This window comes from Passer domesticus, chromosome 1 (genome assembly GCF_036417665.1).
Source record: "Passer domesticus isolate bPasDom1 chromosome 1, bPasDom1.hap1, whole genome shotgun sequence".
NCBI lineage: Eukaryota > Metazoa > Chordata > Aves > Passeriformes > Passeridae > Passer > Passer domesticus.
This window is the reverse complement of record NC_087474.1, coordinates 41,858,013-42,001,330: the sequence shown is the minus strand read 5'-3', so window position 1 is coordinate 42,001,330 and position 143,318 is coordinate 41,858,013. Positions and strand designations below refer to the sequence as shown.

General features: G+C 43.0%; 4 protein-coding genes and 1 long non-coding RNA gene across 14 annotated transcripts in view; 2 read left to right on the top strand and 3 right to left on the bottom strand.

The window, feature by feature from the left end:
• SH3BP5 (SH3 domain binding protein 5) overlaps positions 1-47,872 on the bottom strand; it is a 50,026-nt gene extending 2,154 nt beyond the window's left edge. The window contains exons 1-8 of the mRNA XM_064415881.1: positions 47,713-47,872; positions 45,480-45,542; positions 35,326-35,454; positions 16,455-16,619; positions 8,387-8,517; positions 5,232-5,274; positions 3,454-3,673; positions 1-249 (exon numbers count right to left, since the gene is read on the bottom strand). The exon at positions 1-249 is cut by the window's left edge and continues 12 nt beyond it. Coding sequence (XP_064271951.1) covers positions 1-249; positions 3,454-3,673; positions 5,232-5,274; positions 8,387-8,517; positions 16,455-16,619; positions 35,326-35,454; positions 45,480-45,542; positions 47,713-47,793 — 1,081 coding nt within the window. The 5' untranslated portion in view covers positions 47,794-47,872. The remainder of the gene's footprint in view (positions 250-3,453; positions 3,674-5,231; positions 5,275-8,386; positions 8,518-16,454; positions 16,620-35,325; positions 35,455-45,479; positions 45,543-47,712) is intronic.
• Positions 47,873-61,868: 13,996 nt separating this feature from the next.
• LOC135298232 (uncharacterized) lies at positions 61,869-67,271 on the bottom strand. 2 transcript variants are annotated; one of them, XR_010360251.1, is made up of 3 exons: positions 66,960-67,271; positions 66,726-66,792; positions 61,869-66,534 (listed from the first exon to the last, which is right to left on the bottom strand). It is a non-coding gene; the product is annotated as an uncharacterized LOC135298232 (long non-coding RNA). The 2 variants fall into 2 exon arrangements; XR_010360257.1 differs by having other exon boundaries at positions 66,726-66,773.
• A 5,880-nt stretch (positions 67,272-73,151) lies between these two features.
• On the bottom strand, positions 73,152-87,306 carry METTL6 (methyltransferase 6, tRNA N3-cytidine). 7 transcript variants are annotated; one of them, XR_010360169.1, is made up of 7 exons: positions 87,165-87,305; positions 85,167-85,550; positions 84,309-84,443; positions 82,942-83,112; positions 81,452-81,593; positions 78,438-78,833; positions 73,152-78,309 (listed from the first exon to the last, which is right to left on the bottom strand). XR_010360169.1 is itself a non-coding variant. In XM_064415859.1 (6 exons), exons 2-6 carry the CDS (start codon positions 85,446-85,448, stop codon positions 78,685-78,687), a joined length of 879 nt encoding a protein of 292 aa, XP_064271929.1. In that variant the 5' UTR covers positions 85,449-85,550; positions 87,165-87,305; the 3' UTR covers positions 78,372-78,684. The 7 variants fall into 7 exon arrangements, 5 of the variants coding, with proteins under 5 accessions (XP_064271929.1, XP_064271931.1, XP_064271930.1 ...); XR_010360173.1 differs by having other exon boundaries at positions 73,152-77,830; XM_064415859.1 differs by lacking the exon at positions 73,152-78,309 and having other exon boundaries at positions 78,372-78,833.
• Positions 87,206-106,703, top strand: EAF1 (ELL associated factor 1). Its single transcript, XM_064415864.1, has 6 exons — positions 87,206-87,382; positions 90,265-90,359; positions 93,696-93,832; positions 96,317-96,483; positions 102,963-103,193; positions 105,064-106,703. The coding sequence occupies exons 1-6, from the start codon at positions 87,280-87,282 to the stop codon at positions 105,108-105,110; spliced, it is 780 nt and encodes a 259-aa protein (XP_064271934.1). The 5' UTR covers positions 87,206-87,279; the 3' UTR covers positions 105,111-106,703.
• A 12,121-nt stretch (positions 106,704-118,824) lies between these two features.
• Positions 118,825-138,771, top strand: MTURN (maturin, neural progenitor differentiation regulator homolog). 3 transcript variants are annotated; one of them, XM_064415852.1, is made up of 4 exons: positions 118,832-119,050; positions 124,810-124,932; positions 131,069-131,223; positions 135,365-138,771. In XM_064415852.1, the coding sequence occupies exons 1-3, from the start codon at positions 118,889-118,891 to the stop codon at positions 131,177-131,179; spliced, it is 396 nt and encodes a 131-aa protein (XP_064271922.1). In that variant the 5' UTR covers positions 118,832-118,888; the 3' UTR covers positions 131,180-131,223; positions 135,365-138,771. The 3 variants fall into 3 exon arrangements, with proteins under 3 accessions (XP_064271924.1, XP_064271922.1, XP_064271921.1); XM_064415854.1 differs by lacking the exon at positions 135,365-138,771 and having other exon boundaries at positions 118,825-119,050; positions 131,050-134,349; XM_064415851.1 differs by lacking the exon at positions 135,365-138,771 and having other exon boundaries at positions 131,069-134,349.
• Positions 138,772-143,318: the final 4,547 nt, after the last annotated feature.

Below are 143,318 nucleotides of genomic sequence, written 5' to 3'. Positions count from 1 at the left end.
CACACTCGGGGGAGGAGGCCCCACTGCACTCGCTCCGGGGGCCCAGGACAGGGAAGATCATCCCAAACTCAGAGAGGGAGACAGGGCTGGGCAGATCCAGGCTTCCAGGTCGTGTCACAGGAGGAAACTGAGTGGGCACCTCACAGGGACTCGTGGGACCAGAGCTGAAGCTGGACACCGACTGAGTTTCTGAATCTTCTTCAGACACAAAGCTGCTGCCGTTGTCATCCTCAAACACTTCTGAAGCCACTGCAATGTTCAAAGAATATTCCAGTTAGTAACTCAGCCTCCCCTCCTGCACCTTCCCAGGCAAAGGCAGTTTTTCAGGTTCGCATCTTCCACACACAGACACACTTCTAACCCATGGGCTGCCCTCTCTGGTTTTGTGTCCCCTGTGCAAAGCCTTGGCCTGGTTCTGCCCCGGGCAGCAGCACACCTGCCAGCCAGGCCATGCAAGGCCAGCTCTGCAGTACCTACTGCTCCTCATGCCAAGAAGCTCTTGGATTTTTACTGGTCCTGCTGGCCTTGTTCACTCGTGGTCTTCAGCGCACAACTTAGGTTAGAGCCTAATTCCCTGTGTCTGCCTCTCCCAGCACTGTCTTGATCCCTCTGCAGCCTCCTGGTTATTTCAGGTGCTAATTAGAAAGACACAGGTCCCAAGATTTCTTTTTGAATGACGATCACCAAACAACATCAAAATAAAAAAAATAAAATTAAAAAAATCCACAACAACCAAAAAAACCCCATATATTCTGTTCCCTGCTTGTGTTTGCTCAGATCTGAATTCTACTTAAAGCAAACCCGCTCCAAACAGTCTGTCTGGATTAAGCTGCAGGATCTTATGAATAACCAGAGGAGAAACCCCTTAAAGAAGGCACAATTTTGTGCAACACAACGGTGTAGATTTTGCTGAAATTCAACACACTTCAGAGGCTCATTGCAGGTTGAGGACCAAAGACTTCTGCACACAAGCAGTCCCACTGGGATCAGAAGGTTCTCTACACACATCAGCCTCTACACCACACAGGTGTGTGCTGTAATCACACTGGCCTGCAGAAGTCCCAGACAAAGCAAGACATCCACAGTGACCTGAGGTTATCTTCAATTCCTCCTCCTGGCAATTCCTGCCATTGTTAGCGAGGCTCACAATCGCCTTGGAAGAGCAGCAGGGGCAAAGCAGCAGTGTTAACAAAAGGGCTCAAAGAGAAGCTTCAAAGAAGTTCTCCTGTCACCTTGGCAGCCTGGGGCTTGCAGGCACCCCTCGGACACAAAGGTGCCAACAGAGGCTGCTAGTGCCTCCTTCTATGGCAAAGATGCTCAGCCTCTTCCTGCTGGACTTGCAGATTGAAGAACTGCACTTACACCTTGCAACATTGACCCAAAAGGCTTCAAGCATAAAATGGATAACAACATTATTCACCTTCCTGGGTCCTCTCCAGGGCACTTCATACTCAGGGACAGCTTTTCTTGTGGTTTGGGTTTTGTTGTTTGATTTTTATTGAAGTCAAATCTAAGAGTGCAGAGGGGCCTTCCTTCTCACTAGCTGTGTTTCATCAATATATGGCGAACAGTACAGATTACTTTGTGGGGGCGAAAGCAGTAAAAGGTTTGGCAAAAAAGATGTTTCCAATTAGAGTCCTCTGCTTGGCAAGAAGCACTGATATCAGGCAGTCTACACATGGCACAGCTTGAACTGTAGCTTCCTTTTCACTGTCTAAATTCACTGTAATGCAGAGGAGCATCTGCAAGGGCCAAGAAACTCCTGCTGATGATGAGATGTTTTATCTGACGCTGGCAGACAGAAATCAAAATACAAAAGGACCTTGGTGGAAAGCTCCCCCCACATTACAATGAGAACTTAATCCAGGCTATTTTATTATTTAATCCAGGCTGCTTGTCCTGCCCTGTCATAACCCAGTTCTGTGCTGGCACCGGACACAAACTGATGTCCTTCCAGTCATGCCAGACTGTGCAATTCAAAGAGTGGGATGAGCCCACACTGCTGGTCCCTGCCTGCAGCCTCAGCAGCAGCCAGGGGAGCCAGCAACTAATATTAACCAACATTAACTTTCCTGGCTCTTTCTGCCCATATATCCCAGGTCCCTGAACTCCTTCAGCACAAAACACCCTAAAATTCAGTTATACCTAAGGCATTCAGGAGGCCTTCTGCATGGGGGCGGGGGGACTTGCAGGTATCTAAAAGAGGCAATTCCTGCCTAGGTTGGACAGGATCCACCTCAGGAATTAAGAGTGGCAGAAGATAAGCAGCCATACCAAAACCTGGCTGCATCAGCTGTCCAGACACAGCATTCCCTTGCTGCTGCAACTCAGGTCCCAGCTGCACGGTACTGAGCGAGAGCTCCAACACATCATGCAGAAACTCCTGCCATTGCAGAGGGTGAAGGCCAGCCCAGGCCTGCTTCCCAGCTCCCACAAGGCTGTACCATGGACCTACAAAGCCTCCTGCACACACTGTACAAGTGCCAGGACACACTGGTGCCTATGGGGAAATTGCATCTTCTGCCTTTGGGCACCAGGGTTGTGCAATCATGAACCCCTGCAATCCTGACCTAGACTTTGCCCTGCAGAAACGAAGCTGAAATACAAATTAAACTGGAATTTGTGGGACTGAGCAGCAAGAAAAATACTTTCTGCAGCAGGAAGGGGGAAAAGTGTCCAGGAAGGAGGCAAAAGTGGGCCACATGTAATGTCCATCTATCCACTTTGACCCAGAGCCAGGACAATCACAAACTCACCATACAACAGACTTTGCAACACAAGGTCCCCATGTGCCACCAGAGGTTGTCTGGAGCTTCCATGGAGGTTGTTGCTGTCACACACTTCTCCTACAGAGCCCCTCAGCACACTACAGAAGCATATTGCTGCTTCTTCACTTCCTTTGCTCACAGCACACATGCTCTGCTGAAATCACACCTTGGCAAAGACTCTGCAGCACAAAGGAGCTTATCCTTACATGCTTCCCTGCAAGCATCACACCTTTCTCTACCACTGCAGCCACAAGTTTAGCTCCCTGTGCCACAGGCCCAGCACTGGAAGACAAGCCCTTGATCCAGAAGTTCTGTTCCCAGACTGGCTGAATGCTCTGCCACAGCCTGCAGCCTCCCCAGGCGAGTCACTGCCAGCAGCACCACTGGTGTAAAATTAGACACAAGCTTTGGAGTGTGTTAATTTTGCTCCTTTCATACAGCACTGTGCAACTACAGGGGTGTTAAGAGAATGGCTGGTGCACTTTAACTCATTACCCTTTCCCTTGAAAATTGGCTATTAAAAATGTAATCAACTCCTGCAATAACAACAAGCATCACAACTTAGCCACAGTCCCACAGCAGCCAGCAAATTTCAAAACTGCAGAATACACAGAGCAGCCCTAACGTCAGCATTTCTTACAGTGCCCCTGGGATGTTCCCAAGCACGAGAGTGCTCTGTACTCACTGGAGACGGCGTCTGGCTCCGGTTTACTCGCTGACAGGTCTTCCACAGAGGTGCTGCTCCCCTCGGCACCCACGCCACAGCCTCGGGGCCCCATGGCAGTGGACCTCCTCCTCTCATGAATCTCATCTGAGATCATCTCCAGATTTTTCAAGGCAGTCTTATACTCTCCTTTTGCCAGGGCCAGTTTGGCCTGCAGGTCATCCACTGTTTTCTTCAGTTGCTAACAAGGGAGACAGGTATTAGATGGACCTTCACTACAAACAAGGCACAGCACACAGTCCCCTGTTACATATCTCACTCTCTGCTGAGCACCAAACCTATCACTTCTGCTCACTAAACCTGCAGAGCAGAAAGCAGCAAACCTCAAACCCTGACAGCTGTAATACAGCAGTTCCTGTGTCCCCAGGCACAAACACCACCCTAGAGCAAGGGCAGAAGTGTTGTGCATCCTATTCCCCAAAGGGGGAACACTGCTTGTGTATCTGTAGTTCTCTCAATGCTTGCTTTTAATGCACAAAAAACCATTTGTGCTTTTTTCATACGGTTCACACAATCACCTTGCTTCAGGAAGGCACTGAGCAGCTGCCATGGAGAAGCAACAGGCCCACAAACAGTGTGTCTTTGCCCACGGAAAAAGGGGAATTTCTCAAAAGATGCTTCTAGGCAGCAGGGATTATTGGCCTGGCAGCCAGCCCAGGGCAGGCAAGGGCTCAGCTTGAGGCAGCAGCAGCTGCAGGCAGGCAAGGCACAGGAGGAGAGCACACCCGAGCCTGGAACCTGGCAAGGAAAAAGGTGAACACCAGAGTCTCTGAGGCTTACAAAAGGCTGATGAATCTCAGGCAAGAAAGGGCTCACAAAACCTTTGTGGGATATGCCTTGCACCCCAGACAAGGAATGGGAATTCTTTTCTAGCTAGGGTCTTACTGACCCAGCACCCCACTGGAGCCTTCCTGCACCCGTGGCCAGCAGTCCAAGGCAATGTGCTCCACTTAAACCCTGTGCCCATCCCACACAAAAACAGCACCAGCCACTACCCTGCAACTGAGGAGCCAGGCTCCCCAATTTAGGGGCCACATGCAGCAGAAGTCACTCAAGTAGAAAGAGAGTGATTCTTGCCCTTGAATTTGTAGGGCTGCTCTGCCCTCCCATCCCTAGCAGCTCCAAGACTGGCTGTCACAGCAGGGATCACCATCCCACACAGAACTGCCAAGCCTGGTCCTGGGCCACTGTGTCCCTGCAGGGCATGTGCTGTGCCCAAGCACTGGCACCACACAGAATGCAGTGCAGAGACGCCAAAAAGCCCTGGAAGCCTAGCCAGCCAAATCCCAAATCCCTCTTTTGCCAAACCCCAAATCAGAAATTCACATCTGCATGATATTTGAGCACTGCAAGCAGGTTGCTTATTCTGTTAATTGATCCAGCCAGTGAATGTAAAAGAGCACCTCAAGTACAGTTAAACAGTCTGAAGCATAAAATGGGTGGGGGGAAATGAAACCTACAACAAACAAATAAATCCCAGACACATTAAACTACAAGAAGCAAAGATAGTTAAACTGTACTCTTTTGGTTCTGACAGAGTTCAAACACTCTTATTTCACACAAGGAAACAAAGACTCTCTTAGTCTTTTATCTTTAAAATTTGCTTAGCAAATTGCTCAAGAGGTTTTGAATTGGTTTTGTATAGAAACACAACATAGTTGTCAGAGCACTTTAGATGTAATTTCAGTATTTACTGTAAGCAGTAAAGAGTTTCAGATGGATCTGAATTACATACGTACCTCTAGCTGGACATAGTACTTCGCCTTGAGTTCAAAATAAGGTCTGTGGAAAAACAAAGAACAGTTGTTTACAATCACTGGGACTGAATGCCATGTACTGGCGTGGGAGTTGCTCTCTTTGTAGCATTAACACAGCTATTTTGTGTATCACTGCAATCCCAGGAGACCACTATCCAGCTGATGGAACACCTACACATGCTCTCAGTGTCTCTCTCTTACTCCCTAATGCATCTATTTCTCATGGGTCCTTTGACCTAAATACAAATTGCAAAATTCCAGTTTTTTGGAGTTGACAGCATAATTCCTCCAGGCCTAGATTCTGCAAAATATTTAAATGTAACATCCAGCTTCAGGCATAGGCATCCTCTCTCTACCCAGCCACTTTCTGAGCCCACGGCACACGTAAGTTCCTACAGAAGGTGAACCTTCTCTGTATTCAGGTGTGGGGGGTGGAGGGGCAGTTCTTGGGTTTTTCAGTGAAGGAAGGAGTGTGAAGACAGGTCAGAGCACCACACACAAGGGCACAGCACCTCCCAACAGTGGCCCACCAGGCACTTCCCTAAACCTGCTTATAAGCTTGCAAGAGGACAGGGGTACAAGAGGTGCAGCACAAAGCCTAGAAACCACTTTCCACCCTCAAAGTTTTGAAGTCCACAAGCCAATATCGTCTGATACAACTCTGAGCAGGAAAAAAAAAAACCAACAGCCCCATTATCTGTTATTTAGCAGGGCTCATTACCCTCTTCCCCTCTCAGAAGCTCTCCTGGAAAGTAATGGAGAGAGATAAACAATCAGATATGCCTGTACATGAAATAGAACGGGAACTACTCCTGCTGTGTTTCTCCTGACAGCAAGGCTCTTCTGAGCTCTAGGCCCTACTGCAGCTGCATTTTGGAGCAGGGCACTGGCAGGGGAGGCACTCCCACGTCCCAGGGTCCCTTCATTCCCTGACATCCATGGCCCTGTAACCATTGGGGGCTGGTCTGTAACTCAGCAGGGCGGGAGAGCTACTCACTGGTGTCCTACAGCTGAGCCCAGGGCACTGCACAGACAAAGTGCTTTTCAAGTCAGTGACAGGATGAGTGAAAGGCACTTTGCCCAAGTCACCAGAGCAGAAAGTGACTTCCAAAAACCAGCTAACACAGGCGAGTTCATTATCCTACAGCTCAGAGGCACTGAGCCAGAAGATCTGGTAACTGTTAAGAACATGTAGCCGTGTGCACATTCATAGATCACAAGCAAGTAAGCACCCAAAAAATAAATTAAAAGCAAAACCAAAACAAAACTATGCAGTAATCCTTTGCTCATCAACTTTACTCAGCAAATAATCTAAATGACTTTCCTCCAGGATGCCTCAGTCTTGCTTTCAAAACAGTAATGCTTTAAGCATCTTAATCCCAAGTGAAGCAAGGAGCAAATGCAAATAATTTTCTGCTCAATAGAGAGCAACTCATTCAGTGTGTCTATCCACAAGTTTAAAGAGAAGGTGAACAAAAGGCCAGAAACACCTAAGTGTTACAGCCAGTGCTGCCACACCACCGAGGGAGGAGGTCAGAGCAGGATGCTGGTGTTAAATCCTTCCTCAAGAGCAGCTAGAGGCCAGCTACACCCTACAATACAAACAGCTGCAAATTCAGCAGCCTCATTTCCCAGTTTCTGTAGCCACTTGACACCACTGATGTTTTCAGTCCAGTTGCAATTTTCCTTTACGTGAAAATTGCAATGCTGGGAGACAACTGACCATTCCAACATCCCTGTGTAGCATAACTTCAAAGACATCCACAACTATTTGTGCCACCAGGCATCTTCCACATTAGTACTAGGTTAGAAGTGGCATTTCTGTACACCCTTTATTAAAGGACCTCCAAAACACCCTACCTAGATGGTTTATACTGCAATCAGCCCTGCTGTGAGACAAAAGAAGACACTGGGATCCTTCCAAGAAGTGGAAACCAGCTTGGCCTGACACAAAACACCCCTCTGAGGGTAGCTCCAGCAAAGAAATGAAAACTCAGAGGCACGTCACACAAGAGGCAGCTGGGAAACCAGCTCCACACCATCATAAAAAGCTATGTAGGACCCCACTGACAACTTAATCATGGTCTTTATTTTAAATCTTATTGCAAGGAAGGAACTCCCGGCAGCCAAAACTGTTCTCAGCTATTGCCCTTATCCAGAGGGATCTGTCATTTAGGGATCTGATGATGGTTTTCACAGCCCTTGTGCAGTGCTAGACAAACAGCATGCAGCTCATTCTAGGAAGTCACACCACTACACTGTTTCAGCAAACATGCTTGAATCTTGCTTGAGAAGTGCTAATCCTTTCTTGAATTGAGCAAACACCAATCAAAATAGATTTTTAGTTGACCAATTTCACCAAAAAGTCATTTTTAGATGGAGGGGATTAAAAGCTAAATACAGCAAGCAGATTGTTTAGACAAGCCACAGTCTGGAAATACTAAAAAAAAAAAAAGACTGTGAAATATAAAGAGGATTAAGAACTGGTTGTAAACAGGGCCAAAATTTTAAACAGGTTCTGAGCAAAAAGCTGTTTCACTTCTCTGCAACAGAGCCAAACTGCACAGTAAATGCAGACACAATTATTAATGACACGAGCTGCTTAGCTATGCCTTCTGAAGGGTGTTTCCTTCCCCAAGAACAGCTCTCACAGCTTTGCCATGGCAGCAGGAGGAAGTAAACAAGCCTCGCGTACAGCACCTTACACCCGTGCTGTCTCGCACCTTTCAGCTTTCTGTCACTTGCTTTGTTGCTCTCCTAACTAAAAATAAGAACTGTGAACAATCCTAGGCTGTGAAACATCCACACAGAGCTCTGCAGACAGCACTTGTGTGGATCCCAAGTGCCTTTCCTCAAATCACACACCACCAAGGAGTTCAGTGCACTGGAACAAGACCAAGATGCTGCTCAGAAAAGGTTTCTTATCCCAGTTCACCAGTCCACTGAGTCAGGTATTTCAAAAGACACTTAAGAAGGATAACAAGGACAAATATCAGTACCAGTTCTGCTGTGAGGCTGCTACACACAGAGAGCAACCCAAAGAGCAAGACACTTCCACAAGCCCAAAACCCCCATCAAATAGGTACTTCCCCCAAAGAGTTTTCACCACTAAACTCCTCTCCAAACATACAACATACTTTGATTTATTGATGGCTCTTTTCAGCTTCTTCTCCAGTTGTTTCATCCTCCCCATGGCAGCATTGTATTTGGCTGCAGTCTCCTTGTGAACCAACTCGCTTCTCGTTTTGGTCTGTTCCGCCTCCATGACCTTCAAGAGAGGGGGAAAAAACAGGTTGAGCAGCAAGACACAGTGATCCACTTCTTATCATTTCAATTAACAGCAACTTCATCATCTCATGTCAGGAAAGTGAGGGTATAGAAAAAATTACTTCCAGTGAACCTATTTAAACCTGAAAAGAGCAGCAACTCTTGAAACACTGTGTAAATTATTACAAAGGTGTTACAGCTTTTCACAGGATCTCTCTTACAGGAAGTTTAGAAGACCTTAATCTTTTGGGAACATCCATTTTTTAACCCAGTTAGATATTCACAAGTGGAGGAAGACTAGCAGAAGTCACCCAGTTACATTCAACAGCAATGTTTCTGTTTCCTCCTGCATCTCTCCCAGGAACCTGACTTTCCCAGCAGAGAGCTTGCTGGTTGCTCAGCTCCCAGCTGCAGCCCCATCACTCTGGAAAGGGCTGGACACCAACCACAGCAGAGGGAGGATTCAAACACAGTTTGGCCTGAATAACCAACCACTAGAACACTGTGTCCAAGATGGCTCGTCTCTCAAAACCAGCTGATATGCCTGAAATCAGTTTCAACACTGAATATGCAAAGTTCAAGCCCTGAGCTGACACTCCCACTATGCAGAGAAGGAAAGTTATGCTGATGACCAGCCCCCTATCCCCATGTATGAAGATATCTAGAACACAAGTCTGATAAGGAGCAGCTGAGGGTGTTCAGCCTGGAGAAAAGGAGGCTCAGGGAGACCTCACTTTTCCCTAAAACCTCCAGAAAGGAGGGTGTAGCCAGGTGGGAATCAGCCTCTTCCCCCCAGTAACAAGCTACAGGGAAGAGGAAGGGGCTTCAAGTAGCTCCAGAGGAGGTTTAGATAGAATATTAGGAATTTTTTTTTCACTCAAAGGGTTGTCACAAGCATTGGGAGAGGGAAATAGGTGTCTCTCCATTAGCTGCACTGTTGGTATCCCACAGCCATGCTTTGCCAGTAATTTTATCCAGGGTACTTTTATTATCCAAATTTGAGATGTCAGAGGTGTAAGTCAGAAAATGTGTTTTATGTGGTGCACTAGCTATCAAGATCCAGACAGGGAGGTGACTGATTTTTTTAAAGTCAGAAAAGTGGTGACACCTCTTTGTTGGTCTTGCAATGAGGGGAAAGCAGGTGGGTTTTTTTTAAGCTTCCTGTTTTGCAGCTATGAAGGTACTCACACAAAAAATGGCAGGACTTGATTCTCTCCAGTAGTGCATTTTGAGACGCCTCAGCTGCAACACCAACTACTCCACAACTTGACATAAATTTGCTCCACATGGCTCCCACCACCAGACTGCATCTGAGCTCACATATGCAGAGACAATATTCAAAACATCTTGATTTTAAATAACCCCACAAAGCTTCAAATTTTTTTGAAAAGGTGTGCTAGTCCTCCCAGCACTCAGGCTGAACTGTACAAGGGAAAGACATGGTCAGCTCTGACTCACTCAAATCACTGTTCCTCTCAGGAAAACTGTCATCTTGTCCCTTCTGATGCCTAAATGAAAGAGTGAAACTGCCAAAGCCATCAGCATCAACTTGGAGCTCCTGTTGCCACAACTGGAGGCCACTTTTTGCTACTCTGCACACACCACCCATTATTAAAGAAAGGAATTGCTAGAGAACTTTAAACTATGAGAAATAAAGATTTTCAAAGGATCGTCTGATCAGATATAAAAAAATATACTCAACCCCAACATCCTTCAACTTTCTCATACATATAAGGCATCCATTTTCAAAGAAAGGAGAAAAAAAAAATCTATCAGGCTCATAACATATTCTCTCCTGCATCCTGAAAAATAAACTGGAGCCTCTTATCTCAACTGCTTTAAAGTCAGTTGGTGAAACATGTCAGACAAGGCTGGTTTTAACATGGAAGTCTCTTAAATCATACTGCAGTCTCCAAAGACTGCACAGAAGGTGGCTCATCTTTTTTTCTAGTGTGGCAAGGAAACCGCAATTTAAAAACGCCGTAAGCTACAAAATAATGGAGCAACTGGAATCTGCCAACGTTCAGTTATATGTCAGTCCCTCACATCCATTCTTCAGGCAAAATTAGCACAAACTTTGATATCTGGGATAAATCACATGATAAGTATGACCAACATCAGGGTCATAAAGCAGGTTAGGTGTCCAATATTATGCTGATTTTTTCAAATGTCTCATATTAAACATCACAGAAATGCAGAACTGGCATTTCAGGATGACACATTGCAAACACCTCAAAATATCTGACAAAATGTGGAATTTGCTACTAGCCATATATACCCACGCTCATTACCTTGTCCAGAAAGAAAGCGGGAAAAAAGGCTACATACTTCATCCTTTTGAGGAATCAGTGATGTAAGAAAATCTCTCTCCCCCACCTCCCCCTCCCTTGTTTTCCTGTGGGAATTCTGTCCTCATGCTCACATTACCCACACAAGTCTGCAGAGACAGCATGTCCTCTTTTCCTAGGGCAGCAGCTCAAGGTGCATGCCCAAGGCTGAGGATATTACCTGGGGGATTGTAAGGTAGCTCTGCAGAGATCCATCACCTGCCAAAATGCATTTAAGCACTTCATTCAAACAAGAAGAAACAAGAGATCATCCACTCCTCCACAAAAGTCAAACAGCCTTTAAATGGGGAAGCTGTCCATCAGGGCTGGCAGACAGAAACAAACTGCAAATGATGCTGCCACCTCTGCAGCTGGGAAGTTCAATGTAAGACCAGCCAGCCAAACTCCTCAGCTCCTTAAGAAGGCTTAGAAAAACACAGGCTTATATAGGAAGTACTTTTTATTAGCGCTAATAATGCATTTGGTAAAAAACTGCAGCATTATATGGACTTGTAAACAAGCTCTTGGTCACAGTTCCCAAATAAGCTGGTTTGTCTAACCCAAGTGCTTCTACCACCCACCTTGCCTTGCAGATGCTCCTAAGTTATCACAGATGCAGCAGCATCACTTAGAAAAAGGCAGAAAAAGAAGTGAGGAAGACATCTCTTCAAACAAAGGCTGCTCAAGACATCTCACCTCCTGACACTGCACCTGCCTTTCAGCTCACCCTTGGGGTGAGCAGGGGACATTGTCTTGGACAAAAACACCAGGATGGATGAACTTCCAGGACATCCACACAACCACGAGACATTCCTGTAGCCCTTGCCTGTTCCTAACTACTGGATCACCTACCCCAGGCAGAAATCACTCTCCCAGGTAGCACAGGCTGCAAGATGCAAGTAATGGGAAATAAAGCAGGCAAAAATCCCCAACAGAGGGATTGATCAATTCCTCTTCCTTCCTCCCTTACCCTCTATTTCCTACTCACTTGTGTGGAAAAGGAAGGTCAGTGTAGAGTATATATTTACCATCAACAAGTCTGTACCAGTAGCTTTGTTCCACCCAAAATGTTTCCATAATCAGAAGTAAAAATGGATTCCAGGGAAAATTTCAGTAATAATAATAGATGCAAAACAACAATTTTATCAGTGGAGCTGAGCAAAGCTGACCATCTAAGCCAGAGAATTACTCTGAATGACTGTTTCTTTCACAAAACATTAAATTGTTTGTTCTTCTAGGGGAAGAATAAAAATAAGACAGGAAAGAGACAATGCAGTATCAGTAAACCAGGAGGAGAGAATCAACAATGCAAGGGATCACAAAAAATCACTGCATTTCCAGGATAAAGTGACAAAAGGATCAGGACAAGGCAAGATGTGGTTTGTTGCTTCTTTCACAAAATTTTCTTCTCCGCATTTTTCCTCTAAGGTTTTGTAGCTGCAGGAAGTACCTCTCCTCTCTAGATCACGAAAGCACCCACACATTTTACATTGACAGATGGTACTTCACTGTGTAATATCAAAGGGAGCTTCACAAGCCAAATTAATCCAAGAGGGAGCATGCCTCCTCCCTCTTTCCTCTCCCCTCATCCTCTCCTTTTTAAAATGTCTCATGATCAAGAGCCAAAACATTTCTTCTCCCTGCCAGAATTTATGAACTCAACATATCTCAGGAAAGACTGTAAAAGCAGAACCTTTTTAAGACTGCAGATTGCATCAGCAATTAGAAATTAGCAATTTCTCTTGAAATTCATGAAGCATCTTCCTTTCTGCTCCAACTTGTGTCAAACTAGATGTAACACATCTGTCAATACTTTCCTTTTATACATCTTTATGAATAATTTTCAATAGGAGCATAAATGTGAAGATCTTTTTCCTCCATCCCTCCAAAATTCAATATCCTTTGGTCCTTTCACAGCCCTGCTCTCTGCACCCCAAACTGCAGCATTACAATTCAAGGTACGAACAAGCTGGTACCCAGTAGCAAAAACATCATCTCCAAATTTTAAAGAGACAGTTACCAAAATCCTGGTAAGCCAATGGCTGAGACTGAACAGTACTCTTCCTCCCCAGGCAGCTTAAGAGCTCATCAAGCCTGTCTACATTTCCATTATAATCAACAGAGAATTTATCGTACAATGAACTTGCCCCTCTGGCCACATGAATTGCTCTCCAGACACCTCTTACTGATCAGATCGCCTTTCATCATAATGGAACTTGTGGCAAGTAATGGTGATACGCAGTCAGGTTCTAGACACGACACCATGAGCTAAATTCCAATCTAAGTGTCATTACACTTCTCAGATCTGTGGAAAATTGGACATTTAGGAAAAAAACCACAGGACTTTACCCCAAAACACGCATCAAGTTAAGAGTAGAAGTGGGCAAAGCAGCTGCCTGACTTGCAGGACTGCACCACAGTCCAGTGTTTTGCTGTTGTGAACACTTAGCTCAAGCACAGACATTTGCAGGGATTAGTTGCATCTTCACAGGCAGGTAGGCATGAATCCAGCTCCTATTTATGCTCCCAGCCTCCTTTGGAATCACAGCTCAAACTGCGAGGTGCAAAGAAATTTCTGAGTGATAGCCTATACTCCATGTACATGTTCATGCTGGTTCTGTCTGTTCCATGAATAGAAAGATTTTCCACACATTATGCTCCCAGCTCACCCAGGAAAAACAAAATTACAATAACTGCCCCATTTTGCATCAGTTGAATTGTATGATTTTCTAGATCAGTGGCTACAAAAGTCTTGTTTGCAGAAGCCCAATAGCTCGTCACATTAAAAATAGTGTTAATACCTTTTCAGACTACCAAGACATCAAAAAGCAATTACAACATACAACCCTTATCTCTATTTCCTCCCAGTGAGGGTCTGAAAACTGCTTTCCTGTTTGGTACCGGGGAACCCAGTCCTTGTCTATATCCATCAGGTCAAGTGCAAAAGTAACCTGGCAGCATTTCCACACATAGCTGCATGAAACATCAGTTTCTAGCTTGTTCTTTCACCTACACTTTTTCTTTATGCTTTCTTTTTCCAGTTCACAGTGTTTGTCAGCTACCAAGCTACAGGAATCAAGTTTGGTTCCAAGTTTCAGATTCATTCAGTAAAGCCTGCTCCCTCTGCCTAAGAACAGCAAATAAAAACACTTGACTCTGACCTGACATTTCTATCAGAAGAGAAACAAATGAATCAGTAGCCCAATTCTAACATTTAGCTCAGAGGTGCTTTTCTGCACTTAAGTCCTTGCTGTAAAAGGCCTGGTGCAAGATTATTCTCTGCCCACTGCAACTGTCTATAAATGCATGCAAAAAAAAGCTATAAAATCCAAATAACCAGAGTGCAAAAGCTTTCTCCAAGAGCAATTTTGTATGTGCCAGTAGAAGATGTCCATTTCTTAACCTTCAGCCTTCACCCACAGAAACAGTTTTTTTTCCATCAGTGATTTCTAATGTAATTCATAGTTAATGATCTGAGTTGTCAGCAACACTGTGGCAGTGAAGGAGAACTTTTGTTCTAAAAGATCCCATCCCCTAACCCCTTTTCCTCCATAGCTTGGTAGGCAATGCCAATGTTTCCTCCTCCCTGAGATCCCAATCATTCTCTTTGCCTCACTGAACACTGAGCACTTCATTAACTGCATGCACTGCAGCCAAGTGAAGCTTTCACCCCACTCTTAGAAAAGACACAAAACTCAGTCGAGCACTCCAAACAAAGTAATGCTGGGTGTGTTCAGTCAGGACTTCCAACAGCATTTTCATCCTTCTTGGCTCTGGCCTTAGCCTTAAGACCTCCAATGAAAATCACAAGACAAACTTCCATGGAACTCTCCCAAAACCTGCTGCACCATGGAAAGGTGCAGATGGGCTTTCTAGGAACCGAGTTCACCCAAACTATTTTAAGCTCTGGGAATTGTTGGACAACAAGTTTTCCATTCATGGAGCCCTTAGCTGCTCTATACAGTCCAGTCAGTGCCTAGGAGATTTTATAGCTGCAGTGGGTCCACGTAAGCAACCTCATTTACTGTTCAGCTGTAACAAATCAGAGACATTAGGGCTTGAACCAGCCCCCCAACAAGCAGCTGTCCTGCAATCACTGACAGCATCTATCGACTCCACCAAACACTGCCAGCAGCCAGCTGCTGCTCTGAGTCACTGGGTTTGCTCATCTCAAGTTTGCACACCTCTCACAGACTGTCAGGGAACAATCAAGAGTTGTAGAAGGACACAAGGATGCCTCTGAAACAGCCAAGGAAAAGAAGAATTCATTTGTACTCTCAAGTTGCCATTGTTTCTTTCGTCACCCAGCCCAACACAAGTTTTTGTTCTTCCAGCTGGAGAGAGGTAGGTGACAGATGTGATTGCTGTCACTGTCCACCAAAACTCAGCAGTTTAGCAGTCAGGAGCTCTAAGCAACTCCTTAGACACTTCTGGCTTTCTCATCTATCAATTCTGAGAATCCAAAATTATCTATTTCTGGAGTTCATTCATATTGAGCAGGGATTACATCTAGTAACAATGACAGCTGGCACACACACAGAGCAAAGGTGGGGCTCCCCTCGTAAACACAGAGGTCACCACACCTGCAAATACCAAATTATAACAGGGACAATAACAAAAACAGTACCCTGGAGTTCATTTTCTCATTAATATATACCAGGTTTTCTATCTGTCCCCTACACACAGCAAACATCCTTTCTGTTCCCTGTTTCTTCATCAGGCAGCTGGATTTTAAAATTCACTCTGCAATAGAGGCTTTCTTATAACTGAGAAGCTTCTGCAACAGAACAGAGCAACTGTTGCACTGAGGACTGCAAGACAATACCAGCATTGTATGGCACGATAGCATGTTTGGAATAGCAAGTTCAGCTTCACTGGCATGTTAAGGATAAGACAGAACAAAGGTTTTTAACTTGGATTTTTGGTTCTTTTATGTTAAAAAAAGGCAGAAAGGTTTATTTTAAGAGAGAAGACAAATGACAGGAAAATTCTTCCTGACATCTGCTAGAAAGAATACTGTCTTTCTTTGTTAGTGCATCTGTAGGTTTAAAAAGACATTACAAAGGAGGTAGGACCTTGTCTAAATTCCAAAGTTAATTCAGGATAAAGCAGCATGCAAGCTTAAAATGCAACACACGATTTTGAGTAATTCCACATTCAAACACACATTTCTGAAGCAAACTGACTTGTTCAATTTAGTCCATACTAAGGACAAGTTATACTAAAACTGGAACATGTCCCTGTTTTGCCAGGGTAAACACACCCATAACACACACATTCAGGAATAGGCATCCCCACGCAATTATTCTGGCACAATTCCAAATGCAGACATGCCTTAAGACATTGCTTATCCCTGTAAAAGAAATGGTAATAACTTTTTTTTTTTTCCTGTAGAGAGCTACTGCACTACTGTAGCACCACTAGAGTTGTCCCAGAAGCAGCCAAGGCCCAGACTACTCAACCTTAGGCTTCACCATTTCCACAGCTTCATTTCCTACATGTCACGTATCAGGACCAAAAGGAAAATCTGGTCTTTCAGAAACCGGGCCTCATACACCACAGGGGAACACAAAGTATGGAAAAGGCAGATGGTGGGGCAGGTTTGTATTACCCTCTGAGTAGCGTGGTTGAGCATCTCCTGCCAGGCAGAGTCAAACTGGCGCTTGTCATCTTCCAGCAGCCTCTGCTCAGCAAGAGAAATGGTCTCCTTTGCAGCACGCAGCACTTCCGTGGCCCTCTGGAAGTCCTGAGTCGCCCTCTGAGCCTCCAGCTGTGCCTAAAGGGGGAAAAAAAAGGCTGGGATTAGAGACAAAGGAACCCTCACAGTCACATTTAGAAGATCTATGACATTAATCCCAAGACTTTTACAAAGAGCCACACTGGCATCACTGTGTCCCAAACTTTTACTTGAAACTACATTTTTCACTGCAGTAAGTCCTGCCAAAGCAGCAGTTCCCACTCAAAGAGGTCATTTGCCAAGAAGTTTAATTTGTAGCTGATGGCCTACAAATAAGCACCTGGCTGAGAGATAATACCAAATGATGCAGGTTTAATCACTGATGAAGAAACCAGAAGAAAGTGAAATAGCAAACTAGTGGCACATCAAGAATACACTGAGAATGGCACTCCCTGAGTTTACTCAGGGTGGATTTTTATCTGATACACCATTAATCACACTGAGGAAATATTTTGGAATTATTACCTTGCTATAAAGAATAAACAAGTTCTCTGAGATGGTGACCTCTTAATTCTTTGAGAGTTTTTTTACTTTGCTATCGCTGGTACACAACTGGTACAGTAAGTCCCCAGCACGGAGACACAAGAATAACCAAGGGAATTTGAAAAAAAAATCTTCACCAGAATTTTTCTACATTATATATTTCACAGATTTTTATTTAAAGGAGTATTTTTGAGCTGTTTTGCTCAGAAATACAACCCTTCCAATGTAAGCCTCACCTTCAACTAATTGAACACCCAACACCATGAAGAGAGATTTCATTTACACTTCAATGGTTTTTCAAAAATAAGCTGGAATTACCTAGTCTATACCTATGAAAAATGTCTTTGACCAGATATGACTGACAGAACAAAATAATGAGTAAAACTTTATGTATCATGATATACACAGAAGGACTCTGAGAATCAAACATGAGAAAGGACTCTGAATACATAATACTACATTGAAGAAGATAAAGTCTTATGAATAAAGGAAGAGGTTGTAGCGTGAAGAAATGGTGGTCATTTGGGAAGTGGCTAAAAATTCCTGATATAAAAGTGGAACAACAGTGCATTCTTCAGCAAACAGCTGGCTACCCCCCTCAACACCAGCTGCAAATACCTCCACACTTGAGACACCACAATTACTTGTAAAGGTAATGGAAAAAACCCTCCCTCCCTGCCCCATAGCAGGGGAGATGGACTCGTAATTTAAACACAAGTCTCAAACGGAAACAAAATGCACTAAGTTTCCCTCTCCATGTCCTGAAATAGCAGCAAGCTCTTCTTACTTCCTTTCCTCTCTCACATGGAGGTACTTCACCCCAAGGTAACCATGCAAAAATAGGAATTATGTGTCAGAGGTCCTTCATTTACTAGCTAAAGAGGGAAATCAAAGTCATCACAATCAGAGCAGTAATTTCCTTCCAACCAAGGTCCCTGATGCATTTCCTTCTGAAGCGGCTGGCCACGTTTTCCACAGAGAAGTTCACCTAACCATGCCCTTTGTTGTTTTCAGGCAGTTCACACCATATCACCCTGCCTACAGCCTTTGTGAAGAGCCAGGGCACTCGAGTGTTAATTTCCATGCAGAACTGCACATTCCAAGGCAGCACAGATCCTTTGGGCCAAGGTTAGTGGATGCACAGCATCCTGGTACAAGTTCAACACCAACATGATCTCTTCTCCTCTCTGAAAAATACCCCCACATATATTTTATAAATTCAGAATAAGCCTGGCGATGGAATGTTTTTATTTAGCCACTAACTAACCTAAACCATGATACCCAGAAAACACAAAAATTCACCAATACAAAAAAGCCGTCTGAGGATCTTTAAAGAAGGCTCAATCTGGGCTTCCAACAAAGAATACATCAAAAAGCCTGAATACAGCAAAAAGCCTCAATCTAGTCCCTATATATCTACTAAATTTTCTAAAAACTCACAACTTTTTTTTGTTTTTTATGTCCAGAAAGTTTGACCTATGCTAGTAAAGGAATCAAGCAGAAATTAAGGCCAAAAGTTCCCATAAAAGTAGTTTGAGATGGGATTTTAAGATGGCATGCAAATAAAATGCAAGACTCCAGTAAGAGCCTGCACCAAGTACTGCAGAACAATGCTGAGGATACCTGGAGGAAGAGCAAGACCAATTTTCATGGAAGACTCTACGAGAGGGAACCAGGTCCAGCAATAAGGTTGTGAAGGCAGCTTCAGCTCCTTGGCTGCCCTGCTGCATGAGCAGGCCTGCCCAAGTGAGAAATGAGTTACAAACACACAAAACCAGACTGCAGACCCATTCCTAGCACGGCCAGAACCTCCTCAGCAAGCAACTGCTTTCCAAATTCAGTACAACCAGATCCCAGGGGCAATGCAAGCACAGAAATACAGTTTTCTCACCATAACGCAGCAGCACTTGGAAGTTTCTGTTGGCACACACACATACCTGGGTCAGGGATCAGGACATCTAAGTCAGCAAAAAGCCTGCAGAGCACTAGGAGCTGAGATACTTAATCCCCATGGAAAACAACACTTAGTGGTAGCTTGCAGTACTAGTAGCCCTTCTGATGAAGGCCTTAATGGCCAATTGGCTCTAAACAAGGAGAATTGTCTTTATGATAAAAAAAACAGAAGCCAAATTTACAATTCAGTTAGATTTCTGCTTGCACCTGGACCTGCAGGACAGTGACAGCTGGAGCTGTTAACAGGCAGGCCCACAAGTCTAGGCCCATAATCCATTCAGATTCATGCCCTCTAACTGTGTGGGTAAATGGAAAACTGAAACAAAACCATACCTAAACACTCCCTCCCAGCTGCATTTGTTGAATACTGTTCTACAGTGACAATTTGGAAACACTTTGTTTCTGAGCAACATAGTTAGTCCAAATAGCAATTTAGCTCCAACGGTTATCTGAAATCAGTCTACAGTTTGTACTTTAAGCATCTTACTGAAAAGTCCGAGAAAGAAAAAAACAAATGCTAGGGTAAAGACTGATACATTTGTCATTAGGAAAGCATCAACAGGTTTGTGGCTTTGCCAATGTGAAGAAGAATACTCAAACACTTTCTTTTGTGTTCTAGTACAGTTACCCAATAATTAGCCTTCATTTAAAACTCCCTGCAGCATGTACAAGTTGTTCTGCACCATCACCAACAGGCTGCTCTCAGTCCTAAGCCCGCAGGTCACTCCATTTGATGGAAAACAGAGTAGCCATGTTCTTCATGTGCTTTTAAAAGCACAGAGAAACCAGCAGGAGCTCATCTCTCCATCTAGCCTCCTTATATTGCACATAAACTTTACCACTTTAGACAATGGCTGTTTCTCTCAAGACACAAATCCAAAATTCAAATGAATGGCTGAAAACTAGGCTGTCTTTCATCACAAACTCATGTTTGAGTTGAGAGGGTTTTAGCTTTGGAGTAGAATGAGAGAAAATGTATTAGGGATGAGGACAAAAATTGCTGAGGGCGGTTGGAGGCAAGTAGGATGTCCACTTTCTGCCTGTCATCCATACCGCTGGTGCTTGATGGAGTGAGTTTACCCAACACAAGTGAGGATCTCTTTCATTATAGTCACAAGAGCCAGCCAGTGAAACCTCTTTTTGAAAATGAGCAACTCCTGGCACCTTGGGAACTGGGGGACCTGTGCTCCAGCTCCCACTACCAGGGTGACAATGCTCATTGTGGTTCGTGATCAGTACTTTGTGCCAGGAAACTCAACTGAGTGTCTTCCACTGCAGACCCTTCCTACATCAGTGTAAAATATAAAATGGGAGTCCTAAAGAAACCCAATTAGGCAGCCACAGAGAATGAAGCTGAGGGAGAATCCCACTGTCACAGCACATCTGTCACACGCTGTCCACACAGAGCATCAACTCTTCCAGCCATTCTGTTTGTCCCTCCTCTGAAACTCAGTCTCCTACAAGCAACCAGCTACAAACACATCTCCCATAAGAGTAAGTCCCTTCCCTACAACCAGCAGCACATCCAGCAGTCCTGCTCTGCCCACTCAGCCCCCTCCTCATGGCCAAGAGCTCTCTTTACATCGCTCTCCACCCTGTGCTGTTCTGCACGTGTGACCTCCTCTCACCAGCTCATCCACCTCCCTGATCTCCCTGGCCCTGACAGGTACAGCCCTGAACTTCCCAGGCAGCTCCCACAGACTCAGAAGTGACATGCAGTAGCAGCACTCACAGAAGCAAATCATGCACTGTGGTATCAAAAGTGTCAGCTTAGAAAATAAATTCTGTAAAATTAAAGGGGTACTGGCAGGATTCATAACTGCAAGCTATTAATACATTGCTGAAAGATGCTCAGTCCTGACAAATCCTTTTTGGGGGATAAAAGCTGCACTGCCACGGGCAGTCCTCTGCTTAGCCTACACAGGGCCTTGCACAGAAGGGAACCAAGCACAACAGACAGATTATGCTGTCAGCTAGAAACTAAAAAAGCACCAGGCCATGGCAAGCTAACAGAAAACAAAACCAGGCACTTTTTAAATGTAGTCCTCCCGGAACTGGCAGCACCATACAGACATCTGCTTGTCCACTTTCAGAGCAGAAAACTGCACACTCTTCAATTATGAAATACAATTTTTTGATTAGTCCACATTAGATTCTATTGACCCAAACCCTCTTTGTAGCCAAGCTCTTGCCCAGCTGCTAATAGAGGATTTTCCCCCACCTTCCTATATATATCTTGAACCTATGACATATCTCATCTCGTATTTCATCTCATCTCTGATTTTTGTTTTTGTTTCTGCACAGTATCACTGACACTGAAACGTGGTACAACACAGCTATAGCATTCCTGTGAGGTTAGCCAACATCTAATGTACCCTAGTAGGCACTGCTCACCCTCTGACAAATGAACACACCTGCACACAGCTCACAGACCAGCCAGGCTTCCCCAAATTGATGCAGAGGGCTCATTTTGTGGAGACAAGCCTAGGCAGAATTTCTCGCCTTGGCCACCCTCACCAGAGAACCAGACCCCAAGTATTGATATTTACTGAAAAGGACATCACAACACAACTAGAAATTTTCCCATTAGAAACATCAGTCAACAAAGATCAGATATTTTCAAAACTGGCTTCTCATTTATCCAAGTGAATCTATCCCGCGCTGCACTGCCAAGGCCTTGACATCCACTTTATTTCAGAATCTCTGAGTTATTGCCAATGAAAGACATGAACAATTTCTGTTTATGAAATCACCGTAAGCTGGAACGTGAAGAGAACACACAGCTGCTAGTCAGAATAAGGCACGAGCACACCACGTGCTGGCCCAAGGCTTTTGCTCTAGAAAGCACTTGTTTGTTACTGTGAAACCACTGTTTCTCTCACCCATTAATCTTTAAAACAATAGTTTAATTGCCACCAGCAAACATATACTTGCTTACTAGCAAATAGATAATGATTAACTGTGTTCCAGTCCCACTCTTCAGAAGGAATCAAGTTTCAGATGTTTTCATTCTGCCCCCCTTTCCTTCTTGTATCAACATCCCACATTAATTTGCTGTGCAAAGTACAACAGGGAACATGTTTTGCAACAGGAACTTTACTCCATCAATCGCCCACCAGAGCTGCTGCAGCCCTGCCTGTCTCCAGGGACCCCTCTGATTGCAGGGACTGAGCCAGGGCACTCTGCACAAGCTTCTGGCAGGAATGGGGACAGCAGGATCACCACTCATTGACCACAGCATCCCCACCTCACCCTGTTGCCCTGCAGCAGATTCAGTGATTCAGAAGCCCCCAGGGTGAAGGAGGTTGAGTGCTCCTTGCACTGCTCACAGCAACCAGCCACTGAGTGCTGCTATTTCAGTTTTCCTCAAGCTGTTTTAATTCAGCTGGCAGACAGGAACAAGAGCAGCAGCCCAGAGGTCATCACAAGGGCTCATCACGCTCAACATCCAAATAACAACAACTTTGGCACTAGTGCACCTCCATCCACGGCAAATCTGCAAATGACACTACGTCACAGGAGGTGGTTGAAAAGGCAGAACTTCAGCCTAGATGGAGCTTGGGAAACCTGATTGGGCCAAGAGACACTTTACAAGGAGACCTGTGCAGTCCTGCACTTGGAGTGGAACAATCCCACGGTCAGCCCTGTCAAAAAGGACCTGCACATCACAACAGGTGTCAGGCTGAGAAAGCTGAGAAGGTGCAGTCTCACTGGGAGTAATGCAAACCATGTCCTAGGCTAAACTAAGAGAGCCATGGCTGGCCAATCCTGCAGACAGGTTACACAGAGAGGTTTCAAATCCCCATCTCTGGCAGTCTTCAAGACTTGGCAAAACCATGGCTGATGCAATCCAGCAATGTGACAGTTCTGCTTTGAGCAGAAAGTTGGGATCTGATGACCTCCAAAGGTCCCCCTGAAAAACCAGTATTTCTATCAAATACCATAATATTTTTCCTAGTTTCTCAAAATCTGAAGAACATTTCTGCAAAATCTTTGCAGTGATGCTGTATATTCTCTTAGATATTCAGATGTATTTATTTTCCTGGGGGAGGGGGGGTGTAAGGGTTCTGTTTGCTTTTTTTAAGGACCATGACCTTTTCTTTCCTCTCTCCCAACAGCCTAAAAACTCTGATCTAAACCAGAACTGTAAAATAGTAAAAACACTCCAGAAACCCCTTCTAGCTATATTTTTCTAAACAACTTCCAAAATCCAAGGCCTTGTGAGTGACCTCATTTTGACACATCTACGTAGCCTGAGCTATATAATCCATGATGACTGTTTGCATCAAAAAACACAGTCTCTCAAGAGTCTGAAATACTCTGTAGTTCTTTACGCAGTTTATTATAAAGCTATATAATTGAGCATGGGCTAGAATTTGTTTTTCAAAAGCAGATTGAAAGATTTTTAACTGGATGGAGAAGGCAGAGGGCAGGAAAAGGTGAAAACAAGCTTTGCTAGAGTTTTGTGAAACACAAACCATTTCCTCCCTGCTGCATAACTAGTGAAATGCCTGTGGAACACTAAAACCATGTGTCCCTTAGTCTCTGCTTTTGATTAGGTATCTTATTCTTGTTCTGGGCTTTTGGTGCCCTAAGTGCATCTACCCCTTCTCTTCTAACAGCCAAATTGTTGCAGAACTGACCTGACTCCTGGTTGTGTGTTACATTCCTATGTAGTCTATAAAAAGGCTCAGGAAATAAGAGCAGACCTACAAAGCATGCTTCAAGAGACATCCAGCTCTGTGCTAAAGTTAGGTGGTATGTGTAACTCCTTTAAGACAGGATCACGAGTGTGTTCGAAGACCCCAAATGTTCAGGGCACAACCAAGAGCTCATTCATTAGCTGCTTCTTTTCCAGCATGCAGACAGCTGGACTCCTCAAAGGCAGAATCCCACCTCCCTTCTTTGGAAGCTGTGGAAGGAAATGAGAAAGAAAACACCTGAACACACAGTTCCCTCAAACACTGTTAAGACCAGTCCTGAACTGGACTGAACAATCAGCTGCCAGCCCTTCCCTGTTCTCTAGCAGCTCCCATCTAGGCTGTAACCAGGATCTTGTGAAACAGGGCAAGGATATCCCCTCTGAGCTGATCACTGCCATGTGCAGTCATCTGAAACCTGCTGGTCTCCTCGCTGGTTTTAATCAATGTAACTCCTTGCCTTACAGGAACAGGGAGGTGATGCTCACTTGGGTGCAGAGATTGCATGGGAGACACTACCCCAAGCCTTTTGCCCCTCCTTTGTTTTTCATGTGGTTGTTGAGAGATGCTGGTGTGCCTTGGAGTTACTCACACTAATTAACAAGTCTGTGGCACCAGAGCATGACAAATGGTTCTGTCTAATACCATTCAGGCACAGCCTTCTTGGGCATTCACTGCCATCTGCTTGTTAGTTGTGCAATTGTTTGTGCCCAAAATTATTAAGCTGTTACTTTCTGCAAGAGGGGATGATAGAATATGTCCAGGTTTTGATCTCAAAGGTAAAAGATCTTATTAAGAGACAAAAACACCAAGATAATCCTCCCTGCTCTATGCACCTGCATTCTGAGAGCTTAGGCAGTGAGTCAGCGAGTCTAGGGCTTACAGCTGGTTTCCAGGTTTACAGAGGCTCTACATGCTCATCTGCACCTGGCAGCAGCCTGCTTTGCTGGAATTAAATATAGAAGCAAGGAACAACTCCCATGAATACACCCTGGCAGAGGTACACCGCCTGCGTCAGTGGCTTTTTTTAATCATCCAAGATAATCAACATTCAGCACATGCAGATGCAACAGGTATGTTCAGGAGAAACACTGGATCCTTGTCTCATGTAATCACCACCAAAGCAGCAAATGTTTCTTAAATAGAAGTTTCCAGAGTGCTGGTAAGGTATTGGCACCCTGGTTCTGAAAGCACATCTTGTGCATTCATACTGGCATAAGCAAAGACAAGGCATGTGGGTAGGAGTTTCACCTGGCTGATGGGCTGTTCTGGACATGTTCTCCCAGTTCCCAGAAAGCCCCACACCCACCAGCCTGTCCTCAATACCAGGAATACGCTCTGGAAGAAAGTTCTATGCTGACCTTGTCCACCTTTGCATGCTCACAGATACTTTTTAGACAGCCATCCTCCTAAGGGACATGTTGAAGATAACTATTGACCCTCCAACATTTTTTTCTAGGCAAATTACACAACTCCATAGCACAGGTGAATAACAGGCTTGCTTCACTTAACCAAAGAAGATGCAGGCGGTGTCCTGGACTAACAAAGGGCTAAGTCCATTCCTCGAAGGAAATCGTCTAGGTAGCAGCAGGAATAGGGAATGTGTCAGTCCCACTTCACAGCAATAAAATCCTCCTTTGAGAACAAGCCATTAGCACACTTCACCAAATTAAAAGAATCTACCAAGACAAACCAAACAACAACAAAACAAAAACCAAACAACCACCAGAAGCAGACACAGCTAAATGAGGCGAACATTTCTCCCACATCCTGGCAGCAAAGTTTCTTGTTGAACAGTACAACTTTTTGTTTGCTGCAATTGAGATTTATTTCCTACAGAAGCTAAGTCAATGCAGAGCCATTCCCACATGCTAATTACCTAATACAGAAATTAGAGTCTTCAAATAACCTTTTCCAGCAAGGACAAAAGCTCCAAAATTCGTACTATTTTACTAGAAGTCATAACGAAGCACATCCAGTAACCAACATCCATATCACATCTGTTTTGGCAGCAGACCTCAGCATGAGCATATATTACTCCAAAATAAACTCCCACCTATTTAGAGCACTGTACACAATAAATACTTGGCTGGCTGAAAAAATTCCCCCAAGTTGCAAGACTTGTGCTGCCTTCAGCAGTCATCCCTGAGCAATTATCACACAAAACAGGTAGACAGGATATCACCCTGACCTCAAGCCACCCAGGCTCAAATGCCAACTACTATTTTTAACAGATTATCCTGTCTGTGGTTTACAGTTTCTTGAAATAGACTTTACTAGAAGCCAGACAAAAAAAAATCAGGGGAGAAAATGGTGACAGACAACAAAGCAAAGCAAACCTTTCCTTTAAATTGTTTTGGGTTTTTTTCCTGTAGATCAGTGTTCTGGCAATAGCTGTGGAAGTGTTACAGTCACGCAAAGGAATGCACAACCTAATCAGACTTTTCCAAATTGAAGAGGATGCAAAATGATGTCACTCAAATCTTCATGCAACAGCAGAGGAAAAAAGGGATTCTGTTCTATTTGCACATTCCAGCACCCTTTGAGAGCTGCTCGTACCTTTCTGCCAGTTCCAGCATCTGTTATTGTATCTGTGACTAAACGTAATAGCCAGACCACCTATATAAACTTCTTTCTGCCTAAATCTGCTGACATCTATCAAAAAAAACCCAATTTTTTCTGTACCAGCCCTCTCCTTGTTACTCCAAAGAACTGAGGGTATTTCCACACCAGCTTAACCCAGTATTCCATTACTTCAGATCTACTTGCACAATACTTTAAGTATTTCACAACAGAAAAAAAAAAAACCAAAAACATTCTTGAAGGTAGAAAAAACAATTAGGTCATTTGATTCCCAACAATTAATGGAGAGGAGGAGAGGAGGTTGAATATCTGGCTTTGAGCTACTGCCATCCACTATGGCTGAGAAGTGATGGAGGCTTTGAGAGAGGGTTGGAGAAAGTGGATGAAAGACACCAAAAGAGAGTAATTTTTTTCATCTCTCCTAGATAAATTCTTCAAAACAGATTAGACTGTATTTTCTTCTACTTCTGCAAAGAAAAGCAGAAGAGGGAAGAACGTCTAATTCACAGAGCACAGTCAACAAATTTACATGATGGAGCCCTCCAAGGCACATCAGCAAACAACCCTAAGAAAACATTTTTGTATCAATAGCTGATACAACCATCCTTCAGCAGGATAGTGCTCACACAAACCAGAAATGCAGGGTGTATGAATACCAACCCAGAACAACTAGACCCATTCACTGAGGCACAGAGGCCCAGAGATACAGGTGATCTAACTTTTAGAGAGGGACATGCACACACACAGAACTTACTGACACAGCTATTTCAACAAGCAAGTGGTTAAAATTAGTTCCCACTACCCAAAGGTGCCAGGAACATTGTACATGCAGACAATATTGTTATAGATGCCACCTCTTCTGCAGGAAATAAAAGCAACAAAGCCCTACGTTTGAATTAGGCAAGGATTTTTTTCTGTTCCTCTGAGAAGCAGCAGTTGTCAGTGCTCCCAAACATGGGACAGATGAAGAGGGTAAAAACCTGCCAGCCACACTGACCTACTGTCCTATTAGTAAGGTTGATGGGAAGATAAACACATTAAGAAGCTTTCCTTCAGATCTTTGGCATAACTTTCCCAAGCCAACCAGCCAACATCTGTCATCTTTTCGACAGTTTAAGGACACCTAGTTTGACACAGTCCAATATCACACTGTTCAACCAGGTGACAGCCAGAACACAAAAGCCACATTAAGTCAGGCTTTAAGTAAATAATGTTAATAAATCAGCCAGGCAAAACCTAGCTTGTTGACCCAGGTAAGTGACCCAGAGTTCCCTGCTTCCTAGTCTTTGTTGCTACTTTGGCCTGAAGGAAAATGCAACAGAACCATGATTCAAGACTTAAAATACAGTTTTCAAGTTCTAAGGACAGGAGACAACTCCACCTAACTTTGGATTCAGTCAAGCAAATGTTTTGCCATGCTCAAAGTACATCCTGCTTTAGAAAGAGCTTACAAAATTCAGTGGATTCCCTGGTGAAAGTCCAGGAAGTGACTCCTCACCCTCAATAATAAAGCTACAGATTCCCCTGCTTGGCTTATGCCCTCTTCAGCCATGCCTTGTGTGGGAAGGGAGATTACTGTAGTGAGAATGCCCTTTGGGATCACAGCAGTGGGAACTCCACATTTCACCACAGGACTGACGTCACATCGACACGGTTTCCCCAAGATTTAATGATGTGTTTTGTAATAAAAAAACCAAAAACATTGGTGGGAAGAAGGGGTTCAGACCTAGAGCAGGCCCATAGGGAGCAAAAAGGTAAAAAGGACACACAAAACTTCACAGGCAAACAGGTACAACACACAGCCTCAACGCTTCATACTTTCAGGCACTTCTTGCACAGCTCACTTACCTTTCCTTCCCTTACCATTTCCTCACAGCACTGAGCTTCCTGACTGCTCACCCAGCAAGTTCCATGTCTCTTTTCCCTTCAGAGCACACCAGTCATCTGTTCCCAGGCAAGGCTGGTGCTGCCTGCCTCCCTCCCTCCCAGCCTGGCCTGTGCAGTGCCAGCATCATGGCATCAGCCTCCATCCCACACACAGGGTCCTCAACCACAAAGTCCCAGGTCAGGAAGGGAGCTGCTCCCCTGCCTCTCCACCAAGTAATCTAAAAATCACAGCCATTTCCACATGGTTGATTTATAGACCCAGGAAGTGAATATCTTCAACCCACCTTCCCAATCCAGGCATCATCCCCTCCCATCTCCCACTGCCAAGAGGCTCCCCAAGACCCACCAGGGCAGCTGCAATACAGCATCATCACCTAAAAGGACAAACAGCACAGGCAGGGCACAAACAACACAACCTACACTGCCAGCCTAGACTGGTTGTTGCAAAAGGCCAGAGCAGCAACATCCATCCAAAATACAAATAATAAAGCATACCAAAACATGTCCTAGTGATCAGACAAGGGAAGCAGTTTTAAACCAAAAGGTGAGAGATTTAGATTACATGTTAGGAAGAAATTATTTACTCAGAGAACACCGAGGCACTGTAACAGGTTGCCCAGAGCAGCTGTGGATGCCCCATCCCTGGAAGCATCCAAGAACAGGATGGTTTGGGCATTGAGCAACCTGGTCTAGTGGGTGGCACCTATGCCCACAGCAGGTGGGCTGGAACTTGTTGGTATTTAAGGTCCCTTCTAACCCAAACCATTTCATGACTGTACGATTATTTAACAGCAATAACAGCCCTGAACTATAGTCACAGAAAGCAATCACGTACTCTTGGCATTTGTTTTTTTCCTGAAACAGTTGGGAGAATTTGCAGAAGGTTTACTAAAGTTTATTTTCAAGTTTCTGTATTCTTTCCTTTCAAAATGTGAATCCACACAATAGTTACTTGGTTTATGAACAGTTAACCAGAAACACTCCTTCAGCCAGGAAAGGTCAGCTGGTTGTTCCACTGTAACTGTGCCAATAATTTTGCTTTTTACTAGCTCCATGGCAAGTCTCCAAACAGGAATGCAAGTCTGTCACAGTTCTGCTGACATTTAATTTTTGCTTCTCAAGTTCCTTCTCCCTCCACCTTTTTTTTTTTTTTTTTTTGCCAAGATAAGCTTACCAGATTAGACAAATCAGTCTTAACTCCTTGTTGTCCTAAACATGAGCATCAGGACTTCAGCTCCTAAAAATAGGACGGAGAAGGAGATTCCTTATGACATGGGAAGTCAGTATACTGATGGATAACACATTTAGTGTCTAGGAACCAGAGGGAAAGACCTAGATATCTACCACTGTTGGAACTGGACCCAGGAGCTGTCATCCACACTCAATGCTGCCCTCCTTCTCCCAGCAGAGCCAGCTGGTGCTGTGATCCCATTAGCTCTCACTCACTGAGTGAATTTGGATACAAAACTCGGGTGCTGCGGGAATTGACACTGGCAAGACCACAGTTTGCAGTTCCTAATTACTCTTAAGGATGTTTGGCAGTTTTGAACCTTCAAGTTACAAGAATTTAAAAAGCTTTTGTTTCCTGAGCTAAGGAAGTTACCATCTGCAACTTTCCCCACTTGCCACACTACTTTCAGACATCTCAAGCTGTACACTTAGAAGCTGAGATGCAATGGCCACTTCAGAAAGTTTTGTTCATTTACTGGCTTGATCTCTACAAAGAAGGGTATCAGTCTCACCTGCTGAGGAAGACTCTGCCAGCTAGGTAGGTGTGCTCATATCTGCTTACAGCCCTCCCACCTTCACCACAAAGTGGCTCAGTTCCTCCTCCATTCCTGTTCTGCAAGATTACAGCAGCTAATTCTCATCCTGATTCACTTTGAATAAAAAATTCATTGAATCATATCAAAGCTCACATTTGAGAGAGGAAATAATTTCCCAGTGGTAACTGGGCTCCCCTAAGTTTTGTGAAGACAAGCATAATGGAGGTGCAGGATCTGAATATCTGAAAGCTCACCTCAAATAATTCTTTATTCTCTCAGCTGATTTCTTCACACAGATGTGGCAATCCAGTCATAAAAGATTATTAGTGAGGTGAGAGAAAGGAGCTCTACAACATAAAAAGTTGCAGGGAACAGGATGGGACAGCTGTCCCTACTTGCCTATCAACTGCACTTCCTCTCGGGTATGCCTGGACATCAGTGGAGAAGAACCACTATAAATATTCATTCCAGCAGCTTTTTCCAAGCCTTTTCAGATAAAAGAGTTCTGCTTAATTATGTCAACAACATGAAAAAGAGAAATAGTTGTAAAACCTAGGAAAACTGACCCAAGAGGAAGCAGAACATGCATATCCTCCAACATACTGCTGTATGAACACGTGGTACAAGTGGGTCCTTCACTGAGATGTACAGACAGGTATGACCTAGCATAGATCTTTCACCTATTTTTGCCTGAAGCAAGTTTTCTGACACTTTTTTGTAAAAGCTAAATGAGACAGGAGGGCAGAGGGGTGAAGGGAATATCAAACAGCAAAACTGTATCTCTCCCAAATAGGCTCAGCACTAAAGTACAGCAAAGCATCCTCACTCCCAATCTGAGCCAATAAAATGTAACCCCTCACCCGGCCACAAAACCAAACCCAACCAGCCCACCACCAAACAAAACCAACCAACCAACAAAAAAGAACCAAAACCAAACCAAAACAATGCTGAAACTTAATTAAAATCAATACTCCCAGGGCTTTTAGTTAGGTTAGGGTCACTAAAAATACATGGATTGCTGTATTTGTGGTGGTGGGAATACACTTTTATCAGATTCTTTTTCCAGCAGAAGCAAAGCAGAAAGGCACATCTCCTGTTCAATTTGTCTATGGGTTCACAAGTGATGATGTATGGACAGCAGTGTTTTAAAGGCACCTCTCACCCTGTGACCCCAAAGTGCTTTTACTTCCCTTAATGAACTCAGCTCCACAGCAGCTTGACAGCTTCATTTTACATAGGAACTGAGAGAGAGATGAAGTCATTCATCTGTGCCATGCAGCAGCACAAAATCAGCTCCTGCCAGCCCAGTGATTTATGCATTAGACCACACTTGCTTTTGCACAGCATCCTGTCACCAGGGAGGTAACACACTTCCCAGCCCTGTCACTTGCTCAGGCACTACTGTGAGCACCATTGCATAGGCACTTTCCAGCCCCAGCCCTGCAAAATGTTAAGTCAACAGCAGCTTAAGACACTCCTTACCTCAGAGGCTCAGGACTTCTGTTTACATTATTAATGTTTCCTGGCAACTTCACCCTTCTTCCCCATTAACTTTGGGCAAGAAAAGTCTCATTCTTTGACTAGACAGCTAGGGAGGCAGCTACTAGTGAAAAAAAAAGAATAAACCACCAGCCAAACCAAACAAACATGGGAAATTTGATTTTCTGAACATTTAGAACCTGGGCCACCTTTGGATTACAGGAATTTCATATTGCTGCAATGTGGGCATGGCTTGTGCACATGCACAATCCTCTACGTGCCAAGGTTCTTCCACTGAACATTGGCACTACTGCAGGAGTAAAAGAACAACGTGAAAAGACAATGTACCAAACAAAAAATTGTTCTTATGGCATAATTACTTCAGAATTTGATTAAACAACAAATTGGAATCAAAATGCTGCAAAACAATAAGGTGCTGTCTGCAATCAACACAAAAGGCCCACTGCTGTACCAAATGAGGAATCACAACAGTTCTGTCTTGGCAGAAGTTACACTAAATCTCCTTGAACAAGAATATTAGCTAGAACTCACCTGAGTGTCAGCAAAAGCCAAATCTTACTGCTTTGGTACCAACAGACAGCATCCTGACTCCCTGTGCCACCATTTCAGAAGGCAGAGTACTCAGATCCTCACACTAAGGGACCAGTGTTCTGGTGAAGCAAAGTTTCACCCTGAAATAGGCCAAGCCATGGCTCTCTTGGCAAACATTCCACAAACAAGATCCTACAGGACCTTTGCATAGGAGAGCTAATTTGCTTTGAATTCCCTATCTTCTGCCAACACAGGATTGCACAAGATGGGGATAAGGGTGAGTAGACAAAAGGGCTCAAGATCCTAAAGCTTCTCCAGGGTTATACTTCAGCTGGTGACCTGGTTTTTGGTGACCCCCATATCACTGCCCTCATACCTTTTTGCTGGGTTTTATTTTAATAGATGAAACATGTAATTCCAAAAGACACTCATGCTGGTGCCGAGTGAAAGCAAACTCCTCAGTGTGACTTACTACAGCTTGCATTAGGTAACTTACCCTGCAGCTGACATCTTAAACCCAAGTAACTCTGGACAACTCCTGCATTTCTGCCAAACGAAGAGTCATTAATTATGCAATTCTGTATTTCCAAAAGGCTTAAAATTTACAAGGTCATAGTTTTACTTCCCTTTAGTGAGAACAAACAGGAATTTACACTTCCCTTTCTCTTACCAGTAGAGTCACTCATTTTTCCCTTATTGTTTAATTAAAGCTGTTTCAGCCCTCAAGAACCTTGTTCCTGTATTTTTAGAGACAGCCTAATGGCTCTAAAGTAAGTGTAAAGAAAGGAGGAGGAAGACAATTCTTCATAGGCTAGATGTTATTCATTTAAATTTTTTAAAAATAATAATAACAAGTTCTTCCCATGATTTCGCTACAGTTTTGCAAATCAAAGTAAAAAGAGAAATGCAAACTGGCACCTAACCATGTTAATACTCCGGTACACTCCTCCAGTTTCTTATTTCCCTACCTACTCACCCCTCCTCCATGGTTTATCATAGTGGATTTGCTCCCAGTTAAGTGGAACTATTTTGATTAAATTAAAACTAGAAAAAAAACTTTAGGCAGATGCTTAACTGATGATTGGCACCAATCTTTCCAATCTCCCACCTTCCAGATAGATTCACCAGTGTTCAAAGCTTGCATTCCTCTTGGCCGTCAGATTTTCCATTTTAAGATGTTATTAGACAAAGAGCAAAAGGGAAACCAGAAACCATCTTCTATGTCTGTCTGCTGAGCAGATACAAAGTGGAACTCTGTTTCATGACCAGATTCATTAAACAAAACAAAAAAAGTGAAATGAGTGGTTAGAAGGGCAACCCCTGCTTTAAAATAAAATGCTGTCAAGGAATTAAAACACAAATGAATGTGAAGCAAATAAACGGATCTGGGATAAATAGCATTTAAATCTAGCTAGTGACAGAATGGATTGGGGAAAAAAAATACTGCTCCCTCTAACAAGCCTACTGCTGGAGCAGTGATTCTGCTTTATCTTTTTAATTTAAATCCTGAAGGTCCAATTTAAGGATCTTCAGCAGCTTGGGTTTCTTAGTGGTCTTCCAAAGTACCTTTGAACCAGAATGACTGAATGGATTTCAGGGGAAGCAGAGATGTAACAATACAAAATTCCATTTCCAGAACATAAACCGCTGCCAGCTTCAGGACAGAGGGCAAAGTTCGCTGCTGTGAGTTTGTGATGTTACAAACCTCAAAGTCAATTGATCTTCTGATGGGTTTGTTGTTTTTTTTTACTGCAAAGTGTGTGCTTCCACCACTAACTCTTCGAAGTGTAACTCTTGAAGCCCTATGCACGCTGTGCCTTACCCAGATATTTATAGCAACAGAAGTATAAGATCATGCTCAAGGCAGCATCGCAGGGATTGTTTTTCCAAGGTGCACATACTAGTTTGCACAATTACTAACTTCTGTAACTCACCACTGGTTTATCTCTAGCACACGCCATAGTCCTCAAGAGCAGGGTTCCAGAGCACTTACGGATCAGAGGCAGATACTTCAAAGCACAGCAAGCAGGGCAGAGTTTACCTGTTTGCCACACTGCTCCTAGTCTGCAGGATTAAGCCTAATAGTCCCTACACCTCATCACCTGAGACAATGCCTCCAAAACAATGCTATGCAATTTAAAGCATCAGCATAGTCACATGTTATGTTCTATGCCACATCCCATCAACCCAGCTCCTGCTTCACCAGTTTTCAAGTGAATGAAGCTTGTTCATTCCTCCCTTTCCTGTGTGCTGTTCTGAGGACACATTCTCTTCCCTCCCCTTATCTTCCCCTGAGAGTTTACTCCCCTACTCCCTGCCTCCTGGCACACACCTACTCTACTTTTCTCATCCCTCTACCTACTTTTATGAACTAAATCCTTCTGCAGTTTTCACATACTTCACACATGTCACCCCCATCTCTCACTCTCCTCTTGAACACAATCACATCCCAGCTACCCAGCCACAGATGCCACTCCACACATCCTTGCAGCCAAGCACAGAAGCAACTCCAGGCAGTTCTTCCTGACTCTTCCTGTCTCAAGAGAAAACAGAAATAGCAACCAGGAACATGCTTCCCTTGGGGAAAAATCCAAAAAGCCTCACCCACAGCAAGCCCCACCACCACAAACACCCAGCAGAAGCACTGCCTAAGCCACCACACGCTCAACTCTCAGCAGCTTCTTCCCTAAAATGAGATGCTGTCTGACATGTCACAAGCTTTCTAGCTTTCCCTTCATCCAGCAGGTCACATTCTTCCCTCCACACCTCATCCCTCCCTGAGCTACACAGGCCTATCAGTAACCAAGCAATAGCTGGGGCATGGGAGGTAAGACCCTGATGACAGAGAAAGCCGAGCTCAGCTTGTCCCCAAACCAAAACACTTCAGAGACACATTTAGCACATTCCTACTTCAGCACAACCCAATCAGCACCAAATCCTGCCCCACTCCAGCCTTCTCCCTGCAGCTTCCAGCTGCAGCCATTTAGCTGCAGAGCATTTTGCTTTAAGAAGAAAAACCATACACACAAAGTCTACGCTGTATTTTCAAACCAGTACAACTCCTGATAGGAGAGAGCTCTGAAAGGCCATTTATAATGAGAGAAGAGAGCTAGTCTTTTGCTATTGTATCTGCTGTAGCTGTTCTGGGTTTGAAGAGCATGTGCAGCTGTGGCTGTGAAGAAATCCATTCTGCCATCGATTCCCATGGCTGACATGCAACTGAAGACACAGCCCAGTGCCAGCCAAGTGCACTTGCTGAGAATTATTAATAGCAGGGAAGCAACACCATCAGTGTGTGCCCTCCAGCTACCACCACAAGCTTACAAGGCAGAAAGCTCTTACCTGCCTGGCCACCCTCCGAGCTTCCCAGTAAGGTTTAGAGTCTTCTACAGCTTTTCCAATCTTCTTGACCAGCTCATCCAGTTTTACTGTCGCCTCGACCAGCACAGAGCGGAACTTCTGGCGTGCATCCTTCAAAACGCGGCAGGAAGGAAAGAAAGGACAAAGGCAGATTAGAGCTTTAAAAATTATTTCCACCTGTTTGCTCCTACCTTCAGGTTCCTCTTCAGATTCACACAGGAGCTGACACATTCAAAAGAGTTACTGGCATTTGGACTAAGAATTTTTCAGCAGAGGAGCCCTGTAACCCAGAGCCAAGTCCTAAAGCCAGCATCCTGGACACCAAATCTTTGTCTTTCAGTGACAGCTTTTATATAAAGCCTACAACAGCCTTTTCTAGATGTTATCTCTGGCAGGGTTTCTCAGAGAGGAATTGTTTGTAAATTACTCACTTGGTGAGGAGGCAAACAGCAGCGTAACAAGCTCTGAGAGGGACTTCAATGGCAAAGCCATCTCGCATACATAGAGCCAGAATGGTGCTAGCAGGCAAGCCAAACTCCCACAGCAGGCTGGAAAATCAGCTGGAATTGGCACAGAAAGCCCATCTTTTCAGCTATGGTTTCTATCAATGGATAAGGGCACCTACATTCCACTTCACTGTTAATATTTTCTATATTTAAAAAACCCAGCTACTTCCAAATGGGATGAGTTGTGCTCCTTACATGATTAGGTAAAGCAATTAAAATATTTCCTCCACTCCACTGAAATTTCCACACATGTAAGCAAACTGATTCCGATTTCAATCTCAGAATCCACCACAGACTCTAAATATATGAAATTATTGCAGACTGATGCAAATTCAGGCTGGGACCTGGCCCAGGATTTAAGGAGATGAAGAGGAAGGGCCATGTGAGCTCTCAACGAGGCTTGTAACTCTAATTAGAGTGCAACATTTATGCAGACTGCTGGAGTGACAAGTTAATAATCAGGAAGCAGCTGGCTTCAAGAAGTGCCCCAATTCAGGAGGGTTCAGTGATTATTGTTGATGATTTCTAGAATGCAAAACTGCTTATACACTGGAAGATTTAAAATATATTGCAAGCTGCCACTATGCTCTCAGAAGTGGAAAAAAATGCAACAATACCTCAGTTTTTACAGAAAAAGCAACATACTTCTGTAAAAGCTTCTTTGTTTCCTTTTTAGTGTCATGTAAAACCTGAACCAGCATCAGCATTATCTTATCCAGGCCAAATAGCTTTAGATTCCTAAGGTACTCCAGTTTATTCTAAGGAATTATTCAAATGGGTAACAAGGTCAAAAATGGAGAATTAAATGGACATTAACTTATTATTTCATTAACTCAAATTCAGTCAATAATCTCATTTCCCAGTGAAAGCCTGAAATGTATCATTTAAACAATATTTATCGAGTCAATGATTTTCTCAGTGAGAAGAATTTGAATATTTCCAATTAAATTACTGGACCATACATGGTTCACTGCTCAAAATGAGTTTCATAAGTAACTGAAAAAAGACTCCAAGAATGATGACTATATTGCAAGAAAAATATTAAGCACTGAAATATATTTAACAAAGAGAAAAATTCTTTGCAGGTGTAGGAACGGAATTAAAAGCTCATTTCTAAATGAATGAGCCGGAAGATTTCTTTTCACTCTCTTTGTGAAAGCTGCATTTAAGGATATTAGTTAGGCAAATAAACAGTTTAAGTAAAAAAATCCCTATGCAGTGATTCATCCAAAAGTTCAGTTCCCACATTTGCAAGATCACTTGGAACAAAGAAATCATCACTACAAATCTGCGCTTGGAGACCTACCCCAAATTTACTCATGTAGTAATTATATACAGTCTTATCCCGTAGGAAAAAGATGACTAGTCCCCACTTGGAGTTTAGAAAAACAAAACAAAAGAAAACAAAGGACACTAAGAACAAAGCAGTCAAAGTAACAGCAACTTCTGTACCCATTCATCTCCCTTTAACTCTGAAGCAGATACAAATTACTGAACTCCAAGTGCTCCTCTAACTGGTGCCTGAAGCACAGGTCTTACAAATGGCGAAACAGACATTTGCCCATGAGCAAACTCCACAAAGTAGTTAGTTACACAGAATAGGAAGCTTCAGCTGAAGAACACACTGGTGTGAAATCCCGGTTTATCATTTTCCTCCAAAGAGGACTGGTTCTTCTTTTAAGGCTTAATTTAGGTCTGACCACCCTCATTCTTGCAGCAAAGAGCAATAATGAAAACCAAAACACTCCAGAATTTTGTATCATCCATCACAACTTATTTTAAGTGACATTTATTCTTGGGCTCCTGACTGTCAGGAACACAAGCCTGCAGGCTCCAACACCTTCTGCATGACAGAGCAAGCAGATGCTCAGTTCTCTGCTGGGATTAGTCCCCCTACCAAAGGTTTTCAGCCATCCCCCTTCAGACCCAGCAGCAGGATGCTGAGGTCTCTGAGGTGGCATGCCAAACCCACGCCCTCTGCAGCCCTACACACACCACTTGAACTCTCCACCAGCCCAAACTACACGCCAAAAGCGAATGATCCCACACTGTATGTGTGCTCCTGTGGGAACCCAGTGCCTTCACACCACCCAGCCTCCTCAACCCGAGCTGACCCAGCTCTCCTGGCCATGCCTCTGACCCGGGAGCTATGGCAAGCCCTCCTGAGAGCGGGGTCACAGCTCCCTCCTGCACACACTCAGCCACGCTCCTGGGTCCAGGCTGCACGCCCTGCCACGGGCTGGCACAGCACCTGCAAAAGACATCACCCTTGGGACAGCACAAAACTCCCCTGGCAGGTAAGCCTGGGCAAGTCTGAGTAAGAACTTCAGGTGCAGCAGCTATTTTTACACTTCATGTGAAAATGGGGAGGTCAGAAGCACCAAGGCAATTGCACCAGTCAGTAGGACTGGCTTGGTGCACTTACTCCTATGGGGCATGAGAAACACATCTATTACTCATGGAAATGAATGGGCATATGGTCAACTTAGAAATTTATTTAATTCACTACTTTTTATGTCTGGCTTCCCATGTTACTGTCAGTGAGACACTTCGACCCACATGTGAAGTGGTTCAAAGCTACAAATCCTCTTAACAGTGTTTTCTGAAGGACACTCACACCAAAAACGTAGAGGCTCAGAACAGCACATCACTGCAGCTCACTCGTGGTCCCCAGCACAGGGTAAGTCCTACATCCGTGTTAGAAAGACAACCACAACATTTTCAGGCTACTTGCCAAATCTTCTGGTGTGACTTGCCCCTCCACACAAAAGTGTTACGATTTAACGGATAACAGAGAATGGAAAATATGTCAATTCCTGCAACTTGCTGTTCTGAGCAAAACCAAGACAGTGCAGCATATGCCACAGAAATTTTCTAGCACAGTCCTCAATCCCTGGTTTCTGTATTTCAGTTTCTTGAAAGATAACTTATTCCAGCAGAAATGCTATTCATTGATAACAGCAGCCTTAGGTAACATGTGAGTCACACTCACCATTTCTGGGCGAGTTCTTATGTTTTGGTTTTTTTTGGTTTTTAAAAACACTTTTTTTTTTTCTCATCACTGCATTGAACTCTAACAGAAGCAATGCAACTGACATGAGACATCTCAAACACCCTGACATTTTAAAAGCGTGTTTTCCCCTCTACTCACTCCTAATCTTCTGTGATCAATTTCAAGAACACCTTGTTTCTGATTTTGGAAATAGAAAGGTGACATTGAAAATGTTAGCCAGTCAGCTTTCAATGTTTTTTCCCCTCCTATTTGCTCAAATGAGATGATGATAAACCTTTTCCAAGCTGGACAAAAGCCGATTAAGGCATTTATCCATTTATCCTTAATGTGTGTCGCAAGGTAAAAAAAAAAAAAAGAAAAAGTAGCAGGAGAAGCTTCTCACTTAAATTACAGCCTTAACAAGTAGACTCTTACTAGCTAGGTGTTTGTCATGCACACACTCTAGCAGGCAGAGCAGTCAGTGTAGCACGTGGACAGCTGCAGTTTGCGTTTCAACATCTTGTTCTACGGCTGGAAGAGCTCCACACTCATCAGCTTTCTTCCTGAAAATCCTTAGCACTTCTTTTTTCAAAAGAGATTTCACTAGCACTGTCTTAAGGAGCATGCCAGACCTCTACCCCATATATGGTTTTGCTGCAATAGTTCATTATTAAAAGCAGACTTTGTTTCCAGTGACTTGCTGCTGGGCAAGTCACTGCACGAGAAAGAGGGACCACACTTAAGGACACATCATCCTTACAGCAGTATTTGAAGACACATTCTCAAATGTGGGGAAAAAACTGAAAAACTAAAATGCAATTTTCAACCTATACTGCATCTGTCAGAGGAAAAAAAGCATGCCTGTTTTCCTCACTCATGAGTGATGGTGATGAGCTGGTGTTAGATGCCAGATGACAAGTAAATAACTATTTCTGCCCATCAAATGAAACATGTATTTTCAAACAATTTTATTTTTAAAATGAACTCTACATATCAACCATGTCTGAATCATCTTAGTACCAAGCACATCTAAATTTCATTTACAAAGGTTGTCTCGTGACAGTCTGGTGTGCAGAACCTCTGGCAAGCATGGCAGGTGCATGGAAATGGAACTGCCGGCTGAGACAGGCTTCATCTATTTCCAAGAGGCTGACAGGATCCATACCCATCTTCTCTGCTACAAAAACCTACCAGCTGCAAAAGCTCATCTCCAAGCTAAGCCAGCATCAGTGTCATACATCCACGCCAAAGAGATGCACAAGGTGTGCTCAGAAATCAACCTTCAAGCATCAAACCAGTTAAAGACACTTTTAATGTCTCGCTGGTACCTGAGCAGTTAAAGTAAGCCAGACTGGCAACCAAATCTTAAAAACAAAGTGCAAGGAAGGGGAAAAGTAGAACCTCAATATTTAACGGATAAGGAAAGCCTTCCATTTGTTTTTTTAGGCAGCTACTAATGTGCCATCTAACAAAAATTAAAAAATCAGTACCTGGAAGTTGCTCTAACCTCCTGCTTGCAGACAGATACAAACTGAGACTACCAATACTTTTTACTACAAATGTTTTTAATTCTCTTAGAAGAAAAGAGAAGAAAGCAGACATGGGAGGATGCTGGGTGCTCCTTCCAAAGCAAGATTTCTCCACCTAACCCTTCCTCTCTCAGGCTGGAAACCCATCTTTACGTCAAGAACATGAATCGAGTAAAGCCCTTTGACTCACTTGGTTGACAAAATCTTTCCAGAGCCACAGCAGAGGAAGAAGCCTTCCCTTACTCATCCTTGGATGAAAGCAGAAGGCAAAACAACAAGGAATGCACACACAGGAGCCATTTCCTATGGAAGCAAGTAGATCATAAAGTGTGGAAAGATTTGTCCTGATAATGCTGGACAAATCCATCACACATGTACATCCTCCTCCAAAAGCCAGCAGGAACACCAGCCAGTGAGCTGCTTTGCCCTTATCTCTGCATTCCTTTGTGGACACTGGAAAATGCTGCACAGGGATACTGATAAGGTGGCGGATGTTTCCACAGATAGATGTTTCCTCAAGCCAAGCAGGCATGCCCAGAATGAGATTCCAGACATTGAGAGGTCATTTTTCTGAAAACTGAAAGCCAGAGGATTTTTCTTTTTTTAATCTACTTACATGCTTTATGTGTGACAGGGTCAACAGCTCAAGTTTTCTTCCTAAAACCAAGTATTTTAGTGAAGAAGTAAGAAGCAATTCTAAATAACTGGTGAATACCTGCCTGCCAGTGGGAAGCAGAGAATTAATTCCTTGTTTTGCTTTGCTTGTGTGTGCAGATTTTGCTTTACACTTAACTGCCTTTATCTCAATCCATGGGTTTTCTCACTTCTATCTTCTGGTTCTCCTTCCCGTCCCACTGGCAGGGAGGGAGCAAGGGGCTGTGTCATGCTTAGCAGCCAGCTGGGGTTAAACCATGACAAAGTCCTTCCCCTTCTGAGAGAGGTTCAAATGCTGACCAGGCTCAGAAGTGAAAGAGCACCATAGCTAATAAACCCCTTTCCTTATATCCAACAACAACCCAGGGTGATCTTTGTGATAAACCCAGAACTAAAAGTAATACAAAGTCTTGCAGATCAGGACTATAGGATCCAGGCAAGCACAGAAGAAGGCTCCCAACCAGGCCCTCTGATAAGGAGCATGGCTGAAAGCAGCACTGTTCAGCTCCAGTCTTCCTGTGCAGTGTCTCCCATGAACAAACATTGGCAAGCTTGTAGCTGCAGCAACACAAAAAACTCTCTCTAACAAAAACCACATTTGGGATAGCTGGGATTCCAGTGGTAACTTTAATGGTATGTGCTGCATTTCCCCTCCCCACAATGCTGCCAGAGGGTCCCCGGGTTAATTTGTTACATCTGAGTTGTACTTTTCAGAGCCAGTCGAAGCCCTGTGTGAGCTGGCTGGACAGGCAAATCCTGCACATTTGTTAAGGACATTCACAGCTCCTGATGCGAGTTCAGATGGAGATGCACTTCAAATAAACAGGAAAAAACCTCCTGCATTTGGCCAGAACACACTTCTATCTCCCCTGCAAGACATTTCCCCTGGCCCTTCACAGACACTTCAAACATAAACAGGGACATTAGCGAAGCCAAGTGTTAAATCCCTCAGAGAACCCTTATCATCTTTCTGCTGTGTCAGTAATGCTCAGTGTTGCACTTAGGAGGAGCACCATTATGGATTTTAAATCAAGTCTAATCAAAGATTCATTAACAGGCAATACATTAACGCAACGTACAACTACGAGCCACTCAGTGCCCTTCAGCAGCTCTGCAACTCCTGAACAAGCAGTGAGTGTCAGCAGGTCAGGATGTTTCTTCAGGGTTTAATAGGATAGGTCAAAAGAGCAAAAAAATGAGTAATTCTTCAAAGTAAAAGAATATATGCATCCAACTTCAACGTATCTGTTCAAGCCATGCCATGCCATGCATGTATCTCCAGTGCTCTCACAGGCAGTGTGGGTGCAGAACTTATTTTAAAAGATTAAAAAACCCAGGCTGTTCATCTTAAAAACAGATCATATGGCACTTTCAGAGCAGAACTTAAAGAAGTGGCTGGCTGGTCAACTTAAATCAGAATTCCCCGTTTTATCACCTCTGTAAGCAGTAGACACCAGTATTTTCTACACTGCTCAAACACTGACATTCCTGTGGCTACACCAAGCCAGTGCAGCCTCAAAATCCTAGAAGCCTCTACTGAATTCAGCCCCATAACATTTTTCCACTGGGTAACGCAGCATTATTACTTCCATTCTGCAGAAGCAGACCTGAGGCACAGCAAGAACAGAAGCATGGGTTTAGAAGGATTTAACAGCTTTTTTTTTTTCCAGTTAATGGGAACTGGAGACAGCCAGCATTCTCACTTAGAGCAACTCACACAAAGCTACATACAGGAAGTCCAGAACAGTCATGCAGAATTCAGATGCCACAAGGTTACCCTTCCTGCTTATCAGAGAGTACATCAAGTCACAAAAACATGGGTGTCTTTTTCTGAACTTCCTACAGAGAAATATACCTTCTACTCAAACGCTCCCATTGCTGTTCCAGATTATTCTGGGAAAAAAATCAACAGTGGGAGTCTATGGACCACAAAGTAATATTACAGGAAGCTGGTAGTCAGCAACTGGTGCTCTAAATAATGTAATGATACATCTATGTTCCCATTAAAGATATTGAAAAGATGAAGAAAATGATACTAGCAAAAGAGGATGAATATAACTCCATTGTCTGGTTAAAAAAACACTCACACACATCTTTCTTCCATATAGCAGGAACACCACAAACTAGGAAGGGGTAGCAAGAGGGACCCAAAGCTGCTAGTAAGAGCCAAAAGTGCAAATCTTCAAAGGGGAACTCGGCACAGCTCTCCCAGAAGCCCACATTTTCAACAGCATTCATGGATTCTGGAAGCCTTTGAAGCAGAATGATCCCAATTCCAAACTCCTCCTTCCAAATTTTCCTATAAGGCTGCTTGGCAAATTTTTCTTTTCTTGTGCAGAGTATGAATGCAGAGATTTTCTGCTAACCACAAGTGTTGGGCGTTGTGGGATTTTTTTTTTATTCCCTTCCCCTAGAAAGGTTTTCAGTCCATTTAAAATGCATTTATCAACCTTGATATAAATCAAGCCTTGCTTACATCATCCAACTGCATTTGTCCTCAATATTTAAGCAGATCAAATGCAATGAAATCTTCACAGATTAAAAACTATGCAGTTGCATGATACCACAAACTAGCTTCCATCCAGTAACAAGATTTTTGGATGAAAAGTGAAGAGGAAACATTCAAGAAAGCATACTCTTGGTGGTATTTCACCTTAATTCCATCAAAAACTGCTTACAGTAAGTACTACAGGCAGATCTGCAGTAAGCTCTTAATGGCAAAGTGCAGAGAAAGGTAGAAAATCATATAATCAATCTAACACCTGGTATTTACCAGGCTGAGTAGGCAACAATGTAAGACCAACCCAACGTGGAAACTCTGCTCTTTTATTTACAGTTATATTTCCAGGAGCCTTTCAGCCTCTACAGCTCAGCATGTGCCACACACACAGTAGCTACAAATCTGCAGGCTCTACAAACACTTGATCACATGAATAATTTTAATCAAGCAGCAAAATCCCATCTTAAATTCACTGGGATTTATTTCACGTGGATGCCTTTGCATTATTATTACTATTCCATCTGCTTCATAATATGTCCTCAGTGCAAGGTTATGACAAAATTAATGAAATCCAGGCAACTATCCATAACACCATCTTTCAATTTCAGTACCTCAGCATGAAATAAGGAGACTGAAAAGATACATATAATAATTTTTTTCAATATATCTATATAAAGATTCCTGAAGTCCATTTAATTGCTCTAGGTGCAGACTAGAATACTATACTGACTTTTAAAGTTCACTCAAAATTTAAATCATGCTGGTGACACTGAACAGTTCTCACAGCAAAAATACTGTTTTGTTATGCATAGCAAATAGTTCCCCATTTAACTAAGTTTATTAACCAATAAATTAATGATCTACATGCCACACATGACAGAACATGCAAACAAGTGGGGATAGGAAAAAAGCTACAAGGCCTGTCCGAAGATCATAACCCCATTTTCTGTTCAGTGCTTTTAGTGGATACTCCAGTATTTTAAAATTCTACCCAGAACCTCCCCATGCTTGAGGTATCCATCTCATGAAAAGACACACAAGAGGAAAAAAAATTTTAAAACAAACAAACCAACCATACTTTGATATTTTGAAGGTACAGACAAATCTACAGATGTACTTTTACAGTAAGTTCCTCAATGCAATCTCAGATGTTTTAATACAGTATTCAAGACTTTATAATGATATCAAAATTATTTAGGATGTAAAATAGTATTTTATGCCAGTTTTTCTTTAGCAGCATATTTATCCTATACTTCTACTGTATTTATCTTCTTTGTTTTGCAAACAAAAGAAAATTCAGACACACACATAGGAGAGTTTGTTTTGCTTCACTATTAGATCAATAATGCTGAGCCTTCCAGAATAACTACCAAGTAGATGAAGCTCAAATTTGGGGATTTAGAAAAAATTTCTTCAGAACTTGCTTTTGATTTTCAAGTATCCCCGAAAACCTCTCTGTATAACCAAGAAGTCTTTTATTCCAATTTTCCTTCATCACCTTCCTTGTTCAGGAAGTGATGACAAAAAAGGCAAAGATAACAATCTAAAAAAACCCCAAACAGCCACCAAAGAGAAGATCCTGGCAGACAGTTGTATGGCAAAAACCTCTTAACCAAATAACTTTCCCTGTTTATAATCACAAACACAAAACAGTGACTTGTAAAAATAAAACTTGTCTAAGCTTCGTGTCAAAACCTAAAAATAAGTTCTGGCAGTGGTTGTGTGTGAGGTTCTCCACACAGGGTTTTTTACACTGTCAACACACCTCCACCTTTTCCCTTTCTTTTCGGCTGTTAGGTCAATTCATACCTTTAAAAACATTATCACCACGCTCTTGCTGCAAAATTACCATTCAGGATGCACAAATTCAGGAGGCAACCTAATCAAAAACACTGTCCTTTTATTCAGAAAAATCCAACATGCACAAAAGGGAAACGCAAGGATAAATTCTGTACCTCCAGCTCCGTCTCTCTGCGATTGATATCATCTGTAGATTGATTCAGTTTTTCTAGCTCCCCCTAGAAGGAAAGAAAGTCAGATGCATAGTAAGAAATCAGGGAAAAAAAACATATCTGAGAAGGCTCATTCAGCATCCCCACTGAAAGCTCACAAGGGCTGTGGCAAATGAATTTAGTGCAAAGAGGAAGCCTTGAGATGTTCAGCTTAACTTTGCCACAGGTCTTCTACTTTGCTACTTAAAAGAAAAATAAACAGAGAAGCTCTATAGTTTTATGTTAAGGCAACACATTTCCTATTCTGGCTACTTCTTCACTATTACAAATAAACACAAGCTCTGTCTCATTAATCAAAATAGTCAATATCAGCGAGGTACTGGGGAGACAGACACACCCACCCCAGAAGATTAGCAAAGTTTGTACTATCACAGGAGACACACAGTGAAAGGACAGAACTGATAAGAAACACATCTTGCCTCACAAGAGACATTTTATTTTGGATTTTGGCAAACCATTTCTTAACCCAACCAGTCCATGGGACATACAAGTAGGTTTACATAATTTGTCTTCCTGACAACATTTTGATCCCTTAACAGCAGAAACAAAGGTGTTAAATCCCTTGAATAAATATGTAGTAGAAGTGGTGTTGGCATGAATGAAGTTACTGTAAAAATAAAGCTCATTCTTACTGACTTTCTTACCTCAAAAAGCAACCCTGAGGAGGAGATCTGATAGCTTTCTCTATCTGGGCAACAAGATTATGAGATTTTTAACAGGAATATTCTCCAATTTAAACATTATTTAATTGTCAACCCGTGTAACAGAACACGCCTGGAAATGTTCTGCTGTACAAACCGAATGTTGTAAATTGATTGTCACTTGAGCAGCTTCCCACTAGACTACAAGAATGACTCTGGTTACAACCAGAAAGGAATTCATTACAACAGTTTAGCTCTCTTATCCTCAGCGGTCAGATTTCGTTTCCTACTCCTAGGACTTGGAAAACACCTATTTGGGTATCCATGCTGTCTGAAACAAACACTTATCCAAAAATTACCTAATTGTCTCTTACTGTAAGACTCAAAACCTCATGGCTCTTGCGGAAGCAGACACAGCAGCCTGTTTTTCAAACCAAACAGAAAACTGAACAAAAACAATTATTTTGCCAACAATTCACAAATCGTGTATGTGGAAACACGTTGCAAGCTGAAGAACCTAAGGCCAAAATTAGATCAATAGACACCAAATTGTAAAATCAGGGCAGTACCAGGCTAGCTTTTGGCTGAGGGCCTCCCTCTGTGTAACCATGTTTTGAGAATTTTGCAATGGCTCTGCACAGCCCTGGAAAACAAAATGCTCACGATGGAGAAAAGAATGACAATTACAGCGAGCAGGGACCTACGCCAAGGATCCTCTCAGCAATATACACACGTGTTATATTCATTCATGACAAACAGTACCAGCAATGCTGGAGGCAAAAGCCATAAATCTGCAGAGACCTAAAAATACATTTCATTTCGGGGACCACAGCGTGCTTCAAGTTTGCACCGTGCTATTGGTTGAGACGTGATTTTGGGGAGAAAAGCTTTGTACAGAAACCATGCAAGAATAAAAAGCATTGCAGAAGGCATTCACTGGGAGGAAGCACCATATTCCACTAAAGCTCCTTTTTACAAGAAACAAAAAAACTAACGACAAAAATAACGAAATAAAAATTTAAAAACCTGCATTTTCCCGCATTTATGAATTTCTAAGCACCAGCCCCGCTCCACGAGCAAGGTCACGCTGTCATGGTCAAAACTAAAAAGGGGAGAGGGGGGTGGATTTCAGCAGAAAGAGGAGGAGGAGAAGGAGGGACGCCCAGCGGAGCCGGGCGCGGAGCGATGCCCGGGGTAACAAAGGGCTGGGGCGCTCCGGGGGCGCTTCCCCGCTCCCGGCGGGCGCCGAGACACCCGGGGCTGCTCCGGGCTGGGGGGGAAAAAAAAAAAAAAAAAAAAAAGAAAAGGAAAAAAAAAGAAAAAAGAGAGAGATATATACACATATTTGTGTGCGTATATGTATGTGTGTATATATATATATATATATATGTATGTATGTATGCACATACGCAGCAAAAGCAATGAAATAAAAGGCAACCATGATTACATACATTACATTACTCCACACAGCCACAGCACACATATCCAAACGACCTCCGCAAAGCGCGGCCGCCCCTCGGCGGGCAGGCCCTCACCTGGATGCGGGGGTCCACCTCCTCGTCCTCGGGCCGCGGCGGCTCCTCGGCGGGGCGGCCCCGGCGGGCCCCCGGCTCCATGGCGGCTCCGCTGCCACCACCGCCGCCGCCGCCGCCTCCCGCTCCGCCGCTGCCGCCGAGCTCCGCGGCCCGGCCCCGCCTCCGGGGGAACCCCTCCCTGCCCACAGCGCCCCCGTCTCTTTGTGCCTTCGCAGCGCAGGGAGGGAAGCAGCGCGGAATTGCGGGGTTTCCTTTCCCCCCCGCCCCTTTTTTTAACCCACCCTCACGCCCCGTCTTTCTGGCGTGCTAATTCCTGAGTGCCCCCCGCAACGGCGCTGCGTGAAACCGGGATGAGTGGTTCCAGGTGCGGGGAAACGCCAAGGACACCTTGCTGGCTTTTTAAATTTATTTTCCCCCCCCCCTCCGCTCCCTTCTTTTCTTCTTTCCTCTTTTAAAAGCTCTGCTGGAGGCTGACATGCCCATGGAGAGAAAAAAAAATTAAAAAGGAAAAGAGGGAGAAGAGAAAAATACTAAAGGCACTTTCAACAACCTTGAAAATTCAAATGAAACCCAGATTTCTATTGTGTGGCACCTAAGCAGGCAACTATTTTACCTACTGCATACAGCAGAAGAAGACGTACTGAAGACACATCCTTTTGTTGTCAGTAAAAAGGAACTTCCTACAAGAAGCATGTCCATACACGGCCCATGTCTAGCAGGGCACTTCAGATTAGTGTCTCCCTAATCACAAGGGTGGATAACAAGTAATTTTGAACAGATGAGGAATATATTTCCACCTTTAAAGTATCACTAATAATTTAACCCCATTTTTTTTTGTTTGAAAAATCCTCAAAAGATAGTAAAAAAATGGAAAGTTTAGATGTGGTGAAGAAAGGAGCATCCTTTGTGAGACTGGAGGTGAAAAAGAATCTCATATCTCTTTATAAGATAAAAATAAAAGGGAGGTAAAATAAGAAGATAAAAATTACCATTGCTAAGGTAACTAAGGTAAAAAAGGAGGCAAAAGAAAAGCAGTCAAGCTCTTCCAAATGCTACAAAGCAACCAGGAGGAAAAAAACAAAATATGGGAAGAGAGTGACATAAACATTTGAAAATAGTATAAACATGCAAAGTGGCACCAACAAACTAAAATAATCAAGGAACAGAGGAGGTGTTGCAAAAACGCAGATGGGTTGTTTGCAACATCTTCACTGCTCACAGCAGAAAAAAATCATGTTAAGGGCCGGGGGGAGGGGGATAAAAACAAACCAAAAACCAAATTAGCCAAAGCCAAGTGTTTACTCTTACTGCTGTCTGTTAAGGGATTCTAGTGTGTACACACAGCCAGAGGTTCCCAGGGCCTTGGCATTCCTTTTCCCTGGTGTGCTGTGGCTCGTGCCAAGACTGTAGAATATTCAACACTCCCATCATCCTAAAACAGCACAGAAAACACAAAGCTGCACATGGAAGACTTAATGTGGACAGTCCTGCTGTTATCACTTTGATATCTAAAAAACAAGACTGTGTAAAAGATTCACTGCAGCTATGCCCTGTTCCTCCAAACCTGCACAGGCTGACCCATGGTCATGTCACAAAAGGCACAGCCCACTGCTTGGGGTGCAGAAGTGCTCCTGCACACACATGCTCTCCCAAAGAGATTTGTTGTGTTTGCACAAAGGACCCTCTTCTTCCATTACCACTGTGACAATCCCCGTGACTGTGGCAGCTCGAAAACCTCCAGCCAAACTCTTCAATCTGCTGCCATCAAGGCAGAGCAAGCTGTCTCTCTCCTTAGATTCAGAAAGTTGGGAGAGCTGCCTGCAGAGCTTAGCACTGTGCAAGAGATGGATAGGGATATATATGGATACACAAGCCCCTTTTCCCATGGATCTGAAATCTCTCATAGAGCCCTGAGGCCATCGACATAATTTTATATCAAACCAATACATTGGGAAGATCTGGATATAATAAAATCAGTGAAGAATGCACATCTGTCATTATTGCAGACATCACTAAGGCATTAACAGAAAAGTGGCCTGCAGGAAAAGATTTGACAGAACAGGGAAAGGGAAACTATTCAGTATAAAGATCAATAAAAGACTCAAGGCTATTATTTACATGTTCATTTTCTTCTCTTCGCCATGGAATGGTTTTTGCTGAAACTGCTGTCCCGTGCAAAGGGCAGCAGGACCCAAGAAATACCCAAGGAACAAACCTGTGCATCACATAGGCAGGCCTCACACACAGGCACGCTCTCCACAGGTTTGTTGGTGACACCAAGCTGTGTGGTGAGATTGACAGCTTGGAGGGAAGGGACATCACCTACAGGGACCTTGACAGGTGTGAGAGGTGGGTCTGGGCCAACCTCTTGGAGTTCAACAAGGCCGAGTACAAGCTGCAGCACCTGGTTTGGGGTGTCCCAAGCAAAAATACAGGCTGGGTGGAGAATGTACTGAGGGCAGCCCTGAAGAGAAGGACATGAGAGTGTTGGTTGGAAAGAAGCTCAGCATGACTGAGGAATGTGTGCTTGCAGCCTAGAAAGCCAACCATATCCTGGGCTGCATCAAGAGAAGCGCGAGCAGCAGGTGAGGGAGGTGATTCTCCTGCTCTGACCCCCTCTGGCGAGAGCCCACCTGGAATGGCACAGCAGATGTTCTTTGCTGCGGGGGTAGTGAGGCACTGGCACAGGTTGCCCTGAGAAGTTATGGATGCCCCATCCCTGGCAGTGTTCAAGGCCAAGTTGGATGGGGCTTTGAGCAATCTGGTCTAATGGAAGCCATTGTTACCCATGGCAGGGGGATGGAGCTAGATGATCTTTCAGGTCCCTTCCAGCCCAAACCATTCCATGGTTCTGCGCTCTGCTTAGGTCAATCCTGTGCAAGAAGTGCGGTAGATGGCATTTGGGTGTTACTTTTGCCGAATCATGAGTGATCTCATCCCAGCAAATCCCTCCTACACGATCTGTTTGAGGCCAGACTGCTCCCCAGCCCCAGAAATGCAGTCATGCTGACCTTTTCCATCCCCCACAGGCCCTACGTGCGCCAAGGCGTCTGAGCAAAGCTTGCACGAGGCCTGACCAAGACTGTCTGTACCTTCTCCTGTATCAATATTTCAAAACCCCAGTCCCAAGTATTCAATATTTGAACAAAGCACTCTGAAGTCAAGGCAGGAGGAAACCGCTTGCTCTTTCACTAATGGGATTCCAGAGTGGCCACAGCAGAGAATTAGTCCAGACTTGTCAGGCTGGGCTGCAACTTAACATGAGCTGTGCTGAAGAGGGTACAGCTCAACTAAAAAGCACAAAGAGAGGTTCTGGTGCAGGAAAAGCCACGATCCAAGCTGCTTCAGCAGTGTATCAGGAAACACTTCTGCCTTGTGGCATTATAGCAGGCATTTAGGGTGCATACTTTATCATTAACAGCATGCCCTGGAGCACAGAAATCCCTAGGCAAGGGTGGTGTTCTGGCTGAGGGTACAGCTACAGCTCTACTTTTGGGGGAAGTTGCTACATAACTGCATTTTCTGGTCCCACAGAAATCATCAGTGTACCGGCAAGGGAAAGATTGAAATGTCTGTACTTTGAGGAAGGAATACAGAGAAGAATTCTCTTCCTCATTCTGGAAGATTGTTTGTAGATTCAGTATTACATTGCTGAATAGCCATTGGGGAACTAGAAGTTGCATTTTAAATAAAATCAGCTGGGAAGAAGTATGCATCAGTGAAGAATTGCCTGAGGAAACATCCTAATGACTATAGTTAATTTAGGGATAAAATTCAAAGGGAATGGATAGTGTAATTTTACATATATTTGATAATGGTTGATTCTGAATGGATTTTAGGGAAGATTTTTTTTTCCAAATCTCATCTTACATTCAAATTTCTGCTCATACTTGCCCTCAAAGCCTGCTTCTGCCTCAGCACTAGAGGCAAGAGCCTAAATCACAAATCAAAAGTTGCATTTCCTTCCTCATAAGCATGTATCTTCACTTTCTGAACATTGACAGCAAACTAAGCAGAGTTCAGGACTAATTAATGCACATTTGATTACTGAAGACACATTTCAGCTCATGGAAATGTTCAAGGAGAAAACAGCTTAAGAGACAGAACCCTGCTTACAGAATACTGCCCCTCTCCTCACAGGGACTGGAGAGACAGTTCTGCTCTGAAAAATTCTTCTGCTTCCCTTGATGACGGTGCTGGAGGCTAACTTTCAATTGGCTTCAAATGTTGAAGTGCTGTTGCAATTTGGTTTTAAATAATTTACCAACAAACGGACACAGAAGTATAAACAGTCCAGAGTAACAAACACAGTCCCCAAAATACATTTATAAGCATAAAATCTACCATGTACCTTCTTAGCTGAATTAACCCTGAAGACCAGTTTACTGCACTGATTTTTGTAATGTTACACCAGAAATTAGTTTAACCCAGAGAATGTCTCATTTAAACACAGAGCCACCACCTCTATCTTCCAAGCTGCAGCAAAGACATTGCTCTGCCAGTGTTCAAATCCCATATACTTCCCTGATTTTCAGAAGTCTACTGCATGTGTTGGAAATATTTTTAAACATTAAGTGGGATCTCACCCACAGTTACAGTATATTTGAAAATCTGGGCCTCTATCACTTAATCTTTAATACGAGACAGAGTACAACATTTTTATGGAAGTTATGCACTGCATTTATTGAAGATTTTAAATTTCTTGCATGCATATGCAGGGTATTAAACACAAAGTGGTCAGAATCGAAACTTCCCCCAGCTTATTTCTCAAGCAAATTTTCACGCTTCCATACTCACAGTGGTTGTGGCATGTTTGTGCTCTGCATTTTAGAAAGCACTAAAAATCAATTCTCTCTCCTACACCAGTTTGCAAGATGGTATCGCCTTATGAACTTGCACACAAAGAAATATTAATGGAGCTTGAGCATCTGTGGTACAAAAAAACTTGTAGATTTCCCCACCTACAAGGAGTGTATTTAAAGAAAAGGCTACATTCCAAATTATCCTTTGATTTCACTTCTCTTTAACAAGCACCATTTAAAATTAAAAATAACCTCCAGGCTTCGCAGGCCTACAAAGAAAGGAGGCTCATTTTAAAGAGGTACAATCTATTTTCAAGCCACACTAATCTTAGTATCTTCCAAAAACTAAATACAAAGGTTATTAGCGAAATTATCTGCTGGGCCATTTTCTATTGTATATACATTTATCTCCCACCATATCATGAGCTACTCTTCTTCTTATTATTTTGAAGTCTGAAATTGATGATGCTTCATACAGAGAGTGTGAGTGCCATATAGTCTTTTATACACACACAGAGACACACTCACATGCACTGTCCTATATATAACTGTGTAAAAAATGTGTGACTAACAGCTAGATGGATTTCCCTGCTTCTTCTTATTTCATTGGGAAAGAACCATCATCATCACAGGAAATTTTCTCCTCCTCCAAGCTGTCTTTTGGCAAGGCTGGTGGTGGTGGAATTTCCCACTGGAAAAAACCATCCGTGCAATGACAGTACACTTGCAGCAGTCCTGCTGCTCCTCTGGCCACAATGCACAGTGCGCTGCTCTTGCAGATTTAGAAAATAACAGAGCAACATGAGCCTCTTCCTCAGATCTGCTGCTGAATGATAAGGAAGACCCCTTTCACAATGCTTCATACTTGAAGAGGGAAAAACCCTATACTGCACCCTTTTAAGTCAAATATATCCACCTAGGTTCCCAGTCCTCTATCTGCTTTCCTTGATAAGCTGCCTCACATCAGTTTCAATGGAAGCAGGATCAAATGCAAAGGTGTTAGTCTGTACTCAAAATGAGGCCTTAGACAAGAGGTATTGGCTTGTGAGAGCCAAAATGAAATGCAAGTGCCATTCTCCTCTACCCAGCCTGGCAGTTCACTAAGGCTTTGCAGCGATGTGGATACATCATTGCTATTCAGTACAAAAACACCCACCCTCCTCTTTTATTCTTTATACTTAGACATCTATGCAAACCACATCTAAAGCATTTATTTAAAGAACCACCTCTGTCTCAAATGACGTCAGCCACGTGCAAGGATACATCTCATTTTTTCAGTAGTGTGCTTAATGTTCAGACCAGTTCCATATTTGTGACTATTTAACTGTATCAGTAGATTTCTCACTGGTAAATTAAAGGATAAAATCCATTCACAGGTTTCTTGCCATCAGCCCATGCTGCTCATGATACCGAATGCAACACTGACAGCAGAAGGCAGGAGCTCCTATGAAAATGTAAGGACAAAGAAGAAACTCCAGGTAGTGAAGTTCCTGTGGGTCTGGTTCAGGGTACTCATGTGTCTGGTGCACTTTCTGTGAGAGAGCCAGGAAGGGCTGCTTAAAGCTGGCAATTTCCACAACCCTTCCCTCACCCAGCATGGCTACTCTACATGCTTGGCACACTCCAGCTCACCGGGGAAGGGTCTCCATGTGCCTCCTGGTCCCAGGCAATGCCCTGACAGCTGCCTTGTGACACCCGCTCCCTGCCGTGAGTCACCTCCGACAGAGCAAAGGTACCTGGCGTGTGCAGGCTGAGCACAGCTCTGTGCAAAGGCAACCAGGTGGCTGCTGAAGGCTCTCTGACCACAGACTTTGCTTCCCACTAATCTTGTTATCAGGCTGGAAATTCACCCATATCCTATTTTAAGCTGCTGAACACACAACATCAAAATCTTGAGCCTCCGTCAGAGATCTCAGAGCATTCCTTCAAGCATCAGCTATCCAGAGAACCTTTCCCTTCGGTTTCCAGCACAAATCCTGTTTCTTGTAAGCGCCAATTGATTAATAGAGGGAAACAGGATAGACATTTCAAGTAAAAGCATGGCCCAAAGGATGAGGGAAACAAATACCTATTCAAAACTAGCTTCCTGCGTAGACCAGGTAGCTACAGGAAGATTTGGGATCTCATTATCATCATGAACCAGCACAAGTGCAAAGAGAAAAGGCAGAATCATGGTCCTATATCTAGAGAAAAAAAAAAAAAAAAAAGACAGGGATGGGCAACCAAAGGGTAATTCTTGCCTGTGAGTTGTGAAGGCAGACTGGCAGCCAAGAGGGAGACAGCTGGGAAGCCCAGAGATAGGGACAGGCCCTTCCACAGCCAAGTCTCATTAGCAAGATATTAAGAAAGGTCTTTGCACTGTCTATTTGCTTCCTAACCACATTTGACTGCCTATAAGCAGTGACAGGAAAAATAGGAAATGTTTTTATACCCTCCCCTACAGTGTTCTTTCCAGGCTGGTTGTAGCCTATTTTACCTTGTGCCAGAAAATAAGAAGCTTATGAAGTATCTAGATACAGAAAAATTTGTCAGTTTGATGTCTGCAAAATCTTAAGGGTCTACACTTCAAGTGTGCCCTTCCATATATGTATATATATATATATGTATGTATGTATGTATATGAAATTCAAATATTTAAAATGCTTGAATTAAAAATATCTGTCTTAGATTTGTACAAGTGAAATGCTTCCTGTGTACAAACCCCTTTTTTCCCTCTCCCAGCATTAATAACTAGATTTTCTGCTCTGGCAGAATCAGACTTTTCAGTGTTTCCTGTTACATTAAAAATGGAATGATTGAGCACATTGTGTGTAGGAGTGAAGCAGAGTCTGTTTTAGCATCCAGCTTTGTATGTCAGGAGAAGTAGTGATTAACTGTGATCCCTCTCCTGCCTTCTCCCATGCCATAACCTGCAGGAGCATGCTACTGCAGAGCCACATCCATGCATTTCCATCTTGGTGCCCAAGAGCAGCACCAAGGCTGTGAAACCAAAGGCAATCACACAGGGCAGGTTTTGAAGCCTCCCTGGCACAACCATGCTGCAGCAGTACCTGACCAAATGCCTCACATCTCCTAGAGCTTAATGAACACTTTGGATTGCAATGGGGATCTTACCTCTGCTCCCTACTCCTCAAGTCTGTCATCCCTACTTCTCCCTCGCCATCCAGCTCAGCCCTGTTTATTCCCCAGTCTCAATATCTTCCCCTTCTTTCTACCAAAAGTAGAAAGTATGGTACTGTACCAAAAGTAGAAAGTATAGTACCATACCAAAAGTATAATTTAACCCATTGTTTCCTTCCTTCTTCAATTTGTCTTTATCCTTCATTTCTCTTTTCCCCTTCTTTCATGTATGAACTGTTACATAGCAATTGCCATTAGCAATGCTAATGGTTCAACACCACCATTTGTCAAAATGATGCAGCTTCATCATTTCACCTCCCACTTTGGGGTTAGTTTGCTCATCTGTTGCAGAGACTGAAAAACTTCTGCAGTACCATTTTGAATATGTTGATCTCCCCCAGAGCAGAGCAGTCTCTTTTGCCACAGGAAGCATATTCAACCCGAGCTGCAAATTCCTCTCCACTGAAGTCACTCCAAGATGAGGGGAATTTTGCAATTCCAATGAATAAGAGGTCATATGGATAGAAATGAAACATTTTACTTTGAAAGTCCCTGCAACTCCCCCAGTGGTTAGAAATTTTTTTTAGATGCCCTCTCGACCTCCAGAGTGGGCTTCACTTTGTGCAGATAACTGGATTAAAAACTACTCCTTTTTTTCTAAAAGGGCATTCATTCTTTGGTTTTCCTTGTTCTGTTGATACAAGAAGGTAAGATGACAATTCCTTTATTCTCTTCTATGACTATATCAGAACAGCAATTTTCCTGCTAAATTGCAGGTATAGTTCCTAGATGTAACAGCCACTACGTATGTCAGGAGAAAGTTCCACAAGATCAGAAAGAGATAAGGGAACACACATCAGCTCTTTGGAAAATCCTGCCCAAAAAGATCATGTCGAGCCTGACAGATTGTCCTTTATTAAGATGCAGATGAACACAAATCACTCCACACTGAGGACTGTTCCTCTGATCTAAAATGTGACCCCTGAGCCTCCTTTTTAGCTCCTTGGCCTTTCCTCCAATTTCCTCCCACCCCTTTTTTTCCTACTCTCCCACAGGGTAACTCCTTTCCAGTGAGCTGTTCACACCAGAAGCCACACATACACCCCTGCACCCACACCTCTGCCGAGTCACCAAGGCACAAACAAATCTCCTGTGATGCAAAGCATCTGAATTCCCTGGAAGTGGTAGGTATGCTGAATACCTGGGGGAGATTCTGAGTAGGACAGTGGGATTTTATATGTCAAAAATATGATTTCATATGTCCAAAAAAAAGGTACCTTCATTTCTCTGAGTTTTTCACATTACTTTTTGTGGAAAAGGTGTCCAGGTCTTGAAAAGAAAAAGCTGTCTAGGTGATTTGCTGTCAGGACCATTTCAACAAATGGACTTAGGAAATCAATGTGGAGGAAAGTAGTTGAAGGGATTTGCATTTGATGGGTGTGTGAGGATCATCCAGCCCTTTTTTGGAGAAGGATACACATATTGCAAAAAAAGCTGAGAAGATGTTTGGCATATCAATCTCTCAACAGCCAACCTACCAGAAAGGAGAGGGACCTGCCCCCTTGGTCACAAGAAGGTTTGGTGTGCTCAACACCCTGGGGACCAGGAAGGTGTCTGTCAGAGTTCCCAGACAAACTGGGAAAACTGTCAATAATGCAAATGAAATGCTGACACACAGGGACAAAAGCTGCTCAAAAGCAGTCTGGCACCCACACTGCTCCCCAGTCCCAGCAAACAGGAGTGGGAGGGCACCCCAGCAGGGCAGACTCAGCATTCCCACTGCCACTGCACAGGGCTGGGATGAGCAGTGGGATACCAGCACAGAACACCCTCTCCAAACTGCAGGAGATGAAAGTGATTTTCAGGTCAGGCATTCTGCAGACAGAGCAAAAGCAACAAAGCAGATGTCAGGCAGTCTGCAGTACAGCTCTCCTCTTGCAGGCACCCCTTTGGAGCAGTAACTCTTTCAAGGGGAGAAGGGGAGAAAAACCAGCCACCCAGCAGTGTGTTAATCTTCACAGATGGAGCAGCTTTAATGCTGTCTAATCCTCCAGGGGGAGGAAACAGCATTTCCTTTGTGCCAAGGATATCAAAATGGTTGAAGATGGCAATCTCCACTGACATGTACTTTATTAAAGGAGGGGTATTTCCACGAGCTCTGAGAAGGCTTGGTCAAGAGCCAGCTGGAGATGCACTGCATGTAAACATCTACTCCTAACAACAGAAAAGGGCAGGCAGTCAGGAATTCCTGGAAGGATATACAGGCACCAAGCATGCACACAAACTGGAGATTGCATATCACAGCCACACATATCAATTATACAGCTATCAAACAATTGCATAGCAGCAGCAATATGAGCAGGTAGTTACTGCTTTTTACTCTTCTTTAATTTGGCTCCTCTATTATTTTGCTGCAGCTATATAATCAACTTGTACTCTGAAGAGAGAAGTGGTGCCCCTGGGTTGTCATAACAAGAATACCAAACCTTCTTGAGCCACTTCCTTGGCAGTGAATGATTTTTACATGTAAATTGGATGCAGAAGTGAAAGAAAGGATAAGCTTTCTCAGTAAATTTTGAGTATCAGGAGCCAGCACTTAATTAAACTTTAAATAACAGTAGTATTTACATTCCACTAATAGATGCTTTCTTGCATCTAAATATCAAACAACTGTCACTTCACAATGGCATTGCATAAAAACTCAGCTCTTAAACAGTTTAGGTAGTGCACAATTCAAACATCATTTTGGATGTCAGTACATCTCACCCAGCCTGCTCGGGAAAAATGGAAAATTAAAGCTCTGAATCAAGGATCTGAAATATAAAGCTCTACTATTCTAACAGAAGCAGAAAATGCCCACGCATTCATCTCCCCTTCCTGGAGGACAGTTCAATTATCATCATGTCCCCAAGCAGATTTTGCACTGAATCACTGTGACATCTGCTAGGGAAATGAACACAAATCTATATCTGCATGCAGCAAATACATTGGCAAGGTTGCAAAGGGGAAGGGGAAATAAGTGTCACTTTTCACACAAACTAGAAAATGACAGCTTGTCACATCCACGAGTAAATACTAGCAGAAGTGAGAGGAGGCAAAACGCTTCTTCACCTTTTCCCCCTCCATAGCATGACAAAGATACAGATTAAGGACAAAACTGTGGCTGCTTCCTTGCCTACAGTCACAGCATCTGGACATTTCACCATCTGGGAACACTAACAATAATGGATCATATCTGCCATTGGCAGAGGTTAGTAGAGCTCCCCTGAGTTCCAGGGAGCTGTGCCCCTTTCCTAGCTGAAGGGCCACTCCAACATCCCAGAGCTGGGGAAACAGAAGCTGGAAGAGCCCCAAAGAGTGAGAGTGCAGAGCAACCTCCCTCAGGTCACTTCTGGCAAAGAAGACTTGTCCATTGCCTTGTCAGCAGCAAAGGACAATTTTATGATACAGAAGCAAGGGAAGGGGTTTAGTCATGACTTGCATACATGCAAAAATCATGATGTAATGTAGTACAACTCTCTTTGTACAGACAAAAAAAGAAAAAAACAAAACAACAAAACACAGAAAAAGGATGAAGTTAGCTTGAATACTCCTGTATTTCCCCAAGGACAGGAGTATGCACACAGATTACTGCTTCCACACATTAAAGCTGGTCTGTCTGAGCCCATGGACACCTTTCCTATCTTCTTTCAGTCCAGCACATGAGGCTTCACCAGTTGCATCACATGGCAAGACACAAAGTTGACTCTCAAGTGCAGGAGGGAGGAAAGGTCATGGTATGAAGTTACTGAGAGGAAATCACTTTCTATCAAGAGATGCCTTGGCTCCAAAACCTAACACAGCTGTACTATAACACTGTGAGCTCCCCTCCACTGCAGTCACACACAAGGCTGGAGATGAAGGCAGCACAACAGAGCACACCTGAGACTCAAACACCTTAGTCTCATGCAGGATGTGCAAGATGGATCTGATTTTACACACATAGAGGAAGCAGAGGCATCATTCTAAGCTCCTTTTAAGCTAATGATACCTTTTACACAGGGTTACAGTAGCTGCAGCTCTTTCAGAAGGAAACAGGCTCTCTATCAAAAATATATAAATGGGTATAAAACCTCTGCATATCACACCCTCACCTGTAACAAATGTATTGCATTAACATTTAACACTATCTCACTACTGGAGCGGAGCAGAGCACCCTTTCATCAATTCTGGCTTGTTTTCTGGTGCACCTTCCCCACACCCAAAGCCTGTGTTCAGACATCTCTCTTCATTTATTCCCTGATTCAAATGGCAAGATTAACATGACTGTAAAAAGGGTATCATTACAGTTTCTTTTTAAAGAGATGTACAACCTTCCGCCCACTCTTTCTTGTGCTTTTGCAGATAGAATTTCTTCCTAATTGGTATCCAAGTGTGCAGTCAGATCAATTTCTCTTCAAAAAAGAGTGCTGCTTTTTATCCAGATGAAAACAGATACTACAGACTTCACTTACAGGCTCTGATTTTAAAAATTACTCTAATCAGACTTTGATAGAACCACTCTGATAACAGATGTGTGACTAATGTGTTTCCTAATGTTATGATAATCCAACTACTAAATAAATAAATAAATCGTTTAAAATAAGGAAAACTTTAGGAATTTGGACAGTGGCAATGAATGCCTAATTCAGAGTTCAAAAGTCTCCTCTGAAACAACTCTAACAACTCTATTGTTAGTTCATATCCTCCTACTTCTCCACAATCCTATCTTTAAAACTTAGGATAAAGAAAGCTTTGAAATTTGGATTCTTGATCTGAATACATTTTTCATTTAAGAAGTAAACTTTAAGCTTTCAGGAGTTACATATTTAGAGTTTGGTCTCACAATAAAGAACACTGATTCTTCTAGTCAGTAGAAAAATAGAAACAGTTCCTCTTGAAAACATAGTTTACAACTAGGAACTGTCTGAAAAAAAAAGTAGAAAAGAAAGACTAGAGGGATTTTTTAAGCTATGTAACGGAAGGTTATTATTAGAACTGCCAGAATTCTTTACATTGTCATAATGCAGTAAGAACACTCTACTAAATTATGGTTTTCAGCCAGGCACTTTAAATTGCTATTTTCACAAATCCATGTGGTTTAACTGAAGGGATGCTGGCAAGAGCCATGCCACTGCCTGGTTCAAAGCAGAGGAGGAGAACAAGTGTATGATCTGCCAGGTACCTCCTTGTGGGCTTGCCACAGCCTGAGCCACAGCCAGGCTGCTGCTGCTGCTGCCACCCCTGCCCCAAGCACTGCCATGGAAGATTGCAGTATGAGCAGGTACAGAGACAGCAAAGGAACACCTGTATGCCCTGAAAGGGAAAAATAAATGCAAGCAAGAAAGAAAAATTCAGTTTTAAAACTGACCTTCCTTCCAAAAGATGCATTAAAATGGTCTCACAGCTATCTTACACACAGACGTAGAAGCAATAAAAAAATCATTGAGAAGTTCAAAAGACACCGGTTGCTTTTATCTGCCACACATTTTGCTTTTGAGCCTGCAGTTCTGTGGGGTTTCTCAGATGAGCAGACCTCTCTTCTAAGTATTTCTAACACACCTATTGACTTAGATTCCTATCCTGCAAATCCTAGCAGTCATTACATGCATGCATTCTTGTCTGCAGTATCCAAAATGTATTTTATATCTATCTATCTATCTATCTACTATATATTATATCTAGGACATCTTTAAAAATTACAAGACATGAAACACAACAGAGCTTTGTAAAGTATTTCTGTCACAATACAAAAAGTCCACCAGTCTTTAAATCAAGAAATCCTAGATAGATTTCCTACATCAACTCCAGGTAATCTGGTACATTTCTCACCACTTCATTTACAAGAACTGTAAGTGGGGGAAGAGAAGGAAGAGAATTCTGCAGCTTCTGCATAATATAACCAAATATCATCATCCTCCTCCTCCCAAAATGGCTTAAAATAGATTCACAGTAGACTCTCAGTTTGGGGGTTCTTACTATCATGCCATTGTTTCAAGCTCTGCAATTCAGAAGACTGGGAACTGAGGTTGTATTTCTGGTAATGGGAACTGAGTCTGTAATACAACACTCTGAACCAGGACTCCAAGAAGAAAAACAAAATAATGAAAATGGGCTGCATATTGGGAAGACAGCATAGAGATTTGACATTGCACACAAAGCCTTATTTCCACACTCCTTGCTTACTTCTACTGGTGTCCAAATTGAGTTTTTGTCTTTCTTCTACTGCATTTGTTCCCTACTTTAGGGCCAACTGAGCACTTTTCTTTGTAGGCACTTGAGGAACTCGAAGCAAGACAATGAAAGCTTTCTTGAGAGATAAAGCCAAGTCATGCAAAGTGAGCAAACCTTAGTATTTATACTGATTAGGAATGTGAGCCTCACACTACTGTATGGTATGTTGTATCAAGAGCCCTGAGTCAGATAGACATGCTTGGGAAAAACAAGAAGGGAGTCACCTCTGACTGCCTGAAGCTCTCAGCCAGGTCTCACATGCAGTCTCCCTCTACGCTCTGCCTGAGAGAACAGAGCTGAAAGCAAGCAAACACAGACAAGAAACTCCAGCACCACGAAAAACCAGAGCCTACCTCCCTCTGGTCCTCTTTTCATAGCCTAAACAGACTGCAAGAGTGGCCAAAATACATCCAGAGCTGCTTAATCCAGCATTTTCTTCTTTGTCTATGCCCTTGCAGCCATTTAGCCCTAGCTACTCTCAGTATCTCAGCTCAGTGATACAAATCCCTTGGAGAGCCTGTCCATCACTCTCTACTGCTTAATCCTCCTCTGTCTCAGGAGACTGAGGATGGGACCTGCAGCTTAAGTTTCTCCAAAGAGATTTTCTGTGTATAAGACACTACCATGCATTTCCTAGCCAACTTTATGAAAATCCTGTACTGTCCAGGTAACTCTAAGGAACAAAGAAAACTGGAGAACAGACAGCCGGAGCACTTTTGCTGTTGTGCACCACTTGACCTTTGTATTCATGTCATAGTAAGGATCTTCAACCAAATCAACTCTCTAAGCAATGATTTACTCTACCTGTACTTCTCTGCTGGTTAAAGATTCCGTAGTTTTTTGTTTTTTGGAACCAAAGCAGAAGCCCATCAACCTCTGTGTTTTTTCTCACACATGTCATGTGTGGGAAATGGACTTGCAATTCAAACATAATTCTCCTCTCCTCACTTCTTTGCTTCAGCTGGGCTGCTCTTCCTCTCACACCTACTTTCTGAAGGGAACGTGACCGAAAATTGGAAAATAAGCACTGAGAGTGGATCTACAGAGCACAGATGCTTTCTTTGCACAAGTATCTGTAAGAACCACTTGGTTAAAAGAAATTAAAACATTAGTTTACAGTGAATGAGGTTCCCCTCTTTCTGTGCAGCCTCACAAAACAGGCTGCATTATATGTTGGCTCACAGACCAATTAATGAAATTTAGGATCTTTTTTAGACTAAGAAGTTGCTGAGATGAGAGCAAATGGCTGAAGGGAAGGGGCTGGATGACATACTCTGCTGAGCTGTATGTGAAGAGTGATGTGAAACTGTTTGAACTCACTAGTCAGCAGGACAAGATGACAGAGAAGCTGCTCATATAAAAAAATAATGTGAATTATCTACATTTTTCTGAGGGCTTAACAGAAAAAGGAAAAGGAGAAATTAAAAGAAAAAAAAAAGAGAGCTGTTGAATAAGGGTATAATAAAGTGCAATTAACTCCATGTTGTGTGTACAGCAATTTCCTCCAACACATCCTCAATGCAAATGAGGCACAGCAAGAACCAAGGTCAGTGGAGGAAGCAGTGCTTTTTACAGAGCATTTACCTGTGGAACTTATCTTTTATAAATGATAATTAAGAATAAGGATGACTAAATCCTGATAGTTTCAGCCCAAATTTGGATTCTGCTATTGTAAGTACCATGTAAGCATACAGAAAATCAAACCTGCCCTCAAATATCTGCAGTCTAAAGACAATAAGCTAGAGAAGGAAGGAAATGTTTATCACATACAGACAACAAGCTACATGGTAGCTTGCATCACTGAAGGGAGAAAGCCAGGCAAGTCAATTTACTTAAGGGTAGGAGTATAATAAAGAAGGACATTATGGAAAATGGGGGAAAGGGCTGGATAGGAGATGACTTGTTGATGGGCTTGATTTCCTGGTTCAGAACTCACCCTGAGCCAAGCAGGCACAGAGGTCTGCCTTGTGCAGTCTGCTGGCTGCAACCATGAACCCCTGTGCAGTGTGGGACTCTGCAGAGGAGCCTCCCAAAAAGTGCAGCACTGCTCCCTTCCCAGGGAGCACAGCCAGGGCTCCTCAGCATCCTGCACAGGACTGGTCACCCCCAGCGTGCATCACTCAGTGGAGTATCTCTCTCACCACTGTTTCTGAGAGCAGGAGACCCAGGCAGTGACCCAGGCTGCCAAAGCAATGCTCTGTAGAAACATTTGCTCTCTTTACCATTTACTGTTCTTTGCATTTTCTGGTGAAATTTCTCAGGAGCAAAAACAAATCCCAAGTAGCATCTTAAAGCTATCAGGATGAGTATACTCCATAACACAAGGAAGTACCCATGGAGACCCTTCTGGCTTTCTCCCTGCCTGCAAAGCTATTCTCTTCTTTAATGAAAACAAGGATTTCAAGAGAGAGAAGGGGAAATGGTGCACAAACAAGACTATCCCAACATTCAGTCATTTGGGGGCCATGCTGCAGGTCCAAGTCCCACAGTTTATCTGAGAAAGCAGTGTCCCAGCAATGCACAAGGTTTAAATGCATATATGTACCCTTTTTAGGCTTTCAGAACTTCGGTGGTACACCAAGCTTAAAAAAAAAGTTTGAATTCTTCAAGCATTTTTCTCCCAGGTCAAGGAAAAATGCTCCCTTTCAAAATGCTTATTAAATTACTTTGGGTTCATATATGAAGTGGATAATTCTGGATTTCTGCCTTCTCTCAGAACAATGAGCAAATGGGTATCTATGCTGTTAACTCCCCTATTGATTTTGTGATTCACAGTGTAATCAATTTGCCTGTCTCTCCCCAGACTTCTGCCTCAGGGCAAGGAGAGTTATACTAATGGTATGGGACAGTGGGGCTGTCTCTGTTTGCTGCTGTTACAAATACTGCTGATCTGTGAACACACACACTCAATTTTCTTTTATTTTTTATGGCCTCCTTCCTCTCTAATGGCACATTCACCTTAGGAGGTCAGCAAGTAGGTAAACCACAGATTCCCATAACAATTAGTATCCTCCCCATGTCTGCACCCAGCAGACTAATACAGCCCACTCACAACTTACCAAGATTGTCAATCTGCATCCCTTACCACCATGACTTAGGCTTTATCTGTTTCTCTTCAGTCATATCAGCACTGTATGTTGATATTCTTATATTTGTGGATCATATCAGCTTGTGACTCACTGACTCTTTGCTAACACAACTATGTGGTTTAAGAGAGATTTGCTTCAGCTGAAGCAGTATTCACTTTTTCTTTCTTCCTGAATCTCACTATCCTCCAGTCCAACCTACACTCTTTGCATTCCACTAGCAAGTAATACAACCCGTGAGTGATTTTGCATCCTTCTTTCAAATGCTGCATTGTCTTGGCTAACAATGTTTGCCAAAGTCTCTACATCAGCACATTTTGAGCTCTGGCATGTTTCTGCATTTCTTCTCGTTTTTAGATTTCATTTTCTTGTGCCTCCACAGTACTGGACAGTTGTTCAACCTTCTTAAATGTCCTAAACCAGCCTGGGGGTTTCCCTCTGCCTTGCAAATTAGAATCAATCTATATAATTGGTCAGTTTTGTATTGTCTAGTTAATAATATTCTCTGACCCCACTCAGTGCACAGCAATTCATCAGGGACCATGTTAACTCCCTTGATGGAAAAAGTTGGTGTCTTAGTTTGCATATTTAATTTGTATTCACATACTAAAAACAGAACAAGAAAATGTACTCTTCACCTCTTCTCTTTACTTGGTCACAATTCAAAAGTCTGAGACATATCAACTGATTCAGAATGGGAGGAAAGAAAAAGTCTTATGACTGTCTTCATCTTTTGCTGGTACCCACTGTCTGCATAAAAGGCTTTTTCAGTTGGCCTCTGCTTCTCCAGAGCCACGTCAGCTGTGGTGCCATTTTTAGCTGTGACATTTTCCCCACTCAGAATATTTTCTTAGTCCATTATACCCCGTGTACCATCTGCCGTACAATAGCCACACCGTGCCAAGAAGCCTGGTCACAGTCTGCTTTATTCAGTGGACGAGCTAGCTAATTGCTAAGCCTGGCACAATATGAGCCTGCCCACAGCACAGCATCCCATTCCCACTGCTCATGCCCTGCCTTCTCCGGGGTACAGCAATGCAGCCCAGCCTGGCAGACAGCTGTGAGCACCCATTTGTTCCGACACACAGCGGCCGTGCTTCCATGCACCTGCTGGGAGCACAGGAGGGAGCAGCCACGCTGCAGGCCCCCAGATGCCCTTTGTTCCCAGTGTCATGCTGAGAACATGGCAGGCAGGAGGAGGCTGTGAGACTGGGAGCTGAGGAAGGCACTGCACATCCTGGATGCAAATTGTCCGAGTGATTCTGCTGTCCTGCCTGGTGCCAAAGAGTGCTGGAGGGGTAAGGAACAGGAAGGCTGGGGTTGTAGTGTTGTCTCTAGCTTTATATTGGATGCAGCCTCACTAATGTGAGCCAGGATCATCTAAGCTGTGGAACAAAGGGCAGGTGCCAGTTTTAGTATCTCCCTTTCAGGTTGTACAGTTGTTGGCTCTGAACACCACTGTAGAGTGCAAACATCCAGTCTCATCCTTCTCCCCTGCAAGCTGGCCACTGCTCCTCGAATCCACAGGCTCCTTGAATCCACAGGCAGTGACACAGACCAACCTGCCAAGAGAAGCACCACAGGGTAACACTCAACACCCTTGCTCCACCTGTTTCAGTGTGTAGTGAAAAAAGATGCCAAGGCTGAACACAATCCTGACATAACTAGGGAAACCTCCCAGTCCCACAGCTGTGACACCCCATCAGCCTGTGTTACCCAAGGAGGGAAGACTTCTTGTCCTGCCCAAACACACCAGCACACTCTGAGCTGCTGCTCTCTCTGCATCTGCTGCTCTCTCAGCCTCTACAGACAAAAGAATGCTTGATATGACAATGACACATTTTCTTTTTGATCACTGGGTATTTAGAGATGGGTATTTAGGCCAGATGCTACTTCTACATGGTGGAAATCAGAAAAAGTTTGGTGGAAAGGGAAGGAAGAATAACATAATGTACCAGGAGTCTAATACCACAGTATTAATACTCACTTGTTAACCCCTACTGTAATTCCCAATCAAAGTAACCTTTCCTTGGAACATCTCAAGGCCCAGATCTGTGGTGTGGTGTGGTCCCTCCACCAAAGTCAGTAGAAACTGATGGCACAATGCAGCATTTTGTAAGATCAGGCCCTTGATAACAAGAGGGCTCTGAAAAAGAGAGCCCACCAGATGCATTTGTAGAGGCATAGTGCCTGTCCTCTCTCAGTCCTGGAGGGGCCAGGAAAGAAAACTGTGCCTGAAGAGGCTGCCTGTGGGAAGCAGGTCCTTTGTGGCACTTCTCCTGGGCTGAACATACCTGCCAGTGCCACTCACCAGTGCCTTGGGAAGCAGGAAAAAGCAGCTCTCAGTCTGTTTCTGCCTATCATCCATTTGCTGGGAAGAAGCCATTTGGATACAGCCTCTGCACTTTGCTTGGTGATAGGTTTCATTCATAAAAGCCTTTCCATGAAGTCACTTATTTTGGGGTTGGCAGATCCCACTCACTTGTGCAAAAGGCAAGCAGAAGCCTGCTCTAAATAAAGAGAAGGGAAGGTATAAGAAAGGCAAGGAGAGGAGCTATGTTGTTACAAATCAGTTTCTGCACTGGCAGCTAATCAACATTTACACTACTTCAAATATTTAATATCCAGAAGAATTACTGTTCCTAAAATGAAGAATTGAAGAAGAATTACCGTTCACAAAATGCAGTTGAGGCAATTTTACATGTAGCTTATTAGCAGCAATGGATTATACTGAACACACTATTCTTAAAGTGAGACATAAAGCCTGCAATATGTAAATGCAATTTTATTCTATTCTTCCTCTTTCCCTTGAAATGAGAAGGGCTTGCCAGAGACAAAATGGGGTTTACTAAAGTAGGAGAAACTGTAAAATGGCAAACTAAACTGCAGCTGACTTCACACAGTAATTAATGAGAGAGATACTGCCTCTCTGGTCATGTGCATCCTATGCATCATTGCTTGAATGGCTGCTCAACTGGAGAGCAGCTCGTCTGTAAAACAAAAGAAATGGGGGGAAATGACAGCAGTTAATATAAACAGAGATTTGTCTAATATTTTTGTGGAATTAAAGAAATGTTTATTAAGGCACTGCATTTTGAAATCTGTATAAAGCACTGCAGTTCTTAAGGTATCAATATAGTGGGACACAAATGAAACAAACAGCAAGCTATCAATGCAACAAATTATTGCCTCGTGGATAGAGACAATTTAAATCCAAGCTGCCATTAACAATAATAGTATTTCACTGTACCCTCCCTCACATGATGCTAAGAACATTCCTTCTAAATAACAAATACCTCTGAGATGCAACTATATTTTCTTTTTTTAAAAAAAGGTTTCCATTTCTTTGATATCCAAGTGCTATTTAAGTAGACAAAAAAGAGGACTTGACTGAATGTAAGAAAACACTCTTAGTTGTCCGGTCTATAGTTAATAATTTCCAGCTCTTCCTATCACCCCGTTAAAGATTTAGACAATTCAGTGCTGGGACTTAAAGGAAGGTAGCACTGGTTAGTGGCTAGTGCCACCTTGTGAACAAAACCCCAAACACCCTTCCTTCACCATTTTTACCAAACTACTTATGCAGCAGAGTGAAAAACTAAAATCCAACTTTTGCACGAGTAAGTAACTTCATTATAAGACGTTTATCCCATATTTAGGGATAAAACATGAGATTAAGACTCCAACCAGGCCAGACAAGAGCTTGAAAAAATGGAGACAGTCTAGAAAGAAGAGAATTATTTTACAGTACAGCTGGTGGTAAAAGAAGCTATTCCTTTTTCACTGCATTTCAAACAACACAAACACAGGTCCAACTTTCCTATGGATTCCACAAAAGTGGGATTTGCAGTGTCCTGACCAGGAACAGATAGGAAAGACAGGAGAGATCAGAGGAAGAGCACTTCAATACAGTTTTCTCCTCCTCGCTCACCTCTCCTACAGCCCCACTCCATCCCATGATTTTGAGTACCTACTTCATTAGGGTTTTTTGGTCAGGTTTGTCTGTATCAGTGGTTCCTGTTTTCCCAACATCAAGGATCAGGAAGGAGGGGATGCATTAGATCTCCCATCCTAAAGTACAAGCCCCTTTGCCATCCTAGAGGTGCAAGCAGCTCTCAAGGAAGTCAGATGAATTTTCCCCTCAGCTTTGACAGAAGGACCCTTTTACCCTTCCCATTTCTAATTTGAGAAAGTACTTCCAGTTTTGTCCTTTTACCCAAACCTTTCCTTTTCAAAGTTGCATTGTGGTTAACTCTTCATCTCCTACACTTTATGGACATGATGTTTATAGCAGTAGGAAAATAAGAATTAGAACTCACACCAAATGTAGCTCCTGGTTTCTTATGAACCATTTCTTGTGGGGGGACTTCAACTTACCAGGTGTCTGCTAGAAAGACAACACAGCAGATAGCAAGCAGTGGAGGAGGCTCATGGAGTGTGTGGAAGGTAACTTCCTGACACTGTTGGTGAGGGATCCACCTAGGGAAGGCACTGGACCTGTTGTTTGTGAACAGAGAAGGAGGAATGGGTGATATGATGGCTGGAGTCCATCTTAGGTATGGGGATCACAAAAAAAAAAAAAAAAAAAGATAGAGTTTTCTATTCTCAGAGAGGGATGGGAATCAGTAGAATGACTAACTTGGACTTCCAGAGAGCAGACTGTGGCCTGTTTAGGAGACTGCTTATAGAGTCCCTTGGGAAGCAGTCCTGAAGGGCAAAGGAGTCCAGGAAGGCTGGACATGTTTCAAGAAGGAAATTGTAAAGTTGCAGGTGCAGGCTGTCCCCACGTGCCTCAAGAAAAGCTGGAGTGGAAGAAGAGAAGCCTGGCTGAACAGAGAGCTTTGGCTGGATCTCAAGGGAGAAAAAAAGAGGAGATTTTATGATTTTATGAGCTTTGGAAGAAGGGGCAAGCTTCTCAGGCAGACTACAAGGATATCTTGAAGTTATACAGGGAGAAAATCAGAAGGGTCAAAGCCCAAGGAGAATTTATTCTGGACACTATTGTAAAAGACAGTCAAAATGTTCCTATAAACACATTAGCAACAAAAGGAGAACTAAAGAGAATCTCCATTCTTTACTGGATGCAGGAGGAAACATAGTGACAAAGGATAAGGAAAAGGCTGACATACTTAACGCTGCCTTTGCTTCAGTCTTTAACATTAAGTTGGTCTCCAGGTACCCACTGAAGTGGAAGACAGGGACAGGGAGCAGAACGAAGATCCCATAATCCATGGGCAAATTTTCTGTGACCCACCACACCTGTGGAGCCAGCAGGATGAGGCAAGTGATCATCCCCCTGTATTTGGCACTGGTGAGGCCACATCTTAAAACCTGTGCTCAGTTTTGGGCCCCCAAGAAAGACACTGAGGTGCTGGAGCATGTCCAAGGAAGGGCAGTAAAGCTGGTGAAGAGGCTGGAGCACAAGTTTTATGAGGAGTAGCTGGGGGAGCTAGGGTGTATTTAGCCTGGAGAAAAGGATGTTCAGGGGACACCTCATCCCTCTCCACCACTGCCTGAAAGGAGGGTGTAGGCAGGTGGGGATCAGTTCATTCTCCCAAGTAAAAAGTGATAGTACAGGAGGAATTGGCCTCAAGCTGCACCAGGAGATGTTTGGATATGAGGGAAAAATGTTTTCACCAAAAGGGCTGTCAAGCACTAGAGCAGGCTGCTCAGGGAAGGAAGGGATTCACCATGCCTAGTGTATTTTGGAGACTTGTAGAAATGGCACTTAAGGATGTGGTTTAGTGGTAGACCTGGCAGTGCTGGGTTAATGAATGATCTTAAGAGATTTTTTTCAACCTAAACAATTTTATGGTTCTTCAGTTTTTCACTCCAAGACCTTTCACTTTTCCCTACAAGGCAAAAAGTGAGAGTAAAGGCTTGAAGTCACCCAGGAAACCAACAGCAGGGCTGGGAATGGTACTCATCATTCAAATTGCAGGCAGAAGTCATTCAGGAACCAGGTTTTTTGTCATCAGAGCCAGTATCTCTGATTAACAAAGGATCTGCTCTGTATCAAGATGGCTTGCTAGTTTAGATACTGAACCAAGATATAGGAGATAATTTCTTCAGTCCCATTTTCACACTAACTTAAATTTGAAGTAGGGAAAATATCAATCTCTGTGTCTTACCACAAGGGGGATGTCCTTTCTTCCTCTTCTTACCCATCTTGCATAGTTGAATGATTACAGTTTTAGGGCAGGGATTGTCTCTTACTCTCTGAATCCACAGCACCTAGGAAAATGCTGTCCCATTCAAGGGTTCCCAGACATTACCACAACAAGCATGTAGTGAACATTTTTAAAGGGGTTTGATCAATAGATTCCTTGTTGGAAGATGACATGTGTTAAACTTGTCATTCAGGCTCCATTCATCCTGGTTTCTGAGACTTTCCTGTCATACTGTACAATCTACAATTCCAGTAATTTATATTTCTTTTCACATCTTGTAATATTTAAGACACACACCATAAAGATCAATAGCAATATAAAATTAGCTAAAGTAAGGATATATGATATGAAAGGCTCCAGGAATTGTCAAATCAAGCCACAAAAGAAAATTTCTCACACTTTGCTTATATTTATGCCTCATACTTTACTCATATTTATGAATGTAATCAGCAGTAACACATTCACAACTCTCTACAAGGCTACATGAAACACAAACCATATCATCACAGCAACAGAGAGTTACACTACTGCTACCTATGCTGCAAAACCATTTGAGTGTCACAGGAGTAAAGTGTGGCATTGTACATCTTCAGCTTTGTTTGGTATTTAAATATGAATAATGCCACTGTTGCAGCTACAGCTTTGGTTGCATGCTAGGATGTTGCATGCTTGAACGTTGCAGACCCATTCAAGCTCCTCTCTTGAAATTTTTGAAAGATGCTTTTATTTAAGAAAATAAATTAAAGACAAGGATATTAATTTTTGGAGTTTTTTTTTTTTTTTACTGACAATGTAATGCTGCCTGACACTGAATTTCCTGCCAAACAATAGGCTGGCCTGGCACATGAACAAACTGTATTGCTGCTAGCATTACCAAAACAGTCTTGCTCCTTCATCAGTCATTCACAGGTAATCTTTTTTTTTTTTTTTTCAGAAGTACTGATATATCTTCAGATCTGTTCTAACTGCAAAATCATTTTATCTCACTGATCTGCTGTTGTTGACTGAATCAGACCAAGAACTCCCATAAAGGAGTCTGTGAAAATGAAGTACAAACTGTGCATTATGGAACTGAGGTTAAAGCTCTCAGCTGTTAAGCTTACCCCCTCTTCAGTGGGCTTTTGAGAACACCACTGCTCTGGTTTAGGAGGCGCATGTGGTTAATGCTGTAGGGTCTGTGGTCTTTTCCTTTAAAGTTTATGGGTTTTGGAACTTGGAAAGTTGCTTGGAAAGGAATCCTTCAGCCTAAGGGCAGGTTAGTATTTCATGTAGAGGAAAATCTGTAAGAGGAAGACTTTTCACTACTTCTAAAATACATTCTTGGCTCTGTAGTAGCTTGATTGTTTCAGTTTACTTTGAGGTGGGTTCTTGTCTCTTCTGAGATTTATTTCTAACAGGCTTTTTCTTGGCCATTGTTTCACAGCCAAGTACAGGTCAAGAATACACACATAACTGATCCTTAATTTATTAGCTGCTTTCAAAAACAAAACTACAATCTGAAACTGTTACTGGAAGTTGATCCAAAGCCAGAAAAAGTCTTTAGTGGCATACACTGGACAGAGCCAAGAGGGCATGCTGCTGTATCAGGTGGCAAGTCCAAACATCTGCACATTCAACTTTCAGTAAGTGACTCAGATTCATCTGGTCAAGAGGTCACAAATGTGATGTTCCCTGAGGCCAGGTCCTAAAGGACTCAACCAAGCACCCTCAAATTCTAAATGTGAGATCTGTGATTAGAATCTTCACCCAGATGGTCACAGCCAAGTTTATGAAGTTGTACAGAATTTCAGAACTATCTTTCAGAAGGTAGTGCTGAAAAAGTGGTGGCAATGGTTTTGAGGCGTCTTCAAGCTATTTTCATGTTCCTGTGAAATGTGGTTTGTAAATAAAACAAATAGAACAGAACATTTCTTAATTTTGTAATGAAAACAAGCCTCCATTCCTCTCTCCTTATCTTCTTCCATCCTGCTTTTGAACACTCTGGTTTTAGCAAAATAGCAACAGGTCTGTTACATTTTAATGAAAAAGGCTTTTATTAAATGATAAAAAATTCCAATTAGGTGTCCTATTTCAAACAGAACTTTGAAGACAAAGTTAGGGGGAAAAAACCAAAAAAAGCACATGAATATCCTTAAATTTCAGATGCACAACAATCCCATATGTATGAAGACATCATTATCCCTTTGAACAGCAGGTTCTCTGCTGTACCAAGTTTACAATAGCAATCCAAGGGTCCAGAGAAATGGGCTGTGGAAAAATACTATGTGGAGACTAGACAATAAGCAGGCTTGTCTACCTGTAATTTGCCTACTTTATGACTTTTCCCTGTAGCTACCCTCATTTATTTCCATTCTAACTTCTCTGGATGCTACAGACATCAGAAACCAGAGCTGCAGTTGATTGATTCCATCTAACTTAAGACAGCACAGCACCTCCAAGTGGGAACTGTGAAAAAGCACCCAAGTGACAATGAAGTATCAAGCTTCTTCCAAGTCAAAGGAGTAAAACAGAGTTGGATTTGTATTTTCAGTCACACAGCTGCCTTTCTAAATATTTCACATAATATATTTTTCAAGCATGTAAGTTAAGCCTATGTCTTTGGCAAAGACTTTCAAAAGCAATCTAATTTTTCAAAGATGAGACCTAAAATTTGCTGGGAAAGAGGATAAATGGTCACAAACAGATTCATTTAAGTAGAAATACACAAAATCACTGTTAATTTGGAAGAATCACGTAGTCTTTTTTCTTGTGCCCTTGTCTTCCCTGATTTCACAGCACCCTGCTGCAAACACAATGAACAGTGCACATCAGCCTAGGAAGTGGGAATGAAAAAGGTTCCCTAATGGAACATCTTACCTGGCTAATAGCTTCTATCTTTGCAAGCAATGGCTCTGTGTGCCTCCCCACAGTGCAGGCTCACCATCTGCCTGTGCTCTAATAAATGAATTCACATTACAAACACAGAGCACAAACATACTCATATCCTGAGCCTACTGCACCCAAGGGTCAGATGTTTTTGCAGTATGTATAACTAGCAAATGTTTGCTCCCAAATGTTTGAGATGGCTCACAATCTTTCCTAATAACAATCATAATCAGTGAAAAATTCATCACAGCTATATTATGGTAAGGTAAAATCCTTTAAAAATACTTATCTATTTTTCACTAATTGTATCTCAGCAGTATCTTTGCAATATAAAATTCTGCTTCCCACAGAGTCTTGCATGTATTACTAATACCACACATAATCAGATGCCACCTTCCTGCTTCTCTGGAACATCAGTCTAATTTTGGAACCTGCAGGCTTCCATTTCCAAAATTTCACTTTTTAGATGAACAGCTTATTTAATTATATGTCATCCCTGACCTGTGAAACTCAGGATTTTTTTTCTTAGGAATTTAAACAATCTTACCATTTTTCCTTCACACTCTGATGCTCAACACTGATATCCTCTCCAAATACACACATATATATATTTTAACGAACTCTTTCATAAAGCACTTCCTAATTTATAATTTGTATCTCTCAGTATATTCAGATGTATGAACTGTTCAACAGATCAAGCAAAAAAAATTATAATAGGTGAGCATATAAATGATCGTTTTCCATTTCATATACCAGCTTTCTCCTAGGAGACCAAGGCTGTATGTTTTACAGTTCACTGCTGCTGCTTACAGCTGCTGGAGTTTCAGGTCTCACTTTTATAGCACTTGGTTTCATAGAAGTGATGCACAATCAACCATGGCTCTAGTATTATATTAGTTACTTAAATATTCTTCTGCCTTTGGAACACAAGGAGCTTTCAGGTACCTGAAAGATCACCTGCAATAGCTTTTTAGGTACCAAATGAACCACATAAAACCTGCTGTTATACTATCACCTAAAGTCCAATTGTTTTTTTCTCAGTAGAGCATATTTCTAAGGAAAGAAAGCTCACCCATCCATACAGTATAGACACAATACCTGTGTGGATTTCTCTCTAGTCGTAGCTTGTTGTCACACATCACACCACATCAACCAAATCTGACAGAAGCTGTCCTTTGACAGAAAGGACACACAATCTCAGATAATTAAAAGACTTCATATTTCTGTAAATTTAATGAAAATAGATGACAAGTCAAACCTTACCCACGTCCTCACTGCTCATTAACATCATTCCTTAATACATGCTGTCCAATTCCAGGAGGAGACATCAGAGAATCCCACACTGAAAAGTGGCATTTAGGATTCCCTGACTTCAGGAAAAACCTTAATCCAAGTTCATACTTTATTAAACATCAGAGAATGTAAGCTCAGGGTACCAAATTATTTTTAAAAAATGGGTTTCTCAGTCCTATTACTTCAACAATTATTTGCTTCTACCCTAAATATTGCTCAGAAGAAGGGTGTTGGCTTAAAGGAACTTACTACTTATGGTTGCCAAATAGATCAGCTAGTTCCTCTTAAGGGGAACAAAAAGCAGGTGTTCTACAGACAACTGAGTCATCTCAGCAGCCTCCACTGACTGCAGACAAATGAAAGAACTATCAGGACATTTATTACAATCACAGCACAGTGGCTTGCTTGTGCAAGGTGAGCATGATGCATATATGCTTTTTTCAAGTGATTTAAACACCATTATCCCTGATTACTACATTTTCCTAAAGACAGTTCTACACAGAATGGTTTGGGTTGGAAAGGACCTTAAAGATCATCTCATTCTAATCCCCCTGCCATGGTTGCTCAGAGCCCCATCCAGCCTGACCTTGAACACTGTCAGAGAAGGAGCATCCCCAACTTCTCTGGGCAACCTGTTCTGGTGCTTCACCACCCTTCACAGTAAAGAATTTTTGCCATACATCTAACCTCAATTTCCTCTCTTTTGGTCTGAACCAGTAACTGCTTGTCCTATCACTGCAGTTGGTTCAAGGATACAAGGTACAGGTATTGTTGGCATGTGCTGCTGGTGAGCTTACTTGAGTTTGGGAAGGCTGAAAAGCTGGGGGAGTAGATCCACTTTACTCAGCACTGCAGCAACCACATGCGCCCCATCAGTTACTATGTCTCACATGATGAGGCAAGGATTTCTTAAAGCTGACTCAACTTCCTCAAACTTTACCACAGTTACAAAAATTTGCCATGATTTAAAGTTCACAGAAGCAGAGTCATGGAAACTAAATTAACCTTTCTGACCATTCATCTCAAAATAACATCTGCTTTATGAGAACTATAGCAGAAGATCTTTCTGGCAGGGGCATTAATGCATGCTACTTTATTTTGCTGGTCTGACTGGAAATGAGACTGAATGAAATATAATAAAAAGAGTTAGAAATAGTGCTCTCCATTTAACATGCTGCTACACAAAAGAAGTGTATACAGAAATACTGAAGCTCCAGCACACACAAAAACATCTATTACTGTTCTGGCAATAGTTCAGTGTAAAAAGGAACTCAGTGGCTGTCTATTAGCTAAGTCTATTGGGCTGATTCAGGTCTTCTGATTTATATTTTTGATTCTTGCCTATATCTCATTTCCTTTTGGGGATGAGCAGTTCGTTGCACTTGCCTTTGCATGTGATGACAAGCACACAGCCCCATGACAAGGAGCCACACAAGGCATTCCTTCAGTCTCATTTATGTGCTGTATACTCCAAAGGGATCAAACCTGCAGTCCTGAAAGGCACTTGGAGTTACAGGCTGCAAGCACCACTAAATATCAACAGAGCTCAGACTACACAGAGTCATTGCAAAACTGCCATGCTAAAGATGAACATGTGCTGATGAAAGCCACCAAATAATGATAACTCAGATTAGGATAGTGCTGTCATCGTTATATCTCTTTTTAGCAATAGCTTTTCATTTACTGTAAGTGTTACTAGATATTTATTACTAGCATGGCAGAAAGAGCTAATGGGTTGCACAGCAGGGGCCAGCAATGCATAAATCTCTGGGATAATATTCTCCATAAAAAACAGGAGATGACACGTAATGACCCTCCTCAAAGGGTCATTAGGAGAATTGTGAATGATTTAAGCATTTTCTTCTCTGAGGCCAAAGATTTGTGATCTGTTGCAAATTTATTTCTAACCATATCAACTGAATAATACCTTTGGCAGCTCAAATTTGTTAAAAAAATTTTGACTGGTTAACTTTGTAACATTAAGCTTCAGGCTGGAAAATTATTACTTCTTTAGTTTCATGCACAATACACCCAGTGTTAAGAGCCTGGGAAAAAAAATGATTATTATATCCTATGTCATAAACAGAGGGAAAAAGTTACTCCTGGTCCACATCAGACGTATATGACTGGGTCATCTAACAAAACACAAGTCCAGTGGAATGACAGTTTGAGTCAAGAAATATACAGCCAGAGATTAAATCCCTACTCAGAACAGGGCCACCCTCAAAGTCACAGAATGCTCAAGGCCTTGGCCAGTCCTATTCCAAGTATTCCCAAGAATGAAGGCTTCAAAACTTCACGGGACCCTGCCCCAGCATTTGCTCTCCCCTTAGCATTTCACTGGAATTCCCCCTGTTGCAAACTGTGTACATTACACAGGCTCAGCACAGGCCATTGCACAAGTCACCGGATACTTCTGGGCTTCCTCTGCTGCTTGAGAGCAGCCGCCCAAAATGCAGGTTAAAGACCCAGGCAGGATTTTGAAACTACATCATCCAAGAACACAGACAAGGTCCTGCAGTGCAGAGAGCTGTAAGGAAAGGATGAAGCAGTTATGTCTGCAGCAGCAAGAGTACAGTGGCTTTTAGTGGCAGGAAGAGCAACAACCAGCACAACTTTCCTGGGAGTGATGGAAAAGAATTAAGACCTCTGCCCAGGAAAGAAGGAGCTGACTACACTCCATATCAAAGAAAGTACTCCCGACTTGCTGATTTCAGTTTCAAACAGCAAACTGACTTGCAAAACTTCAAATATGTCTGCACATTAAATGAAGAACATCTTAAATTAATTAGGGATAAATACAACCTGAGCTGCTGACATGCTTCTTCAAGCATGAAATCAAATAAATTAGGATTTTGCTTAGAATATAAACATTTGTTTACACATCTAAATGCTGAGCATATTAAAAAGATACCATTATTAAAATATTAAGGCAGCTTACACTATAGTGCTCACTGAGTCTGTTTCATTCCTGTATCTGAGAAAGTACACTCAGGAGTCCTACAAGTACTGAAAGTAAATTAAATACTATAACTTTAGCAAGCCTCAAAAATCACAAGTGACAGGAAACATAGGATACTTATTTAAAAATAGTTTTTAATAAAAATTAAAAATGGAAGTTTATTTATGTGCTTTACCTGATCCTCCAACAATGTTGCATAGGTTTTATTTTAGAAGCAGGAATGCAGATGCTCAACAGGTTGCCTGCACCACTAAACCATCTTAAAATTGAATTAGAAATAGGATTCGTATTTTGTATTCTAGGATGGAAACCAACAAGAGATACTGGATGCCAACATTTTTGGTTCACCAGAAAGATGAGCACACAGCTTATGTGCTGGCTTCCATTTCAAACAAGCAATGCTGTTGCTAATCAGCAAGAACTTATGTCTCACTGAAAGGCTTTTGAAATTTGCTTTGAAGAAAAACTCTTGGAACACGCAAGTCTTCTTTCCTATTCACAGTTTCTCGTTGCACATATTCATTGACCACTTGCTCATATCCCTCAGCCTTGAAAAGCTGAGATAAGAACTCTGAAAGAGAATTTAAAAAAAAAAGAAGCTAAAATATTATGTTAAGCTATTTTTAAAACACCAGACAGCATTTATATAAGCATATGTTCTTACGTGTTACAGCATGAAAATCACACAGGCCTTCAGATTTCAAGCTGTTCTATGTGGGTAGACTGCTGAATAAAAATCAATAAAAATCTCCTTTGGAAACATCAACCTAAGCAAAACAGCTTGTAAAACTCGGGCTTAAGCTAGTTACTCAGTTGAATTTCCAAAAATGCCACATCTCTTATTTTTATTAAGCCTTGTCATTCTCATTGTGACTGACACCAGTGCATTTTCTCCTTGTGCTGATCTTCATTGTCTCAATAGATCACTTACCACAAATATATCAAAGGTATGCCAGCCGTGCAGATGCACCTACTCTCAGGAAGAATAACACCCTACGTTACATGCAATTGCTCAACAGAAAAACTGACAAAATGGCAATGAGGATATGGTGGTACCAAGACTCCACCAAGTTGAACTGAAAGTATTTTCCAGGAACAAAAAAATTTTCCTCAGAGCCTGCTTCCCTTAAGGGAAGGCAGAAGCACCTCACAAACAGGGTGACTTGTGCAGCAGGAAGGTCTGCTCATGCTATTGACTTGTCATGTTAATTAAAAATCATAGTTTTCCTTTCCTGCACCTCAGTTCACTTACTCAGGCAGAAATTTCACAGTAAATTTAAGGCTGTTCTAAACTTGTATTACTTGATAGAAAACAAAGACATTCAATTTTTCACTGCTCAGGGGGATTAGCTTGATGAAACAGTGATCATGTGGGTACAGGAAGCACCACCAGAGAGGGTGAGTTGAGGAAGATGAGACCACCCACTTTGGTGGTACTGCAGGATTGTATCAACCCAAGGCCACCATGGCTGTAAACATTGTGTGCTCATGTAAATGGGGACCCACACCAATGAAATATAAATAAACAGCACTCCATTGTGGACCTATTGAAATCTTATTGTAAGGAAGTTGCACATATTTCATAATACAAAACTAAAACCATGCATTCCTCCACAAATTTAATACTATTTCAGAGAGAAGAAGAATGGATTTTTTTTCCCATGGAAGAAGTTGTGTGTTGCCATCTGAGGCCAGACATATTATAAATAAGTATGATTCAAATCACCCCATGCAGCAATAACTTGGTGTACCAATGTAGTGCTAAAGAAATGAAAAATAGCAAGGGTTGCAACCTCTGTGGAAATGATGGGAGTCATGTCTCCAGTAACAAAAGAATTCTCAAGTACTAAGCGATGTTTACACGAAAATCTGTGAAATGAATGAGATCATAATGATTAAAAATGGGAGTAGAGGTGATTTGTGAGACCGTCACAGACCAGCCCAAGGAAAAACAATTGCTGACATGAGCAATAAAAAATAAATTCTCTCTTTTCTCCTTCCTTCCTCTTCCTCATCCTCACCTCAATTCTTCTTGCAAGGGAAACATGCATATTAACAAGGAACTTCTCATTCAGAAACTATTCTAAAACACAATAAAAATGAGATTTAAGATTCTACAGAGAGGTCAGTCTCTTATTTGTTCCCTTCAGCATCCATTCTCTTTCTAAGAGCTGGTTGTTTAAACAGAACTAAAAATCACTCAATAAATAACAGCTCTAGAAATGCTTCAATGAAAATGTAGTGCAGCCTGCATTATCTTATATTTCATCATTGTCCTACGAAAAATAGGGGGAGCTCACACAAGATTAATGCTTTTTATGTATCAGAAGCAATTAGTTAATATGTTATGGCATAAAATATGAATAATATTTACTTGGCTCCAAATCAGTCTCTTCAGCAGCTGTATCTTGCCTTAGACTAAGAACAAAGAACACCACAGAAATAAATTCACAGTTCTTTTAACACAACGCCCTACAAGTGATGGGGGGAGTAGTGAGTTTAGCATGAGGAATCTGGAGTTAGAAGCTATAGCCAAGCTACAAACCCAATTCATTGTGAGAGTCTAAGCAAATTCCTTCATGTCTCTGTGCTTCAAGTTCTCCACCAGTAAACTGCAATAACTACCCTTCCTCCTAAACCATTATGAGCACTGAACAAAATCTAAATACTGTATCACATGGAAATAGTTTTTTGCATTGTCTTCACTAAAGAACAAGCCCTAGAAGACAGAGCGACCACAGCTAGTCAGTGCTATCCCAGGATTTGTGCATGAGCTTCTCAGCACTGCAGTTGTGCTTCTGCTTTTAGAAGTCAATAGACCTCATCCTGTTCACCTGCACAAAGAATGATGCCAAAAGAACTGCTTACTTGCTTCACGAAGGTGATTAATTCTTTTACTCAACACAGGTCTTTTCCCCTTAGGTAACAAATCTGAATGACATTCAGCAAATTCAGAAACTCATGCTCTTGGAGAATTATAGCACATGCAACAAGCTTATAAACAAGAAAGCACTCCCCTAAGTTCTGCCAGTCTAAATAACTGCTTCTTCCCAAAAAGGATGGTAAATAAACCACAATTTAACAGTTCATCCACACAAAACAAAACTTCCATGGGCATGCTGGCAGCTCCCTGGAGAAAGTTTGAACAGAAGATTCACAGAAAAGAAAGCACTCTACAACATGTCTTACCTTCAGTAAAAAAATACGATCTTGTCCCATCTTGTCTGACATAAAAGTTTTCCCCAAGTTTGCTGCCTGATTTAAACCTGAGCATTGCATGATCATACAGGCCATAGTCTCGGAACAGGACACACTTGCCTGGTTTTAATACCTGTCACATAATACACACATGCTTTAATAAGCTAAACAGATTTAGTCATATATAGGTATAGTTATTTGTGTACACATACAGACAAAGGTAATTAAGGCAAAGTACACTAGCATAGTCAATACAAGATTATAAGAATACAATACAACAGTGAGATAGATGTCTATAGATAAATAGATAGATGGATGTAGATAGATATAGATACAATTCATTCTCTGTGCAACAAAAAGGTTGTGCAAAAACTGGATTGACTCTTAAAAATGTTTCCCCATGAATAAAAGACTACAACTAGTTTTAGAATACCTATTTGGGTGCTGATCAGCTAAATTAGCAACACTCTTCAAACACAGAGAAAATAAGAAAATATACAGTTTAACAAAAATTCCCATCAGGGCATTTTTTTCTGTTGGCAAGTATCCAGTTTAGCACCTGATTTTGTTTAATGGTTAACAATAAAATTTAGAATATCGTCACATTTCTCTTTTCATGGGAGAAAGACAAATGTTGCATATCTTGCAAAATAAAGAAGAAGCCATTTTAGGAAAGTGCATAATGGATTTATAAAATTGCTTTTTGGTAAAGAAAGCAAGCTATAAAGAGTTTAAAATTCATAAATACACGGTCATTGCCCATGCTGATTTTAAATACCTAAATATTTATATAACCTAAGAACCAATCCTGACTTTGGAAAACAGCTGGAGATATACAATAAAACCCCTAATATTCCTTTTTCAAATTGCTGATAATAAGCCAAATAATATCAGAAAATACAAGACTCTTAACACACATATGCAAAAGTAAAAAGATATGTTGATTGTTTTCCTCTGCAGTCAATATATGATGTTTCAGGAAAATACAGAACAATAACAATCCAGGTTGTTTAAACCACCCTTTGTATGGGCCTGTCTTAGTCTATCAACTAACAAAGACAGCTTAGGGGGGTGAGTCTAGATTAATGCTGCCTTCTGAACACTACTTTTAAACCACCACAGGTCAAATATGTTTCATAATAACAGCAACATCCTAACTGCAGGTCCCTGGATCCCAGGAAGTTAATTCTGGCTTTCCTGTAGGCCCCTTTCAGGTACATGAAGGTCATATTTTATATATCTTTTTGTTACACTGATGGCATGAATTAGGCCTCAATCCAAACAATCTCACAATACCAGGAGAAAAATAAAGAACATTGTAAAAGATATTTTAGTCCTGCATACTCAGTGAACTAACGAAATACATGCGTGGCATATAATATGAAAAATCACCATTGCAAAAGAGTAATTTTCTCAGAAAAAAATATACTTTTTGAGCTAAAAAGAAGTGCTTTAAAGGCTGCAAAATCAGCTGGTTTTACCTTGTAAATGTTCCTCAGGACAAGATGCATTTTGTCAGGATGAATGGCAGAAAGCACAAATATAAGTGTGACAACATCCACGGAATCTGCTGGTATATTGTCTAGAAGATCATCTTTGGTAAGATCGCACTGGAACACTTTACATCTTTCCGTACTATATAAGGCATTTTTCTAGGGAAATGAAAAGAGCAAGCTTTCACTGAAAATTAGCAGCATTTGTTGCTACAATAAAGTAAAAATCTTGTGAAATTAATCAGTAGAGAGATACAAAACACAGTGGCAAGAGAATATTAACCTCCAACAGGCGGCTACTGCTATCAGAAATTTTTTGCAGCTAACTACAATAGTGAAACTACAACTAGTACAAAGGCCCATTCTCAAGAATTTGAGAAGGAATGTGCATTAAGACAATTCAGAAAACGTACTACTTCTGTTTTACCCCTGCTTCTACTCTTTAAAGAATACATAAATTCTATTGAAAGAAACTACATATTAGAGGGTGATGAAAGTAAAGCTCTTGAGCTACAGGTAGACTGCAAACAGTTGGGGTTCCTGACACATAATCTGCAGCTGGGCTGCTCTAGCCCACAGTTTTGCTGTGGAAAAAAAAAAAGAAAAAAAACAGTCTTGGCAAAAATTAAATTCAGCAAAAGCTGTGGAGGCAGATGCCATTAAGTCATCCAAAACCCAGGGTACAGGCTCAGCCCAACCTCATCTTGGGGTGCAGCCACAGCATCCCAGGGAGCTGCTGTCCTCTTCTGTGTGCCACAGGCATTTCTTCCCATCTTTCACATGACAAATGCTGTCTGTGTCATGTGGTTCTTGGTCACAATGCTTTCAGTTAACAGATATATAGAAATTTACCTGTGATTACACACTTCATAAAGAGTTTTAATGCCCAAAGCCCCCACCAGTACTACTGCAAGGCTCGACTTTGGACTGCAGTACCCACAACTAAGTGTAAACATACCTACTCCTAATCAGGTTACAAATTCCTTTAACAATAATTTTCCCAGCCTTGTTTTTAAGGTTCTCCTTGGGACTCCCTCTTCCATGCCAAACAAATTTTGCTTTTACTGTACAGTCAGCAGAGACATAGCAGTGCTCCCAAAAAGCACTATCTTCATAAATCATGCAAGTAATATACCATAATGCTCTAATTTGACACTGAAAAGCCAAGTTTTGAGCAATGATTTGGCTTCTTACATAGGATCTCCACTGAAATGCATCAGTCTCAATTTTTTTGGCAAAGCACATTCTACCCTTCCTACAAAAAGGAAGCCAAGAGAAGTCTGTTGTTACAGTCATTTGTAATTTTAGAAGCTTCTAAAAAACACTCTAAAAGAAGTTCCAAATATCACACCAACCTTCACATACTCAACAGCTCTAGGAGAGAAATCACAGGCATATGCAAAAATATTCTTATCTTCTTCTAAGAGTGGAAACAAGCAGTTCCCAACCCCGCAGCCTGCTTCCAGAATGGTCAGTGTTTGATCTGCAAACTGGGGAGGAAGCAATACAAGACAAAACATAATTTTTGTTTTCTCATCATATGAGTAGAGGCACTGTTCAACCAGCATTTTAGAAGCCATAATCAATTTTAATTACGATTCTTCAAAAAAAAAAACCAAAGTAGACAACCACTGCATAATCTGACACTAAAACCCAGACATTCTGAATTTCCACAAAATTAGAAATAATTTTAGAACATATTAATATTTCTTCAGTCATCTACCCCTTAAGCAATCAACAGACTTGTGCCATTTCTGTCTTGTCTTTCATTCAGCTGTAAGGAACAACAGATGCATCTGGCTATTCCCCTTAACTGTGTTCAGCAATCAGCCTGCAATTCTGGATGCTTTTCTCCAAAGCAGTGTACTGAAGTGCACCAGCTTGCACACAGAGAGGCAAGTTGTCTCCTTTAGGACTCAAAAACCAAATATTCCAGACTGCATTCTCAGCATCCAGGATGCTATGAACAGCATCCCCATCCAGCAAGGGCCAATTATAAACTGAAACTAAACTGATGCATATGATTCTGAGAAGTTATCTTTGATATTAAAACCTTTCCTTTTGACGCCTTTTCTTGGAACAGGGCACTGCAAACTCTACATGTGTCAGCTCTCACCCAAATGGCTTTGCTCTAAGTATTATTAACTCCCCTGGAAACAGCTGATTGGAAACAATCAATCCCATCTTTTCCAGCAGAATTGCACAGATCTCACCTCACGACATGCCTTTAACTCTTGAAACTCTCTGGTTGTCCAATGTCTGTCTTTGAAGAAGTTGGTGCTGTTTCTTTTGTAAAATAGATCCCAGTTCTTCTGTGCCTCTTTCTCCAGTTTTAGTTGTTTGAACTCAGACACCAAAACCTGATCTTTTGCCAGTTTTTCCACTTCTTCTGGGCTAAGGACTCGAGCACTATGGCCTTTTTTTTGGAAAGCACCATCTTCAGGAGATGTTGTTACAATATTTAAGCAATTTGCTGACACCTTTTCTTGGAACATCCTAGATTCCTTCACACAAACATAAACACCAAAGACCCAAGGATGATTTTTTTTCTTTAGGGTATGGTTCCATCACTTAACTTAGGTAAAGTAAGTGAGGATCTAGAAGCAGAATTAAAAATGAGAAATAATTAGAGTATGCACTTACTACAATTTTAGTGATCTGTCCTACCTGAGGGACTTATATGTTCAGCAGAATTCTCTTTAATTTCAGAAAACCTTCATCTAAACTAAGAGCTGTATACGACACCACACTGATGGCAAAGTTAAAGAAGATACTTCAGAGTCTCCCGGTTCTCCCTTTGCATTCTAGAAAGCTACCCAACAAGAAAAAGACGGTGCAGCTCTAACTTTATTTTCACTAAAAGACTTAAGAGGGAAAGCAAGGGCTTTGTTTCTCATTAACCTCACTTAGAACACTTCAGGGAAAAAAAAGGTAACTTAGACATTTAAGAGTCACATTCAAATTAATGAAACAAAGAGTATTTATATTAGCATTTCCTCCTCCTGCTCTCAGCTCTGTGAGAAAACACTGGTGAAAACAACAGCATTTATAACACCGCATCACCTAAAGAAGAGAAAAAAAACAGTACTGTGGCCAAAATGCCCAGAGCTGGCCTGTGCCAGCATTCATCCCACTGCCTCCTCCTGAGGATTCACACGGGTTTCAACAATCACAGGTGGTTTTATTTTCAGATATCAACAAAAAGAGCTTTAATAGGCTGGGAAAGGAGTCAAACATTTTCTCTGATGTTAAACTGGTTCTGACATCTGCCTTGTCATAAACATGCAGATCCTGGATGATGGAACATGGGGATTAAATCCTTCATGGCCCAGTAGCTCGCAGGGAAGCCCAGGCAGCAAACACCGCTCGTGTACATCAGTGCCCAGAGCCAGGCATTGGTGTCAATTTACCAAAAAGGAAATGAGAAAACCACAACACACACCCTAAAACAAACAAACAAGAGTAGTACTTCACTTACGTATTTTATCTTACGATAAAATGCATTCTATGACACATATCATGGACCATATGTACATGTTACATATGATGCTATCATGATATATACACGTCATGACACAAACACAAACGTAAAATAGGGAAGCGTGCAAATGAAGCAAAGAACTGTCAGAATTTTGTCCGGTGCCACAGGCACACCCCCTTTTCCTCCAAGAACAGCGCAGGAGGTTATGAAGAAGAGGCTCCTTCGAAAGGACGTCTCTTCAAGAGCATATCCTCACAACAAACAAACAAAAGCTCAATCAGCAGAATTTCTGCCGTATTTCTGCACACGCCTGCATTCTAGGCGCGCTCCATTATTTCATCACAGAACGAGCGAGGGAAACAAACAAACGCAAGCCAGTCCTCTCAGTGACGCATCTGCTGCGGTGGGAAGGCAGCGCGATGATAAACCCAGTCACAACAGCCCATGCTTAGGCTAAAAAGCCTTTTAAAGGTGTTTAACCCAGAGCTGAGCCCACAAACATGTAACACCTCTGTGTGATCCTCCGGTCCCCCCGCGGGAACCGGCTTCCCTCCAGCAGCTCCTGTCCCGGCTTAGCCGGGGCTTGGATACCCCGGCAGGGAAGGGAAGGAGAGGAAAGCCCCTCCTACCCTGCCCTGCCCTACCGAGGGCGGGGAGCGCCGCGCTCCCACCTCCCCGGAGACCCTCCCCGGGGCAGCAGCCCCAGCCCGGCCCCGGGGCCCCGCCGTACCCGCCGCCAGCCCCGGAGAGGGTTCCCGGAAGGGAAAGCCAAGAATTTCCGGGAGGACGCCGGGCGGCAGCGCACGGAGGAGAGGGAAGGGACCGGCCGGGCCGGGAGCGGGGCCATGAACGGCTCGGCGAACTCGCTGCTGGACAAGGAGGAGCACCCGCTGCAGCTGGGCGAGAGCTTCGAGCGGCGGCCCAAGGCCTCCTTCCACACCATCCGCTGTGAGCGCCTCCCCCGCGGCCGCCTCTTCCTCCCGCTCCCGTGCCGTGCCGTGCCGTGCCGTGCCCCGGCTGCGCTGCTCCTTCTGCCGCGCCGACCCCGCTGCTCCCCTCGCCTCCTTCGCTCCGCCATCGCGGGGCTCCGTCCCCACTCAGCGCCTTTCCTACCCGCGTTCGTCCTGCCCCCTCATCGCCCGTCTCCCCCTTCCCTCCTGTCCCCTTCAGCGCCCTGCTCCCCCAGCCATGTCCTGCTGCCCCTCCAGCACCCGTCTCCCCCTTTCGCTCTCCCTCCACGCCCGTCTTTCCTCTCCACGAGTGTTTTCCCCACAGAGGGGTCCAGCCCAGGAAGAAGGGGAAGGTGGATGCTGGCGGGGAGGGGGCATGAGCGAGGCAGGCCAAGGCGAAGGAACAGCTTTAGAAAGTTTGCCATTAATCGCTCGGAAGCATGAAGAGTTGTCCCCGTAAGGAGGTGGCTTTGCCATCTTATTTTGCTCTGTTTGTGGCAATTAACTGCAGGACAGGCCTGGAGAGGCAGCCGGAGCATCCAGAGTTGGGTTCTTGACTGGGAGTTTTCCTGATGAAGCAATGTGTAGCCCTGCAGAGCTGCCCCTGGCTGTCCCAACTCCAGCCAGCTGTAATAAATCACTGTCCCAGGAAAGCAAGTAGAAGGGACTCAGACACTTACAGTAATCCTAATAAATGCAAGATAAATCCTGAGGTAGATTGCTTTGAAGAGGAACTCACTGTATTCCCATACTTGAATTCTGTGGGGCAAGAAATTTGAGCAAAGCGAGTCCAGTTTTTATTTCTAAAATGACTGGTAAACCATCAAAAGTAAATGTAAAGAATACTAAACTTAGTAGTTTTCTATGAAAGCGGGGAATTTATACAAAAAACAGTAGGATATTTTGGTTTATGATGCACTAATATAGGCCTGGTCTCATTGCCCATATTCATACACCACAAGTAGTAGTTTCAGTGATTCTGGTCACCCAAGTGCCTGATCCTGTGTGAATCAAAACCAAACTACATCCAAGTGGAAATATACTGGATTTCTAGAATGGAAAGTGCTTCAATAACAAATTTCCTAAGGGATTGCAATGCCAAAAGTCTTCAGACTACAACTGGAAGAATGGAGTTTTATTTTCTGAATGCTCTATTTTCCGTCTGTGACTTTTAAATGAGATTTCTTCATTGTCTTGTTATATTTTTTCCCTAACTGTTGTTCTGGAACGATTTAGCTAGGATCCAAACATTATATTATTGCCATAATCCGCTTCACACAAACTACAGTCAGAGGATTTTGTAGGCTACATTTGTTTTGACCTTCTTAAGATACTTCATTCCTGTACTGAGAAACTGGATTATCCTTGAAGAACACATCTTGAAAACATTTGGTTTTTGGGAAAAGAGCTGTGGGTATATTTGGAGGGAAATATGTGCTCTCAATCTACATGAGGATTAGCCAGGCACGTGCTAACAAAATGAAAACAATTAGTTGAATGTTTGTTTAAAGTAACTCTATATTGCTGTGCCTAAGAAAGAAGTCTGGTAGTGATATTCCTTTTAAGTTGATAATGGTGCTGTTGAAACTCTTGATCCCGTTTTGGCAAAGAGACTAGCTCTTGTACAGCTGGTTTATTTTATTTAGCAAGCTTGCACATAAAGTAGGTGGGAAACAATAGCAAGAAACAGATTGCTCAGATGAAATTGAAGGCTATGATTTGATCTGGCAGTTAAGGCATGAGGGTTAAGTCAAGTGTGTCTGATTCTGCTTGTTGTGCTGTCAAAGTAAAACTCAACTAAACATTAACATCCTCTTAATGAAAATTTATTACAAGCCAGGGTTTGGAGTTTTTTTCCTGCAAATGTGTTTTTCATAGTGGAATTATATTTTAAATTTGTTCTGAGGTATTAATTTCATAACTAATGCGGTAATTAAAAGCCTTGATCGTGAATATAATTGCACCTCTTCGGGTGCAGGGATGCTAGAGTTGAATGCAGGCTTCTTATGAAAACAAACACAAGGCAAACTAGCCTATATCTGTGTGATTTTATTTCAATTTGTCTAAATCCTCTCTCAAGATATTAGAGGTTCTGATAGGGTTTTTTTTTCCTGTTATTTTGTGGCTTACCAGCACAACAGAATAATGAGGGGGAAATGCTTTTAATTTTAAATGTTCTCAGTTCAAATGAATGCATTAAACAGAAGTGCCTTGGTTTTGGAGACAAAGCATTGTAAAACAGAGTGAAAATACCTAAAACAAGTGTTAGTTTAAAGCCAGTACAGTGCCTCCCCTTACTGATGCTTTCTGTCCACAGTGGGTTTGGACCAGCATGAAGCTGCTGTAGTAAGATCAGCACCTCTCTCTTTCCTCGTAGGTGACAGCTGAGGTCTCCTCCACCCACGTGGAGCTTTTAACACTATTGTGGAGGCGAGATGGCCATTAAAGAGCCTGAAATATCAGTAAGGCTAAATAAGTGGGTGTCATTAAATTGGTGTTTGTCACAGAGGAGTCCTCAGGTTTGCAATTGGCAAGAGCTAAGCAGAGCCCAGGGTTTTGGAAGTTGTTACTCTCTTGAGTTTGATTGGTACAGTTTTACCCTTGCCTGTAAAACCAAGTGCCACTCAAAGCCTGGGATTTGGAGAAGTCTGCTTTTGGTGTTCAAACACAAGATCCAGAACCTTATTTCCATTTTAAAAAGGAAGAGTTCAGGGTATGGTACCACCACATGACTGGTGTGTTATTCCACCCCTGCTGTAAACACTGGTGTGTGCTTTACCATTCCCTATAATCAGAGTAAATGTATGGTGGCTCTTTGCAGGGCACACTGATGCTTCTAAAGACTCTAACAAATGTAATCACAATTGTTTTCCTCTTCAGATGATTTTAAGCCAGCATCGATTGATACGTCTTGTGAGGGGGACCTCCAAGTGGGTAAAGGAGATGATGTTACCATCACTTTGCCACATATTCCAGTAAGTCTGTTATATATGTGCTTCTGTTTACTCTCCAACAAATTTGCAGTGTTGTTACAGTCTAATGTAAATCTATTTTCACTTTCTTTATTAACGCTGTGGGTTCAGTATTTAAGCAGCTGGACTTGTAGTTTGTTACCTTAGGAAAGGACTGTACAACTGGATCTTTGTAAAGGGCTATATTTGTATGGTTGCTGAATTGTTCTTTGATTCTGATTCCTTCCTTCCTAGTCTTCCTTGAAAGGCAAGGAGACTTTTACTGTTATCTGAAGCTGTACACCTGGTTCCCATCCATTTTTAGTGCTGTGTCTTGCTGAAGAAAGGCAATGTAACTCAGGCTTCAGTCAAGGCTGGATGTTCAGAACCCTCAGACAGACCTGTAAGCATGCTCCTGCCCTTACTCAATCATGTACAGATAGGGCATAGAGGGTTCCCTGCCTTTAGCTTTATCAGTGGAAGCAAGGGGACTAGTCCTGGTAAGTGGCCATGAAGTAGTTTCCCATCCACTTCCTTCCCTAATGATGCCATAAAGGTCTACTGTGTGAGGATGATGGTCAAACAGCAATAAAACAAGTGATCAATCTGTTTATAGGTGCAGCTGGTTTGTAATTGAAGATTCAGTGGCTTCCTTACCAAAACAAAAGAAAGTGCTCATGTGCTGGAACTGGATTTGTTTATTAGCTGAAGTTAATGCTGTGTGTCAAGCCAATAAACCAGAATTCACAGACATCAATGGGCCTGGTAGCTGCAGGGGGGCACCAGTCAGTTTGGAAGCCATGTGTCAGATCTTTTTGGTATTGTTCTTCCCAGCACACCCGTGGTTTTAATTGGTAGGTGATGGTTCTGTGATAATTCTCACTGAATGAAGCTGTAGCCTGCTTCACCCTACTCCTGTTCTTTTTATGGCTTTTGTCACCTTCAGTGCTGCAGGAGGTCACAAACTGGTTTTTATCTATAGAAATAAGGAGCATGGTAATGCTATTGGAGAACAGGTAACAGCACAACTAACAGCAGCATTCCTCTTGGGTTAGTTGGAAACAAGAGTTGCTCATTCATTTTTTGTGTTGAGCAGCATCACTTGTAATGTTCCTTTCCAAATCTCTGTACTGAGGAGCTTAGTTTGATTATCTTGCCCTCAGTATGAGCAGCCTTGAGTTTATGGTATGCTGCAAAGGCTGAGGCAGCCAAGCCACTCTGTTTATGTTGTTCCAAGGCAGTGCTGCCTGTGTTCTGGTCAGAGAGCTGGAAAACACTTGTCATACTGGAAAAAAATTAGAGGTTTCGAGATCATTTCATCCTGACAAGTTTCACTGAATTTCTTGGATGCTGCTTTGCTTCCCAGTTGTCCAACAATTGGATAGGATTCAAATTCTGAGTTGAAGTTTTCTTTTTGAAATTTTCTAATCCCTGAGAATATCTCTGATAATTTGTTTGGTGGAAATATTTTGGTGTCTCTTGCAGCTTGGATAAATTGAAGTACTATTTCTACATGTGAATTTAGTGAGTTTAATACTTGAAAAACAGTCTGGATTGGGGAAGGGAAAACTTCTGCTTGTTAGAGTACTACAGAAGAAAATCATAGAATATCATGAGTTGGAAGGTTGCCCACAAGGATCCTCAAAATCCAGCTCCTAACCCGGCACAGAGCAATCCCAAGAATTACACCATGTGCTTGAGAGCATTGTCCAAGTGCTTCTTGAACTCTGCCAGGGAAAAAGCCCTCACAGGTGAAAACAGTTCTGTCCTGTAATCAGCAAAATCTGTAAGCCACTCTTGCTTCTGCACAACATAAACCCCAAACATTTAAAGTAGAAGAGTGGGACTTAATTTGCCCAAGCACTTACATTTCTACTTATTGTTTAGCCAAAATCACAGTCTTTGCTGCTTTAGGAGGCTTCTGGGTAGCAGAATATAGCCAACAAACTTTGATCAATTTTCATTACCTTTGTGCATTATACGTTTCCTGGCTTAGTTGTCAACAGCAAGCAGGATTTGACTTTAAGCTTTCTTTTTACTCTCTTAAATGTTGCTTTCCTCTTAAACGTAGGAATGATAAAAATGTAACATGCCTTTGAAGACTAGACTTTCTTGAGACATCCTTTCTGAGTCGTATTTCTGAATTCTCTTACTGTGTCTTTGTTAGGAACTCAGATTTTTCACACTTACTGTTCAGAACCCATTTTAAATTCAAATATATTCTATCTATTAGCAACATGGAGAATAGGAATTGCTTTCAGAGTAGTTAAAATGTGATTGTTCATTTTTCTGCTCAGAATTATATATTGGAGAGTGCAGGGTTTTTTCATTTGCTCCCTGATTTTGGTTGCTTTCCTACAGTGTGTGCAAAGGTGCATATGAATAAACATTTATTTTTAAAAACGAATTCTTTTATACAGTATCTACACATTACAGAGGAGCCTGATTATGTTTCATAGCTGAAAACATAACCCCTTGAGTAACAGTTTTTTGACATGGCCAGGTGTGCATCCATGCTGTTATGTGCTGACAGACCATGGATTCAGCTGTCTGCAGTGTCAAAACCAGGTGTATGGGCCAGGCTGTGCATGCATGCAGTACAGCTGAGCATAATCTCAGCATTACCAGTTAGCCAGTCTGCACCACCACATGAGTTTGTTGTCTTTTTTGCTTCTCAGTCTAAGCCTTTAGACTTCTAAGGCTCTGTAGAGCATTGTGTGGACTTGGGGACTTTCTGGAAGGCATCAAAATACCCCATTTGCCTTTGAGAAGACATTTCAGTATAATTGCATGGGCATATGCATGCTAATCTGACTTTGAAGAAGGCAGCTGCTCTTACATAGTTTGTAAGTGACAGTTGCTTGTAATCCACTGTGAAAATACTGCCATATATATTTATGTAAAATATACAGTGGAGTTTAAATTATTTTTCAATTGACCACATAGTTCCTTGGGCAATAGTTCTGCTGCACAAATAATTAGAACATTATTTCTTATCCAAACCCATGATTTCCAGGGCAGAAACATCAAGAAGATTTCTTGTCAGGGACAGCTGTGCAAATTTAGTTACGCTGCCATTTTGGGAATGAGAACTGTAAATAAAAGGCAGCTATGGAGAAGATGTTTTGTCACTACAGAGGCACTTAAAATGATGAAAGGCATAATATTGCTATGAGGAAATGTCTGATCTACTGCACATTTTCTCTGTATTTCTCTCTTCATGAATGAATATTTTCTGTAGGAACTAAACATTTAAGTGCTTAGCCTCTTTTTCAGAACAAAACATACATTCTTTCCTCTTAGTATTCATAAATTTTTGGCCAGGGTAATATAACAATATGTGCTCTTTCTTTGTACCAGGGTTCAACTCCACCAATGACTGTCTTTAAAGGAAATAAAAGGCCGTATCAGAAGGACTGTGTGCTTATTATCAATCATGACACTGGGGAATATGTGCTGGAAAAACTTAGTAGCAGCATTCAAGTCAAGAAAACAAGGTAAAGCTGGGGACAGGGTTAATTGATAGGATTAATTATTGCTGAAGTTTCTTACTAAGACTGGGTTTTGAAACAGAACTCTCTTATTTTGTAGTGATGTTTAATTATTAAACCTTAGCTTTACATAGCCAATTATCATGCCTAAAAATGCAAATAGGAGTGTGAATCCAAGAGTAAAGAATTTGTAAATTCTCCACAGCTGAAATGGCATAATTATAGTTTGCAGTGAAACACCTGTGGTGATTTGAGGCTTTAGACACTGGCTGAAGGATGGGATGTGTTTTAAGAATCTCTAGTTAGCCAAAAAAACCCATAAAAATATTAGACTGTCAAAAGGATTATTGGACTTTCTAGGTTTGTTCCCTACAGCTTCCTGTGGGAGTCACGATGTTTCAATAACATAATCTTAGGGAACAAGAAACACTCATTCCCATATTGGATAAGCAATATATTAGGTGGAACACAAGTACAAAGCCTCCAGCTGGTGAAGGTGGGCAGAGCTGTACAAATAATGGTTATGGTGCTTTACCTAGAAGAATTGATGAAGCCAGAAATCCTTTCTGACCCAATACTCTGCTGCACAAATGCTACAAAGTATGCAGCTGTAAAGTTTTTAGCAGTCCTACTGCTCTGCAAGTACCTGAAGTGTCTGGCTCTTTCAGCATCACTGAGTCACAGCTTGAGATCTAAAGAGAAAGCAGTAATTCAAATGTCTTGTGAAGAAGAAACTCTTAAATAAGTTTAAAAAACTTTGTTGCAGTATAGAAGCCTTAGCTGCTAAAACTACTGGAAATGTGGGTTTCAGCTCGCTGGTAGTTGGCTGGGTGTTTGCCAGGAACACCTTGAGTTCAAGGTAAATGGACTATAACACTCTTCTGAATCAGTGATGTGAAAACTCATCCGTGTAGCATTCATCTTGTCCAGTGGATATGAGCACATCAGAGATGAGACTTGAATTCCCAATTTCAGTTCTGCTGGACTTTGTCTGGGTGAAGCTTAAGTCAGAAGGGAGCAAGTAAGTGCAGGAGGGCCTGAATTCTGTGAGATGTTTGGTTACACTGAGTTCTGAGTCTCGTGTGGGTAAAAATACTCAGGTAGTAAGACATTTGGGGACCCCTCTTTCAACGAATAGTGCTTTGCAAAGTCATTGATTTTCTATATCAGAAGTGCCTTTTATTTTCCATGGCTACTCTGATCAACCTATTAACACTCTGTGGGAACAGGACTTTTAGTGTCAATATCTTGATGACATTCACAGAGGAGTAAGTGAACTTACTCCACATAAAACCATCTGTAGTTCCAAGAGCATAATTAATACTGGAAGTCTTTGACTTTTGCCTTCCACTTGATACAGTGAGTATCTTGCCAACTCCTCACTTCTCTGTAGATAGACTGTAAGCTGCATTAATGTGGTATCCAACAGCTGCATGTCACTGGTGAATGAAGAGGGCTCAATCTAGAGTTCACTGAGGCACAGAGACATCCCAGTAAATGCTCCATGTAGCAGCTCTGGTAGCACAGGTGGTTTAGGTGAATCCCCAGGAAGTTTGACATGGCCTAGTTTAACTTACCTTGCATTATGGGATTAGTTTCCAGACACAAAGTGTAACACTGCTGAGCTGGAACCCTCCTAGAACAGAAACTGAGCTCTAATATCTACAAGCTGCTTCTGGGCTGCACTGCATAAAGCCATAACCCCAAAGGCTTTGCTGTTATGCAATAAATACACCACACCCTTTAACCTTATTATGGTGTACTGTAAAGGAACCTACTTTGGGTTTGTTGTTGGTTTTTTGGGTTTCTTTTTCTGCCAAGGGTATTGACTGGTCTGCAATCTCAGTCACATTGTGGGTTCAATAAAAGGCAGAAATACCTGCTTTGAACTAAACAGGTTGGCATAGTGTTATTCTGGAGACTATTTTCCACTAAGGAAACAGCTTAAACTGTTTTGAAGGGCTAACAGCAAATGGATAAAACCCAGGAATTAAATGCTTGTATGCTGTATTTAGCAGTAAGAGTGATTACTCTAGCCAAGTTGACCTCTAAGAGAGTTCAGTTTGAGATTATTTAATTGCAAGTGAGAAAATTGTTTCTTTCGCTGTGATTGTTTTAAGCAGGATTTTGTTGTGAATGGATTTGTAGTTATTTTAAATTACTATGATTGATCATTCTTTTTTTAAAAATACAACTACTAATTTCTAAATTAAAGCCTTCATTGTTGTTCAAGTAGAGAATTTGGCATCACTGAACCACATCTGGATTTGAAAATACATTTTGTAAGGGTGTTGCAGTGTAGTTGTATATGTTTCTTTGTTATTGAAAGTAAGTGTTGCATACAGAAAGCTGTAATTCAGTCTTCATCTTTGTAAAACAAATTAGAGATCTGTGCAAAAGGAAGTCACAGATGATGCATTAGCACAAGGATATTGAAAAAGCTGGACATAGTTGCACAGTACCACTAAATGTGTCTGGTTGTTTCTTCAGAGCAGAGGGCAGCAGTAAGATCCAAGCCCGGATAGAGCAACAGTCTGCCCGAGCATCTCAGCCTCCTTCACAGTTCAGAGCCCCAACCAAGCCAGCAGCTGGACCTAAAACTTCTCCTTTGAAGGATAATCCTTCACCAGAGCCCCAGCTGGACGATATTAAGAGAGGTAAAGAAGGGTTTGTAGTTTCTTTGTATATCTTCTTTATGATCAAAACTATGGCTGTGCAATTTCTAAAAACATTCAGGGATTAAAAGATGGTACTTGACAGCTGTGTTGACTTCTTTATATCTTGTTTCTTTATTCATCTTAGTAAAGTGATTATTTATTCTCTTCTACTAGAATAGATATTTATACTGCCATCTTCTCTGGCATGAGAAAGCTTCCTCTTTCTGGGTAATTTTCTCTCTTCCAAACTATTTCTCTGTTCGGGAAAGAAGAAAGAAAATTAATGTGAATTCAGAAACCTGTAGCTCAGTGCTGGACAATTGCACCACAGCAGCAATAACAAAGTGTGATGGTCCAAGGTCTCCTTATGCAGTCCAGTCACTTGGAGAAAGTACCCTGCACTGAGTAAGGTTGGTGGGATGGAAGGGCTAGGCAGCTGTGTTCCCAGCACAAGGCAAGCTTGCACCATGCCAAGCAGTGCTGGTAGGGGAGGAATGTGAGAGTGAACAAACCTGCAGCTTACCCTCTTCCACAACCACTCCTTTGCAGCTTTGACACACATGCCTTATGGCTGCTAAACTTCTATTTCAAAAGTACCTCAAAGGAATTGGCTCAACTCACTCTTCTGCTTAGGCAGAGCTTTGTCTTAAGTGCTCTGCTGTGGGTGGGGTGCACTTTCTTTGCCCATGCCCTTCTTTTGTTCCTGATGTGATACCTGTTTCTGCTGTGGATAATACAGTCAGGATAAGGAATACTTTAAATTTTTGTTTGTTTCTTTGGCACTGACACCAGACACAATTATTGTATTTTAAGCTTGTTCTTTCTGTCTGCTTTTTTTTCTGGGTTTCTTTCTTTTTTTTTTTTTCTCTGTCCCATATAGCTATTTTTGTCTGTAGACTTAGCCTATGTTAATTGCCCAGATGAAGTTAATTACTCAGCAGGGTATTTTTTCAGTTCATGGTAATCACTAGGTGACATTTTTGCTGCTAAGCTGTGTTTGCATAGGTGCTGACTGGTCTCACTTTTCTGCAGCAGTAGTGATTTCAATACATGGATGCTGGTCAGCAGCCAGAATCAACGTCTGAGAGATTCTGTTGGCTACATTGTTATTTTTGTTTTCTGTATAATAGGTAAAGAAAAAGATAATAGGTGATATATCAATTTTTTTAAATTAAATCAGTTGTGGATTTTAAATGTCTTTTCCTATAGGGTACAATAAGTTACTTAACCTTTGGGGCACTCTTTGGTACACATACAGCAATTTGTAAAGGTTGTATTACAGTAAAATAATTACATTTGTGTGGGGTAACACTTATTCTAAAAGATCATTTTCTAGTGGTCTACAGTGTAAGTCACATTGTTCACAGCTATACTAATATTTTTTTTGCCAGCTGATAATCTTTTACATGAAAGTACCTCCAAATAAATAACCTGTGGTGTTTTGTTTCCAAAGTCAAGGGTTAGAGCACCTGACTTGTACTAAAAATAGGACTTTAATTTGGTGCTTTAGAGGGGGAGTTGCACAAAGCCCCAGAAGAGCCAAAAGATGTTTTTTGCTTACAGTCTATAACTTTTTCCAGCACTGATGATCTAGAGTGGCAGCATTGCTAAACCATTTATATCATAACAACATACTTTAAAAAGGTAGAATTAAAATGGCACCATTCCACAATGAAATGTAGACAACGACCTGTAAAATCTGTAAGGTAGTCTGCAATCCTGTTATCTTCCCTTAATGTGTGTTTTTATGAACACAGACTTGTTCTGAAGAGCACGTGTTCTTTCCATTCAAGTATTAGCTTTAGTTTTGGTTGAAGTACTTCCTCTGTATGAAAGAAAGATAAACAGAAAGCTGAATTTATGTGGGTTTTGTTTAATGAACACAGCACAGAACTTATAATTCCCAAAGGAGCTTCTTGAAAGGATCTCTGGCACTTTGACACTCTCTTGCTTCCAGTGTGCCCTACTTAAGGGTGCAAATGTTCACAGCTTAATGAGACATTATCAGATGTAGCTGAGTGTCCAAAGGAACAAGCTCTTACACAGGGCCCTCGTGATGTTTCACAGTAGTTTTAAGGTAACCTCAATGCAGGTTTCTGCTTTCCCTGGTACCCTCAGCTGTGCATTTCCACCCCTCCCTTACAGATGAGCTGGAAATGAACTTTCAGGTAGGTCAGTTGTCCCAGTACACAGCTGTCCAAACAACAGTGTCTGAGGACAGAGTCAGAGCATCTGGGAATTGAACCACTCCCTTCCTTCATGGACAGAGGCTTTTGGGAGGCTGTGTCAAGGGTTTTGCACAAGTGGAATCCTTTCCTCTTCAAGCTTCTGTATTGTCCTTGACCCTGAAGGGAGCATAGGAGAGTGTAGGAGCTTGTTCTTTTGAACACTCAGCTACATCTGATAATGTCTCATTAAGCTGTGAACATTTGCACACATATACCACAATACAGCCATTTATTTGCACAAAAGAGTTGACATTTATCAGACCTATTTGACCACAGCAGAAATGTTTTCAACAGCATTGACATAATTACAGCATGCAACATACTGATATCTGTCAATAATATTGAAAAATTACAGCATGCAATAATACTGACATGATTACAACATTTGAGGAAAAAAAAACACAGAAACATATTTCAGGTTTGAAGACTCAGTGCTTAAAAATCTGAGCAGATTTTATTTATCTGGAATGTAGCTGTGGTATGTGAAGATTTTGCCATAGCACTGTTTGTCTCTGAAGAAAACCTCAATCAAATTTTCTGCACATCAGTATAAAATACTGCCTCTTCTAGCTGCCATCTCCACATGCTCAGGGTGCCAGTATCAAGTTGATTTCTCCACCTTGCATTCTATTATTACCAGTAAGTGTTCTGCTATAGGCATTCAAACTTAACCCTCCCTAAAGCTAAATGACTTTATTCTGGAAATCCTTGGTATTCTTGCAGTCTAAGGTGAAGGCTTTAGTTAAAAAATCTGCACAACCTATTGGAATTGAGAGAAGTAGGAACAGTTAAATACTCTTATGGTATTTGATGCTGAATAAATACAGAAGACAGCCCTGTTGAGAAAGGCTGTTCTGTTTGGATAATGATTTCTGACCTTGAATTTTATTTTTTTTACTCTAAAACCTGCCTTGTCCGCCAGCGTAAAACAGTCATTTTGTCTTCTTGAAAGAAATTTTACAGCTGTAACATGAAGTGTAGAGAAGTTAAGGTTCCCAAAGCAGTGTCAGCCTTTTCAGATGATGTAGACTCAATTAAGGCAAGTGCTCAAAACTGTACTGTATGGAAAGCTTTTTTAAAAGTAACTGCTGCACATCCTGACTCTTGTCATCTTTCAAACTGCGAAGGCGCCTCGACATGAGGTGTTTGATCTTACAGCACAGAAAGATCTAGGAAAGGTCAAATTCTTTCATGGTTCAGCTTAGAATATATGTACACATACACACACAACTATTTTAATTGGAAGCACCATGAGGAAATGTTTAACCCATGTCTTCAGTACCTATAGCTGTACTGAGCATAGCAGTCAAATGGGAAAATGCAAAATTGAACCATCGTAAAGCAGCCGTGTTTTTCCTGTAAGGCTTTGATGTCGTCTTTGGCTTAGTCACTGAGAGTGTGAGACAAGAGTGTTTTAAACAGAATTCCTTAGTGGCCCTGCTGAATTTCCCTTGCCAGGCTTCTAGTGGTGCTGCAGCCACCAGAACATTAGTGAAAACCATTGCTTTTCTCTCATCTGCTCAAACAAGATGTTTAAAATTCTGGGCTCAAGGAATGAGAGAAAACAGAGATCTGAGTGGAAGCTCTCAGCCTATGAGACAGAAGTTGATGAGAACATGGGCTCTGACCAAGTTTTTACCCATGACCAGTGTCACTGATAACAGCCTTAACTTCCCAGTCCTTGAAGCTTGTGATACTGGCTCTGTTTTGCCTTTTCTTGCCTCTTTTCAGCATAGTGGGCTTTAGCACTACTTCCAAGGCATTGTCTCATTCCTTTCTCATAAACAAACCTCTTTTATGGGCTCTTAGTTTTCTGCTTCCCCAGCAGAAACCTCCCATTCTTCATTCTCACACTAATCTCCAATTCTGTTTAAAATTGGCCAGGCTAATCTTCTTTTCCCATTGGTCAGACAGCATCACTTCCTTCTCCTCACCTATTGTATCGAGTACACGCTTCTTGATTAGGTTTGATTTCTTTTTCCCTTGTTCTCTGCAGTGTGTTTTTGTTTTAACTTTTCCCTCTCACCACCAATGCCTAGAATCACCTCACCTTCTTCACTCAGTTTTTCATGTGGGCTCTATGTTCTCAGTCCCTGTGCCAGCATTCTTCCATTTCAGCCAGAGAATCCAGCTCTGTAGTGATACATGTGTAATTCTCGGGCACTTGTCCTGTGTTAGACTTGTCTGTTGTATCTTTTTGCAGTATGGGCTGTGATAGGTAATTGTGCTTGCTGCAATCCAGGATATTCTGACAATGTATTATATTCACTGTAATTTGCAACTAACAATTCCATCACTAGAAGAATGTAGAAATTTTACATCATTAAGCTGGGGGGAAAAAAGTTTAAATTTGGTAATTTTAAAGAGAAAGTACTCTTATTTCTGGTTACCTTTCCTTTAGCTTTCCCCTTTTAATTTCCTAGCCTTAAATACAAGGAACATTTATAATTTGAAAGCCTCAATATGAGTAGGCTGAGAACAGTGATTCACAGGTGCTCATTTGTTTATGTATCAGACTCCAGGCCTGAAATGTATTTTTAAAGCCTGCAAGATTGTGTTGAGAGGCAATAAGGGAGAAAGATATTACAGTACAAAGTAGCATCTGCTGTTGGCCAGTTGAATCAATATATGATTCTGTTGAATCATATTTTCTTTCTCTTCCAATGGTCTCTTATGCTAAGTCTTCAAGTTGAAAGAGTAGGTTGTACCTGGCATACTGGTAAACTACAGCAAGCACAGATGGTATAGGCAGGGATCTAGATGTAGGAAATAAATTGGAGAAACAGCACTGCTATCCTTAAATACCCAGCTGGAATATAACCATAGCACTTGAAATTGAGCTCTAAACCTTGAAAGTGAAAAATAGTGGTTTTAAATCTGGCAAAAGAAAACACAATTTCTCAAACTAATACATGCTAAACTAGAGGAATTCTCTCCAGCAAATATTGCAGAGGCTGAAAAGTTAGCTGTTACTCTTTATTTTAGACTTTTAAAGTTTTATAAAGTTTAGAAAACTTTAGCTGTTGCTCTTTTATTTTTATTGGGCTATTTTTTAGCCCAAGGAAAATGAGTCTTATTTAAAAAGGGACTCTTGACACACATCTGACCTAACATGAATTACTCCCAGCATCAGTTCTCCACTTTTTAGGTAGGGGTGATAATACCTCATCTCTCCCTTCTTTCATTCTTGTCCCTTTAATCTGTGAGTTTCCAGGACAAGCACAGAGTTCTAACCCTGTGGGTATGGTACTGCTGGCACAACAAAAGCCTAAATTTTGAGAGTTTCATATTCCATGCTTTATATATGTGTAGATGTTGTTCTCTCATGGAAACCTGCCAAGATAAACTGAGTCATTAGATACTCAGCCTTGTGGGTGGATACAAAGGAGTTGTCCTCTACTAGTGTTTAGGCCACTTATAATTATGACAAATTTAACAATATTGTATAATTTGGGGTGACATACCGTAATAGGTCTTTAGTAACCAGTCATTCAGCCAACACTAGCTGTTGCTGATGAGGCTGTTGTGGTGCTATCACAGCATTTCAGTGTTTCTTTGCACTGGAAACCCTAAAGTGGGCAGTGTCTTGAGTTGTATAGCTTCCTAGTTTCAGAGTAGTTTCATTATTTCCTGGCTACTTTAGCAGGTTGTGGTATTTTTGCCACTCCCCAGTATGTGAAAATTCTCAGCTATTCTCATGTGTCCTACTGCAAAGTTAATTGGTGTCATCCATCTCCTTCTGAAGTTTGTTTACAATGGACTGTGTGACTGTGCTGAAGCAGTTTCATACTTTCTCTGAAGTCAAGGCAGTTTCTGTTGTGATCATTTGCCCATGTCCATGTACCCACCCCCCGACACACCATTTTTTGTGTTTTCCAAAAGCCTAAATGTAGCCAGCATCTAACAATTCAGATTTAGATTTCCTCGATCAGCTAATGTGCTTACTTTGTAGCCTGTCAGAAATAATGAAGCTGAAAGTGCTTTCAGGAGTGTGAAGTATATGAAGAATAATTGTGGAAGTGAGGTTTTATGATGTAATCTGTGCTGTTGCTTCTTTAAATTTAGCTACAGTAATAAATAAAACAGTTTTCAGGATTTTTTTTTGTTTCCTTTCCTGTCTCAATCTTTCATGTGAGGTATTTTGGTGTGATAAACTATACTTGACAAAACCATTGCATTTGCGCATTCTTTTCCAAAATTCCATAGGGCCCTGTTTATGGTATCAACCAGATGAATTTCTTTTTATTTCAGAGCTGAGAGCAGAGGTTGAAATTATTGAGCAGATGAGCAGCAGCAGTGGAAGCAGCTCATCGGATTCAGAAAGCTCATCTGGGAGTGAAGATGAAAGCTCTAGCAGCGAGGGGGAAGAGCCAGCACATGTTTCCCCTTCCCAGCCACCACACCAGCAGTACAACAACAGGAATGCTGTTGCTAATGGCACCAGCAGGCCACAAGGAAGCAATCAGCTCATGAACACGCTCCGTAAGTAAATGCTTGTGTCTTACCACTGCTGAAAGCTGATTATGACCACTCATTTACTTAGCATGATAGGCTAACTTCACTACTTTTGCCAAATAGTAGTTCTAGGGAGTTGCACTGGCTGAAATACATGGGCAGATTTTATCAACAGGGGGCTGAGACTTGTCTGAAGGTGTGGAGAGCCTGTGGGCATCAGTGCAGTGGTCCCCATTGTCCCTGTTGGGTCTTGATTCAGGCCTCCAAGTAGCCACTGATGTGGATGTGGTGCACTAGATGAATTATTTTCATGTGAATATACAGATTAAATGGAAATATAAACAGACCTTTAACTTGACACATGTCAGTTAAAAGTCTGTGAAGAACTGTGAATGGCTCAAGGCTGTCCTGGGTTCCTAAGTGCAGTCTCTGTGGTCTTCAGTATTACTTTGTCAGCATATTTATTGTGTTGGTCTCAGCTGTATTTTCACAAATACCACATTTTGAAGGGAAATTTAAATTAAAATTATGTTAAAATATTGCAGCTATGGTGTTGCAAGCACTGAATCAGTACAAGATCACTTCACCCTTTAAACAGAGTCAGGCACATTTTTAAAGCATAGTTCTGTCCCATGTGACTCTCTCTGGGGGCATGGTGTGCATCTGTGTTGCTCTTTCCTTATGCTACATCAGGTATATTCTAACTCAGTAGAGTTAAAATACTGAATTTGCAATTGCCATAAATTGTTCTTAATTCCTGCTGAGGCATATTTGCACACATCTCTTGGCACCCATTCATAAGGAATCAGTGGAGTCTGAATACAGGTATGTGTAGGGTTTCCAGCTCTGAGAAGATAAGTATATTGTACAGATCCCACCAAAAAGCCCTGCTGCAAAACTTAGAGGCCTGTCAGTCTTGCTGCCAGTAATGAAGGACTAAGTGAAATTCCAAGTTCAACAAAGTCATTAGGACTGTGTCCATGTCCCTGTTTCTGGTTGTGAGCAGCCTCCTTCCTGCTTCTCCATGACCACAATACTGCATGGGTTTATGATCTGAAGCCTCTGACTGCAGGAGAATCTGGGAGCTACTAGGGTAGCTCCTCTCTTCATGCAGTGCTTTTTACCTTTGCTGTGGGGAAAATCACACAAGTTCTTGTGTGCCTTATCTCTATGTCTGTTGAATAGATGCCCTGCAGCTGATTTGAGGGGAGGGCTGTGGAGAATGCTGGAAGAGATAGGTTCAATTATCAGAACACAAGCATGATTCTTGCCCCTTTTTATTCCCTCCATCTCACCGAATCACAAGTGCTCTGCAAAACAGAGTGAGAGCCAGTAGGTTTGATCCATATCCTGGCCTTTCATCTGATCTCTGCACTTAGGAGGGCAGCCTTTACCTTCAAAGCACGTGTCAGCTTAGTTCAGCCTTGAGTTGTGATGGCTTTAACAGTCCGTTTGGTTTATTGACATGTGGAGGCCTTGCCTTGGCTACCCAAATGGTCTGACACCAAAAAAAAAAAAATCTGTTTTTAAAGGGTAAAGAAAGCCAAGGAATTCCCCAATGCCTTGTCCCAGAGCCATACATGGGAGCTTTGGTGGGTGGAGGCTGTGGAATGTTTTCTGCAGCTGCTAGCATGGAGAGGGCTGTTGTCCCACCAGGGAACACCTTTGGTGGCTCTGGAGACAAGGATGCTTGGTTTGGCCTGAATCCAGCTATTAGCCCCATGCAGCTCTTGATGTTCTTGGGCAGTTTCATTAAATCACAGATGATGTTTGCATTCATTTCATGTGTTATTTAAATCTTCCAGTGTAAATGTGACTCTTCTTTGGTTTGATTGCCATGAAATGTGAATTAACGCCTACTCACTTGTTGTGTTTTGTTGGTTTTTGTTTTCCATAGGAAACGACTTGCAGTTGAGTGAGTCTGGGAGTGACAGTGATGACTAGAGGCTGAGCTTTTGCTGTTTCTGTTACATATACATGAAGAACTAATTTACCTTGAAGTGATCCTATTGCTTATGAAGAGGAGCTGGCACAGAGATGGTTCCATGTGTGGAATTTTAATAGAAGAAATGCATAGCCCTACAAAATAGCAGATGTTGAGGACTGTTTTACTGTGTGAATTACGTGTATATATTGTGTATATTCTTATTCTGCTAAAGCTTGGAGTAGGTATGTACAGTGGGTGAGCCAATGTATGTTCCTGACCACCATCTGTAAGTTTAACATGTAATTATGTGAGGTCATCTAAAAATTTCTTGTTTGTAGGGTATGTTCAGCACATCATGACTTTGTCAGGGGACTTTTGTATATAGGGTGAGCATGTGCCTACAATGAGGTTAAAAAAAATGCAGGAGTTAGTGTGTGCACTGAAGTGGAACTGCCATAAATTAAGTTTCAATACTAAATTGATTTCTTTGGTTTGGGACTTTTTAATGCCTTTTTGTTGCTATTTATGGTTGATTTAATAGACTGACTTTTAAACAGTTGGACAATAGGAATGATTAAACCATGTTTGTCACAAACCTTGCTGCATCAGTGCCTTATAAGCAGGTTTTTAAAATAGTGCTTCAATTCCTGCCACCCTCTCTGTATGGAGCAACACTGAAACCTCCTCAGATTGCTTCTGCAAACAAGAGCTGTGTCACATACAGCCTGCTGTGCTCCGAGGGCAGTGACTCTAGCAAAATAAAGGATACACATCAATCACCTAAACTCATCCAAGTAATAATCAGATAATCATTCTCCTTAGAAACTGAAGGGTCTCATTTAACTCAGACTTTCAGACCTAGTCTTTAGAAATAGTTACAAGCCCAACTACTAGTGACATTGCAATGCCACAAATGCAAAATATTTGACTTATTGAAATTCTAAGACTGGAGCCCTGTTTGCAGTTTCCTAGAGAATGCAAAAAGAAGAGGTGACAAAACAAGCAGCCATGAAACAGCTGAAGTCTCTCTCCCACCACAGTTGTGAAGGTAGACTTTAGTCCATACTGTTCATTGGACAAGACCTCTTTGTGCTTGGCAGGAGTACACAGAACATGAAATATTTGCCAAGGGTGAAATTCACCCCTGTTTAAGGGTGTTTAAAGGGTGCTTAGTTGGATTATCATTTACTTTTTTGCTCACATGGAAAATGAGTGCCATAGGCAGCCTCTTGTGACTTCTTAAAATCAAAATTCCGCTGACATAGGACAAGTTGCACCTTAGTTGTGGTGTAATCCTGGGGAATGGGAAGCTAAATCAGATGCCTCTCCATTCTCAGGTGTCTGCTTTGCACTGCTCTCATCTGTAAGTTTGTGTTTTAACTCCTGTTTGTTTACTGAGCTCTGTCCTTTTTTTAACATGTTGAAGAGCAAGGGGACATTTGAAGGGAGATTTTATTAAATGGTTTATTTTTTTGCATTAGATACATATTTAGGCATATTTTTGCATTATTGTACATACATTAAAAATACTTGGTTTTTTTAAAGTGTTTTGTGATGTAGGTATGTATTTTAATGGACAACTATGAAATATACTTGATGAAAAGCCACAATTGCTCTTCTTTTTTTTTTTTTCCTGTTCTCTTTCTTTTTCCCTGTTCTCCCTCTAACCGTAAAAATGGTCTGTTTTACAAGCTGGTACCAATCTGGGATTTCATGCTTTGGTACAGGAGATCTGCATTGTATGGTTTGCAGTCTAATAATTGTTAATGCTTCTCCTGACTCTCCCCATCTAAAGATCTGAATAAGCAGGGAGACATTTTTCTGATGTCATTTCCCCATTGCTGGAGTGAATGCCTGAGTTCTGTTGATATTATTTGCTCTCAAATGGAAAAGCAGCAGAGTGCAGCATTTTCATTTCTTACCATCCACTACCTCCTCTACTGTACTCTAAAATCCAGGACATGTCATAGGAAGTTTATTAATTATGTGTAAATAAAAGATATGAAACTTTAGAGAGTAAGATAGCACCAGGCTACATTGATTTGAATCGCTGCTTTAATTGCTGATTAGATCAGCAGTTGGGAAAGCTTCATTCAGATAATCAATTTCTGCCTTGGTTTGTACTCTAGGCCATGTTTTCCTGCTCACCCCTCCCTGACAGATTTTTTCCCCTTCTCTGTTGGTAACCAAATTAACATATTTTCACACAACTGCACCACTTTTAAACTTTTTTGGGGTTTGTGCTTTGCATCCCCCTCAGATGCATGGTATCAAGGGTGGCCTGTTGTTCATGAGCTGTTTATGTTTCCACAGCAGGTGAGTAACCACAGCCTGCTCGGGGGTGTGAGCCAGCCAGTCCCTATGAGTGTGTCACCAGCCCCTCCCTCCCTGCCATTGTCCCAAGCAGCTCCTGGCATCTCCTGCCTGAGGAGCTCTCTGGCATCTCCACCCTTCCCACAGTTCTCAGGTACTTGGAATGTATTTCGTGAAGGTGAACCATGCCTAGGCAACTTCTGAGATCAGAAGAGGTGGCTGCCACCAGCAGCAGCAATATGTTGACTTTTTTCTGAATACACCTGTGTGTTTTAAAGCCATTGCCAGCCTGACATTTTGATTGAGGCCCTTGAAATTTTATGTTTCTTGTATTGAGACAATAATGTTGTCTATCTGTTCCTGTTAGATGCCTGTTCATTGGTTCATAATTTGCAGTAAGTTTCATTTGGATGGAAAAATGGAATCCAAGCAATTATTTAGAATTTTCTTAATTAGTTAGCAATATATTTAACATGCTGGAGAAATAAGTTGACTAAAATGTTTTGATTAAGCCTGTTAATGAAATAACATCTTCCTGATTATTTGTGGTAGGTTCTAATCCTGCAGGATTTCAGGACTAGCACATCTTATCACCACACAGTAATTTTTCCACATAAAGCAGGAACCTCTTTTATATGCAAGTTAGTTAAAATGTGGATTAACAGTGTATGTGGAGTACAGTTATGAGAATGAATTGAAACTAAGGATTTCTTTGCATTCATGGGAAGCTGCCTGCCTGCCACGGCAGGGTGAGCAGTTCAAGGCAGCTTTGGTTTCCGATGGTTTCTTCTATTCAGTGACTTCATTCATTTCAGTGGTTTGGCTTCCTTAAACTTCACCAGCAAACATGGCCTGCTTATGACTTCCCTAACTAGAATTGCTGTAGGAGTAATAAGCAATAATGATTTAAGTAGATTGTCACAATTTCAAATATTGTTACAATTTCTCTTTTTCATAAAAACGCTTGGTTTCCAAAGGGACAAATTCAGTCATCTGCTTGCCCGGGTGGGATGTCTTAAAATACAATTGCAGCAATGCCTAAGCTCATGTTCCAGATTTCAGTCGTGCAGAAAAACATCCACCCATCTCTGCCCTTGTTCCAGCCCCATGGGCTGACCAGCCCTGCCAGCAGGCTCAGCTTGAATCGCTCCAGCTAAACCACAGGAACAGCCACCTCTGAGCAGAAGGTGTCCCAGGCCCCTGATGAGAGCCACATGTGTAAGAGTGGGTGGCACTGCCCTTTCTTGTTCCACCAAAGCATCCCCCTCCTCTCACAAGTCTTGGCTGAACTGATTTTGTGGAGAAGGCAGCCTGATGGAAAAAGGTTTTTCTTCAGCATGTCTCTGAATAGCTCTGTGTTTGACTGTGGGTAGTACATCTATTTTGAAGATGCTCTTAGTTGATTCGCAGTTTCCTGTATTATAGACTAGATATAGGCCTGTTTATGTATAGAAAGACTTTGATGTGCCAAGCTTTACAGTCTTTTTTTTCTCCTTCAAAGTCCATTTACTTGAGTTGTCAAAAAAACCCAAAAAGTTCAACAATCTATGCATGTCTCCTTTTTTTTTTTTTTTCATTTGAAAACTAAGAGAAACATAGCCTGGAAATGCATGTGTTGGAGAACACTTATTTTCAGTAATTATTCAGTGTGCTAGCTGCTGAGTCAGAGAGATCCTGTGGAAAACACAGCTGCCCAGGAATGGGCATCTTGGTGGGATGAAGACTTCTGATGATAACTGTGGATTCAGCTGCTGACGATGAATGACGACATCTTGGGTCTGTCTGGTTATTTACAGTTTGTTATTCCCACACAAATACATGTGCCATCAAAAGGAAAAGAGTACTGCTGATGTTTGCCTCACAAACAGAAGCTGCCACTTTGGGGACAGACATGTGAACTAAAAGTTGTTGATCCTACACCCAAACCCTGTTCTCAGAAGATAAGTGATCAACAAAACTAACAGTCAGTTAGGCAATAGCTGCCTCTGGTTTATGTGAGAAGGGTGTGTATATAAATGGGAAAGTCTCTGTTTAGCTACTGCTTCCTATTCCCACTGCTTACACTCCCTTCCTTTCTTTCTTTTGTAATTCCATTACTTCTAGCATAGTTATGCTTTCTGCTGCCAAAAAGTCCTACAGGAATTTACAGGAAACGGGGTAGGTGTTGAAACGTTACAAATGCACTGGCTGTATTCATCCTTGCTCTGAACTTACTGTAAATACTGTAAATTAAAAAGACCTTGTGAATGGACCCATCTTCCTCCCCCTCATCTTTGCTTTTATTAGGACTAAGCAGCATTCCTTTGGACAAGAGAAAGTGCAAGATGACAGAGGGTGAAAGACATCAAGCTGATGCTGCATATGTTGAGGATGCTGTCATGGAGCCATGGCCTGACCTGGCCTGACTTGATCTCACAGCATTGTTATAAATTGTTAAAATTCATTGCTACCCATTGCCCTGTGGCTGGGAGGAGTGAGGATAGGAGAAAAATTAGGTTGAAAATAGCTTGCTAAAAGGATTTGAGCAAGTGTTTTGAGGGGAAGATTTGCTTTGCTAAGTCTTGTTTAGCTCTGTTAGTGAGTTTTTGTGTGCCCTGTGTAGTGAAGATACCCACACTTCCCTCACTTCCCTAACATTTTAGGCAGATACTGGTGGAAGCAGGGACTGGAGTGAGGCTGACATGTTTTGTTCTTCTGTGTGCTACTGGATTTAGCACAACTGTATGTTTTTTAAATGGCACTGACAACTAAATGAGACAACTGATGGGACATCTCAGAAGGAATTATATGAATCTGACTTGAAATCCCACAGAACCTGTAGGTTCTGGTACCTCTGACTGTGATTTTCATTCTCATAAACTTTTGTAAAAATAGGGCTTTGTGAAGGGCAGAGTGTAAAAATACACTAAATATCATGTTGAATGTTTTACATGAAAATTTTGACCTTTGTTTCTTCCCAGACCAGCTAGCTTCATTGTAGGATGTTGTGTGAAAGTCTTTGAGGCACACTTTTACAGGATCAGCTCTGAAGGATAACATGCCCTGTGTGCTGCCAGTAAGGTATAATTGTCTGCTCCTTTGCCACCCCAGTCAGCCCATAAATTCTGCCATCATGATTTGGGAACTGGCTTTTTCCTCCTCAGCTCTGACACCTCCTTAACATTTTCTTACTGCCAGACATTAACAACACTAACAAAACTGAACAAGCACCTGCTCAGGAAAACAGCTACTAAATACTTCATTGGGAATCATGGATTTTGCTCCAGTGCTTCCAATAAGTATCAAGATTGTGATAGTCTGCTAGGAGCACAGAGCCTGTGCTATGAGCCCTGCATGCTTGTCACACATACCAAAGATGACAAAAAACTGTGTAAGTGTATGGGACATGTACCAAAATGGCCAATTACACTGGAGGCACAGGCTGTGCCATGTGTGCATTGGGAAGCTGAGTGGGAGGAGATGTTTGCAAGAGGTTTGCACAGGGGAGATGACAGAAGGGCCATTGATGGGACTGAAGTGGAGAGGACACAAAGGTGAGAGACCACCCAGTGATGGCAGCCACAGTGTTCTGTCAGCTGTGTCACACCATAGCCTCAGAGCAGCCCAGCACAATCAAGGTGAGAGGTCACCTTTATGGTGGAGAGGCTTTGAATGCCCTGAGAGTTACTGGTAGCTGTCACCCTCTCCTTCACAATGTAAGTGTTATATTTAGGTATGCAGTCATTGTAATTAGGGAAGAGAGAGAGTTATTTGGGTCTGGGTGCTGGAGAGCGATGGCAGAAGGGAAGAGTAGGGATGGGGGTCGCTCAGCAGCTGCAGGCTGTGGTGGTTTCCTGCTCTTTTCAAAGAAGAGCTAGTGAGTCTTAAGACAAGGGATATCACAAGTTCCCGCTGGGAGTAAAGATTCTGATTGAGCTAGACCCCAAGAAGTGACTTCCAGTTATAACCCTTACTCCAAATTATTTTTTCAGGTTTATGCAAGACACTAATATGCTTTACCTCAGAAACAGATCCAGATTTTTCTTCCATACTACTGAGGCTGGACTCGACATCATAAACAAGATGGTGTAAACTAGAAGATAAAGCCCCTGATTAAACATTAACCAGTCAAAATACCAGGCTTGGTGGTTAATTAATCCAGCCAGTGAACTCACCTCCCGAATGCCATCAAGAGATTCTAAGGTGCAATAAATATATTGCAGCTGTGTCTGTGCTAGCGAGTAGTACAGCCCGGGAGCAGATCCATAATGCAGGAGAGTGCTGAGATTGCAATGTGCATGCTGTCCGCCTTTCATCTGAGAGGAAGCCACCTCTTGTGCCCTCTTCATGATGCAAACCACAGCAGGGTAACTAGGGATGATTGGGGCATTCACTTTGTAAGTGCTCTCCTGACCTGGGCTAACTACTAATGTGTAGGCACATTGCGTGAACTGGACCCATTCCAGCTTCTCTGCAAAAAAACTGGGATAAGAAACACGTTAAGAAATACTGCTTAATCCCAGAAGCATAATATTAGGCCTTATGGAGACATTCTTGGTATTGCATTAATATATGAATCATACTGAATAATAATAACACAGGATCAAATACTTAAGACAACCATTTTTAAAAACAAAATCTTCTTCCACATGAGAAACTCATATTTTCACAAGCTCTAAGGCATGAACAGTATTCCTAATTAATACACACAAATCTCCATCTTATAAGGTGCTAAGTGACTATACCAAATCAAAAGGAAGGCTGTCAGCAGCACAGCTAGGACCAGGCTCCGGACTTTCTCATCTAATCCTATCAGCAGCCTCATGCCCATGACATCAGCACAGGGCTTGCCCTTGCAGGAAGGCATCCCAAGAGACTGAGGCTGTTTGCTTTCAGGAGCTTAGGCTAACCTTGGAAAGGAGGGCAGATTTCTTTTCCATGGGGTGTTGACCCAGCCAATGTCATTGCTGTCACTGCCTGTGCTCGGTTTTTCACTACTCTTCCGCTAAAGCAAGTGACAGTGTCAGAAATAAGGGATGCTTCCAACATCAGTGTGGACTTACAGAGCAATTGCAGCAGAAGTTAGGGCAAGGTCTGGGCCAGTGCTGTGCCTGGGAAAAGACCCTCAGGGTATGATGTGCCAGATACTGTGCTATCTGTGTCAGTTCGCACCAGTGCCTGTACCAGTATCTTTTTTTTTCCCTCATACACAATACAGTCAATTTTTCTCTGCTTCTCCCCTCCTTTAGAAGGAAAGTAAATTGCTGCAGTTAAAATCGTAAGTCCTCTTAAAAACCTGCTTGTGCCCAGAAAGCTAAGTATCAGAGCTCGCCTAAAGCTTAAGAAGAAGTGGCATCTTTTTCAATAAATTTACATCTCTAAATAGATGGTAAGTGTTGAATCAATTTCCATATGTTAAAATAGCAGAGCATTAAGGATTCTGGCACTTCAAGCAATCAACTAATTTGTGACTATTATGAGAATATCTTTTATATTAGTGGAGCAATTCATCTGAAAATCAGGGACAGTCTGCAGCTCTGTGCCCTCTCAATATCATAAAGGTTCACAAATTGACAAAAAAAATCCTGTTTGTTTTCCTGAAGAGATTATGATGCATTATGACATTCGGGTCTTTGCAAAGTCACCTTTCAGCTCTTAATAAGCCAGTTCATAATGTCTCCCCCACCTGGCTTTCCTGGCTACACGGCCCACTCATGGATACACAGATCCAGCAATAAACAAGAGTGTTGGCAGATACCTCCTGGTGAAGAAGGCAGGAACTGTGATCTACCAACTTCTGAGTCCAAAAAAGATGCAAGGGCAGAAGTATCCAGTGCTCTGCTCCCAGTTTCTTCCACCAGTGTATCCAGTCTGGACTCACTAAGTCTCATGTCTTGCCATTTTGGCTGGCTGCTTGCTGAGCCTCAGCTGACAGGCCCTAAACAAAGTTCACAACTCTTCATTCCTGCCATTGTGTCTGCATCTGAAACACACCATTTCCAAAAGGACACATAATGTTAGATGTGTATGCAGCCTGAGCTTCAGAAAGCTTCAAGGAAAATCGACTTCTTTCAACATCAGCTGATGCTGGTTTTACCAGCATGAGGCAGGATGAGGGCTTTGTACCACGCTTTGAGGGTCAGAATAAAGGGAAGACAGATGAAAAGTTTCAGGTTAAGGGATCCACAGTTAATCCAGCCTAGTATCACCCTCAGCTTGATGAGTCATCAAATATTCCATCATATTTCAGTGCACTGTTCACAAATGTAACGTGTCATTGCTAAAAAGTGCATGGCACTATCAAACCTTTGGAGGGACACTGTGCTGCTCCTGCACAGCACCCAGCAATGTGGTGTGATACTGCTGGTCTGGATATCAACAGCAATACAGACTCAAAAGTGCCTGCCTAAAGACCAGGAAGATGACAGCACATAATTTTATTATCCCTCACATTTAACACATGAACTTCCTATTCTTAAAAAGCATGGACTAAGAGGAGGAGAGATGCAGGTGTTGTTTGATGTCTTTTTAAAATTTAAGTTCATACTTTGGAGCTGGCAATGCCACCAGGGAAAGCTGCTAATTAAGCAAGTAGATTTTTCATAGCCCAGATCTTCATCACTATGTGTTTAATTTCTTACTGCCAAAGAAATAGGATGTTGAACCATTGACTTCAAAAGGAGGACTTGTGCGAGCAGCAGGATCTTTATTCTATGTAGATTTCTAACTAACACTTATTTAATTGAGAAACTGTGCATTTCTAACTCACTTTCCCATTACAACATGTTCCTGGCTTGGATTATTCCTCAAAGTTTTCTTGTTCTTTCCTCAACTCCATTTAACATTGGGTTAAAAAAAAAAAAAAAAAAGAAAGAAAAAGAAAGAAAGGGAACCCAAAGCAGAGGACAGCCACAGCTGTGGTCCTCATTAGAGACAAGATAAACACAGACTGCTGTCTGGAAAGCTGAGTATCTTCAGGAGCAGAGAAGTAAGGTGTGGGAACAATTTGCAAGATACCAACATGTTGGCTCTTGGATTGCAGCCTAGAACTGATCTGTTGGCCAACAGTCACTCAGCTTGAGCCCCTGGAACAACACCCTGCTGCTGTGCTGCAGCAGGACATGTAATGGTGTTCAAGGCTCAGTGGAAACGCTGTGAGGGTGCAAACACCACTGAAAGCCCTGCATTGACCAGGCTTCTGCAGGAACAGCTCTTCCAGCACCTCTCTCAAACAAGTGCAAGTGTCAAGGACACTCTGGATGTGTGAAAAGCATGTTGTGAATGAACCAGTACTGATAAAAATAAGAAATATTTTCTTTTTAGAGGTACATGGTATAAAGGTCTGTGAGGGGTTGTCCACGAAGGGATCAATCCCCCTCACCTCTTTTATTTCCCCTAGGATTTCTTGATGCTTTGGTTTTTTGGAAGAAGGGAACCAGTCTTTCCTTAGAAGTCCAAGCTGCGGATACAGTGTAGAGATGCAAGAGAACCAGCATACACAGCACAGCAGCTAAGGATGTATCTCTTATAATTTACTGGAGCTCACCCTCCTGACCTTTCTGTATTTGGATCAGCAGGGAGGGTGCTTAATGAGGGCTGCAGGAGGGCAATCGGGTTCTTACAGCTGGTCAGGCGAATGAGTGCGAATTGCTTGGCAGTTCACCAAAAGCAGACCAATGAGGGCACTTCATCAGAAAAAAAAGAAGAAAAAAAAAAATCAGTCCATGAGTTGAATTTGTCAGATTTCTAACCCACTGTAGAGGAGAACAATGGCTCGGTGTTTCAGAGAGACACCACAGCTGCAGGCAAGTTGTGTTTGTCTGACACATTTCAGAAACCCTTCTGTTCCTCCACCTTCTGCAGCTTCTCGCTTCGCCTTCCCAACATGTTTTTCCCCGGTGTTACTGTGTCCAGGGGGAGCAGAGAAATAGAAAACACCTAGCAAGGTACTCTGCCCTCCTTAGCCTTCTAGACCACACTCATCACCAGGCATTGCAGAGGCAAGGGCTTTTGTAAAGGTAACTCCTAGGGGCCAGCTACTTTGAAAACCTTCCCCTCCACACCTCCTCCAATCCATGCAAATGGCAGAAAATTAGTTTACCCACTCAGCCCCCATGTTGAAACTCCCTTCTCACCTGATTCTTTAATTTCTCTGTTTTGTAGAACCTGCAAAAACCAGAAGTCACCTGTAAAATGCTGCTATTTATATTTTTGTTCCAACTAACATGGCTATGGCAGTGCACATGCTCTCCCTTCCTAATGCTTTCCATATGCTCTTCAAAGTGAAATGCCTTTTCCAGCTGGTCATAGTTACTGGCTACTGGCATCCCTCTGAAATGATCCAGCAACATTTCCCTGCCCTCTCTATGGCCTGGATCAGGGCAATGGAAAGCACCAGAGCTGCTGTGTTCCAGAAGGAGATGGAAACAGCATCCCCTCAGGATACGGGAAACTCCTTTCCCTCTGGTCTCTCTTCTGTAAACCATCTTTGCCAGAGCAGACAGCTCCTTGACCCTCCCCCTTTCTTTCCCAAGAAGGTACTTGCTCCCCTTTTGTGGCCATGCTTTGGGGCATGGATGCTCCTTGAAACAAGCAGGAAGAAAAACCATGTGTGTGATTTCAGTTTACACTATTCCAGAGAAGCTCAGGCATTGTACAGCACTGTTGGCCATCTCCTCATCTCATAAAAGAAGCAGCGGGTGCTTCTGATTTTGACTTGCAGAGAGGCCTAAGGGTGTTGAGAGCATTGCACCTGCCTCACATCCCTGTGTCCATCCCTCAGCCCCTGGCATCAGCACAATGGTCAGGGCCACTGAGCCTGGCTTGCTCTGCAAGCAGCACTTCTGCATTGCCAAAATCACTACTCTTTACCAGACTGTTTTTATAATCTGCTTTTGGGGTATGGGTGTTATAGCAAAGAGACTCATCACATGTAAATAAACACATAATCACATCTGTCTGATATGAATGGCTGCACCCTCAAACGTGACAAAGGATTTTGCAGTGCATGCTGCAATAAGATATTTAAAATCTCATTTGAAACCTGTCAGCTTCCCTACTCCACAGAAGGGAGCTAATGAATACCACACACTTCAAAGTGATGTTTTAAGGACTAAAAAGATGTTCATGTGGGCCTTTGAAAATGCACATAAATCGTAAGAGTTAACACTGAGACCCCATTTATTTGAAACTGTGCCTGTTTGCAACTCAGCCTTGAGCTCCCCTTGCTGCTATGGGCCAGGGCGCTGCCGGACAGGAGGACATGGCTGTCCGTCTGTCTGCCCACCTTGGGAGGTCCCAAACCCAATGGCCCCAGCAGTGACAGGAAAGGCCAAGGCTTCACTCCCACCACCATGTCCTCACCCAATGCCAGCATGGGGAGAATGGAAAACAAAGCCAGATCTCCGGGCAGCACAAAGAGACAGTGGGATTGGGATTGACCTTGATGGCTGAGCCCTGTGGCAGGGGAGATATCTGCCCAAGTGGTGGCTCCCTGCCCACTGGTTGCAGGCAAGCTGTAAATGTCACATATCAGGAGAAAAGATTTTTCCATGTCTTATTTTTGTGCTAACTACTTAAATGTATTTGGGAAGGAAAACACCAAATACCCAACGATGAGAGAATATTAAAGTTGAGAAGTCCTGCACAGGACTCACAGCTGCGCCAACACCTGGAACTCCGACAGCCTGCGGTAACATTTGGTTTTCTGCAGGACTCCTGGCTCCTTCAGGAGTGGCAAGAGGTTTAGGACTTCCTTTCCAGCTATTCAGTACTCACTGCTCCAGCCCCAGGCTGCCTGCAGAGCCACAGGTCTTCCACAGGTACCCCACACAGCGAGTGTTTTGCAGCTATTACTGCGCTCACCTCCCCAGAGTGATGCCGTAGGTAGGAGACTGATGTCGCCTCATTTTGCCTTGGAGAAGAGGCATGTGCCAAGACCAGGGTAAGTACCTACAAGAGCACATCCATATTCTGAGATTTGAGGCACCTAGACCTACAGGAGTTTTGGAACACTGGTAATTTTTGCCATGTTTTCCACATTCAGAGCACAGCTCTAAGTGTAATGAGGAGCGTTCAGCACTTGCCACTCCAAGAGCACTCCAGGAATGAGGGCATTATCCAAAATATCTGTGCAGAATAAATTAAAAACCTTTTGTTGGAAAGGACAGCAAGCACCGCCATCCCACCATACATAGAGGAGCTGAGTTACAGTTGCACAAGCAGTCATGTTGTTGCCATTTCCTGATACCTCAGGGCTCTGCAGCAATGCCAGTGGCGGATTTTCCCTGTGGTATCATGGCACCGAGTTCTGCTACCTGTGTCACGCACACCTGTGACAAGCCAGCGGCGGCAGGCAGTGCCCGTAGGGCTGAGCACAGCAGCGTGGGCACTCGGAGTGTGCCCTAGGTCAGCCGGAGGCAGCGGGAATGTGCCCTTGCCGCAGGTTTGCTGGTGCTGCCACGCTCAGTCACATTCCCTCTGCAGCTTGGAATCGTTATTGCCACCACGCTGTAACCCGGCCAGCCTCAGGGGCATTAAGGCTGGAAAAGACCTCCGGTGACCTCGCCATTACATCGAATGATTTGTGCACCAACTGATACATAGGATGGGAGTGTTCTATGTGTGACACCCACCCAGTCAGCTGGGCTTTTGGTACCTGCCATGGGAATGCACTGGAACACCACTCAGGAGACCAGAAACAGCCACCGGGCTGCTTCAGAGGGCAGTGTTCTCTTTGTCCGTGCTAACTTTTCTGCCTGCTGCCGCGTATGGGCTCTGTGGTTCTTGTTCACCTCTGTGAATTCCTGTTCACCTCTATGAATTCCTGGGCGTTCCACTGAAAATCCGCACAGGCCTGTGAGGATTTATTCTCCTTTGCAGCACAGTGCACACCAATGCAAATCTAAGGCCCTTTATAAATGCAGATCACCTCTGCTGTCTCCTATGCTTTGGCTGGGCATATAGATAATCCCTTGGGATAAACTTGGAAGAGTAATGCAAACCTCATTAAACCCACAGATCCACCGTAACAGGACACTGGGCCAGGGGGAACCTCTGTAAAGCTTTCCAATGTCACGGGGTGATTCTGCCTGTATTTGGACAGCAAAACAGCCCACTCGTGGGTGGCTCCCACAGAACCCAGTGCAGGGGCTACCCGTGTATCCAGCACAAAGGGCGCTGCCGCGATTCCGGCCCAGTCCCCGGGAAAAGGGATGGGAAGCGGCGAGGCGAGGCACGGTCTCGCCGACAGCGCCTTCCTGCGTGGGGCTTTCCTTTACTATTTTTTTTATATTTCCCCTCTCCCCCGAGTCGCCAGAAGGCGTCAATTGTGCGCGGCGAATTCCAGCGGGGCCGGCGCCGGGAGCCGCGCGCGGGTCGCGAGGCGCGGCGCGGGGGGCGGGCGGGGCGGCGCGCGGGGCGGGCGCGGGGCGGCGCGAGGCGCGGGCGGCGCGGGGGACGCGGGCGGGAGGCGGCGGCGGCGGCGGCGGCGGCGGGGTCGGCGATGGCTTTCGAGGCGCTGGCGGAGGCGGCGGAGCGGTGGTGCGCCCGCACGCCCTTCCAGCTCATCGCCGCCGAGGAGACGGAGCGGCGCATGGACTTCTACGCCGAGCCCGGCGTCTCCTTCTACGTGCTCTGCCCGGAGGCCGCCTGCGGCGACAATTTCGTGAGTGCCCCGTGAGGGGATCGGGGGTCACGGGCGTGCGGGGCACCCCCCGCGCCTGTGCCTGGACGCGCGGGGAGCCCTCGCGCCGCTCCGGGACGCTCCGTCCGTGCGGCTCCCCGGAGCCCGGCGGGAGCAGCCGGAGGGGAGCGCCGGGGGGGACGGAGGACGGGGCCGTGCCCGGGAGGGAGGGATGCGGTGATGGAGGGCGGCGGGGCCGGGGGGATCCTCCCACCATCTGCAAAATGGAGTCCGCTGCCGGTGGGGGCGGCCCCGCGGGCAGGGACACCCCACCCTCCCCCCTTCCCCATCGCCCGGCCCGGGGTGGCCGCGGGCTCCGGGCGGGCGGGGGGAGCGGTGCGGGCCCCCCGGCCTGCCCCGCGCCCCGCGGGGCTTGCGGCTGCCGCTTTCCCCCCCGGCCCCGCCATCCTCCCGGGGTGCCGGGGCCGGGGCACGGCGCGGGGACGGCGGGACTGGCAGGGCTGTCACGGCAAATGGAGAATGGGCAGGAATAAAATGGAGTCAGGATGACAGGAGGGCCGCGCCCCCCCCGCCGCTCCCCGGGCCCGCCGCGGGATCCGTGCAGGTGCCGGCCGGGCGCCCCCGGCCCGCCGCCCCTCGCGGAGTTCAGCGCCGAGTTTGTGCGGAAAAGGCTCCGGCACCGCAACCCCTGTCTTTGGGAAAGGTCGGGGGGTGCTTTTCCCCTCGGCCAAACCCTCCCGGTGGTGAGCAGAAGTGCAGGAAGAGTCGCGGAAAAGCGGCACCTCGCCACGGGGTTTGTAAGCTGCCAAGCGCCAGTTAACTTCAATGGAAGGATTTTGGTTTGCTTATTTTAACAAAACAGCTCCTAGCACCGTTATTGTAGGAATGTGGTAGGTTCTTCCATTCACGAAGCAAGTTTCATCCCTCCACTTGCTTGACAAATGTTCGCTAATTCCCTTTTCCACAGGTAAGTGCAGAGTGAGCCCATTTGACAGATGGGTCCGTGGAAACAAAGAGCAGTGGAGTGACTTCTCCAGGACCACAGATCCCAGCGAGCAGGACATTTATTTATTTATTGTGTCGAGTAGATGGTCCTGCTGAATTATGAAAGAAGATGTCTGGAGTTTTAGTTATGCATCTGTCCAGGGATTCGTGAGACCTTCAGATGTAGCAGTGGGGTGTCTCAGGATGTGGATTCTCTCAGTCCTCTGTGGGAATAGCTCTGTACGTGTGTCTTCCCAGCACCTCTGAGCCTGTCAGACCCCAGTGCTCATTGCTCTCTGGAGATGCCCGTTCCCAGAAAGGGCCATGCCTGCTGCACTCCTAAACAGGAATACGTATGAATCCAGTGCAGTACTAGGCTAAAACTGAGGTTGGACATTAATGATGTTGGAAATTGCAAAGAAAGTCCATTTATTTTTTATGCATGTATTGTTTCTTTATACGCTGCTCAAAAATGGAGTTAACTCTTTCATACAAAGTCTAGTCAACTTCAAAAATTATCTTAGGCAGCTTCAGACCCTATTCCAATGCTGGCCTTTTTTTTTTTTTTTTGCATTTGAAATCACATTTTCCCCTTGTTTTTATTTTTTTGAAAATATTTTCATTCCAGAGTTGGTGTGGGAAGAACTCCCTGCCCACAGTCACCACTAGTAAAATGGAACAAGGGGCCAATTCCTGTCAAATCTGGAACATAAGCAGTGGAAAACTAGAAGTGATATGAAAACATATTCTGTCTTTTCTAGCCTTATTAGTTGAGGCACTGTTGTAATGCTAATACTTTTAAGACAGGCAGATAGGTGTCATTCTTAATTATTTTTCTTTAAAGAGATGCTGTTTCTTTAATATGATTAAGACGCACTAATAATTCCCCAGCATCCTGTTTCCTTCTCCTAGTGAACTGTGGGACTTAATTTCTGCTCCCAGCTTGATTATCTTGGTTTTTTGCAGTCACTTTCCTTTTTTTTTTTAATGTTCCAGATTATAACTTTGCTTTCTGCGTGCAATCACAGGCTAAAGTTTATTTTGAGGAGACTTAATACAAGCCAAGGGACTGATTATCATTTGCACTTTAAAGCCTTGTTGCATGGCTCCTTTAACACAGTGTGGAGTGTGAAAGTGAGTAAATATAAACAGAATTCACAGTGACACACTTCACAGCCTTCTTGCGCCCTGTGCCTCTTATAAAGGAGCCTCACATTTAGTAAGCATTTGATGCCTGGTATTCTTGTTCTTTCTTTACGTCGTCATTTCATAATGATGCGACTTAAAAAGCTATGTAGGAGGTGCCAGAGAATTCCATGATAACCCACTTGTAAGGAGGAAATGATGAGCATGATGAACTTAAAAGGAAAGAGGAGAGGAGAAAAACTTGGAAAGGTTGCCAAGATGCAGTCTAGGGGAGAAAAACACTGAATTTTGTCTAACATCAGAGATCCCAGATCATAACAATCTGGTACTTTTCATTTCCTGAAAAGATATCTTTAGGCTAGGCTTTTACCATGCTAGAGACAGAGAAGACCCATGTAGATGCTTGTTGGCATTTTCAGTACCACCTGGACACTGAAACTCCAAATCAGCATTTTAGATAGCTGAACAATGTATTATTCACCTCCTGATGATCCTGAGGTTCTCGAGAAATTAATTGGACTTGTATAGCCATAATCAAGGAGAGTGAGGGTTGAGATGCTATTCCTTACAGTCTGTCATTTGTTTTGTCACCATGTTATTACTGGTATTCAAAGTGACTGATAAAATAAATAAAAATATGATGCCATCTTGCTGCAAGATTTCCTGAAAATATTTCAGAACAGAGTCAGCGGGTTTGAGTATTTTATGCAAGTCAAATTTTCCCCATAAATAAGAACTTTTGCTGTCATGCACAACAAGTGGGCTGCTTAGGAAAAGGTGGGCCAGCAAGTGATTCTGTCATCCAGCTACACTGAGTCATCTAAAGGTGTGAGGGAAAGCAAACCCCTCCAGATGCAACCCTATTGATTTCCTCAGCTATGTGCTATGTGCAGATGCTAAACTAAATAATTCAACCATGATCTTAGGTCGGCTGAGGTGGAAATTAGTGGCTGTGTGCTTTTGTAGTGACACAAAGCAACTGTGAGCAGAACTGGGCAAGCTTGGAAAACACATACTCTGATGATGAGGTTAATATTTTGTTAATTGCACAGCCAGAGCCAAGCACTGTGGTCCACCAGTTTGCCAGCACCCACCTTCTCCCACTGCAGAGAGATCCTCAGGCGTGGGGTTTTCCAGGAAAAGCATCTCCATTTATGCAGCCTTACTGAACTTTCTAAGCAGGAGCTGAATCCTGAAATTACGTTTGTTTTTATTTTGAAAGGCCGAAATTCCTTTTGCAGGTTCCTCTGGAGATGGGTGAGTCAGTGCTGAGAGGGTTCCTGCGCTGCCTGGGTGCAGCACTGAAGCACCACAGAGAGCTGTAGATGCAGCTGAACCTACAGGCATTACAGCCCTGGTCTTTATTATGGTTGAGGTTTTTGAGGGAGAAGATTAAATCAATCCATTTCCGAATGAGATGTGTGCGCTAATGGCACATGGAACTTTTTGTAATGCGTTTGTTGCTACAGTCAACATTTTAAATCCTCTGCAGATGGGGAGGTTTTTGGAATTGTTACTTGCTAATTGTCCTCTGATGCTATGCAAAAAATATCCTCAAAACCCCAGTGATCAGGTTATTCTCTTAGGTTTTCCTCTTGTGTTAGGTCATCTTCCTCTGCCTACTGCTATTCACACTGGTGTCTAAAATGTGCTGCAGCTTGAAAAGAGATTGTAAAAACACGATAGGACAACATGGGGTTAACTTGCCCTGGGGAATGAACCAGCAATGATTTATTAAAGGGCAGGCCCTGACTTTCATTTATGTGGAAGCTCCTGTGTATAGCTCTGGTAGTCAAAAGAAGCCACAATTTAAACAAGAATGAGGATCTCGGCAGTCATAATTGTTTTATATATATAAACAATTGCAACAGGTTTGGCACAAGCCAGGAATTGCCAAGCTGCAACATTCAGCTCTGAAGTTTAGGAGTAGCTAAACAGTTATTGCTAACCCCAAGTATGAAGAAATCATGGGCCAGACCTCCAAAACCTTCTCCAAAGGCTGATTTTAAAATGTGATTTGGAAGTGTTCATTTGATATTTTGAAGAGGGCTCATTTCAGTTCACTTCATGTACGTTCTGCCTTTTTAGGCCATAGGAATCACAAAGTGCAGACTTTTTTCTGCTTTTTTTATATAAACAGAAGCTGAGGTTTAGTTGTATATTTATAGGATTACAAGGCCCATGACTCTTAAGATGGCATGAAGCATCATGAGACTTGTGGTATGTGTGTTTGAGAGTTGGCAAGACTGTAAAGAACTTATTTTTATTGCCAGAATGGTTAAGACATGACTCTGGTTATATTGAAAGAGCAGAACCTACTCAGTAATGCAGGGCTCTTTTCATAACAAAACATTTCACTATGTTTATGCTTGTAAAGTGCAACAAGCAGCAAAGAAAATGTAGGTCAAGTGAGGTTCATAGCAAAGCAGTTACAGGTTTTATCTTAAAGGTGCAGTTTAGGTGATGTTAAGTACTGTTTTCTTTTGTTAAGTGCAAAACTGCATCCCTGGCAGGTACTCACTGCTGAAGAGGAAGGCAATATGCAAGTCTTACGCTAGGGATTGAAACATCTGTCGTTTTGAGTCTTTCCCTGAATGTTAGTTAAGCTTTGGAGAGATCCTTCTCTTTCCTTGTTTAAGCATAGCCTGCTGTTTATAGCAAGTAAAAAGACACTTTGGGGAAAAGAGCTGCTGTGCAAAAAGAGAGGTACAAGTGTCTCAAACCAATTTGGCAGTATTGCACTCCTCAGTGTGGCAGGCTGCCTAAGACAGTCCCATGCACCAAGTTTTCAAACAGAAGGTGTTTAAGATGATGCATTAGCTTGTGCCCTTGGGAACAGGAAGCATTGTTGTCTGGGTGCTCCCTCCATCGCTTGCCAGCTCTGTTTCAAACAACCTCCTAGCAGCAGAATAAACACCAGTTTTGAGAGAGGCTTTGAGTGTAAGGCTGGGGAACCAATATCTCCCGAGCAGGAATAAGACACGAGGGTCTCAAGTGGGTTTAAATGTGCCTGCCTGGGAAGAGAAGATTGTGTTCCAGGAGGAGTAAATCTCAAAACAGGGTGGGAAGCTCAAAGTGTCAGGATGCTGTGAGTGCCCAAACATCTCTCCTTGGCTCTGAGTCTAGCCTGCAGGCAGATTTTGCATCTTTTCTTCTGCATCGTCGAGAGAATTACACATCAAATTCCACCTCCAGGGTCGCATCATATTTGCACTAATGCCAGAAGACAAAGAGATGCTTTAGCTCTTCCTGAGGGCTTCACTGCAGCAGATGATGCAGAAAAAGAGAAAACCCAGCATGACTTCCAGGTCTGAGCAGGGCTGATGTTGAACAAAAGCACCTTTATAGGTAAAATGTGTCCGCGCCATGTGCGTGTACACTTCATGGCTGGTGCAACCATGAGGCATTTCTGTTTCTGGATCAATTTCCCTGATTTCTGATGCATCATGTTAATAAAATCCAGGTTTCTTCTGAGAAACATGGCTTCTGAAAGAGCCTGCAATGCCTGTCCCCAGGGCGGGTCTGAACTGCAGGAGGCTCGGTGTACTTTGGCAGATGTTTACAACATGTCACCTTATAAAATCACATGGAAAGATTGGCGTGAATTCCTGTTAATGCCTTTCCTTTCTTGTGTTGCTGTTGGCTTTCAGCACGTGTGGAGCGAAAGTGAGGACTGCTTACCTTTTCTGCAGCTCGCACAGGACTACATCTCCTCCTGTGGGAAAAAGACACTCCATGAAATATTGGAAAAAGTCTTCAAATCCTTCAGGCCTGTAAGTGCTTTTTTTCCCCTTCTAAACATTAACAGTTAGCTGTGACTTTTAATAGGACAGCACTGGGTAGAGCAAGCTGTTTTTTCTTCTCCAGAGATTTACATCTCCAGTTAGCTCCCTGGGTACAGGAGTGTTAGCACATAAGTTAGCATCAGGCAATTGGAAATTGTTTCTTGAAAGTCAGCTGCCTTTTTATTTCCAAATGTGTGCTCGAGAGGATGAGATTCCCGTGCGGGATGGCAGGCCAACTGATGTGTCAGCTGGTGGCAGCAGGCAGGGGCTCGTGTCCTGCTGATGCAGCACTGACTCCAAGGAACGGGATACGAGTCAGCGCCGCGGGACTTTGTGGCAGAGTTGGTTCCTGGCACTGGAATTGGAGAGTTTTGCAAGGATATGAACAGCAAGGGTAAACCTCTGGGAAACTGGAAGTACAGTCTCTCCTCAGGGTGGTTAATTTTTTTTTATGATTGGAGTTTTTTTCCCTCAAGTGATGCAGATTTTGTTATTAGGATGGTTGCCATTTGGTATTTGCACACACTGGTTTGGTCACTGCTTGAGAGGAAGTTGGAAGAGAAGCTGGGTTTTGTGAGAAGGGGGCCTGTATTTTTCTGTTTTGCTGCTACTCAGCTTTCTCCGTCCTTGTTTAATACTAAGATTTGTGTCAAAACCAGGATTTCATCAGGGTGAGGTATCTTAAGCTAGCCATTGTCCTTATTTTTTGCCAAATGCTCCTTTTGAATGTTTAGGGCTGGCTAAGGGCTTGGTGCAGAGCAGGGGAAGGTTTGTAGCCAGAGCCATTCTCCTGTCATGTCCATGAGAAAGTTCACCAATGCACGTTTTTATACTCAACTTTCCCCTCCTGTCTTTTTCTGGCTGACTCACTGAGAAGACTGGAGATGTATCCCAAGTATTTAGTGCAAAAGGGAGGGCCTGGAGCACTGATAGGAAAACACTGGCCCTCCCTGTGTTACACCCTTGCACAGATCACCACAGCTGGTCGACATAAAAGAGCATCATTTTAAAGAATCCTTTGAGAGGCTAGAAATAAATAGAACAGATGCACACTTTTCTTAGAAAGGGCTGGAAATCTGATCTGTCACTACAGCTGCTTGTAATTGTGAAAACATGCAAAAAATATAAGTATGTTTTCTGGAACAATATTGGGCTCTAAGATCTTCAGAGCTGTCTTTTCCTGCTCAGGGAAGCTGTGCCTTTGATGAGGAACTTCCATTGGTTTAACTAAGGAGGGCTTAAAAAAGACTTAATTAAATTGGTGCAGATTACTTATTTCATTTGAACTGCATTTATTCCAGCATAACTTAAGTTACTGAGAAGTTTACTTCAGTCAAGCCAAGTTGAGCTACTCTTTAGAATGAAAAGGTTGAAAGTCAGGGGAACAATTATGCTCGTGTATCCTGAGCCCTTCATTAATACATCACATTTCACCTCATGATTCCCACAGCTGACCATATAAAATAAGGTTGAACTAGAATGTGTCTTTTCCAAAGACACCAACTGATGTAGTCTTCAGGTGACTTAAAGGATACAACACTGCTGGGCACTTTTTCTTCTCAAGCTAGTTATGGCTCTTTTGTTTACAATCTGCATTTTTTTCGTTTTGCTTCCTAGCTGTTGAATTTCATTTTGCTTTTGTTTGCACAAAAACTATGTCCTCAGTTGTCAGAAACCTCTTTCAGACTGTAATCAAGTACCTCTTCATTTTCTTGTACCACAGATATTAGGTTTCTCAGATTCTCCTTTCACCCAGTATTGAGAGATTTGCCTCAGCATAAGGGTTTATCCTTTGAGGAATGGCTGTGTGTAGACAGGTCTAATCAAGGAATGTATTTTTTTCCTAAAAGTAACTATTAAAAATAGCACATACATGGAAAGATTTTAAAAATTGAATGATGTTACAGTAGATATTTTGTACCCTCAGGCCTTTTCCAAAACAAAACCACTTTTCTTTGAGATTGGGAAATTATTTCCTTGGCATCACTTCGTACTGTCTCCTGTCCTTTCTGAACTGGACCCATTTTACTAATGAGACCACCTTGCTGTCAGCTTCAAGGCAACAGTGCATTTGCAGGGCATTTCTTCTCCTCTGTCGCAGCAAATCAGCTGACAGAGACCAGTGTGTCAAACTCCAGTGTGAAAAATGGCAGTTCAGGAAAAAACTGCAACTGAAGGTCAGACTGGGCTTTTCTGAAGTATTTGGTGGCTCTGGCTCCCAGTCTGGGACACTGTGGACCAGGTTTTTAGCAGGTTCTTGATAAGCACTGTAAAGGACCTTCTGAAAGTCTTCTCCATTTTGGTATTCCCAGTAGACATCTGTGATTATTAGACAGTTCTGAAATTCTTTGTTGAAGTCCTTTGAAGGGAAATATTTAGAAGAAAACAGTGGCAGTGCATCTGCAGCTTTCCATGCCGTTTTGCACAGCATGAGCATCTGCCTTCCCATAACTGAGGGCTCCAAAAACAACTTTTTCCGGTAACTCAGCTCAGCCCTGCTCTGCATGTTCGTGATAACAGCCCAGCCATGTCTCCATGAGCTTGCCCTGGGGCTGTGGAGTGGGAAAGGACTGGCTTCTCATGCTGCTGGGCCCTGTGTTTTGGAGACAGTGAGAATATGAATGACCAGCAGCTGGCATCCCTCTCAGTGAGAGACAGAAAATTCCCTCTTGCCCAGTCTTCCCTGGGCACAGAAGGCAGTGAGGGTGGTCTAGGTCTGCTCACTGTCCCTCACTGCTCTCAGGCATCTCTCCCTAGTGTTTTATGTGCCTAAACACAGTGCCAAGCGGGATATTTAATTAGATGAGGCTTTTAAAAAGTGCTCGTTTGCCTGCAACAACTATCCACACCTCTCAAGGTGTTTCTTTATTGAAGGTGGTGAGGGGCATGTTGTCTCTACCCATTACTGCTTTCTTGGGTCAGTTTCCACAAAACTTTATTTGTCTTATTATCCACTTCTTCAGGGAGCATCCAGAAGTGCCAGACACCACAAAGGTACATGATATCAACCAATAGCACTGGGCTCAGATACTGTTTTTTTGCCGCAGAGCATCCCTTCTCCTCCTATGTTTTCACCTCTCAGAGATGCCATGCTCTGGTGCTAGGAGGTGCCCATGCTGGTGCTTTCAAGCATATCTGTCCGGAGACATAGTCCTTCCCACAGGGATTCAACAGAACTGTGCTATCTCTAGTGTAGCATCACATGGACTGCTAAAGTTCAGTCTTGTACGTGGTTTATTTTTCAGTGTTCTTGTGTGCCAGCTTTTGGCAGGGGACAGTGTCACTCTGCTTCCGTGAGTTAGTAACTGTGAGGTTATTTGTAAAATCAGGGTACTTTGGAAGGGTTAAGAAAGACAAATATAAGAAATGCCTGACGGACATGACACCAACTGGCAAAGTTTGCAGGAAACCAAGGCATGAGTCATACAATTCAGCAGCAGATTCCAAGGGTCCTACACTGAGCTCATCTTCAGCCTGGAAAACCTACATGTGAAGTGGGGAGTCTGCAGTGTGAAAGCCATTTATTCCATATTCATTGTATTCATGTGTGTCCCCGTGACCTCTCCTTTACCTCCCGATGGGTAGTTTGGCCAGCAGAAATAAATAGCTGTCGTTCAGGCAATGCTGCTGGTTGTTATCCTCCCTTCTTCCCTCCTCACCATGCCTCTGACCTTCTCCTAGCCATGCATCCCTGCCCGGCAGTTTTGGTTCCCCTTGAGTTTTCTGGTGATGAATCAGCTCTCTCTTCCTACAACAGTTTTCTGTTTTATGTCTTTTCTCCTTGTTTTCCTCTGCAGTTAAGTTCTTTCAAGTCTGCTGCATAGCTGATACTTCAAAATAGCAGCTATGGACTAGAAGCAGAAACTAGTGTGTGGGAAAGAAGACATGGTGGGAGTCAATCTAGGATCAGCCCAGGCCATCTTCATCATCTTACTTTGTCCTTACCTTTTATGTACCCTCCTTCTGTTTTGTCCCAATGTTTGTAGAGCTTCCTGTGCTTTGGACCTGAAGGTGTGGGCTGATTTGTCACTGCAGTCCAGGGAGCAGTAAGGGGTTAACAGCAGTGAGGGACCACCATAATCCTGTGGGAAGCAACAGGATGTGACACCTAAAAGCAAGACCTGCATGGTTGAGGTCCTTGGTGACTTGAAGGGTCATAAAGTGTCTGTCAGAGAATAAAACTGCATCTCCCTTGGAGAAGAATCCCATTCCATCCCACCCCACCCCCATTCTTCCTCTGTGAAACCACTAAAGTCTACAGCATCACTCTGATTTACACTGCTCCCTCTGATTTACGCTGCTCAGGGGAAAGAGAAGCTGGATTTCCTGATGGTGAAGAGAGAGAGGATGTGTGAAAAGCAGGATGTACTCCCCATCCTTTGGGATTGTGTGTGTGTTTGGAGTTCTTGTGGTGCATGTTGTGTATTCCATGCTAATTTTGCAGTACAGTATCCCATAAAATGAAGATTCATGTGACTCATTTCCTTGCAAATCAAAAAGGAATTATGACCAGAGGTGGGGAAAAAAAATGCAATCAAAACTCTTTCTGCCAGGTGATACAAACAGGAGTACAACACTCACATCTAATTTGAATATACCAGATTAGTTTATCAAAAATAATACTGGTATATAAGAAGGTCTGGAAACAGTCCTTGATTTTTCCTTTTGAAAACTGAGTATTTTAATTTGAGCTTCAACACGAAATAAAACCCCCGCATCCTGAAAATGAACTGAGCAGTTCATGTTCAGTTAAGCATTTGATTTGAAAAATATGTGTGCAGAGGAAAAATTACTTTGTTCTGCTCAGAAAACAAAAACGTTTTCCATTTGGGGTCTCCCTGTAAGTATTTTTAAAATGCGAAGGAGGGGATTTAGTCAGCAAATTCTCCTTCCATTTCCCTGCTGAAGAAAGCCTGTAACTAAAAATCTGGTTTTCTCCCAGTGGCAGTGAGGAATACAAGCTTCATTGCACCCAGAAGCTAATTCTATACCTTGTATTTATGTCCACTGAATAATTTTGAATGTTGATCACAGACTGAATTAAAGTCCCTGAAAATCTGCCTCATTGCAGCCTTCTCATTTCCATGCTCTCACCTAAAGAGTGTCACCCTCCTCACGATTTTTCTGAGCTTTGCCTCTTTCAAGAGCTAACAGCTGCATCACTCTCCAAAGAGGGTGTTACATGCATCTGTGCTGCTCTTCCAGCCCTGGCAAGCTAAATACATGGTATTCTCAGTAATGCTGGGCCTATGATTTTGCTTTGTGGCTGTTAATAGCTGTTAGTGGAGGAATCTGAGATTTCCACAACAGATGTGTTATTTTTGACTGTTACTTAGTTTATCTGTCTTCCTGACTTCTGTTGGCGTGGCAATCTTTTTTGGGAGAGGGGAGAAGTTCAAATATGGCTGTTTGCTCCTTTTCCTGTACTGGAGAGGTGACATTGCAGTGGTTGGAGCCATCAGGTGGAGGCATCCAAACATTATCCAAGCGAGATGGCAGTTCCTTGCAAGCCCAAATCTAATTTGCAGCAGTTTAAAGGGACAGTATTTCAGTGGAATACACAGTAATTCTTACTGCAAGGGCTTCACACAGCAGGCAAGGCTTTATCTGGTGTGATGGAGTGAAGGCTTTAAGAACAGCATTTGGTTCCCAAGAACATGGCAGGTTCTTTGGATTTTTAGGGACTTCTTGTCTATTCCACACTAGGCAGTCCTTCATGAGGATGTTTTCTCCTTTGCTTTTATAGGGCTGATGAAAAAACTTAAACTAAGACAACTACTGCTAGAGTATTATCATGGTTCTTTCTGAAGTTAAACCACTGCCAAGTCTAAACACTCAACAATTCATAATGTGACCTCAGGGAAGAATGTGAAGCTTTTTGCAAGTGCTTTGTTTTGGTTTTATTTATCTTCCGGTCTCTGAGCGCTTAATTTGGTGTGAGGATGCATTTTCAAATCTTTCTATATCCCAGGAGGGAGAGAAAGAGAGTCAAGATCATTATGCAGTACTGTTATTCCAAGATTTGAGGTTTTTAAGAAGTGCACATAGGATTTGTGTGAAGATTTGCAGCAAAGCTGCACGAGTGGGTAATTTACTGTTACACAGTATTTTCTCTTCTTTGTAGTTACTTGGGCTTCCAGATGTTGATGATGATGCATTTGAAGAATATAACGCAGATGTGGAAGAAGAGGAGCCAGAAGCCGATCACCAACAGATGGGTGTCAGTCAGCAGTGATTTTCTGAGACGCTATAAAAAAATTTGGAAGCCTTTGGTACCAGGTGGGGTCAGGTGGTCCCACGTTAGCCTGTTTGAATTAGCACATCACAAGGGGATATCTGGCTGCCAAGATAAAAGTTTTACAAAACATGGTTTAAAAAAAAAATAATAATAATCCGTGATGAGCTTTGCTAAGAAGTGACCTGAATTTTGCTCCTGCTTCAGTGGGTTTTCTATGGAATTGTCTTGGTAGCATTCTGCCGTTATCAGTCTAGAAGTAGTTTTGTCGCTGACTTGTCTCTTCGATTTGTGTTCGAGAGTAGTGTTTGCTGACATGAATGTAGAGTACTGAGAATGTAGGAGGCGTGTGGGGAGAGTGCCAAGTCCTCACCCGTGACCTTTCCAAGGAAACCAGCGCAGAGAGCAAACACCACCTGCGCTTTTCTTTTTAGTTCAACAGCTATAGGTTTTTGACAAAGTACCAAACGTGGAGAGACTTCTCCTGAAAAACAGTAGTTTAGTAGTTGTTGGTGCTGCAGAAGTGCATATGAAGGCTTAACAAAAAATAGTGGGAAGTAGGAAATCCAGGGGATGTCAGATATACTGATGTCATTTCACTGACACCTGAGTTTCCAAGTGCTGAATTAATACCTGGGAATAACTGACACCAGCAGCACACATTATGACCAGCCCTGGTACTTTGATACCATGTGATCCAAAGGCAAGTGCTGCTTTCTTACAAAATAAGTAAAAAATCGCTGTCAACTATCCCACTTCTGCATGACAACTAACTTTAAGCTTTGCTGGTTTTGATACACTGCCAAATTATTACTCAAACCTCGTGGCATTGTTCATTAGAATCATGGAATCATAGAATATGCTGAGCTAGAAGAGACCCATCAGGATCCTTGAGTCCAACTCTTGGCCCTGTGCAGGGCACCCTGAGTGTGCCTGAGAATGTCCAAATGCTTCTTGAACTCTGCCAGGTTTGTGCTGTGACCACTTCTCTGGGGAGCCTGTTCAGGTGCCCAGCCACCCTCTGGGTGAGGAACCTTTCCTGACAACCAACCTAAACCTCCCCTGACATCTTCAGGCCATTCTCTTGGATCCTGTCACTGGTCACAAGAGGGAGGAAATGTGTAGCTGCCCCTCCTCTTCCCCTCCTGAGGATGCTGAAGACCACAATGAGGTCTCCCCTCAGTCTCCTCCAGGCTGAACAAACCAAGTGACCTCAGCCACTCCTCACCAGGCTTCCCTTTTAGACGCTTCACCATCCTTGTTGCCCTCCTCTGGACACTCTCTAATAGTTAAATGTCTTCTTTACATTGTGGCTCCCAAAACTGCCCCGAGCACTTGAGGTGAGGTTGCCCCAGTGCAGAGCAGAGCAGAGCAGGACAGGACAATCCCCTCCCTTGCCTGGCTGGCAATACTGTCCCTGATGCCCCCCAGGACACACTTGGCCCTCCTGGCTGCCAGGGCACTGCTGATTCATGTTCAACTTGCCATCAACCAGGATCCCAGGTCTCTTTGTGCAGCGCTGCTCTCCAGCCTCTCATTCCCTGGTCTTTACACACAACTAGGGCAGAATCCAGCACTTGCCCCTGTTCAACTTCGCACAGTTAGTGATTGCCCATCTCTGATTTGTCAGGGATTTTCTGCAGGGCCTCTCTGCCCTCAAGAGAGTTGACAGCTCCTCCCAGTTTAGTGTCATCAACAAACTTAGTATTCCTTCAGGTCCTGTGTCCTGGTTGTTAATGAGATATTGAAGAGCACAGGGCCAAGGATGGAGCCCTGTGGAACTCCACTGGTGACAGATCACCAGTCTGATGCCACCCTATTCACTGTAACCCTTGGTTGCCCATCCTGTGAACCAGTTACTGACCCATCCCATGATATGTTTATCCAACTGTGTGCTGGACATTTTGGTAAGAAGGATACTTTTGATATAGTATCAAAAGCTTTACTGAACTCCAAATATATGGCATCAACTTGCTTCCCTTGATCAGCCAGGTGGATTACCTTGTCATAAAAGGAAGTCAGGTTCGACAAGCAGGACTTTGCCTTCATGAAGCCATGCTGGCTGTGACCAGTGACTGCACTGTACTCCAGGTGTTTTTATATACCTTCCAGAATAATATTTTCCATTATTTTACTGGGCACTGAAGTAAGACTGACAGGCCTATAGTTTCCGGGATCTTCCTTGAGTGCAACTTGAGTGCAACTTAACACTGAAGCCATAAGGGTATCAACCAGCACCTGGCTCTTAAAATTATGCTGGACCTCTTCCTGGGCCTTTGAGCAAGTCTGGGCATGTACACCTTATTGGAGGGGAGCTAAAATACTGCTTTAGCTGATATAAAATCTAGTGAGGTTTTACTTATCAGGGGACTTGTTTCCCAAGGGGTTTAGCAAGGGTCTTAGTATGAAGAAGATGACCCCTCATACTTTTTACCTGTTCTACATAGTTCTAAGTAACTTGGATGAGTGCCAGACTGTGAAGATGCAGGGTCTCTTTATTTACTTGCCTTTTGTACTGAAAATATAAGAAGCAAAGGTAATTCTGTTGTAATACAGCTGTTTTCCACAATCAAGAACAATGTTTCTAAATTTACTCCTTTTTTTCCAACTTTTTAAAGATTGTAAAACGAAGGTCACACGCTTCAAAAGCCCTTTTATACAGAATTAGCTTTATAAAAAAAGAGTGAACAAAGAGAAAATGCTTGGACAATTCCTATAAATAACTCGCATTATTTTGAAAACCCTGTTGTTAATGATGTTTCCTTTTCAATAGATTTTTTAAAGACTCTTTTTCCAGGGTTACTGAAGAGAGCAAGTTTTCTTGATGGTTTACATTTATGATGGTGGTTTGACAGATGCATAGCACATGATATTTTCTGTCGGTGGCAAAGATCTTCCATAACTGGGATGATGTGTGTTACCTGAGTCTGCACAGAAGTGTCTGCAACACTGTAAAAGTCAGAGTTTAAGAATATTTTTAAAAAGTGGAAGAAAAACAGAGCTTAATGCAACTTTGTACATTCTTTCAGCATGCAGGCATAGACATGGTAGTTGCAGCACCTTTTCTATGGACTAGTGATGTGAGAACTGTGGCAGTTCACTGTATAACACTGTATAGCAGCAATAGGCTTTTTGCTTACTGAAATAAAGTGTAAGACCAGTGGTTTCCATCCCTGCTTTAAGCCCCTAAATTTTTTCCTCTCCAGCTAGGACAGATGCTACAACCTTAAGCAGAGCCTTCCTTTGGAAGAACTTCCCTCTTCATAGCATCCAACCCTTGGGTTGTGACTCACACAAGTAGATCTTATGGGGCTGACTTTCCTCTGCTCTGCTGTAGTGCAAGCAAGCAATTTACAGTTGTGCAAGCTGGAGGCAAAGTCCTGTTGCTCAGGTTTGCTGGGCACTTCACTCATTTGTTGGATGGGCAGGTGGCTGGCCCCAGTGTGCAAGTGCAGGCACCCCACACACACCTGCACAGTGAGCTGGGCTGCAAGCATGGCCTGACTGGGACACAACCCTCTGCCTTTTACAGACAGGCAGGCTTCCAGCTGGATCTGTCCCACCACCTGGCTCAGCGTGTGGCTGCACCGAGAGTGCTGGCACAGCAGAGGGGAGGGTGCAGGGTGGACATGGGTAGTAACTGAGGACCTGCTGCTGAATGCGCCTTGCACAGTGTCAGGGGCCTGTGGTGGAGATGTGGACTGGCCTAAATGCTGTGAGGGATTGACTCCACAAGGCTCAGTGGGAATTGCGCACTGGTAGCAGCAGGATAAGCAGGAATTCATAAAATGAGGAAAGACTAAGATCCAGTGCTTATAATTGCATGCAGGAGGTTTTAATGTGTACTGTGTTCTGCTACCTTTCCCTGCATATTGATTGAATAGTTAATGAGTGGTTGAGCATTAATACAGTTGCAAGCAAACAATGCTGTAAATTATGTAGATATTTTATTGTTATTTTCTGTATTCACTAACTCACTTTTTCTTTGGAATGTCATGTGCCATTTGAGTGACTTCCACACAGACTGCAGGTGCTGGACAGCCAGCCCTTCTACAGCACTCTCCCCTGCAAAACTCCCACTAAAGGCAGAGAGATTTTATTCAGGCAGGACCTGCAGGACCAGGGTATGTGTGAGGCTTGGTCTTGCAGACAGCTGAGTGCTCTCATTCCGTCTCTCTTCGCTAGGAGCCGAACGTGTTGAGCCCTGCTCCTGAACTGAAGCATGACCAAGCAGCACTGAGAATAAACTGGAATTTTATACATAAAAAATTTAATTTACATGTAATAAATGTGAATGAGCATTAATATAGAATGTATTTTATCAAAAAATATTGATTCCTTACTTTGACCAAATACATTTCTGTATTACTGTGTTACTTTTCCATACTTGCCAAATGATGCAAGAGGTGTGGAGCTGGTTTGGTTGTACTATGGCATGTTTTTGTATTTCATTCATATTTTATTTTTCCCTCCCTCCTACCACATATTGCAGTAGGTAGCCATTCAGTAATTAATCAGGGGTAGTATGACCCTGTGACTAGGCTGCCAGACTGAGACACGAGATTTGCCAACACATGCATAAATGCTTGCAGACCTGGGTACTCGGTGAGATGTGGGTTTGTAGCTCTGCCATTGCCTTGCCCTGAGCTTTAGGTGGGTCTCAGACTCTGAAAATTCAGTGCAGGCCTCCAGACCTCAGAAAAATTTAGCAGGAGCAGGGTAACTCCCTTGAAAGTCCCACCTTAAGCCTTTTCTAAAAAAGACTGTTAGTATTATTTGTCCAGCAGTGTATATATAAATGCACTTTAGGTCTGTGGGTGAACAGAGATATGCATTATCGTTGCCTATCCTCAGAGCAAACCAGTAATGAAAGGACACAGAAGGGTTTCCCTTTCCCCTCGGCCTTTCTTGTGGGCATTTCGTGCTCTAACTAAATATAAATACAGCAGAGCAGAGCCTCTTGCAGAACTGGTGCTTCTGAATATGAGTTGCATGAGTGCAGTAAGCAGAGTGCTGCTTGGGTGATGAGAAATACATGGGATGCCAGATGGAAAGACAGATTTCAGAACTGTGAAAGTGCAGGGGCAAGAGTGAGCAAAGCCCATTCAGAGAGATAGATGCTGATACTTCTGAGACAGCCAAAGCCATCCTGCCAAGTATCTGCATATTGAACCCATGCAGTTTATCAAAAAGCTCCTCTGGAGACACTACTGAGGCCTTGAGCTTAGGTGTGTTTTCCTGTTAGTGTCCTCCTGTCTGATTAATGCATTGAGATGGCTGAGGGAGGAAAGGATAGAGAAGGCAAACTGAAAAGCCTATTCCTTTTCTCCAGTATTATGATATTGTGTGAGCTGGTAGGAGCAGCAGTCAAGGTGCAGGAAGCTCCTTTTTTAGGTGCATAGTAACATCTTTTTAAAAGGACTTGCTTATGAGAGAAGAAAATTGTTCAGAGTGTTATCTCACAGAAACGGGGGGAATAGCTCACCCCTGAGCATGATGACCTGAGCCCTTACCAGACTTCAGCTCCACCTCCTGCCCTGCTCCCAGCTCTTTTCCAGGAAGTTTCCCTCCATGCATAGTGCCATGCCTTTGAAAATCTCATGCATGTCAGCTGCTGCATCTTGTGACTGTGTCCCACGGAAGATGTGCTGTGTGGTATGGTGGCTGGGGGCAGAGAAGAGGAGTTTCTGCTGCAACATTGCTGAGTAGGTCCCTGCCCTTTACTCCTCTGCAAGGTGGGACATGAGACTGTGACAGTAAAAACGATTGCAATAATATTGTGGACGTTGTTTTGGAAAGCTGCCATTCAAGACATGTTCCCAGCCTCTTTCAGCATCTTTTCTGATCTTTGTCTGGGATCCAGGGCTGATGTCTATGCCTGTTTTACTCAGTGTTAGCTTTAGCAGTGGCAGGAGGTGAGGTTGCATCTTTACCCTGTGTCCATACTTCCCTTCTGTCCGTCCTTACCATTCTGTTCTTCTCAGAAGTTTTCACTCCCAGAAGAAGGGAAGCATAGGAAGGAGGAGAGAAGCACCTCTTACACCCCACAGCTCGAAGCCAGGTGCATCAGTGGAGCTGCAGTTCAGCACAGTGTGAGTCACACTGTCCTTTCTGTACAGGAGAATGAGGTGGCATGGGAGATGTGTTATCCCTTGAGGACCCTTGGGTGGTCCATGCCAGACAGGGGTTGTGCAGAAGACAGCAGTCATTCATGTGCCAAATCCAGTATCTTTTCACAAGCAGTTATGTCTAGCCAGATAATCCAGTCTCTGAAAATCATAACCATTGTGACTCTCCAGGTTGGACATCCAGAAAATGAGACTTGTCTGGTTGCCTTGGTCACTGGGAGGTCTCTTTCTCTGCTGGCTGTTTTCAGTCTGGCCAGAGGACATGGGAAATTGGGAAAGATCCCTTCAGGGGCATTAGCTGGATGCCCCTTTCTGTAAATTGCTGAGCAGAGGCAAATGCTTTGTTTTATGTGTTTAATTCTGGCAGGACCTCCCCTCCTCCGCAGCAGCCTGTCTCTGCAGCTGCAGCTGGGAAAGCTTTGTGTGAGAGCCAGGCAGGAGTGACTCAGGGCAGCAACTCCTAGACCCTGTAACAGGCTGGACTTGAGGTTGTCCTTGCAGGGTAACCATGGAGCTGAAGGCTCAGGGGACATCACTTCCAATGCAGATATTTAAATAGAGTCCTCAAATTTGGTCCTTAGAGGGCAGACCCTGTCACTTTGGGGTTTTATTGGACTTCTGAGACTTAGTTGCGCTGTGGTGTCTGAAGTCTGTGGCAGGTCGGCAGAGGAAACCTCTTCACTTAACCACATTTATTTGTTCAGTGAGCCAAATTGTCTTTTACATTATCTGTGTTTGACTTTTTTCTCATTGCTGATTTTTTTTTTCTTAAAGAAAGACAGCCCCTAAAGGCACATCTGCATTATTGCAAACCCCATTTTTTACAGAGCTGCTTAGCACTGCACTGTCAGTGCGAGCTTGGACATTAAAAAAAAACCCAAACCAGATTAACAAAAAGGGTCTTCATTTGTCTACAAGAAAAAAAACCAAACTTCTTTGAACTAGTTATTGCTGACTATAATGAAGCTTACTGGTTTCATGTAAAATACATTGAATTTTAAAATTCCGTTTCTGTACCAACATGCTGTTGCTCATGTAGGCAAAGATCTGTGGTAACACTGCATGTAAAGGAAGCTTTCATCTTTAGGGGTGGTAGAAGTGTCAGCTCTGGATTTCAGTCAATGTAATTCTTTTGTCAAGTTTTCCTTTACTAATGCAGGGACAAGTCAGCCCTCAACACACCAAGCAGAAATAATTTTGTGCCATGCCATTCCAAGGCTGTCTTGGGTGTGGTTTCCACCATTCTTCTGGCTGGAAGACCTCTCTGTCTTTGGGACTATTAAGCTGTGAAAGGAGTCAGCAAAAGAAGTTACCCTTTTGTTCAGCACTTTCAAAGGTGTAAGCCTTCAGTGGAGCACTGCCTGCCTTCTGATCCTCCTTACTCGTCCACCACCAAGGTGTCAAATCCAGCAGTGTCATTACACCACGAGCTTCCCATTAAAGAGCTTACCAAACTTTGATGACTGATGGTGTCTTCTCTCTGTGAGCAAAATCAACTCAGTTGTGAATCTGAGGGGGCTAAAACACAGCTACAATGTATGTGAAACAGGCTTGACTTCCATGGGCACTGCTGGTGCATGGTAGGATAACACAGTGTTTATATGTGTAAGGAGGAGAAAATTATGTCATCTGAGCTTTGGGCACTGCAAAGCCAGCGCTGATGGACCCCGAATCATCAGGTGGTTTGGTTTGGAACAGTCTGAGGCAGTGGATTTGCTGTCAGAAGCCAGGAATTGGTGGTAGTATTTGTGTTTGAGCCAGTATTTCAGACCTCGCAGGTCCTTTTCTGTTTTGCACAGAACAGGAAGACATCTGTTCTAATTAAGAGACATGTAATGATGCTGAAATGAAAATGGTGATTCTGTTCAAATCATTTGTCTCTTTAAACACTTCACTCTTAATTGCCACTTTGACATCTTCTCACCTTGATTTAGTTGAAAGAGTCAAGTCAGTTGTTACCTTTTGTCTTGAGCTTCTGTGGGTTGACATCTTCCAGCCCGTGGAAGAGGAATTGCTTTAACTTAGCACTTGCCTTGTATTTTTGACACTTCCCAGGGGATGAGCACTGAGTAGGAGCACACAAATTACATGTCCTCTGATGTGCCCAGAACCCCAAGTGCTGCCTATAAAGTCATTCCTGTGGCTGGTGGAGTGCCTGCCAGGACTGCCTCCCTCGTGTTGGAGCATGATCCCGACAGCACAGGCCCTACAGCCTCTTGAGAGACCTTTGTATATGATGGAAGCCACTGGGACACTTAGGCTCTGGTTACAGATACAGCTGCCCTTGCAGAAGCAGTGCTGTTCCCAAGCATCTCTTCAACTGCTTGGAGCCTGCTGCCCTCTCAGCTGGATGGGCTTCTGCCTGTGTCAGAAAGTCAAGTGAATTTAAATGATTTAGACATCAGCTGTCTGTTAACATGGACCTCAGCCCAGGGACAGCCATCTGTCCTGCTGTGGTGGGGAGCTGCCCTATAAGGTGGCAGCTTCAGCTGGGGGCACTGCCATGTGCACAGGTTTTTTCCCAGCTCAAGTCTTTCCACACTCCAGCTCTCCAAAGTTATGTCATGTCACACCTTCTCCAGATCAAGAAATTAGGATACTCTAGGGCTGTGATAGGCTTTGGCTTTGTATCAAGAACAGGTCCATTAGAGGTACACAGTATGTGCTGCCTCTGGTGGCTCCTGCCAAATGCTGTGTTCCCCACCACAGCTGTCCTCAATCAGCCAGCTGGGAAATGCTGTTACTGCCTTTAGCAGCACCATGTGCTGTTTTAAGGAGCACATCAGATTTTACGTTTTCTTCACATTCCTTCTACTCTGTGACAAGACTCTTGCTTCTGCCACTTGTTTACTGAGTGATGAAATGCCCTAAAAAAAGCACATTTAACTTTTATTTCCAATGCCTAGATGTATGCATCCATGGTTTTCACCAAGTAGTGCTGTACTTGTGACACCAAGGCAAGGCTTTTATACCTTTTATTAGACAAACTGATATTGAAAGCCCCAAACTCCCAGCGTGCTTCTCTATGCTGAAAAACAGCAATTACATGAGGCAGTCTGACAGCAGGTAATACCTCCCCAACAACCTCACCTTTCTTGTACACATTTCTTGAGGCATTGCTGCCATAAGAGTGAGATGGAAGATGCAGTGTTGGAGCCAAGGTTTTACTTACAGCTCCTAGTAGTGCTAAGGAGACCAGGAGTGGGTCGTATGAGCTGTGTTATCCCCAGTGCAGGGCTCCTGAGGAGCCTGTGAAGAAGGGCTGTGCCATGAGCTTTGAAGCCTTTATGGTTTTGGGTTTGTAGCAGTCCCCTAGAGGTCAGCAGAGCCTGCATTTTGAAACAGCTCTAGCTGATGGTAGCTTTGCAGGAAGGATAAAGCAAGTTTGCTGCTGCCCTGTGAGACCCTGCTTGTTCTCTCTGGCAATTTCAGCTGTTGCTGGAGAAGGGATCAGGCTGGGGAAGAAAAGAATCAGCTCATGGGGCAGGAAGTCCTGCTTTGGAGACAGGCTTTTCCTTTGCAGACAGACAGGCTGAGAACCTGAAGCAAGGGGGAGAAGCAGTTGGAAGATGGGTGCCAGCATTGTCAAAGCTGCATGGGCCAGTGGCGGCTGGTGCCTACACCTCTTGGCTCCGATGGCACCCATTCCTTCTGGGATCACAGCTGGACTGTACAGCATCAGAAGCAATGGCCCAGCAGAGCAAGCTCTGCCCCAGCCATGCCTGTGTGTGTATGTGCACCCCAGTGCTGCAGTGGTGTGGCTGCTGGTCACTCTGCTCTGCTCTCAGCGTTCACCTGTGTGCACCGTGCCATGCTGGCCTCAGCCACGCTGCAGCTGCTGACCAGATGTTGCCTCTGCTTGCACAGATCCTCGCAATCCCGGCCTACTTCATGCAGACACTCTTTTTACCTGCCACCCCAGCCCAGACTGGAGGTGGAGCTGAGTTTTTCCTGGGCTTTTTCAGCTTCTGAGGTTGGAACAGTAGTGTAAGGGAGCCAATCTCTGCCACATTGAAATGACTTGAGGCTGATAAGCAGGTCACAGAGTCATTCCATGTCCGGTCAGCATGGACATTGTCCATGCATTCCATGTCTTTGCTTTGCAGCAAGCAGCCCTGTCAGGGGACACCTGAAACCAGTGCCTGCAGGACACACACTGCCAACATGTGCATCATACTTCTCAGTAATGAGAAAATGAATTACCTTGAGTGGACATGAGCTTGCATTCGCCCTACACACTGCTCACCCTCTCCCCAGCTACATCTGCAGGCTAAATAACTGGGAGTGCAGTTGGCAAAAAGGCTTCTTTCGCCCCAGCTTTTCTCCTGGTCAGCTTACTCAGGTCTATGGCTGCCCTTTTCCTCATTGTTTAGGTGGAAACCCTCCAAGCACAGCTCTCCATTTTCCTCTGCATCCTTAAGGATCATATGCTCAGCTCTAGTGAAGAGCAGAGACTTGCAGTCTTGGTTCAGGAGGACACACAGTGCTAGAAATGCAGCGATTCACACAGAACATCAGTGCCAGATTTTACGCCTTCACACTGTCTGGTTTGATTAATAAATGTTTGGAAATTTTTATTTTGGCTCTTCTTGAAGGTTTTTCTTTTTTTATTATCCTATTACTCCCTGTTTACTGTATTGCTTTTTGTTTCTGCAAATCCCTTATCAGGGAAGGTTTTGAGCTGCCTGTGAGTCATGTAGCAGCAATGGGGAGTGGCAGGTCTGGGAGCTGAGCATGTGAGTTTGTGCCCAGCTCACATAATCTCCTGACAAAGGCTGCTGATGTGTCAGCCAGCTGTCAATGACCCTCTTGGCTGCCATGCCCAGGGTGGTCAACCAGGTGCTGGTCACATATCTCTTCCTCCATGTACCTCTGGCTATGGAAAGTAAATGCCTTGACCTTGATGAATTCAGCTGTGTTTTTTGAGTCAGTGTAGCAGGCTGCAATAAAATTATTTATGCAAAACCTAAATTACAAAGCACAGACCGTGGACCCTTTCTTGCCATCACAAAATATCTGAGCCTGAGGGCATGACAGTTTTATGGATGCAGTAATCCATGAGCTGCAGATATAAAGTGGGATAATGAAATGTTTGCTGAGACCTCTCCAACTGTGCATCAGGACCAGTGCATGAGTATGTGTTTTTCCAGTTCTGCAGGATAGCAGGAAGCACCTTTCTGGGAATCACCAGAGGAAGGCACTTGCTAAATTCCTTTAGATTTTGTCAATGTACAGTTTTTTTGTTCTGTCATCCAAAAAAAGGGAGGGCACTACCTGCAGAACTGGTAACGTGATCACTAACCAGGGTTCATCAGCACTCCCTAAACCCTCCCAGGCAGAGATGAGTAATTGAGTAGGTAACTGGCCCCATGCAGCGTCCCTGCTAAAAGATAGATTGCTTTGCAGCAGCAGATCAGCAAAGGCCCAGGAACATGCTTTCGTCCTTCAGCACATGAAAGAGCTCAAGAGGGAAACTGGGGATAGACTTGCCATCCTGGTTAGAATCATTAAGGTTCAAAAAGGCCTCTAATTAATCATTGAGTCCAGCCTTTTACCTAACACTGCTAGATCCACCTCTAAACAGTCTTCAGAAACATGTAAGAAGTGGTGGCAATAACATCTCAAAACTGCAGTGTTTCTGGAGAGAAGAAAAGTTGTCAGTGTGGAACCCAAGCAATGAGCAGCCACTGCCCCTCTTCTTCCTCCTCACCACTCCCCAGTGAAGTGCTCTGCACCTGATTTGCTGCAGGAGCTGCAGCCCACCTCTGGTCCCTTCCCCTGTCACTCAGCTTCTTCAGCCTTTGCAAAAAGCACTGGCAGGACCCCAGATCCTTATGACTATGTGCTGCCACAGTGCTCCACACCCAGCCAGCCACCACACTGAACAGAAAGAGCTATTTGCTACTCTGTGGAGGAGGCACTGCTGCAGTTCTGAGGCTAAAGTCCTCTGCACCCTTGGCACAGCTTGTCACCATGTCCGTTTGCATGAAATTCTACATGTTATCACACAT

Excerpts from the sequence above, each read along its gene's own strand:
- METTL6 (XM_064415859.1), bottom strand. The coding sequence starts at position 85,448 with ATGTTCCAAGAAAAGGTGTCAGCAAATTGCTTAAATATTGTAACAACA. Across the intron at positions 84,444-85,166 it reads AGTTAAAGGCATGTCGTGAG|TTTGCAGATCAAACACTGAC; the intron begins GTGAGATCTGTG and ends CTTCCTCCCCAG. Across the intron at positions 78,834-81,451 it reads ATCGTATTTTTTTACTGAAG|AGTTCTTATCTCAGCTTTTC; the intron begins GTAAGACATGTT and ends ATTCTCTTTCAG.
- EAF1 (XM_064415864.1), top strand. The coding sequence starts at position 87,280 with ATGAACGGCTCGGCGAACTCGCTGCTGGACAAGGAGGAGCACCCGCTG. Across the intron at positions 87,383-90,264 it reads CTCCTTCCACACCATCCGCT|ATGATTTTAAGCCAGCATCG; the intron begins GTGAGCGCCTCC and ends TTTCCTCTTCAG. Across the intron at positions 93,833-96,316 it reads ATTCAAGTCAAGAAAACAAG|AGCAGAGGGCAGCAGTAAGA; the intron begins GTAAAGCTGGGG and ends TTGTTTCTTCAG.
- MTURN (XM_064415852.1), top strand. The coding sequence starts at position 118,889 with ATGGCTTTCGAGGCGCTGGCGGAGGCGGCGGAGCGGTGGTGCGCCCGC. Across the intron at positions 119,051-124,809 it reads CCGCCTGCGGCGACAATTTC|CACGTGTGGAGCGAAAGTGA; the intron begins GTGAGTGCCCCG and ends GTTGGCTTTCAG. Across the intron at positions 124,933-131,068 it reads TCTTCAAATCCTTCAGGCCT|TTACTTGGGCTTCCAGATGT; the intron begins GTAAGTGCTTTT and ends TCTTCTTTGTAG.